The sequence below is a fragment of the Vanessa tameamea genome, chromosome 5 (genome assembly GCF_037043105.1).
Source record: "Vanessa tameamea isolate UH-Manoa-2023 chromosome 5, ilVanTame1 primary haplotype, whole genome shotgun sequence".
NCBI classification, from domain to species: domain Eukaryota; kingdom Metazoa; phylum Arthropoda; class Insecta; order Lepidoptera; family Nymphalidae; genus Vanessa; species Vanessa tameamea.
This window is the reverse complement of record NC_087313.1, coordinates 5,839,604-5,961,499: the sequence shown is the minus strand read 5'-3', so window position 1 is coordinate 5,961,499 and position 121,896 is coordinate 5,839,604. Positions and strand designations below refer to the sequence as shown.

At 32.9% G+C, this 121,896-nt stretch overlaps 13 protein-coding genes across 18 annotated transcripts; 7 read left to right on the top strand and 6 right to left on the bottom strand.

The window, feature by feature from the left end:
- Positions 1-447: 447 nt before the first annotated feature.
- Positions 448-2,256, top strand: LOC113392666 (4'-phosphopantetheine phosphatase). 2 transcript variants are annotated; one of them, XM_026629204.2, is made up of 5 exons: positions 448-921; positions 1,013-1,218; positions 1,300-1,430; positions 1,512-1,796; positions 1,876-2,256. In XM_026629204.2, exons 1-5 carry the CDS (start codon positions 683-685, stop codon positions 1,891-1,893), a joined length of 879 nt encoding a protein of 292 aa, XP_026484989.2. In that variant the 5' UTR covers positions 448-682; the 3' UTR covers positions 1,894-2,256. The 2 variants fall into 2 exon arrangements, with proteins under 2 accessions (XP_026484989.2, XP_026484988.2); XM_026629203.2 differs by having other exon boundaries at positions 1,512-1,800.
- Positions 2,257-2,315: 59 nt separating this feature from the next.
- On the bottom strand, positions 2,316-5,164 carry LOC113392679 (transport and Golgi organization protein 11). Its single transcript, XM_026629220.2, has 4 exons — positions 4,807-5,164; positions 4,396-4,525; positions 3,443-3,710; positions 2,316-2,907 (listed from the first exon to the last, which is right to left on the bottom strand). Exons 1-4 carry the CDS (start codon positions 4,876-4,878, stop codon positions 2,700-2,702), a joined length of 678 nt encoding a protein of 225 aa, XP_026485005.2. The 5' UTR covers positions 4,879-5,164; the 3' UTR covers positions 2,316-2,699.
- A 307-nt stretch (positions 5,165-5,471) lies between these two features.
- On the top strand, positions 5,472-17,878 carry LOC113392620 (UDP-glucose:glycoprotein glucosyltransferase). The gene is made up of 28 exons (XM_026629127.2): positions 5,472-5,949; positions 6,075-6,328; positions 6,485-6,664; positions 6,754-6,944; positions 7,627-7,831; positions 8,026-8,239; positions 8,569-8,789; positions 9,057-9,278; positions 9,368-9,547; positions 9,746-9,942; positions 10,085-10,200; positions 10,282-10,430; positions 10,799-10,984; positions 11,215-11,393; positions 11,509-11,594; positions 11,764-11,921; positions 12,060-12,199; positions 13,066-13,275; positions 13,499-13,723; positions 13,851-14,024; positions 14,414-14,591; positions 15,379-15,561; positions 15,706-15,809; positions 15,911-16,077; positions 16,200-16,321; positions 16,726-16,866; positions 17,320-17,368; positions 17,647-17,878. The coding sequence occupies exons 1-28, from the start codon at positions 5,700-5,702 to the stop codon at positions 17,673-17,675; spliced, it is 4,710 nt and encodes a 1,569-aa protein (XP_026484912.2). The 5' UTR covers positions 5,472-5,699; the 3' UTR covers positions 17,676-17,878.
- Positions 17,879-20,891: 3,013 nt separating this feature from the next.
- Positions 20,892-45,560, bottom strand: LOC113392689 (protein Wnt-11-like). Its single transcript, XM_026629233.2, has 7 exons — positions 45,259-45,560; positions 31,417-31,652; positions 24,269-24,479; positions 23,424-23,693; positions 23,045-23,210; positions 22,670-22,944; positions 20,892-22,467 (listed from the first exon to the last, which is right to left on the bottom strand). Exons 1-7 carry the CDS (start codon positions 45,330-45,332, stop codon positions 22,290-22,292), a joined length of 1,410 nt encoding a protein of 469 aa, XP_026485018.2. The 5' UTR covers positions 45,333-45,560; the 3' UTR covers positions 20,892-22,289.
- On the bottom strand, positions 32,105-33,491 carry LOC113392669 (uncharacterized). The gene is made up of 2 exons (XM_026629209.2): positions 33,385-33,491; positions 32,105-33,175 (listed from the first exon to the last, which is right to left on the bottom strand). The coding sequence occupies exon 2, from the start codon at positions 33,111-33,113 to the stop codon at positions 32,106-32,108; it is 1,008 nt and encodes a 335-aa protein (XP_026484994.2). The 5' UTR covers positions 33,114-33,175; positions 33,385-33,491; the 3' UTR covers position 32,105.
- A 1,466-nt stretch (positions 45,561-47,026) lies between the features above and the next one.
- On the bottom strand, positions 47,027-52,432 carry LOC113392642 (transcription initiation factor TFIID subunit 6). 2 transcript variants are annotated; one of them, XM_026629168.2, is made up of 12 exons: positions 51,984-52,432; positions 51,614-51,902; positions 51,045-51,196; positions 50,673-50,852; positions 50,176-50,345; positions 49,655-49,808; positions 49,324-49,496; positions 48,831-49,000; positions 48,593-48,711; positions 48,379-48,456; positions 47,729-47,848; positions 47,027-47,590 (listed from the first exon to the last, which is right to left on the bottom strand). In XM_026629168.2, the coding sequence occupies exons 1-12, from the start codon at positions 52,314-52,316 to the stop codon at positions 47,489-47,491; spliced, it is 2,040 nt and encodes a 679-aa protein (XP_026484953.2). In that variant the 5' UTR covers positions 52,317-52,432; the 3' UTR covers positions 47,027-47,488. The 2 variants fall into 2 exon arrangements, with proteins under 2 accessions (XP_026484953.2, XP_026484954.2); XM_026629169.2 differs by having other exon boundaries at positions 48,385-48,456.
- A 2,097-nt stretch (positions 52,433-54,529) lies between these two features.
- LOC113392615 (E3 SUMO-protein ligase RanBP2) lies at positions 54,530-67,000 on the top strand. Its single transcript, XM_064220910.1, has 13 exons — positions 54,530-54,758; positions 54,839-55,064; positions 55,338-60,856; positions 61,120-61,262; positions 61,407-62,683; positions 62,714-62,890; positions 62,969-63,177; positions 63,565-63,705; positions 63,804-63,998; positions 64,348-64,710; positions 65,268-65,459; positions 65,631-65,753; positions 65,928-67,000. Exons 1-13 carry the CDS (start codon positions 54,690-54,692, stop codon positions 65,970-65,972), a joined length of 8,679 nt encoding a protein of 2,892 aa, XP_064076980.1. The 5' UTR covers positions 54,530-54,689; the 3' UTR covers positions 65,973-67,000.
- A 2,513-nt stretch (positions 67,001-69,513) lies between these two features.
- On the top strand, positions 69,514-79,495 carry LOC113392604 (uncharacterized protein). The gene is made up of 14 exons (XM_064220794.1): positions 69,514-69,636; positions 70,325-70,462; positions 70,607-70,675; positions 71,048-71,201; positions 74,405-74,912; positions 75,054-75,184; positions 75,313-75,443; positions 75,989-76,164; positions 76,595-76,758; positions 76,900-77,004; positions 77,558-77,732; positions 77,912-77,940; positions 78,155-78,347; positions 79,175-79,495. Exons 1-14 carry the CDS (start codon positions 69,520-69,522, stop codon positions 79,425-79,427), a joined length of 2,343 nt encoding a protein of 780 aa, XP_064076864.1. The 5' UTR covers positions 69,514-69,519; the 3' UTR covers positions 79,428-79,495.
- On the bottom strand, positions 72,007-73,605 carry LOC113392678 (uncharacterized). The gene is made up of 2 exons (XM_026629219.2): positions 73,340-73,605; positions 72,007-72,663 (listed from the first exon to the last, which is right to left on the bottom strand). Exons 1-2 carry the CDS (start codon positions 73,476-73,478, stop codon positions 72,107-72,109), a joined length of 696 nt encoding a protein of 231 aa, XP_026485004.1. The 5' UTR covers positions 73,479-73,605; the 3' UTR covers positions 72,007-72,106.
- A 5,152-nt stretch (positions 79,496-84,647) lies between the features above and the next one.
- On the top strand, positions 84,648-88,628 carry Selr (Selenoprotein R). Of its 2 annotated transcripts, none has more exons than XM_026629224.2 (4): positions 84,648-84,923; positions 85,055-85,159; positions 85,240-85,401; positions 87,366-88,628. In XM_026629224.2, the coding sequence occupies exons 1-4, from the start codon at positions 84,836-84,838 to the stop codon at positions 87,509-87,511; spliced, it is 501 nt and encodes a 166-aa protein (XP_026485009.1). In that variant the 5' UTR covers positions 84,648-84,835; the 3' UTR covers positions 87,512-88,628. The 2 variants fall into 2 exon arrangements, with proteins under 2 accessions (XP_026485009.1, XP_026485008.1); XM_026629223.2 differs by having other exon boundaries at positions 87,330-88,628.
- Positions 88,629-89,532: 904 nt separating this feature from the next.
- Positions 89,533-99,531, bottom strand: Pak (p21-activated kinase). The gene is made up of 13 exons (XM_026629172.2): positions 99,333-99,531; positions 98,980-99,111; positions 98,539-98,699; positions 96,740-96,911; positions 95,907-96,022; positions 95,559-95,660; positions 94,052-94,206; positions 93,300-93,428; positions 93,005-93,182; positions 92,505-92,706; positions 92,300-92,415; positions 91,934-92,152; positions 89,533-91,844 (listed from the first exon to the last, which is right to left on the bottom strand). Exons 2-13 carry the CDS (start codon positions 99,089-99,091, stop codon positions 91,761-91,763), a joined length of 1,746 nt encoding a protein of 581 aa, XP_026484957.1. The 5' UTR covers positions 99,092-99,111; positions 99,333-99,531; the 3' UTR covers positions 89,533-91,760.
- Positions 99,532-100,014: 483 nt separating this feature from the next.
- On the top strand, positions 100,015-110,325 carry LOC113392621 (GRIP and coiled-coil domain-containing protein 2). The gene is made up of 15 exons (XM_026629128.2): positions 100,015-100,180; positions 100,264-100,378; positions 100,451-100,894; positions 101,297-102,988; positions 103,454-103,550; positions 103,623-103,912; positions 104,057-104,247; positions 104,331-104,747; positions 104,823-104,950; positions 105,026-105,191; positions 105,404-105,640; positions 106,047-106,243; positions 106,552-106,705; positions 106,925-107,033; positions 110,061-110,325. Exons 1-15 carry the CDS (start codon positions 100,160-100,162, stop codon positions 110,120-110,122), a joined length of 4,320 nt encoding a protein of 1,439 aa, XP_026484913.2. The 5' UTR covers positions 100,015-100,159; the 3' UTR covers positions 110,123-110,325.
- A 1,592-nt stretch (positions 110,326-111,917) lies between these two features.
- Positions 111,918-120,394, top strand: LOC113392651 (elongation factor 1-alpha 2). Of its 3 annotated transcripts, none has more exons than XM_026629181.2 (11): positions 111,918-112,072; positions 114,273-114,481; positions 114,556-114,705; positions 114,784-115,003; positions 115,293-115,438; positions 115,669-115,801; positions 115,887-116,002; positions 116,271-116,360; positions 118,647-118,767; positions 119,166-119,332; positions 119,957-120,394. In XM_026629181.2, the coding sequence occupies exons 2-11, from the start codon at positions 114,308-114,310 to the stop codon at positions 120,026-120,028; spliced, it is 1,389 nt and encodes a 462-aa protein (XP_026484966.1). In that variant the 5' UTR covers positions 111,918-112,072; positions 114,273-114,307; the 3' UTR covers positions 120,029-120,394. The 3 variants fall into 3 exon arrangements, with proteins under 3 accessions (XP_026484966.1, XP_026484969.1, XP_026484968.1); XM_026629184.2 differs by having other exon boundaries at positions 112,062-112,131; XM_026629183.2 differs by lacking the exon at positions 111,918-112,072 and adding an exon at positions 113,072-113,302.
- The last annotated feature ends 1,502 nt before the right edge of the window (positions 120,395-121,896 follow it).

Below are 121,896 nucleotides of genomic sequence, written 5' to 3'. Positions count from 1 at the left end.
ACCATCCCCTTGGACATAATGGCTTATGTATAATTATGTGAGATAAACTAGAAGAACACCGGCTGAGCCGCACTGGAGCAGTTACCATATTTAGTAATGGGGAGCAATAAAGGAGATACATTTTTATTTACTCAAATCATAGATTCGTCTTGTTTAGCAGTTATTAGAAATTAATTATTCCTCTTTATTATTATTTTCTTTTAACTATTATTTTTAAATCAGTAAATGTGAACAGAGTGTTAAGTATCGCAGCATTATTAGGTAATTATTATGTGTCCGAAACATATTGTAGAGACGATAGAACGGAGAACCACACTACCACAGAGAGCACAAAATATGTCAAAATTATAAAGGTGTAGAGTACAGAGTATTGAGTAACTAAAGTTAACAAAGAAAATTTATGGTAATAGATCATAGATAGTAAACCTATTAGTTGGTTCTAGATAGTTATATTTATTTTTATTGTATACTCTTTGGTTTTGTCGATTTTAATATTATGTTTGTTATTGTGTGTAATATATAATTGTCATTGTCTCGAAACAGACATAATTTGAAAGATAAGATAAAAACGTCTATCATTATTATTAGCATATTGATAAAACATTACAATGGGATAGTACAATAGTAAATAAAATAATTGTAGTGTTCTTAAATAGTAACGTTATTAGTGTAATAATTCATAATGGAACATTTTGGCTTATCTCATATTCTATATGAGCCAGATAAATATAGTCCAGATACTTTGGACCTATTAGCCGACGAAGAAGCGAGGGAATATTGGCTTAACACCTGTGAAAAGCTTGTGGAAAAATACGTTAATTTTGCTCTATCAAATACAGAAGATCCCACAGTTGAAATAAGAGCTTTAAAATTTAAGACTTGTTATGTAGAGGCATTAAAAGAGCTTAGAATTAATCCACTGTAAGTAAATTGGCTTGGATAAAAATATGTAAAAGCTTTGCTATATTTTCAATCGTATTTTCTTTATATTAATTGCTTATTTATATTTTAGTGCACATGGGCAATTGACTATCCGATTGCTTCTTGACGTCAACGAAACATGCCTTCGTTCTCAGGGTTTTTTTGACTTATGGAAACAACAAAAGCTGTATGAAAATGAAGCTGCTTTATCAAGCCTTGCAGGAAGATTAACAGAAATTGATGGTTTGGCTGATGACCGGCAAAGGTGGACTGAGTTGTGTAGAGGTGTTCTTGCTGGTATGTATGAGTAAGATATAATAATAGTTAAAAACATCTTATAAAATATTGATGGCTAAAGAAAGTACCATTTGTTCACAGGTAATATGTTTGATTGGGGTGCACAAGCTGTAACATCAATTTTAAATTGTGGACTTTATGAAGCTTTGCAAAAAATACAAAAAAGGCCATGGTTATATGATGGCTTAGAGAAATGGATAGATAAATTAGAGGTAATTGTGACTTTACCATTAATTTCAGTACTTTTTCAATGAGAAGAGTTTCCATATTTTTTTTAATGTCTTATGTTACAGAAAACTGTTCACCACTGTGCTGCTATTTTTGTAGATAACAGTGGTGTGGACATTGTGCTTGGTATTTTGCCATTTGTAAGAGGTTTACTGTTGAGGGGTACATCAGTTATTTTGTGTGCTAATGAATGGCCAGCTTTAAATGATGTTACTAATGTTGAACTGGAGGAGGTACTTCAACGTGCATCATTAATTTGCCCTATCCTTGGTGCTGCAATGGCTACGGGAGATTTAGTAGTTAGATCTAGTGGACAAAGAGGCCCTTGTCTTGATCTTAGAACTATCAGTGTAGGTGAGATGAATGATTGAAACTGAATTTGAGTATTTTTCAAATAATAGAGTGTGATTAAAACAATTTCTTTTTTAGGACTTTGCTCTGAAATGAAGATGCGAGGAGTAGATTTAATTATTTTAGAAGGTATGGGAAGAGCCCTACATACAAACTTAAATGCTCGTCTTGCTGTGGACTCCCTTAAGTTAGCTGTAGTAAAAAATGCATGGCTAGCACAGCGTCTAGGTGGTCCACTATTTTCAGTTATTTTTATCTATGAAGACAAGCCTTCAGAAACAAATTAAATTTATAATTATGAATCTAATACAGTATTCTCTCATAAAAAACAGTCACTGTTCTATTATTAACTTTCAATAGATATTAATTACTCTTTGTAAATTAAACATTCACATTTTAGAATGTTTCATGTTAATGTCCTATGGCATTTTTTGGAATATATTGAGTGTTACCCTGAAATGTTTTTCATTGTAATGTTATTTGTTATAACTATGTTACAATTTGAGTGAAAGGTAAAATGCAGTAAGTATCATTTTTATTTAAATTAAAAAAAAAACACCTATTGAATCTAAGATCTCAACTTTAAAGAAGAGTAAAAAGTATTTTTAACAATTCATTAAAGTATATGCTAAGGGAATCATAGTATATAAACAACATGACTGTTACACTGTACAAGAAATTAGGTAAACAGATGGTCATAAAATCATAAGTTATAAAAGAATGTTCCTATAATCTAAAATGATTGAAAATTTAATAATAATTAACACCTCCAACTTGTACACACTATAATAAGTAAAGGCAACACTATAATGCACCACTTACTGTGGTCACAAATGGGTAAATTTCATGAAGTCAACCATAAATCAAAACTTCATCCTAATGTGACAAACGTTTTTTCTCTATTAAGACCTATTTAACCAAGCAATTACTTTGAACAATAAGTACGCAATACTTATTGCATAAGCAATTTTTTCTTTCTGTTGTCGCTGCAATTGTTCAGCTTCAATAGACATTACACGTCGATTTAATTTGACGATTTGCCTTCGTAAATGTACTAGCTCTTCTGAAGTGGAAAGCCCTTCACCATTGCCCATTGGTGGTGTTGGATCTCTAAAACATTGAATATATTATGATTATAAATTATATAATTCTGTTATTATATTGATAAAAGTGATCTCTAGGTATGTTATGTTAAATCATAAAAATATTAACAAATAAGAAATCATTTATAATTTTGCTATGGCCATTAATATATCCCACATTTTGAAATAACACTTCAAATTTCAAAAACTTTGAGATGTTCTTGAACAAATTAATCAATAGTTTATATATAAATAATTTTAACAAACTTAAAATGTTAATATTAAAACAAAATGGCAATTGTCATTTGGGTAAGATTTAATATACTAGTAAAATAGGTATGTGAAAATGATATCAAGTCTTTAGATATATATTTTTGAATTTTTTTACTTCTGAAAAAATGAGTATTTATTGGTCGTTTACTGGTATATTTGCAAATACTTCTAACAGTGCCAATGACTATGGGCAATGGCAACCACTTACCACCAGGTGGCCCATTTATCAGTCCACTTCCTAAATATATTTTTACTTTAAGGAGATATAATTGTTTTCATTATTCATATACCTTAGCACGAGACGCGATTCAGTCATTGTTGATTCATTGAAATGGTCAGGGAGCGGTGTTAATGCTTGTACTCTACCGCCTACAGCATGAATAGTTCGAACATTTTTTGGTGGTGAGCTTGGCATATCATTGGGATAATCATCAGCTGATGGAAAGTAGTGTTGATCAAGAGTAATAACACGAGGCGGTGTGCTCACACGGACCATGCCAGGATCGTTTGGCAAAACTGCATTGTCCAATTGAATCTCTCGAGGTGTAGCTTTTGTTCCTGTATAAAATAAAAAAAGGTAATCACAAAAGTTTGGTTTCATTTATTGAAAAAGAAAACAAGTAGTATTTTATAAATTAAATTTAAAGAGGTAAGTATCAAAATATACAGTATTAATAATTTAATAATGTTTAAGTATTTGAACTATTTCATGATTTTTTTCCTTATTGGACTAACCCATAGAAGGAAATAATAAATTGGAAAACAAAAGGGAAGAGATAATATCCTACTGTTGTTTTAAGTTATAAATTGTTAAAAAAATATAAAAAAATTCTCAAAAATATTTTTATGTAATGATACATTGAATACAAAGTACAAAGTCACTATGAATATTACTATCTTTGAGTTGTCTAAATGGAATTAAGATTTAAGGATCTTCTTTTAAAATAGTTTTGTAAGAATTAATAATTTTAATTGGTGTAAGATCAAATTTAGAATTTAATCATAGATGTGTATGGTTTTGGCAAATCTCAAGATAGCAGTTCCATTCCAATATGTGGTTACATGGGACTGATCCAAACTAATGATGAGGCTAAATTTGTCTAATTGAGAATTGTTACATTTTTGAACCTAAAAATAAGTTCTATATTATAATATGATCATTAAAAAATATTTACATATTACATAAATAAATTGCTTAAAAAAACACAAACTAAACAAAAACATCTTCAATGACTTATGTTACCTATATGTTGATCTTGGCCAACAACAAGTATTCTCTCAGGTACTTTCATATCAAATTTTTCATTGGCATAATCCCATCCAGTGACCATTCCATTTGGAGTACTATCTTCATCACCAATATCACCCGTTGCCTTAAATATAGTAAGTGGAAAGCAGTTTAGAAAAACTTAAACAGGTTAAACTTGAAGAACATATTTATAAATTGAACTAAAAATATATATCTAAACAATAACTTATCTACCATTAATAAACTTCATTTTTAAACTAATTATTTAACTAAAAAAAATAGGTGTTCAACATTTGTTGTACTTTGTACTCATTTATTTTGATTGTCTTATTTTGTCTTCATATTCAATTTTTTTATACCAGCTTGACAGCTTTTTAGCTCACATTAAAAATATATTGTATTTACCTTTATCCTTTGTGGAACTGTCATGTTATGGCTTATGAGCCGAGTATAAGATTCGTCAGAGGGATATTGCATTGTACCCACAAAACTATAGCAATACCAAAGTTGACAGTCAATTAACGAACCTTAAGATGAGAAAAGTTGTTTCATTAATCGTAATAAGATTAATTGACGATTTCTAAAAAAATGTTTCAGTGTACGACTGATATGCACTTGAAAAAATTAAGTATGAATTATTTTACTTGTCAAATTTTTTCACATACCAGTATGTACAAAATAATAGATATTGAGAATAGAATTTAATATAGTCGGGATTATTAAATAATAAATATTAATATAGATCTTCACCAAGAAACTGACAGACAATACCTTTTACATTTATACCTGACGTAACTGGTAATGACAGTTGTCATAACTGATAAACTGACAACTTCCAAAGATTAGGGATCTCTTTTTGGGAAATCATTGCATATTGTCATTGGTCGGTTTCAATAGAATAATATTATATAAAAATACAAAAAAATATTATAACAATAATTAGATAATGTGACTAATGAAGAAAAGCACGTCATTGTCTCAATTTTTAATTTCTAATTAAATTAAATACATATAAGAGAGACTAATGGTATTAATAAAATATATACGAATCGGATTCACAAAATTTGAACGCTCTTCTAATAAATATTATATGCCGTGTTCATCTGTCATTGGTGATTGGTGTTAAATTGTATCAATAAGTAGATGCTTAGATATAATTTTTCGTATTAAATAAAAAATCTAAATATTGTAATAAACTACACCAAAAATGTTAAAATTATATTAAAATAGTCTTCTTTTCTTAATTAAATTTTTCTTTTTTAGTTTATTAATGAGTGTGTGATTATTTTAATAACAAAATGAAAGCTACCGGTGGAATAGTCTTTTTAATTATATTAGCCCACGTTTTATTCACATTTGCTACTAACTCTGACTCCTTGAAGCGCGAAGAGAGGAAATCTAAAGGAGTAACCACGTTCGTAAGCGCTAAATGGGAAGTAACTCCAATTGTTTTGGAATTAGCAGAATACCTTTCAGGCGAGAGCACAGACTTATTTTGGTCGTATTTCGATGGAATAAATTCCTTAAAAACAAACTTGAATACTCTAGGTAAAAACTTTTTCTTATTTTAATATAAGTAATTAAACATTACTTAATAATGTAAAGTTATGATAAAAATGAATCAAAAAGCAGGCAGAAAGTTATACCACATACATGATTTGGTTTGGTTGCAGAAACAGATAAACAAGTCTATGATGCTTGTATTGGGGTAGCTAGCTCACTACTAGCTCCAGCCCAACTTCGTATGGCTAAATTTGCTCTCTCAATGCATTTAACATCACCAACTGTTCGTATGTTTGATCAAATTGCTACACACAATGGAGCTAAGGATGTTTCGTGTGACACATTTGTATCAATTGCATCTAGAAAAATTTGTGACAATGATGCATTAAGGGATATACTTAAGTCATCTGCTAAGTACGACCCTGTAAGTAAATGAACCATAAATATTAATTTGCCCAGGTAACAATAATAATTCCAGTCTGAAATATGTGACAAATATTTTATTTGTCTTTAATTTTGTACAAAATATGATATTGGTATGTGAATATTTTTTACATTAATTATTTTATCATAATTCTAGGAGGATCATAAACTAGAAACATATCTGTTAGATCATTCATATCCAAGCAGTGATAACAAGAGTCTTACAGCAATTCTATATGGAGAACTGGGAATGGCAGATTTTGCTGCTAAACACAAAATCCTCTCAGGATATGCAGATTTAGGCTTAATCAACTACATAGTTAGATGGAATGTTAAGGTTTGTTTTATAATATTAAATTCCAGAAATAGAAGTTCCTCAGTTTATTAAAAATTATAAAAATATTTGTGTGAATTTTTTTATTCTAGCCTAGGGGAAAACCTAAAGTACGTCTGTCAGGTTATGGAGTTGAATTACAATTAAAAAGTACCGAGTACAAAAGTCAAGATGACACCACACCAAAGGAGTCAGAGAGTGGTGAATCTTCAGTACCTTCAGCAGAAGAAGATGAAAATGACCCACAAAACCAAATTGATGGATTTAATTTTGGAAGGCTCAAGTAAGTATTGTTAAAGAATGCTGAAGTGCATATGTTTCATTTATATTTGCCTACATTTTATTTAAATATAAGTAGAAATAGAGATATTTTTCTTACTATTATTTATACCACTGCGCATAACCTAATGAGTGTCTTTGTTACTTGAATAGATGAATAATTGATTTAATAAGTAAATATAGTGTTAGATGAAATGTGGGAATCAAATGTTTTTTCCAGTTATATTCAATAGAAGTATAAAATTTTAATATGCTGTACACAAAAAATACCTTTTCCAATTGCTTTATATTTGTGAAATGACTGCATAAATAAAATTGAAATAATTAATAGGACATTAGTTAGTGCCAAATCTTTTGTGATTTTGTGTTATACTGCAAAGTTTTAATAAAATTTGGCTATGTTCAAGAGCTCTATCCTATTTGGTTGTAACATCCTTAAACTCATCTTAAATACACCTAAATAAATTCTATCTACAGGCCAAAATAAATCTTATAATCTAGGATATTACTTAGTTGTCTACCATTTTTAGAAAAAATGATCTTAACATTTATAATTTCTTTTTTAAGATTATTTATTTCTTCTATTTCTTTTTAACATTTCAATCAAAAATGTATATCTTTGCTACAAACTTATTGTCATTTACATACGCCTGTAATTCTAATGTACAATATTTTTGTTGCAATAGAAACCTATTTCCTGCCTTACGTACGCCATTGGAACGTTTTCGACGTCACTTGTCTGAAACAAGTGAAGAACTGGCTCCACTTAAGGTTTGGCAGATGCAGGCACTCAGTATGCAAGCAGCTGCTGCTGTTATAGATGCCCATGATGCTGGTGGTGATGAAGCTCTGAAAGTTTTAACATCAATTGCACAAAACTTTCCAATGCAAGTTAGTATTTGGATATATAAGAATTTAGTCAATATGTTTTATTTATATAAGGAAGTAATCTACATAACCTACTTATTATATAATTGAATTTTACAGAAATGTTTAAAAAAAAAAGGAAATATCAGACTTGGTAGATTTATAAAACATAGAATTTATTTATGATCAATGACCCTAGCAAACATTTGTTTATTTAGACAAAGTCTCTCATTCACGTAAACGTACCACGGTCATTCCGCGACGAGGTGCTATACAATCAAGATATTTGGGCGTCATCGCTGGGTCTGCGAGCCGCGGAGCCTCTATTACTGGTGTCAGGCGCCCAGTACGATGCAGAGGAGGTTGACGTACTAGCGCTGTTGAACGCTCTAAGAGACGACATTGGCCCTATGAACACCTTGCATGCTTTAGGTAATCTAATATTATATTCTAAATACTAATTGTAGTAATTTAATTTAAAGCGAAATTATTATTTTTACCAGATTGAAGAATTTCCTAGTGTAAATGTTTGAAAATCATGTTGTATATAACATTTATCTGTCTCGTTTACCTATATATATAAACGGGTGAAGTTTCCTAAAATCCGTCCTTAGTGGATGTCTACACCCTATAAGGAACCCACCTGCCAAATTTCAAGTTTGTAGGTGTTATAGTTTCTGAGAGTTCATAATTAATTAGTGAGTGGAATTTCGCTTATATATATAGATTTTGATTGTTCTTTTTCTCTAATTTTTGGACAGGATTATCAAAGAATTTCATCAACAAGCTGATGGCGCTCGATGTGGGCGAGACTTACACGTGGGAGGAGTATGGCCTAGACATCCGCGACACGGCCATCACGTGGCTTAACGATTTGGAATCAGACGAACGGTACCGACGGTGGCCTTCATCTTTCATGGAGTTGTTGCGGCCCACATACCCTGGAATGCTGAGAAACTTCAGAAGGAATATTTATAACTATGTAAGTTTAAGTATTCATTATAATATAAATATATCATCAGGGGAAGGAAGAAAAGATGCTTTAGCATCAAAATGGTACTTTTCCCTTCTATCGATGGTACACCGCTGCTGCTGCTGATGGTACATTGCTGATCTTCGTGAATAACTAACAAGAAGTGGATATGGATGGCAAAACCAATAAATGATTTCGATGAACGAACTGAATGAAAAATGGAAGACTTATTATCGGAAATAGCATAGATGTATAACATATAATTATCATTACCAGGTAATAGTAGTGGACCCGACATGCCCGTCGTCGGCGCCGCCGCTGAAGCTGGGCGAGACGCTGCTGAAGCACGCGACGCCGGTGCGCGTGGGGCTGGTGCTGGCGCCGCCCGCGCGCGCCGCCGCCCGCCGCGCCGCGCTGGCGCTCGCCGTGCGCGCCGCCTTCAACTACGTCGCGCAGGAGAAGAACTCCAACAAGGAAGCCTTTTATTTCCTCACGCAGGTGACTGACAATCATGAGACGACCCAAATTCGGCTAGTTCCGATTAGATTTTATCGTGTCTGACGATTTCTCTTTTTGTTTTTTTGCAGCTTTTACAGACGGCCCCGGAAGACGGTGTCGATATTGACCACATCAAAGAACATTTGAAGAAATATGCCAGTTTTAGTGCCAACCTTGACGACATTATATCTGAAGATTCTGAATACAACTTTGGTAATCAATTGGCCGAAGAATTCGTTTCGAAATTAGGAACCGATAAATATCCTCAGGTAAGAAAACTCATAAACAATGTGGTGTTCACTTTTTTAAATATATATTTTTTAATGTTTAAACCACTACTACCGCTAGTCAGTCTGTCGTACCTTACCAGTGGAGAGGCCTATGTACGAGAGCAATCCGAGGACAGGCCTCTCTTATGACGCGCCATCCACTCGGATCCCGCCTTCTTCATTTTTATTTATCTGCAGGTATTGATAAACGGCGTACCACTGTGGGACGACAGTGCGACGCCGGTGACGTCGTCTGTGGAGCTGCTGGAGGAGGCGCTGGTGACGGCGCTGTCCCGCCACACTGGACGCCTGCAGCGATCAGTTTTTCGCGGTGAACTCGCCGATACAGACGACGCAGTCGATTATCTTATGAAACAACCCCATATTATGCCGAGGTATTATAATCTGATGGTATTTTTGAAATATAAATTAGAGATCATAATCTATGTATGACTGACTATTTAATGCTTTGAAAAATTGAAAACAGGTTGAACTTCGAATAGTAATATTCGTTACAAAAAATATATGTATTTTTAGATTGAATCGCCGAGTTTTGTCGTCTGACCCATCTCAATATTTGGATTTATCAGGAGTTCCATCTTCGACTGAATTATTTACAGAAGATAAAATCCATCGTCTACTACATTTGACGGGTAGGTTTTTTATCATCTCCATATATTAGTCCGAATCTGTTTATTGTTTCTGCTATTTTATGAAACATACATATTTTTTAGGTCGTGACGCTCTGGCAACAGCTCTCCCGATACTAAAGTACTTTTCAAAACCGGGAAAACAGGAAAAGATAACTCAGACCATCTGGGTTATCGGTGATCTCAATGAGAAGGATACTAGAGAATTACTGAGAAATGCACTAACTTTTATGGTACTTAAATATCTTTTGACTTTTATCTTATTTTTATAATAGGCTTATTGCCACAAGTTGTCCATCCAAGTGTATCTGAAGAAGCAGTTTTGTACTTAAATACCGCGCACATATTTAAGTATTATATTTCCTACCTATTGAACTTAAACTGAAAGTAATTGTACTCACTTGTACTTCATAAGTAACTCAAATGATTTCGTTTGTCAATAAAATAGAACCCTTATTTTTGCCGTAAATAGATATGTCATGTACCTAATCTCTTTGAACTGTGTCCTGTTAACAAGAATGAAACAATTGTTGTATTGTTTGTTATGTAAAAATAATGAATTCTATAATATATCATTAAACCGAAACAATTTGTATGATAGAGGGAGACAGGAGGAGCGCGTGTGGCGTTCATACCGAATGTAGACGGCACGTCGAGTGAGGACCAGTCGCTGAACAAGGTGGTGCTGGCAGCGGTGACCGCATTGGACTCCGCAGCGGCCACCAAGTACGTCGTGCGCCTGCTGGAAGACGAGGGTTGCCAGGAGAGACAAGACTGTGAAATATTGGTATGGAATTAAAATATTCTTATTAGAGAAGAGTTTTAATGTTCATTTTCTAGGTCAACGCCACAGTGTTCGCCTCGACTTCAATAAATTGCCAAAATCATAACTAACCGACTATAAAGATGATATCTGTTACGGTAAAGGTTTTTTTAACGAGAATCAAGGCTTATATATTTTCTAGTGCTAAGTCGTCATCGGACTGGTCACTGATACTAACTAGTAGGCGTCCGCAGCCCGAGCTGGTGCCGCTGCTGCACAAGTACGAGTGGGTGCTGAAGGGCTCGCGCGTGCTGAGCGCGCGCGGCGCGCGGCTGCGGGCGGGCGCGCGCGCGCTCGTGCACAACGCGCGCCTCGTGGGGCCGCTCGCCCGCGGGGAGCGCTTCTCCCTCGACGACTTCGTGCTACTCGAGAGGTAAGCCACGGGTTCCGTAACTTTAATAAAAAGTTTTCTGATATGTGTTAAAAAAACGTAGTAGGGTCTACTATTTCCTTATTCGATTCTAAAAAAGGTAGTATTTTCGTTGTAGGTACAGCAACCAAGTGTATGGCGATAAGTTGTCAGAAGTACTTAATAAAAAAAATACCGTGAGCAAAAACGACGTAGACGAAGATGGTGAGTGAAATTGAATGATATTTCTTATTTTGTAAAGTGATTAATTCCGTTCAGAATGTACAGCATGAAATCCCAACGTATCAAAGTGTATTCCATAATCCAAGCGGATACATGTCGCATGCACCGTCGGGTAGAGCATGGATGCCATTAACCCGGCCGGCCCGCACAGATGACGCGGTGGAGCTGTCGACGGAGAAGTACCTGCAGGTGGTGGCGGTGCTGTCGGCGCGCAGCCCGCGCGCGCGCACGGCGCTGCCGGCCGGCCTGCGCGCCGAACACTCCGTCGTGGACCTGGCGCCGCTCTACGACGACGAGGCGGCCGTCGAGGTTACACTAATCAAATACAGAATTCGCCAAGATTTTATTCCAAATTCTGATCGAAGATATTTGTAGCGATCTGAATTTGCTGTAATGAAGCCAAAACTATTTTCTGATTTATCAATTGTCATTCGTCATGTAACACAGATCGTGGCGGTGGTGGACCCAGCGTCGACGGCGGCTCAGCGCTTGGCGCCGCTGCTGTTGGTGTTGCGACGCGTCGTCAATTGTAGGCTGCGATTGTTCCTCAACCCGCAGGACAAAAACTCCGATATGCCACTTAAGAGGTTCGTAAAAACTTTTTAGAGTTAGCGTTCTAATTTATTTTTGATAACATTAGTATTTATTTTTAAAAACTTCAAATTTTCATTTACCCTTGAAAATGGGATTTTATGGATTTTTAAAGGACTTATTATATATATTATTATTATTGCATTTATAAACACATAATTTTTTAATAATAATAAAAAAAATATGTGTAATGCATAACGTAATAACGTTATGCATTTTTCTGTTGTTTATTTCATCAAAAACAACTGTTAAGAGCTTTTGTCATCTTTATATTGGTAATAAAGTTCAACTAGCCGCGACATGTATAATAAAAATAAATAATTAAGCTAAGTTTATATTTTTTAATAATTAAATTAAGATTTAAATTTTATAAACATCTGTACAAACTGACGACATTTAAGGTCTGAGATATGTTTATTTAGATATAAGCAAATCATAATTTCTCGATGATTTGAGCAAATTCTATTCTGAGTGTCCGGACAGAAAGTTGATTGAATAGAAAAAAAGATAACACTTAAGACGTTATGTAAGTATCTGCGTTAGTGTATGGCTATTTTCTACCTTTTCGTCTAGCACTATAGTATCACTTTCTCACGGCTTATAAACACAGCGCCAGTTTTGAAGAGCGTGTGATTCACGTTTAAAATGTTTAAGATTTAAAACTTAAACAAATATTTAGATTTAAAACATATAATCAATATTTGACCAAAATGATTAAACGAAAACTGCATAACTCGACTCGACTATTGTTGCCTCGACGCCTAGCACGAGTTTCACACATACATAGGAATAGTATATTTATGTAATAATAGTCGTCGTTAATCGTAGCCATTGGCTGAAATTCTCTGCTGTATGTCGACAGCTTCTACCGCTACGTGCTGGAGCCGGAGCTGCAGTTCAGCAGCTCGGGCGCGCTGGGCGCGGGCGCGGCGGCGCGCTTCTCCCGCCTGCCGCACGCGCCGCTGCTGTCGCTGGAGCTGCGCACGCCGCCCAACTGGCTCGTCGAGTGCGTCAAGTCCGTCTACGACCTCGACAACATCCGCCTGGCCGACGTTGACTCGGTGGTGCACAGGTTACTGACTGATTTCATTGTTAATCAGATGAAGAGGCCGATATGATTATTCATTTTATTTGCTTTTGTCGTCATATTTTGTATCTGGGACAAATTCGGTAATTGACTCAGAGAGACCTGCGTAGTGTTTTGATTTTGTAACTCCTCTGTTACAGGTGCTAAAATGACTTAAAATTAAATTACCTTCTTGTGAATGACGATGCCAATATTTATTCATTTTTAGCGAGTTCGAACTGGAATATCTACTACTGGAAGGTCACGCGTGGGACACTAACCTAGGAACGCCTCCCCGTGGCCTGCAGCTCGTGCTGGGCACGCGGGACAAACCCGAGACTAAGGATACAATTGTGATGGCTAATCTTGGATACTTCCAGTTGAAGGCTAATCCTGGAGCCTGGACATTGCGACTAAGACCGGGCCGTTCGGATGAAATTTACGAAATTGTGGGGTAATGTATCATCTTCATTTTGTTTTTAATTTAATTTAATCAATTATACAAAAATATGTTGTCATTGATTATTTATTTCATTTTACTGAATATAACGGTTGATTAATATTTATTTGAAATTCCAAAGGCATGAAAATACAGACACACCAGCCGGCAGTGATGACATCCAAGTCTTGATGAGCTCCCTTCGAAGCCACGTTATAAAATTGCGTGTCAGCAAGAAACCGGATAAACAAAATCTTGACCTACTTGTCGAAAATGATGAAAAGAATACCGGTGGAATTTGGAACTCTATTGCAAGGTAAATAAAGTTGCATTCGTAGATACTTACTGAATATACTACTACTACGTAAATTAAATTCTTCTACATTGAGTAGCAGAATTTGTATTAATAATATGATAAAATAAAGAAGATTTAAATTTTTAATCTAATTTTTTAAGGTTATGTACCTATATAATACGACTTACATTCTCTGCTTGTGGAGATATGTGTGTAAATGAAAAGACTGTCCAAACATAATTTTGTTGACTGTTGTTTTGGTTAATAGAGTTATAGTTATAGAATAGAGTTAATAGAGTGGAAAGTCATGTAAATAAAGAAGTGTAAACATGTAGGTTAAATAAAAATAATAAAAAATTTGGCCTTACTACTTTTACTAGTAATTTTCATGATATATTTTATATCAACAGTTCATTCGGCGGCGGCGAAGACCAAGAAACTCAAGATGAGACGATTAACGTGTTCTCGGTAGCGTCGGGTCATCTCTACGAGAGGTTCCTGCGTATTATGATGTTGTCCGTTTTGAAGCACACAAAGTCACCGGTCAAATTTTGGTTCTTGAAGAATTATCTTAGCCCGTCTTTAAAGGTAACAATTACAGATCGAGACTTACCTAATATGATGAATGAATTTAAACATCAAGTGCGTATAAAGTTACTACAATAAGTGGTATACACCACCATAGTCATGAGTGATGTTAATTTTAAGTAAAGTTTTGATCTATTAGACTTCGTAAAAATAGTATTAGTTACATACATTAATAAATTTAAAGTTTATTTTAAAATATTTGAAGCGACAAGGCATATAATTCCGACTAGATTATATAGAAGATAAATAAGCGTGCAACTATTTTTGATTTTCATGCGGGATACATAAAATGCATTATATGGAGAAAGTCGTAGAAACTAACTGTAGATCGATTTCTGGCCGACGTTGAAGTCCAAACCGATTTATCACAAAATTAAAAAATAGGTGTTTTTTAGTTTTCTGTGTGTATATAAGCTTAACGAGTTGATTAAAATCACATTTCAACTTGTCAAAATAATAACACGTCGAAATAATGTTAATTAAAATAAAATTTACTTAAAAGTAATTTGTTAAATTAATATGCAAGTTATACTTTTTGTAAAGCTCTGTGACATTAGACTAGCAAAAAAAGTCTTTAAACCTCTTTAGATACTTAAAAATAAAATCTATAAATAGTTTAAAACAAAGTCGCTATCTGCTTCTATCTGCATCTGAAATTGGTCGAAGCCGAAGCTTCGTTCGAGCACTATATAGAGTATTTTAATTAATGAAAAAGAAAAGCTACTGAGATTTTTGTCGGTTATTTGTATGATATCAGTTATAACAGAGAGTTCATAAACCTGTTCAGGACATTCTACCGTACATGGCGCAAGAGTACGGGTTCCAGTACGAGTTGGTACAGTACCAGTGGCCCCGATGGCTGCAGCGACAGCGCGACCGGCAGCGAACTATCTGGGGGTACAAGATTCTGTTCCTAGACGTGCTCTTCCCGCTGCACGTCAAGAAGATCATATTCGTCGACGCTGACCAGGTGACGACATGACTTATTTATTGGAGTAATATTGCTTATATGAGTTATGCGTTTTTTGTCAATATTTACTTTTTTTTGAGTATAGGAATGAATATTGATGATATAAAGAAAAGCTATATATATATATAATAATCATTTTCACAGATTGTTCGAGCTGACCTGAAGGAACTAGTTGATTTGGATCTCGCTGGTGCTCCTTATGGTTACACACCCTTCTGTGATAGTAGAAAAGAAATGGAAGGATTCAGGTTGGTTTTGTTGAAGACTACTCAATTAAAATAAAAAAGACTTAATAAATTTGGGAAAAGTATTTAATTGATTTATTTTTGTGATTGAATATTGTACATAGGTTCTGGAAGCAAGGTTACTGGCGCAATCACCTCCAGGGTCGCAGCTACCACATCAGCGCGTTGTACGTGGTGGACCTCAAGCGCTTCAGACGGATCGCTGCCGGCGACCGCCTTCGCGGCCAGTACCAGGCCCTCAGCCAGGACCCCAATAGTTTATCTAACTTGGGTATGTTTTTTTTTTTAATTAATATTATTTGTTAAAAATTCTAAGACTTACAATTGTCTTAGATTATTTTACTTCGCTTATAATATATTCGTATTCTCAGATGAATGTAATATTTGTTATAGATCAAGACTTACCTAACAACATGATTCACCAAGTGGCTATAAAATCACTACCACAGGAATGGCTTTGGTGCGAAACTTGGTGTGATGATAATTCAAAGCAATACGCTAAGACAATTGATTTGGTAAGATATTGTTTTTTAAAAATGTTACTTAATATATAATCAATAATAATGAATCTAATCTTTCAATGACACGGCATTAAACATTTCTATGTTCTCAGCGTTAAGCTATCAATTCAACACAGCCAAATGGGGATTCCAAAATTACGTTGTTATCGATATAAACTGTTTACATACTGCCCCTTTTCATAGTGTAGTGCTTACCATCCAAAATCAATAAAGGTGTTATCAGGAAAGTACTGATAATATAACAAAAACATAAATATAATAACAACGATAGAGCATACTATTCTTGCCTTGTTTTTGCAAAAAAACCTTAAAAGACGTACCGTGGAAATCATTTTATATAAAGTGGAGCGATCGTGAGTTTTCACGAGTGTATAATCTAATCAATACTATGCCACCAGTGCAACAACCCAATGACCAAAGAGGCGAAGCTGTCGGCTGCCATGCGGATCGTGCCCGAGTGGCGCCACTACGACGACGAGGTGCGGGCGCTGCAGGCGCGCGTGCGGCGCGGCCTGTACCAGCACGCCGACGGGGAACAGGTTCGGGAGCAGCGGCACTATAAATTACTTATATTAACCTGCCTATTGGAAAGTCGCAGATGCGGTTCTGACCTCTTGCTCTGATGTCATGTACATGGTAAAACAAATACTGGGTAACTATGTAGTTGGAATAATAATGAGGATTATCCATTGGTGTATGTTCTGTAAAGATTCATACATAATACATTCAGTAGATTTGACTATCCTCGATGAAGCAAGCTGGAATGTTGCATTTAAGTTACTAAAACTCATAAAATTTAAAGTAAGGGGGCATGATAGAACGCATTGATAGATACAATCCTCGTTTCGAGTATATACTGAATTTTTTCAAAATGAAGACTCAACTTGGGATTACAATGAAAGATGTCAGGATCTGCCTTATAAGCTGGCCATTTTATTTATAGACTATTGAAATTGTGTACATATATATTTATAAAATCTTTATTTTTATAGGAAATCGATGCACATCATGAAGAAATTACCAAAACAGGAACTACCTCAGGTAATAAAAAAATCTCCATTCATCTAACTTAACTAGCTGAACCTGCAGTTTTATAAAACTTTATCGTCACCCTCCCCCTCTATATCCCCCTCGAGGAGTGATTTAAAAACGTAGCCTATGCCCCCGAGGCGCAAATCATGAACAGACCAAATTTCATCTAAATCGGTTCAGTGATTTAAGCGTGAAGAAGTAACAGAGTTACCATCGCATTTATAATATTAGTACATATATATAGATTTTGTGTTATTGTGAATGACAATTCTCCATTTTTGTTACAGATGATGAACACAAACATACGGAGTTATGATGGAATGGTGTTAATCAATATTGTAACTTAATGTTTTGTTATTCCAGTTTTGGTTGTGTATTGTGAACGTTTGTGCGAACTTAAGTGCTCATGAAAGTAAACTTATCGTGTCTCTATAATAATATAGTTAAATTTATTTGCACTGTACTTTGTAAATATTAGCTAAAACAAATTCCATTATTATAAAATTTTTGTTTGCAATTAATTTCCAAAAAAATCCCACTGTTAAGGATCAAAAGTTTTATTTTTACTTTTATTTAATATTCATTTTTGTATGCAATTTGTTTGTAAGTGAAAATGATGTAATTATTAAAGGTAAAGCTAGGTGATGATATTATCGAAGTGTACAGTTGGGTGAATTTTCGATTAATGTAAAGATTTCATTTCTCATCATTTGTTTCAGCCATATTATTGCTTTATTACTTTTTGTCGACGTGTCATTTATGACTGAAGACGTTTAGTACATGAATTATATAGAAAATATACAAAACACACGCTTGATTTTTATAATTCAATATTGTTATAAAAAATCTCCCTTCTGAAATAATCTATTAAATTAATTAATAGATTATTTTACCTCTTATGGATATCATGCTCCGCAGATTGGAGGTTATTTTTATTAAAGTCATATCTCATACTGTTCACAATTATACCGTTTGCAATAGATTTGTCTGTAAACAACAACTGCAATAGCAAATAAAATAATGTATAAATTTATTAAGTATTTTTTATTTAACCTTTTTTTATTTTAATCGGTGGTTAAAGCGAATATATGTAAAATTGGTCCATTTGAATTTGTTATTATAGCTTTTTTCCTTAGCTATCTAATCAGAAGATGTTTTTTCGACTTAATTGTTATTATTTTTTTACGTAATTTCCGTCGCTCAAAGATCAGTGTAGGATGAGTCGATTCGTTTGTGAATCTGATTGTTATTAAAAATCTATAATGTATTCTTACCGACCAGAAGTGAAAATTACTGAAACTAAAACGGCATATTTTCTATATCTCAGAAATGTATGTCCAAAGCAGCCAAAATTCGATTCAATAAGTAAACCCAAGCCTCTGCGAAAGGCGATCGAGTGCTCTTTTTTATGTACTTGGCTACGAAGTGTTGATGCATTTGGCGTTAGAAATACATATATATATATAACGGTGAGCCGGCATTATTGTTTGGTCGGGGTCGCCATCTTCGTCATACATATTCAATATATAAATATTCAAAAACATCATTTTTATTTCATTTCTAATTAAAGTGTTTATATTCATATAAAATAAATTAATTGTGTACTGCAATATTATTTTAATTTCAAACTCAAGTTGATTATGAACGCGAACCGTAAATACCGTAACCGTAGAAACGTAAAACAGAGATTTCATAATATGTACTTTGTTGGAAAGATTTATTAATACCTTAATGTATTAGGATGGCAATTAAGGTAATACTACCTGTATCAATGTGCCTCCAATGGATAACCTTTGGAGGCACATTAGGTCTAATTATAGTGCCACTTCTACACACACTTTGTTCAGACTAGAACACAGCAATACAAAATGTTGATGTGTTTTGGTAATATCTGCTGTGAGAACCTTCCTGGACAGATTTGCAAGCCAAAGTACAAACAATGTACTATTGTCTCTTTAGTCTAGTGGTTAACCTATTAGGCCTCAGATCGCGATGTACTGCGTTCAAACCACGGGTCGTATGAATGAAGATATTCGGTTTTTCGGTAACAACTCGGAGTCTGGAAGTTGGCAGTGTTTGCACTCCCGTAGCTCAGAAAGCAGGTAAAACTGTAGGTCCTTCGTCTGAACTACCGGTCGGAATTTCATCGATTTAACTTAAATTCCATCGGACTATAAGATTACTCGTATATTTCCGCTCAACCTTATGCACTATTATACACATGTCTTGCGCAGTTGGCTTGTCTCCCTTGAGAATTGCCACCGTCACTAAAATCGGTCAGTAGGACGTTACGTGTGTAAATGTTTGTTGTTGGCTTAAATAAAACACTCGAACAATTTTAAGTACAGATTTATTTACAATGTTAAACGACGATATCATTAAAATTTTGTTATAACATCCTACCGTAGTTACATGAAGCACAAAATATTTCTACGAGTTGTAAACATTTACTCATTACTACTAAGCCTACTTTGTTTACATACATTTAGTAGCTCTTGATTGTAATCATTTAAAATCCTTATATACATTTTAAGTGACAAATTAAATAATATATTACGTAAAGCAATATCTATATCACCTACACACACTTATTGTCATAATAATGAAAAAGGATCACTAAATGAGTATTTTCATGGTTATCAGATATAAAGAAAAATTATAGAACTCATTTAAATATGATTCTTATTGTTATTGTTTATTTCTTAATTAAACATGTGTCGTATATTCTTATATCAATAGAATTTGGACAAAACACTAAAATCATTCTATTAATTCATCTTCATGTCGATTTTGATTTAGAATATTTAAAGCAATAAAAATATGATTCGTTTTGAACGCGAAAACAATTCACGAATCAAACGTACAAAGTTCGTTTAAATCGAATTATATAGCTTCATTAAAACTTTGTACAAATTATATTGATATGATTTATACAAATGTGTTCTATATTTAAAATCTTGAAATGAAATTAACATATTATATATGAACTTAGCTGAAAAAAAATCGGGCTTATTCGAGGTCACAATCTTGTTCAAACCGACAGCTATGCCATGGCTGGTTTGCTGTTTTTTTTTTTCATTATTTAACTTAAAAATAGTTTTTTATTATATAATGATTGTGATTTGTATATGTAAGATAATTCGCCCCGATAAAATTGTAACAAAAAACATAAACTTAAATGCATGTGTTATTAAGAAATTATAGGACTTAGAAAAAGGATTACTTATTCATCAGCTAAGTATATTATTATTTTATATATTATGTACTAGTAATACGAGGTTTTGAAGAATTAAATAAAACCGATCTGTAGCGGTATCTAAGTTTTTTTGACTAGTCAAATTGTACGTGTAAAAGTAGCTTCTTTGGTATGTAATAAATAAAATTGAAAATAATCAGACTTATAAATATGATTATAAACTATTTATGAAATAAATTGTCATCGAAACACAAAGCTAGTTCTAAGTTTTCAGTGAATTTAAAATAAAAAAAACCTTTGATAATACAACTACAACGATAAGACTCTATTTTTTTATTATTTACCTTACTTAAAATACATAAATATATAGACAACAGGTTTTTACGGTAATCATCTACTGGTACATTGGATTATACTACTCTTAACTAAGCGAAAGTATGTCAGACTATGAAATATAGATTGCGAATTAGTTACAACTAGGATGTTTATTAATAACATCTGCGTTTTAGGATTATACAATATACACGTCTATTGAGCATTTACCAATATTTAACCAGATTGGTTGGCGTTTATGGTTACTGATTTAAAACAAATCAGTAGTTACTTCGTTTACCGCGTTCAACCACACAAACTTTGTAATAGAAAAATATGATAAAGGGTACCTGGGCAATCCCTTACAATAAAATATATATATTAATGGTGAACGTTTTCGTAACTTGGAAAACCGTTTGTTGCATCAAGTCGATTTTACATTTAAATAAAGGCTTGAATATTCGAATCAATAAATGGTTATTATAATTTTGTTTCCGTTTGTAAAGTAATAGTGCATTCTGTAAATGTCTGACTGTTGGGCTAAGGCTCCAAAACCTTGTTTTCAAGAGAGAGGAGCTCTGTTTGAGAATAAGGTTTTGGAGCATATTACACCATGCTACTGCAATGTCAATGAATACGTATGTGGCAGATTTTCATTCAATATCCTCCTGCAGTTATCCTCACGATGATGATTCTTCACCGCCGAGTACTAGATGAATTATAAAAACGAATGAAGCACATGAGAATTCAGCGGTACTACTTGCATTTCGTCGATACATAATATAAATAATAAATACTACTGGATGGAAGAAACTTCGTAAAAGTAGGTTTTAGTTGATTTAATATAAATCTACAACTCTCAGGAAGTCTAATGATCGAAATATCATTAATAATGCATTTGTTTAAGTATTTTGTGTAAAAAAATAACTACACAATTATGTAGCATTAAAGCACCCTCAACGAGGGTGTGACACTGACTTCTAATGTTCACGTGGATTTTCTGCTTTTATGAGAGACCTTTTTCTAAACGATAATCATAGAATTATCTACAATGTCGAAGCTCCATTTGATGTGTCAGTCGGAGACCTACGATTATTATATATTTCATTGACGTCGTTGTATCGTGAGAAATTCAGATATGATCGTCGTTGATCGTTGGATATCAGTCTAAAAGTACCTAATTAAGACAAACATTAATGTCAAGCGTTACTGGTAGCACATATTCAGAAATAATGGAAGTACAACGAATTAATTACCAAGTCGGTCCAGATGGTCCAGCTTCAACGGATCAATCGCGCGTACACGAAGATTAAATTCTCATACACGGTATAAGGCATGAACAATATAGAGAGTGTGGCAGTGCCGGACCACAGGGAGTGAGGAAGGAGGAGAGCGTACATGAAATTCCACGATTGCGCGAGTTCAGTTGCAATAGTGCTCCTCGGTGGTGACGCGACACAGCTGGCAGTCGACGCGACAGCACCAGTGGTAGCGACAGCGGCAGCGCTCCAGGCGCGCCGAGCGCAGCGCGCGCCGCCCGCGCCCGCAGCACAGCCGCCCGCACCCCCCCGCGCCCGAGCCCGCGCTCGCGTTGCACTTGCTGCGAAAAGAAATCATCGACAATAGCTTTCGGTGTTGAAAATGAAAATGAGCCATAACTACCATAGCAGAGTCAGCATGTATTCATAACGATAAGTTGCTACGTTGCAATATTTGAGTTACAGTTCCGTATCGGCCGGCGATTTTGATATTCTCGTAGAATCGTTTTTCGTCCTCAAAGGTAGGACAATTGAGTATCTTACCGTCCGTGGGTGCCGAGCGAGCCGGCGGCGGCGTCGGGCTCGCAGTAGTCGGGGCTGGGCGTGACGTAGCGCAGACGGGCGCGCGCGCGGCGCAGCGGGCGGTGCGGGCGGCGCGGCGCGGGGTGCGCGGGCAGCGCGGTCGCGCGCGCCGCTTCGCGAGCTAGGGCGCCGCCGGCTCGGGCGAGCGCACCCAGCGCGCGCCAGCACGTGCGCACGGAGCACGAGCCCGACACGCCGTGACAGGTGCACTTTGTACGCATGCCCTGCGACACTGCCTGGGGAGGACAAAAATGATAATTTTTAAATATTTACATAAATATCAGGATGATTTTTAATTCTGAGACACATTGTAACTGATGAATTTTCTGAAAATACCTTTCTTCCGAAGCGGTTGTTGATAAGATTTGCGGCGGCGATGAGCGGTCGGAGGTGCTGGAGACGCGTATGCAGATCTACTTGCGGGTCGAAGCGGGGGTCGTCTGCCGCCATGCGGTATTCAATATTCCGATGTTGATATTCTTTATCTTCGTCGTAATCGTATCTGAGAGTATGCCGATGTCACAAAATAAATTATCGCTCTGCTATAAACATAAATTTAAATGTACCTACCTACACTAAATTTAAGCTCGTGGTTTTCCTATCGTAACTTTCCACTTATTTAATGCTTCTGTTCTTAACACAATGTAACTATATAATTAGTATGAATTTAATACATTATATTATTCATGCAGTAAATAATTATTATAAGTTATACCTAGATCTGAATCTTTTTCTAGTAGGTCGACCTCGTCGGGGAGAGCGAGGCAAACGTTTACGTCCTCGTCGCCCCTTCCTTCTCGGAGCTGTGCTAGTATTCGCAGGAGCAGGCTGGTCGTCGACGAGGATTACAACAGGAGGAACCGTCGTCGGTTCTGAAGTAGTAGATACTCTTTCCGTAGTCGTTGTTTCGAATTCCATAATTTCATCTTCTAATCTTCCGTCTCGAACATCTATTTCATGTGCGTCCAGAAACTGTTTGGCAAATCTGATAAAAATGAGAGTTATAAATAGAATATTAATATATTTTTTTGTTTAACGAAATTGTGTTAATATTTGCCATCCGCGTTATCCAGGTTTTGAGCTTTAATTGCAAAACGACTTATATAAAGTACATTCATTTCTGACTCTATTTCTAGTCATTGTCACAAAGTCAACGCACTCGTATAATTAGATATATATTATGAGGACTATAAATAAATGCATTTCATGGAGTTATCTCTAAGAAGTTATAGTTAAAAAAAAGCTTCTTGACTAGCGAATTCATTTTTATTTTTACTAACCACACGATTTATGTTATAACATGCATTTAGTTTAAAATCAATTCCATAGGTGGAAGTAAAATTTAACGATACGTTAGTGTAACATACCTTTGGGGCAGTTTCAAATAATAGCAATAAATTTTACTTTTTCTTTTTATGTTTGTTTAACTTGATAACTAAGACTTTGAATCGTTCGTGTATCTGTATACTCATGTTTAGATGACGAAATATTATATAATATAATATAAGTGTGTAATTCATTTTTATATAAATACAAAAGCGTGTCTTAAAAGATTTTTACCTCTCAGACCATTGAAAGTTATCTCCACAGCCTCCCCATTTGAACCGCGCGTGCGGTTCGGGAGGCACGGCCTGGCGTGGAGGTCGAGGCGGTGCACGGGGCGGCGCCGCGCACGAGCACGCCGCTAACGCACCAGCTGCGCACGCCCGCGCCACTGACCACGCAAGTGCGGCCGCTGACATCGCGTACACGTAAGCTTGCTCGCGAGTACCTTAGATTACCCATACATATAAAATGTGCTAAATGAATTATTAATTAGTATCGCTATTAAGTTGTTGGTCTAATTTAACTACAAATTCATTATGAAAGTATTTCTTTTTGCAGATATCTCTTCTGTTGTATAGTATTATGCTCAAACAGCAATACTTAGTGTTGTGTTTGAGTTTGACGAAAGAATCAGTATACAGACACAAAGGATATAAGATTTTAGCTCCCAAGATTGGTAGCATATTGGCAATGTAAGGAATGTTTAATATTTCTTACAGAGCTAATGTCTATGGGTTGTGGTGACTAGTTACTATCAGGTAACTCAAAAAAAAGTTTCGTAAAATTCTCAAATTTCTCAAATATATATAATATGTAGAGACAGGTTCTTGAATAATCGGCGGACCGGCAGAACTCGAGCAACCACCCATCGTGAAGACCGATTTATTGATTCAACTTCCCTACGAAATTGTTTCCTCACTTCAGTAAACATCAAAACAGAGATGAAAGAAGTGCGTGAAGTGAGAGCACGAACAATAAGAAGGAGGCTAAAGGAATAGACAATCACATCTTATAGATAAGAAAATGGTTCAAATTTATGTGTAGCTTACAGACAAGCTCGCTTAAGATTTGCGCGTGAACATCTTAATTGAATTAAAGAGCAATGGGCCGACATATTGTTCACCGATGGAATTTTGATGATTGGGTGTCCGGAACTTGTGTTCATCGATGTGGTTCGTCAAAACGGTAGAAGAGGTGAGGTTTGACAGTACTACGCTATATAACAGAGTTTTAGAAGCTCACGTGGTTCCTTACATGGAATTAACATTATAAAATGTTTCTGTAATGCAAGACATTACCCGACATCACGCAGCGGCACATGTTCGACAATGCTGCGAAGAGGTTGGGATATATACTTACCATGAATTGGCCAGCACGCGGCTCGGATTTTAAGCCCATTGAGAATGTTTGGGACAGCTTAAAAAAAGCTGTATATGCGAGAAATCCTGTACAACACAAATTAGAAATTCTTCACATTTAACCAATAATATCTTCAGATAGTATTTCATTTATACTCTATTCCAATCATAACAGGAAAAAAGCCAAATAAACAACATTCGATTACAAATTGATGCGATATCATTGGTTGAGCTCTTGATTAATCTATGATATTCACAATGGATTTGCGGAAAAATGGCGTTTTAAACGTCGGCGAAATTGTTATCAGAATTTTTGAAGTAAAATTGAAATAAGTAGTTAAGTGTAAATGTGGAGTATTATAAGTAAAAATATATTAATCATAAACTCTTAGTAGTGCCTAATATATCTGAGTTATTAGCAAATCGCATGAAATACGTAAATCTAAAGTTTGTTTACTTTTTTCCTACTTCCATTGGAATAGGCTATAGATCATTTATCTGCTCACATTCTCGTGGTGGAAAGACTCAAAAGAAATAGTTTCCAATTCACTCGATAGCAACTCTTAGATTTTTTTCGCCAAGCTTACTAATAAATATACAATATTGAATCAATTTTATTGATCATTTAATATTATAATACATTTAACAATGCAACTAATTCAACTAACTAACATGCAACTAATTCTAAGCCCCGATTTAAACTACCAGTTTATTTTTGTATTAATAATATGTTCGTTTATGCAAAGCGTTTACTTTTTAAGAATAAAGTACTCTATTCGTACTTGTGTTACCACCGTTGAGTTCTTGATTCAAATGAGGCTAACTTAAATATTTATTCAATATATATTAATTATTACTGCAAAGTCCTCTGGCATAGACCCTACCCATACATAGCCTTTTGGCGTATACTATGATTATATGTATATACCAAAAAAATAAAACTAATCAAAGGCAATGAGATTAAGACAATTTGATTTATTCCTAACAGTGATTTTAACTATTTTTATAAACAATCTATCAATAGTATAGTCAATACTTAAATCTCAACTGCAATATTAAATGAAAATACGCATTCATTGATCTGGTTATTTGAATGAGACACGGAATCAGAAATATGACTTGTGACAGAAGTACTAGACAGTCAACATTCCCCGTGATCAATAGAGCAATCAAAGAATGTAAGTAGGAAATTACTCGCTAAGCTTGTCCATGCTTCTTGCAATCTAATAATCATCGTTAATTTAAATCTGGGTCACTATAAATGTATGTAATAAACGTCGAGTTTATCTTGTGATTACTCAAGGTAAGGCGAATTTTATACGTCACTTATATGTAAAAGTAATATAATTAGGAGTTACAATATACTCTGGCCAACCAATTATTTACTTTTTGACACTTGGAACTAGTGATTGGTAACGTAACTATCAACTTGATATTTGCACTAATTTAAATGTAGTATCGATTCCATGTATAGCGATTATATATTTTTACCGTTGAATAAAAATTTCGTTGATTTAATTAAAACTTATTTGTTTTGTTAGCTGTTTCTATGCAATATTTTTATTATTATTAAATTAAAAAAATGTTTTTTTTCGCAAATAATATCGTAAAAGTAACGATCAATTTGTTTGTCGTATCAATTATGTAATATAGTATAAACATACTAAGTATTAAAATACTATTGCAATAAAACGTGTAATAAAAAATATAAATATTTATTTGATTGTTAAATTTTCAATGTTCAAAACCTACAATTTAAAATCATTGTCAAACATTTTGAAATATCTTAAAATTTAAAGGTATCTTTGGATTGATTTTTTTAAATTATATTATTAATTCAATATTTGAGTAGATGTAAATTATTTTCCTATATTATACCTATGTTTACAACGATTATTTTCGATTTATTTATTTGCAAATACATATTTATGAGGCATGATTGAATGAGTTATCATGTTTAAAAAAAAAACGGATAGATTTACGGTACTAAAATGTATGTAAAATAAGTAAATAAGACAATTTTTTATCACGTATTATAAAGTTAACTTTTATGCAATTGGGAACAATTACTTTCTAATACAACTGTCAAAAAGTTATTAACAGGCTTTATACGCCTTCGTAGCTCGTCTGTGAAGATACCACCCACTCATTAGATATTTTACAGGTAAGGATGAGTGAGTCAGTGTAACAACAGGCAACAGGGACATGAAATCTTAGCTCCTAAGGATGGTCCTAATTTTTTTACCAATTGCTCAATAAGCAATTGATAAAAAAATTGGCTTAGAGGTGGTGGTGATCACTTAACAACAGCTGGCATTCGTCTGTCCGCCTACCTATATTATAAAAAAATAAATAAAATGTAACATTATAATTGTATAGTATAAAATTTAGTTTCTTTAGCTTTTAAATTTTTTTTATGATAATACGTAAATAATTAAATTGACAACTAATAATGCATTTAAGGGTGTGATTTTGTGAGTAATGTTAATTAGAAGCAATTTTGTAATATAATCTTGATAGCGCCCGCACATTCATAGTAGACAATGGCGGCGGACGTGCTTATCGGTACAGATCGCTAGATAGCGCGTCAGTGCACATCACTGTTATCGCTGAATCCCCTGGACCTCTCCCGCCCAGTACGTTTGATTCATGCGTGTAATTAAATCTTTTGTCCGTTCCACTGTACCGTAACCCTAAGCCGATATCGTAGTAAGCCTCATCGATCCTTTTTCATTTACCGAACCTAAGATAACTTACAACAAATCCCGATATGGGTAGAGATTTCCCAAATGATGTATCTCTTTCATTTGTAGTTAATACTAGACTAAGATAGTATTTTTTGTATCAGAGTCCAATAAGAATATTGAAAGAATAATGTATTGCTTGGCTAATAAATAATAAAAACATATTTAAATACAGTAGATATATCGTATTTAGAACAATATATAAATTAATTAATTTTGAATAATTATAACAATAAATATATACAGAAATCGATTCAAATGAAGATATTACCCTCTATGCCGACGATACCAGTCTATTTTGGTAAATCTATCGACGTTTTATTACCTTAAGAAACTCAATGAATGGTTTCAATATAATTGAATAATAAGCAATGCTAAGACTAACTTATAAAACAATTTCAAAAACATTTCAAGTCTCATACACCCCGAGAACTAATTACGGTAAAAAGTATCACATTTTGAAAGGAGAACAATTATAAACAAATTATCAATAGGAATAAAAGTTTAAAACAATTACGACATTCAAATGATTGCTCGAATATTATATTTAAAAAATATTTGTAATTAGTCTCGTCACTTAGAAGACCGATTGACTCCTTGTACTTTGCTATGTATTGTTTCGTTACTTGCTTTTCGCCTTTAATTTTATCTTTAAAGATTACTAACATGTTAGGCATTAACTTATACGTACTCGCATTTAATGTATGTTATATTTATTGTAAATTTTCGTAAGAATTACTATGCTTAATAAGAAACAAATATTTTCCAACCAGAATATAATTACTGTGGCATATTACAAACATGTTACGCATTTATAATTGAAATATGTCTAATTGATTATTTCCGCCTTTTTCTGTTTTGTTAAGTATAAACTAGGCCGATGTAAAAGTTACATTTATAAAAAGCTGAGCGTGCGTAGCACGATCCATGACATCAGAGTTGAGCATTTTGTGCAGATACAACCTACAGCAATTACCTGAAAGTTTGAATTTAAGTCCAGACGTCCACAGAGCATATTGCACGTAAACAAAAGAGTCATCTTGTTGATATTAACTTTCAATATTATTAAGTAGGTACAGTGAAATGTACGACTTTTTATGAAGCTCTCAAAATTGCTACTTGTACAACATTTTCCTGAGATATACCAGTACTCATAAAATAAAAAGACATTATTGTAGCGGGACATTAAGATGGCTAGCGGCAGTCTGGTTGTACAATGCCATATATTTAATGATATCTAGGGCACTTTAAAATTCTTTCGCCAACAATTTATAAAATTTAGCAAAAATAAATATTTTTATTTAATTTCTTTAAAGTTTATGGAGTTAGTCGCTTGAATAAAAACATGCTAAAAGATTAAACATCCTCGTGGAAATATATTTAGTGGAATAGCTCGTTTTGTATATTTAAATACACTTAATGCCATTTCTAACATACTTCTTACTCTTAATATCAAATCACGTAATTCAAAAGTTCGTAAGAATCGTTTTTTACGATTTTGTTTCGATGATTTGATTGCGAATTTATTAAGTAGCTTTCGTGCTGTCTGGTGCATTGCATTATAACTTCCAAATTGCACAATTTACTTATTTTAAGTTAAACGTTATAATTCATTAATAAGTCGCTGAAATTTATGTGCAGATTTACCACATATTATTATCATATTTCATAATGTATCCGACATATTATATATGGAAATGACAAAATTTTTTTCAATTTTAAACTTTAGAATTTAATGTTAAGAAATTCGGTAATTATTGTAGTTTAAGTTCAGAAATTGTTTGTTTTGAAAAGTTTTAATTAAATTAAAAGACAAGAACTCGAAATATTTGAAACAGTTTTGTTTGTGAGCGACAACGTTATCTGTCAATTAATTTTCCAAAGTGGCTAGACGTCCTCAGTCGCTAGTGGCGACCAACTAATGTTACGTTATACGTATTCTGTACGTAGTATACACGAGTATGTAGGCGAACGTGAGGCGAACATCCGGTGCAATCGCTGCCAACGACACGAAGTCGTAGAACATACTGAAAGTAGAAAAACATCGTCCATTGTTTCCCATTCCTAAGTTTCATTTTGTTAGTTTGAAAAAAGAGAAATTTGCTTGTGTCTAAAAACAATTCGTTATAGGTAAGTATTGTATTTATATACTCGTAGTTTAAAAACAATGAAACGCCGAAATAAAGCATTATTGTTGATATAAAGATAAATATGTCATTCAACCATCTCAAAGTAGGTTATTGTTTGTGTGTATATCATTTTGCTGTTGCCACGCAATGTATACTGTAATTTAAAAAAAGATCAATAGAAGGACACGGAAGCGATATTATTTATGGCGAATATTCGTCAAAGTACGTAAGTTGCTTAGCTAGCTTAGCTAAGCCAAATTTGTCCTTAATATAGTATAAATAAGAGTTTGGAAAACTTGAAATGCTTTTCGCGTGCTGTTCGCAAAAGCGTAGACAAGTAACTTTATTGGCGAGTGTACGCAGCAGTGATGTCACGATGTATTTTATTGTAGTACGGAGACAGTGAGCAGGTTTCGTGCCAGGATAATATCAGGTAATGATCACGTGATATTTTCAACAATGATGTTTATAAGCTGACACGATTTAGTAGTTAGTTTGTTTTGTTACATTGTATGTAACATTTTGAATAAGAAAAGTTCACAAATCGATATTAACATAATTATTATACCTTTACATGAAAAATAAAAATGTAAAGCAAAATTATAGAACAATATATAGAATTAACCCGAACCGAGAGTAGGTGAATATCTACTAAATATATGCAAAACAATGGGATTGCTCAAAAATTAATTGTCCGAAAAGTGATAAATAAATGTGAACGTTTCGTATAAATACAGAGCTCTGTGTGCGGAACGAGGCAACGGCTGAAAAGAAAGGGCGCTGTCGTTACGCTGGCCGCTCCCGCACAATACCACGCCGCTGATTTAAAAGACTCGGCAAACTCGCCTTCTCTTATCTCTCATTATTGTCGGAAGTTCTTTTAGTACTCCTAGACAGAACGGAATCCGTTCGTACACTGGACTTTTAAAGAAACTTAAATGAAATGGAATTGATAAAGATTTAATGAAAGGACATTGAACCAACTCGTTTGAATATGAGATTGTTGATACCTATTAACTTACATTGGGAGAGTAGCATTGAAATGAATAACAGAATTTAAGTATAAATATTTTTCCTCCTGCATAATTAACTATGGTTTTAAGTTGTAAAAAGGTTATTAAGTTGAAGCAATAAATCAATGTTGAACTAACCTGTAAGTAAATCAGGCGTATATCTTGGAGCGAGTTCAATGGATGAACAATTCCATCGCTCACCGGCGTGTGCGGCGAGGCAAGCAGCACGGGCGAGCCGAGCCGCGGCCGCTACGTGCGGCATGGCTGCTGGCTGACGCCGACACACGCGGGTTTGACCACTCCAAAGTACTCCGTTACGCCGCGCTTCCAAACAATCGTTTTCCGTCCAGTTGCCTTCGCTTTCATGAAGCGCCCTAGAATTAATTTTAAAATGTCTCAATGTCCTTTTTTGAAATAGGCACTTGAATAAGAAAAAAATACAAATTGACTTGATTTAATTTGACTTTTTTTGTATTTAACAGGGTTAGAGTTTTTGTATTGGTTTGAAAAAATTAAATAGTGTCACTGTAATCATTAGGTTTGTTTTAATAAAAATACAATTTATGGTAAAGATAATAATAAATCTTTTTAAATTGATATTGCAAAGTTAATGTGTAATGTAATTAGAAATAAGTATGCACAATGTATAAAACTAAACTAAATTAAATTAATTATTTATTATTTAATTTATCTCTAAAGTTTACAATAAATAAAAGGTAAAATAATTTAAAATAAGCTGTATATGGTAAATTTTAATTTCCTATAAGCCATTAAGCGGACAACTACGAGTATTCCACAGGTAATTTATAAAGTATAAACGTAAAATTTTATTTGCTTCGCTTATTTTCATCTTCTTTTTTTGAGCTTTGCTGATCTTCCGGGCGGCGAGCGGACTCTGGCTGGGATCCGCGTTGAAAAGCCTCACACATTTCGTACAAGTAATTAGGCAGAAAGTCATTTGCTTCACCTTCTCTACGACGGAGCAAGCTGTATGCCTCCCGTAATGTAGGTTTTGGTGTCAGACGTAATTCTAGTTCAACAGCAGAAGGAAAATGCGCTGCTAAAGAATATATTATTTCCAAATCAGAGGGAGGGGGACTCAAATGTTTGTAATTTGATACTTTATACAAGAAATATTCTGACATGCTCATACGTGATTTTTTCTCGTCATATTTTCCCAATTTCATATCGTAAAGAATAGATTTCTGTCTCTCCGAACCCCAAAACTCTTGTTCAAAGGCGTCAAAAAAATCATCCACATCTTTAAATTCACTTTTAAAACAGCGCGCCCACATTAGCGGAAGTCCGTCAAGACACGATATTAGAAAAGGAAGCTGCTTTTCTGTCGTTATATTTAGTTCAGAAATATAATACTTTACGTTTTCCAAAAAATCCATGGGGTGAGTATGCCCACTGTCATCAAAGTGAGGTCTTTTGTTCAAAGACGCTATGATCCAGTCATTTATATTTTCCATTGAGACTTGTGCTGTGCACTTATGATCATTTTCATTTTTTTCATCGTCGATTTCGACAATTTTTGGACGAGTTGATGATATCTTATGATCTGATTTACCTAAATTTGGAAGAGACATGTGACTTCGTAATCTAGAAGAAGGCATGTCTTGACATATATTCTCTTGACTTTGTGAAAACCTTACTCCGAATCCCAATGTGGTCGGCTTGTATATAGAGCTTCCGTATAGCGCTGAATCTACACTTTTTTTACGTTCCTTGTCTATTTTTTCTTTACAAACTGATGTCGATATTTTGTCTACCATCTCTGACAAACTTGAAACGGAAGTTCTTATCTGCCGTAAATCAACGAATAAACTCATAATATAAGTTTGTAGACATGAATAATAGTGTTCTACCGGCACATATCAATCGTTTATCCTTTCTGCAACAAAAATACCACTTATTAATTCTAAAAATAATTAAACATTAACTATTTAAGTTCAATAAAAAACGACTTCAGTACTCAATAGTATAGTACTCTTCAGTACTAATTCAATTTTTACATTCTAAGTACATACTTAGAATAAATATAAAAATAGTATTAGTATAAACTTAAAAAAGGCTCCAAAAGCTGTTTTTGAAGTTACATACATTTAGTAGTAACTGTAGGCCGAAGGAATAAAGTGAAGCAACAACTTCGCTATTGCGTGCGTAGCGAGCTCGTAGAGTTCTGAGTCAAGAGAGCTTACGTGCGGCTGCGGCAGACGGGCAAATGGTACTACCTACCTTCGCCCTCCGTTTTGTGAGGAATGCCATGGTTGTACTCGTGACTTTTTATAAACGATTGTTTTACAATAACTGGGTTATCGTCGACTGTATATTAAGTTTCGTTGACGACGAGCCTGCCAAGGACGCACACTACCGATGACTTTGTACAACGAGGGCTACACGCATTAAGTGTATTATTGATCTACTTCAACTAACTTGTTTTGCATGAATGAAAAACAAAATTAATTCAATTGTAATTTTTAAAAGGGATTAAAATAGCACAGTATATTATCGAAGTACTTCTTCCATCGACTTTATAATTTATTATTAAACATAAAATTATAATATATGTTTTACAAAATGAGCATTTATACCTGCTTTAATATTATCGATATTGATTTTTTTTTGTTTAATGTTTTTTTTAAGAAATTTAATGTGATACATACATATGATAAGAAAAACAAAACTGATTTCACTGGGGATCATAAAAAAAACATAGTTAATACTATAAAATTCATAAAAAAGAGAATACTAACTATTTGAAAAAAGTAGATTTATTTTTAGTTATCGCAATTCACTTAAAAGTTCAGCTATTATTAATTACCCTATTTCGCTTAGGAAACTGATATCCGGTTCGGAATGCCTAGGGGGATTTAGGGGAGAGCGCACGCGACGTCATGGGTGACGCGTGGTGGTGCGCGTCGGGTTACCTCATCGACTCTACATTTAGCTACGACGTGAACATCGTGCACTGCAGCCGATGCATGTAAATCGACGTAAAAGCTATTAACTTTAGACATGAAATCAAATCGCAAAATTACCATAGCATCCGTAGCCGAGTCTCTATTATAGTTAATTCATGTAGAATGCGATTGTTCGTCGCTGGACCCAGCATCGTACATTATCGCATTCGTCACGCCGCGCACGTGCAAGCACAATCTAATAAAATAATTCCCGTATCGAATTTTATGCGTCTATCTCGATCTAGTAGACAAAAAGCATCACAACGGCCAAAAGGGTCCGCTTTGTCATAACTGGTTGCGGAACACAAAAGAATATTGTGTTCTTTTTGACCAAGCTGCTTTGTATTACAATGTAGATATTTAAAAAATAGGTTACAGTTTTTTTTTTACAATCTGCAACTAAAAGCTTCGTGAATACAAATTGATAAAAGATAGCTTTATTAAAGAAGACGAGGGCTTGCAATTTTTGGTCGGTAAATATACACAGATTTTTGCATCAAACTCTCGGCTAATAAAAACGCTGATTTAGCAGCTGTGCCGAAAATAGCTATCTAAAACCCTCTGATAGAAAAAACAGAATACAGGCACACAAACAGCTGACGCTGCTGCAACGGTGCGTTGCTGATTCAACTTTAATGATGATTAAATGCTGTATGATAGTCGCGGCGTTCGTATGCCGCGACTTTGGAAAGTCTGCCCAATAAAGGCAATGAAATATACATTTGCCGCAATAAACGATTTTTGATAGTCTACTACTATTTACACTATTATCTAGAGAAATTATAAAATAGTAACTTAATAAGCAAGTTACAACAAATAATCAATTAATAATTAAAATTTAGTTAATGTCAAAAAAAAAACAGTTTTAATTTTATTGTAATAAAATTATTTATATCTTAAATTGACATCAAATTGATTCTAATTATCAAATTATTCGGAATAAAAATATTTGAAATTTCATAATTTACTGATTATGCTTTTTGTTCTCAGGGATCGGGCGAATCAGGCGTTGCCAAGCAAACCAAGCATCCCAACGACGAGCCACATGCTGTAATGCTGTGCTGGTGATACTCCAATGCCGTTATAGTGACGTTATGTGTTTAGAGTGTTTATAAGTTTATATAGTTAAATGTTATATTCTAATAATGATAGGTCAATCATTAATTCCCAGCCGGATCACTTAACATGTCCCCAATGTACTAATGGAAGGCTTTTCAGAAGCCAAAAAGGCTTAAAAATTCATACAACCCGCTGCCATAGCCTTCCATTAGGAAAATCAAGTGATAATTTTTCTAATTTACTACTACTAATGCAAACAGTGACTCAGATTCAATTTATTTTGAAAATCTTTTAACAAAATGTCATCAAAATATTCCATTAATAAAAATAATCCCTAGGGGAGCGAGAATATCTTTATCCATTGTAGTTCAAAAATGTATTTCTAATAGTAATTTGGCATGGCAAAATCTTTTTACATTTTCTTTTAAATTTTTTCATATCGATAAAACCAAAAATGGCTCCTTATCGACCAAATTAAAACAAAATAGTTTATTAGATACCCAATTTTCAATTCCAAAATACTTACCACGACCACAAAATTTTGATTTCAAAAAAATGTTGAGAATAAAGCAATGGGTGGAGATTTTAAGAACGCAGCTCGCATTCTTTTTTCTAGCGATACCCTCGCACCGTTTAATGATTTAACGTTAGAATCCTTGCAAGAAAAGCATCCTTTGCCAAATACAACAACTGTGCTTCCAGATCCGCCTACTCAGAACTTTTTTTTACAGATTAAGTATGAGGATACTCTCTAACGGGTCTACTGGTGGCATTGATGGTATCACTTTGATGGTTCACCTTCGAAATTATTTTTTGGCGAAAATATAATTCATTCTAATGTAGGCGTTCAGCAAGGAGATCCATTGGTTCCTGCTCTTTTTAGCTTAGGTATTATGGATACTGCATTTCAAATTTAAAATCTAAATTAAATATTTGGTACCTAGATGATGGAACTATAGGAGGTAAAGTAGATGATGTTATTGAAGATTTAGTTCAAATTAAAGAACAATTTGATAAAGTCGGTCTTAAATGGAATTTTTCAAATTGTGAAATTTTTTTTACGGATTTTAATTTTAGTCCCAAATTTATTAGTTCGGCAACGGATATATTTAATAAAATTGCACCTAATATAAAAATTCTTCATAAAGATACACTTTGCCTCCTTGGTGCACCACTATTAGATGAAGGCATAGAGCTTATTCTTAATGATAAAATTAAAATATTTTCGGACAATGTTGACAGATTGGGCATTTTAAATTCTCATATAGCTTATACCATCTTAAAACATTGCCTTTTTGTTCCAAAATTAATGTACATTCTACGCGCGAGCCCAATCCGGAAATATCCTAGTCTTACCAATCAAATCAATGCCATCCTTAAAAAAACTTTAGAAACAATTCTAAATTTATCTCTTGATGAGTATTCTTGGCCTCAAGCTACACTTCCCATTCCATTTGGTGGCATCGGCGTAAGGAAAATTTCAAGTGTTGCCCTTTCGGCCTTTCTTTTTTCTGTACATAGCATTTCAGGCCTTTGTTCACAAATTTTAAAATCAAAATCAGACAAAATCACAAATGTTACTGAGGCGATAGAGACCTGGAAGGTAATGCCCTAATGATGATATCCCTAAGGAAGTTACAAAACAAAAACTTTGGGATTCGCCATTGGTCTACGTTACACTACACAGTTTGACACAAAATTTAACAAGTGCCCAAAACCGTGCCAGGCTTCTAGCGTTATTAACTAAAGAGTCAAGTCACTGGTTGAATTCATTACCCTCTAAAAATCTTGGGACACTTTTAGATAATGAATGTTTCCGCATATCAATTGGTCTCCGACTGGGAACACCGCTGTGCTCTGAGCACAGATGCCCGTGTGGAAAGGAGGTGGACTCTTTCGGTTTACACGGTCTCTCTTGCCCAAGGAGTTCAGGCAGGCTTTTCCACCACGGTTCTCTTAATGATACAATAAAAAGAGCTCTTGCCACCATCGACGTTCCTGCTCTTACAGAGCCTCGTGGAATCAGTCGTGATGATGGACGCTACATGCGTTGACACGTTGGCCCCGTCTCATATCCGAGAAACAATGTTAAGAGCCGGTGCCGCTGCGGAAAAAGCTGAAGCAAAAAAAAGATCTAAATATTCGTGTCTTATGTCAAATTACTTTTTTGTCCCATTTGCTGTCGAAAATCTTGGCCCTTGGAGTAATGGTGCAAAAAGCTTCATAAAAATTATAACACCTCGCCTTATTGCCTCCACTGGTGACAAGCTGGTTCGTTTTTAGCCCAGAGGATCGGAATTGCGATCCAACGGGGAAGTGCTGCCAGCATTTTGCCACCATTCCACGCGGTCATGATTTATACAGTACTATTTTTAATTCATATTTGTATATATATTTAAGCACTTAATGTTATTTATTTTTTATCAGTATTTGTTAAAATAAATTTATAAACTGTAAAAAAAAAAAAATTTACAACATTATATATTTCATACTTACACCGTGTTTAAGCATCTCCATATTCATAATTAAGCGAAGTCTCAAGCACAAAAGTGCGTCTATTAATATTAGTTTATCTGATAGATTTTTAAGAAAGTTTGTCACAGACTTTTTTAATGTGTTTTAACATAAAATGTTATGACTTTTTTTAGTCCCAAAATATTATAAATACAATAATTATAAATAGTAAGATATTTTTTATAGTGCGAAGTAGTCCAGGTGACCCAGTAGATTGAACACGGCGTATGTCTTTCTTAATCGAAGAACACGAGTTTAAAACTTGGCAAGCATTGAGTTTACATGTGATTTATTTGTGTTTATAATTAACCTCAGGGTAAAACTACATGAGTGGGATCAATAAGCCGCATGTGTTCCCACCAACCGATTCACTGGAAAAGCGTGGTGGCTCCATACAATATCCTCAATAGGAGAGGAGGCCTTTATCTAGCGGTGAATTTCTGATCTAATACTTTAGTAGGACAAACTCTTAATGGAAACATGTTTATTTATAAGGTTTATTAAGGTTAATTAATAAAGGGTTATTTATAAAATTTTAATTATAATTTACAAAGGATAGCCACATTTTTTTTATGTTTATGTTTTATAACTTTTATTTTTTTTTTTCATTTTCATGTACTTATTGACACGTGTATTTTAAAACATTTATTTACAAGTAAGTAAATACTTATTTAATATGTAAACAATTTATAAACTAAGAGATCTGAATACAATCTGAAACTGATGATTCATTTCCGAACCCCTATGTTCTGTTTACGGCCATTCTTAGTAAGTTGACTAAGCAATTATTTATATTACCAAAAGAAATCTTAATTTGTTACAATCAGCGACAAGGGTCCACGGTCTGGCTCCCGCCATGTCACAGCAAGCTTCCATGCTTCATTAAACACAGGAACAATGATGCCTTAATTAGCAACCATTGGATACACACACTTACAGTACTTTATGATATAATGACGGTTATTAATCGAGATCAACTACAATTTCAAATACTTGGATGAGAATTTACATCACCAGCAGCTAACCGAGCTAAAATCCGTAGCAAATTTAATTATGCATATGTTTCACGTGTACTGACTACCCTTACATTTGTAAATTACGTTATTAATAGTCCAGGATAATTAAATTTATATGGCTCTCCAGTTCTAGGTACGTAAGAGTAGTTCTACGTACGAACTGGAAATAAAAAGTTAAATTATTCGTAGCACGTGTAGGTACCCATTACCAATTTCAATGTGGGAAATGCCCATTGAGAAGTAACCTGAAATAATTGAAATAAATGTATGGATTACTCAACAAATTGTTCAATACAACTGCGATTTGTCTAAGTCGTCGCGTTGAAGTTTACAATTGGTGTATTTTATTGTTACTAATGTGACACGTAGCTTAAATAATACGTAGGATTTTAGAAAACAGGAACAAATCGTATTCATTTATTTTATAAATGTTTAATATAATAGGAGAAATAAATATGAAGGTAAAAAGCAAACCATTTAATAATATTTGTATGTTTTACAAGAGTAAGCTACCTCCGGTGAAGGTTTGCAAAAGGGCACACAAAGGGTCGAGGGAGAGTCAACGTGCCTTATCTTTAAATTGAATTTTATTAGAGCTGTCAGCGTTTTCTAAAATGTTTTTGTCTAATTTAAAAATACTGGTTACGTAATAAAAGGTGTATCTAAATCATGTTTATTCTAATAATTATAATTTTAAAATCTAACTGTAGTAACGAGGTTTACTGATTTTCAATATAAAAGAATTAAATATAAGGTAATCTAAAGAACATTGAAGTCACGCTTGTCACGTCCATAGTTTAATTTTACAATGAACGTAGCGCAGTTATATAATGATATAATATACTCAAAACTCCGCAACGCGCTGTATCTTCTGATAGAAGTTTGATGTATATTAGTTTATCAGTTTTTTCAGTAAGGTCCTACAAAAAAAACTTCTCATAATTTTATAATTATATACAGCATACTCTACATTATTGTTCATAACTAAAAATGTGTTATTTTATTTACACAATTTACTTTGTGTAATCTATCCACAAAAAAAGCTTAGAAGGAAATATATAAAAATATTCATAGACATGTTATAAATTAATTCAACTGAAAATTGTATATTTTTACATTTCATTTATGAAACAAAAAAAGGTGTCATTATAATGTCGAAGTATAAAAACGATTGGTTTTCATGCAATTTGGTCAGACTTAAATAATAAACTTGACTTTCGAGATTCTTACATTAGTGCAGTTTTTCATAATAAATACTTTTTCAAGTATAATAATTTGATATAACATACAATATGGATATATGGACTAAACCAGTATTATGTCGTGCATAAATAATATTATTGATTAATTAATTTATGATAAAAATTAATAATATTAAATGTACATTAAAGACATATGCAGTTCTATAAATATACATGTAAATGTTCAATTATACGTTACTGTAAAAATTATATGTACTTCAAAAATATCAGGTTATTTCTTCGTTTGTATCTATATTGTACTTTCTGTTTGGTCCCATATAAATTTGTTTTTTTTTTGTTAATATTGTATGTATATTACTTATTTATATATTAATAAATATACTTGTTTAAATAAAATATAAAAAAACAGTACCAACAAGCTTCACAGGAATATTACTTTATCATGCAATAAATATATTTCAAATATCAGTTCACACTTACATTTGCCTATCATTTCATTGTCAATTAACTAAATGAACGCTACATCAAAGTGGCCGTCGATACGGCCGAACGAAACATCGTTGAGTAAGATAAAAGCCGAGCAATACGCCTTGCCGCGAGGATGTCGGTAATTTATGAATTTGTCAGGACAAAGTGAACATCGTCGTCGGCGGCGAAAATAAAGAGTACCGCAGTGTGGATAAATTTGTGTCAGATCAAATGAAGCGAGCCCGGGACGATTTGTTGCACTTTCTCTCCGTTATATCTTTTCTCATTAACAAAATAAAACAAAGTCGAATTTTAAACAAAAAACAAGACATGAAATGAAGTGATTATTCGTTCGGATCAGCTCACGTGTCGTTATGCATAATAAAACCTTTTTATAGAAGGCGATTGCACTTCGATCGATTTAGGTACACATAAACATCACAACTTAGGTCGTGGTATAGGTACCTAATTGTAAGTCACCCGGCACTTCGCAAAATTAACCCCTGGGAAGCCCTCGACGTTCACTAACTAAGCTTGTATATGGAGCTTATTCACCTTTTCGGCACTTATTTGCATGGTATAATTTATTAATACATAAATAATAAATCAAAGATAATATAAAGTTTGTTTTTGAAAAGTAAAATCTGCAAAACTACAAATTGAGCGTTCTAATATATTTTACGCATTCTTGACATATTCCTTTGTTATAGAAAAATACAAAAGCCAAAGGATATTACTTTGGGTCCAGAGCAATAAAATAAATCGCTGAAGCAGATCGTATTTCACCTTCATCCGCAGGCATATCGTGGGTCGGTAAGAAACGAAAGTATGGGAAAATTCAATAAAAATCAGGGTCGTAAAAACTAAGACGGTAGTCATATAAAAATACCTAAGAAAGCATTAAGAACCGTCCCCAAATAATAGGTCCCGCCAGATGCACGGGACGGCCGCTCAGAACAGTCACAGGCAGCTCGAGCGAGAGAAATTATTTTTTTTCGGTCTGCCACACACGGCCCTTGCTAACTAAGCGTAAACTAAGATCGCTATTCGTAAGGATACTCATCGAGATTCTTCATAAATCATAAATCGTTTTATTCAATAAGGCATTCTATCTAATTTGATGAAATGCAAGCAAACTTTATTTTACTAACATTAAAAAGTATGTATTAGTTCGTTTTTTAAATTATATCCGTAAAATCCTTTATTTAATGTTTTATATTCCTTGTAAAGAGAACACAGCATAACTTCGCTTTTTTATTTAGTTATTGTATTTTAATTATATTATACACGGTCCGAAATTAATTTAATTTTAAAGTAAGATAACTTCACTGTGTTGTTTCAGGGATTCAATTAACTTAATGTGCTCATTGTTGAAGTGGGTTCGTTGGTAGAGATCGCTTGCATAGGTACCTATAGACAGTACCTAGTGGTAGAAGCTTTTAAATTAAATTAATGCAGATTACACGTAAACGTATTCAAATGGGCATATTTCTACTAAGCTATTGTCTATATACAATTAATTTCTACATATATTTTGTATTAATTAAAGAAAAATGAATAGTACTATATATATTTATATGTGAACGTTTTTTTACCATTTCGCGTTATTTATATACATAAACCTAATCACGATCAGGGGCATTCCAATTACGGGTTGGAGTCAGCATGATCAAGAACACTTCTTTAAACCAATGTGTTATCGACTTTCTGACTTTTTAGGGGTTTTGTTAGAGATCATCTGAGCTTCGGCATGTCTTTGTTTCTGTGGCCGTATTTTGTGCCCTTGCCTCGACTATTTGAGCGCAAATTCCCTCCTAACGCGGAATTCAATTTTTTATAGTTTTTATGGCGATAGGCTTGGCATATAACTGGTAATGCTTGTGGTGTATTGAGTCATCCATCGCTCAATAGTACCTTGCGATTCTTTTTTGCATAGTACTAATTTTGAGTCATAAATAAGTATAAGCTTTAATGAAATCTTAAATGTCTAAAATAGAGCTATTTTAAGCGTTTTAAATATATTGGCAGACTCAAATAGCAGATACTAAAGTGAATGTCAGTTGTAGGAACAAAAATACTGTTAATTTGTCGGAACTCTATCAGTTTATGAAGGTAATCAATACTTCCCTATCTCGAGAAAAAATTAAATCAACTCACTTAAAATATTTGTTAGGAATAAGTCAAACAAGTAAATAGTTGTAAATTGTCTATGCATTATCATATATGACAGTACGCCAAGGTATTGTTAAGTAGCCGAATACTCATATAGTAACTTGTACAGCTAATTAATAAATAAACAAAAAGTTACATAACAATATATTAAATCTTAATTTACAACATGTATAAAATATATATGAAAAGTATTATTGACCTAAAAATAAATTAAGAACTACAAAAAGAAAAGTGGAACAAATCGTCGTAAATCTTTTGCAGCTTTTCCGTACTTCTTCGTGACGGAATGTATTGAATTTAATTTTGTTTTAATTTCTTTGTTAAAATATATTTTGAGAGTTTAAATTAACTGAACTAATAACTTATTTAGAGAGTATCGTATAAAACTCAAAAAGTCTATTTAAATTATTTTTTTTCTGTATATCGTTAGCTGGGACCATTTTAGAGTACCTATAGATAATATTGTTTTTAGAATTTAATATATTAAATCTTTATGTACGTCTTCGTACCTATTAAATAAGAAAATTTTGCAATTAGGTACTGAAGATCGCTGCAAGAGACACATCACAATTTTCACAAGAACCTTTTGTCTGTAATGGTAGAATAATTAGATGTGATTTCCAGAAATCGCAAACGACAATGCTCGCATTTCCAGCGATATTTCCGGGTGTAATTTCGGGGGCGCATAATTGCGGGTTGCAACGGAACAACGTCGCTCATTAGTGCAATGTTCAATTAGGGAGCTGTGGACGCAGGGGCGTCGGGTTACCTCGTTTCCTATGCGTACACCGACGATCGTTTAGTTTCTGATTGAGTGACTAACAGTGAACCTTATACGAGTAGGTATTGTATTATAAGCACCTCAGGCGTTTATTAAAGTACTTGATTTAATATTGTATATCAGTTTTAAAATATATCCCTTAAATGACGACCTCGGTCGTCGAGTAGTGTGTACACCGGTTTTCATGGGTACACCACCTCGAGGTCTCGGGTTCGATTCCGGCCTTGTCGATGTAGAAAAAGTTCATTAGTTTTCTATTTTGTCTTGGGTCTGGGTGTTTGTGGTACCGTCGTTACTTCTGATTTTCCATAACACAAGTGCTTTAGCTACTTACATTAGGATCAGATTAATGTATGTGATGTTGTCCAATATTTATTTATTTATTTTTATTTAATTAGAGCTTATTGGTGTACAAGTGGTACCAATTCATTTATCATCAATTGTACTTGTAATGTTTTCGATGAGGGACGATGCAGTACGTCAATGTATATCTTCCTATACCGTACATGCTTAAAAATGTCAAAATGTGAGTTTTGCTTTATAAAAGAGCACAAATTTAGGTCACTTTGTATTTGGGTAAAGTCAAACATTTCTAGGGCAGTGAAAAGAGGCAAAGATTTTAGGGTATTTTTTCGCAATGTTTGGGTGAAACTTCATCACTTTTTCAAATGAATTGTGTATCGACACATTTCCCAGTTAACTTAGGTACTTTTGTTTTGCTAAGTACTTCAAATCAGTAGAATATCAAATCATATCCTATGAGTACATAATTTTTAAACCAATTATGGCTTAAAAAACAACAGATGTTACGTAGTTTTTGTTTCTACAAAAATGCAACTACAGTAGACTATGATTGATATACCTAGATTATGATTGATTTTTATAAATCCAATGCTTCATTTTTTTTTCGTAAATAATTTTAAAGTAAAATTTAATGTGTATTTTCATTGTTTGCAAAAGCAAATCGAAATTTATTTAATATATTCTTTTCAGTATCCATCTAAATATATATATGTTACCGTAAATATTATCTCGCGAGTTTGTAAACCGTCGATAGAGTAAACGGTGATACGACTTACAATAAAATGTATAAAAGTTCGATAGTTTATAATCTTTCGGTTCGATTAAGTTTTTATAAATAATCTTCGATAGATCATAATCTGTCGAGTTATGATATGATCGACGGTTTATAATCTCATGAGATAGATTGTAATCTAACGATATTTACACTTTTACGGTAACATATGCAAAATTCGGCTAAGGCAAAACATCTTCTCCTTCTCTGTCTTGCAACCAATTTTTGATTTTTGATTTTTATTTAGTACCTACTTACTGACGATTTTCACTGATATCGATAAAAAAATGGTAATAAAGAATAGAAATAAAAATTGTTCAAAACATGTAAATTCATATAATGATGTTTTCCTCTCAATGGTGTGTTATTGATTTTGGTCGTGTTCATTTATAAAATTTTTATATGTATCGTAGAACACTACAAACTTCCACTAAGTTTTTTACCAGACGTTCAAACACGTTTCTTATTTAATATACATATTACAATTTTAATTGTGACCTATAGTTTCTATCTTTTACTAAAGTAACTTTATTTACGACTACGAGGTGATTGTAAAGTTATTTGTTATAACTCTTTTTTTTACAACAAAATACATTAATAAGATTTTGCTTCATACAAACCATTAATTTTTATTGAAGCCTCAAAAAAATAATTCACTTATAAATAATCAACATTTTAAAGAATCAGAAACTTTGACAAAAATATTACAAAACGAAATGATACTTACAGCCATCGAATCGCCTTTGTCGATTTCGGTAAAAACACAAAAAATAGAATAAAAATCACAATAAATAGGCGCATCACAACTATAAAACTGGCTTTACAGTTTAAATAAAGGATCCATCTATATTAAGAACAAAATAAAAACAAAAAAAGTAAATAGACAGCGCGAAATATTTGGCGGGAAAATTGGTCTGCGAGAGCCGAGCGATAACGCAGCGTGTGCGTGGCTGAGTACGGCAGAGTTGTGACGCTGCGCTGTAAACTCCGCGAGAGGAGGATCACGGGCGCGGAGCACGCGTGCGAACACCGCCGTCACGCCGATCGCGGCCAGTGGTCAGGCTGACTCCCGCCCGCCGCATTGGCCGGCACCAACCCCACATAGAGTCGGTGGCGACGCAGACGTGCATAACAAATACATATCATTTTCATCTTTACCCATTTCATTATGGGTGCGTAAATATTTTTACTTACTTGACTAAGAATACATAGCATTGCGATTCCAAGCTTCGATCCGTACCAGTGTATGTACTTATGATGACGATGTTTATTTATTCATATAAGTCTTTTGTAGCATACATATCGATAGTAAATCGATAATATTTCATTAAAAAACAATAACGTATATATTTATCTGTTCTATGTGGACTATTTTAATTCAGTAGATTTCTATGGAGTAATTTAAGTAAGAAGAGCTCATTCGTAAAGTACAAAGGAAAAAAATTCTACTCAATGCAGTTAGGAAGGTCTGCAATAGTTCTATAATTATTAGCCTCATTGGTGTAAAGGCAAGCTTATAAGATCAATAGTTTTGCATCTGGAGTTAGGAAGTAAAAAGTTTTTACAATCCTGTACCTCGAACGTAATGTCTTGTACTTAAATTCTTGCCTTTCGTGTTGGATTAACAGATTACGAGAGTGAGGTAATAGTGAGTGCGGCAGCTGCAGGTGGCTAGACTCCCATAAGATTGGCCACTGTCACTTTGACATGCTCACATCAACTTGTATTTAACTAAGACAAGAGTAAAATGTGCGCTTAATAAACTAACACTACGCAGTTTGAGATATACAAAAAAGAAATTCATTTTAAAACTTCTAAAGATCATTAAATGTTACTTTGACTCCGAAACATAAAGGTGAGAAGGAGTGGTCCAGTTTAGTGGTTAGTTAACTAAGAATATAATTAAGTTACAAAATTGTTGAGACTTTACTAAACAATTTTTTTTTATTATTATTATGGAAATATTTTAACCTTCATTAAAACGAAGGAAGAAATTGATATAAATCGAAAATATTAAATTATTGTTGTCTCTCAGGGTCGTGCAACTAGACGGCATTAAAGGGACGAGCGACCGCGCAGCGTCAAGGCGTAGGTCGGAGCGGGCGGGCGGGCGTTCACGCTCCCCACGCGGCTCAGCCCACTTATCAATTCAGTCGAGTGGGCATTCGTTCATTGTGAAGCATTGTGCCTATTATGTACGGATTCGATGCTTATTTACCCGTTCACATGTTGAGAATGTGAACAGTAATATGAACCATTGATACATTTAAATCGCTATGCAAACATTTTTCACATTGCTCCGATTCAAGCGCTACGTATTATATTCAGCAAGTTACGTGTTAAATATACCTGAACTTACAATGACTGTTCCGCTTGTTTTTGTTCCGTGTTTTTATAAAGAAACTGTGATTTTGATCTTTATTTGTGTTTACACAATGACTACTGGAAGACCAATACATTAACATTAAAATGGATAGAAAATGAAAAACATAATGTAGTTGAACACTGATGTTTAATTTAATTAAACTAAGTTATTCACTTACATAGCGTCTACCGCGTTCGGAACTACATGACCATAAAATTATCGAAATTCTCGGGAAAAATAATCTAAAATACAAAACTTATTCATGTATCGTTAATTATATAAACACACATATTATATTAATTAAAAATGTATTTTCTTATTCATACAAACTGTTTAACTACACTTAATCGATATAATAACATTTCGCATAAGTATAACGTATCAAAGAAGTACGATAACATATCATAAACCGAATTACGAAAGAGACTAACAAATAACTAGCGTCACCAAATAAACGAGTCTATAAGCACTATGGCTGTGGGTTTTCTTCGGAATGTTGCGAGTCGTCGGGCGGGCGGCACAGCAGCAGCAGGCGCGGTCAGGGGCTCGCCTTGCGGAACTGCTTGATGACGAAGCTGATGGTGCGGGGCTGTCAGGCGAGGTGGGACAGGTCGTCGAGCTCTGGCGGCGGCTGCGGCTGCGGGCCCGACCCGCTGCGCGCGAACACGGACTTCGCGAGCACCGACACCGGTGCCTGGGGAATTATATCAGTCAATAGGTAAAGCAGAACTATTGATATATATATAAGTTCGTCATTGTTACAACTCGACCAGAGACCATTCATCTGCCATCTGTCGGTCACGCTTTTATCATAAAGTATCCGTAAACTAACCTGGCTGACGCCGGTGACGGAGGACGAGGCCTGCAGTCCCTGGTGCGAGGGATGCACGCCCACCACCACCATCTTCTGCGGTTGCTGCGCGCCCGCTGGACCACTAGTCACCACCATCGACTACGACCAAACACCACTTTACTACTACTGTTACTAAACTACTACACGACGTCTACTAATTTAATTTGCAATTTACCTTTATTTTTAAATTCAAATAATTTCATATTTTCTTGCATATTTTCACTTATTTTAAAAGTCGCTTAAACATAACGAAGATATTATTTACCGTCATTTCGAGTGAATTACAAATTAACTTTCGGAGATTTTCATGAAATCGAAACGATAACCCGCAATTATTCAAGAAATGAACATCTTGAGTCACACAAGTCTTAAAATTGATTCTCACGGCCTACAATAAAGTCTATGTTTTTTTAATACTATTGAAATTCATAATGTTTAAGCCGCTCAAATTTTGTTATCGATCGGCCACAGTAAGAACGGCATATGTAGTAGTTATAGTATATAAAAGGTCCCTTCTATTTAAGTATGTGATGTATGAAGCGAAGTTTGAAGATATTACTTAATAACACACATTTTAAAACCCTCACCATTCTATATTCAAGCATAAAACCGACATAATGTCACGATACCTGTACATTTTGACTGCGAACAATGGTGGGTTGAGAAGTATGCACGACGATATGACCTGCTCCACTCGCAGGCTGAGTCTGGGGAGAAAAATCAACGAATAACGAAAACTCGGATGTAATTTTTTATCACTATACGAATGAAATATTTTATATTATAACTGAACAGGTACTGAACGTTCGACAAGGCAATAGAATAACTTATATATAATGTTACCTGCTGAGGTTTCTGTTGCGAAGCCACTATAACGAACTTCTGCGGAGGCGGCGTCGAGGGCGCCGGCGACTGCGGCGTGGGCGACGCGGTTATGACCACGTTACGGGACGCCACCGATTCTATACATATAATCAAACAATAGGAATTCATTGACTAGAATATATATATACAATAATTAAAATAAATTAAAAAATGTTAACTCAAAGTATTCGATAAAGACGCGAGGCGAGCCACGTACCGACGGCCTTGGCGTGCGCGGCGGGCGCGGCGGCGGGCGCGGGCGCGGGCAGCAGCGGCGGCGTGCACGCCACCACCGCCACCGCGCCGCCGCCGCTGCCGCCCGTCGGCGACGTGCGCTGCTTGCTCACCATCTGCTGCAGGCTCGGGCCCAGGTACCCGTACTCGCGTCTGCGAACACGGAACGTCGGTCGTACCTCGTTCGAATCGTTTCGGACCACGATTCTGAGCGATCCGATTTCGATCTAGGACATAGCCACGACAACATTTCGTTGTTTGTGTATTGCAAATATTTGAACTTAAAGTAATAATCACAAATAAATAAATACTTATGGAAAATATGTAGAGCCATGTGGGTCTGATATAATAAAATAGAAATTTCATAAAATTTGGTGTCGCGGAATCGATGCCCCAGCAAAAAATAGCTAAGCTGGCTATAGTTTGCGCACTGAACCTATTCAAAGTAAATGAGATATCGACGAATGAAACATTACTTGTAGTCGTCGGGCAGGTCGGGCGGCTGCCGCAGCTGGCGCACGACGGGCGCCAGCACTTTGAGCAGCTGGTGCTTGAGGTTGCCGGCCGCCAGGCGGTCCGCGCCGCCGATGCCGCTGAGCGCGCCCTCCACGCGCTCGCCCAGCCAACGCACGCGCGGCAGGATAAACACCTAGCGCATACACGCTGACTATGACACTCGGTATATAACAAACAGCCTATTACGTTCGAATAAGCTACATATAATAAAACTAATCATCGAGAAAAATTGAAAGCTCCACATAATTAATTAATTTAAGGATACTTAATCGAGTACAGAAAATATTTTACCTTCACAACTTCGGGTCCGAGCTCCGCTAGACCCTGTACGGCACCATACAGAGACGCGAGAGGTGTTTTCTCAGACTCCTTCATAGAAGCGACCATAGAGGGTCCACTTTCATTGTTTGTCTGAGACGGACACTGCAAAGCTTTTGCAAATAACCTGTGCAATAGAAGACGTCATACATGCACAACAGAGTCTTTTAAAAAGTATTTCATGTCAATATATGTGACTAATTATTATCATTGTTTGAAAAATGAATAGCCAGTTATATCTTACTTAGTTACTTACTAGTTATAACTTTCACATAATAACCTACTTAAATTGTACTTTATTCATTTTAGAGTTAAAATTAACACATTAAAATATAATTATTGTCTTTAATACCTATAAAGTAATCAAAGATGTAATTAAAAGTGTAACGAAATTCTTATTTCATTGTTTAAAAAAAACAGTATATTGCTTTAAGATTCCCTAAATATATGCTATATTTATATATAGACTCAAGATCAAGATATCAAGTTTGTACCTTGTGACTCGTGTTTGTAAATTATTAGTCGATGTATTAAATGTCTTGCATATTTGGGCCATGAGACGAGCTGCAAAGTCTCGCAGTGCCCAATGGTTGTCAACCTCTGGTCGTACACACAATTGCCTTGACACTATACATGTTGATACAGACGGGATCATCTCATGGAGCTAAAATATTGGATAAATATCTTCAATTATTTATTATAATCAATTACAAAATAATTATTAGAATATGTATGAATATATTTGTTTTGTCCGAAAAAATATAAAACGATTTTTAGCAGATTATAAAGGCCATTTCGAATAGAACACAATGAAGTATTCTAGGAATGAGCTTCGTGTTAATAACATCAACTTTTCTTTTCTAAGAAATTACATAAAATAATAACTTACTTCAATTCAGTGTTCAGGAATTACCCCTAATTATATTTCTAATAATAATAATAAACACTATTGAATTAAAAATATTAATTTGATCTTATATAATAAACTTACATATTTTTCAAGATATAAAGACTGATTATCAAGAATAGCTTTCACCATCCTCATTAAATAGATAAGAAGTGCTAAATTGTTTTGGACTACATTAACTTTCACACCCTCAGATATGAATGTGCACATCCTGGGTAACATCTCATGAAGTCCCGGATCACATGCCAGCGACTGAAGAGCTTCCTGTTATAACAAATATAAAAGTATCAGAACAATAAAGTTACACTATAGGTTAGCATTTTAGAAAATTATAAAAACATGTTAAAAAAAATATGAAAATATTTGCTTGTGAAAGTAAGACATTGTACATAAAATACATTATATTTAAAAATTTTGTATTGTGATTGAGAGAGATCAAAAGAGATTAAAACCTACCGCTCGGCGTCCTTCATCACTTCCGACACAAGCTTCAGTGATCTCTTTATAGTACAACTGTTGCTCGACACTTAGCTCATGAGTAGCCAATTGTTTGACATGAACAGACTCAGAAGCTTTTAATCGAGCTGCTTTACCGCACACTGGTTTACCTGTAAACACATATTAGAATATATTTATACTATTTTTTTTTTATTACAAGAATCTATTTAAATTATTATGATATTGAAATGTTTTGTTTTATATATATTCAATCTATTTATATATATATATATATGTATACTAGTTTCCACCAATATGTTGTATCTTGGTGGATCGTTTTATTATTTGATCAGGTTTTGTGGTAGTTGACATTATTTTTTTTCAAGGCAACAACAAAATCAAAATTTAAAATTCATTCTTTTGTGTCATGTAACTTATGTTATTGTGATATCTGATATTATTCGTATCACATATGTCTGACACTTTTAAGAAAATTTATACTGTATGTTTTTCCTCTAGGAATATATAAAAAATTACTAACATTTAAGTTGAACTATTAAGAGTAAATGAAGACTTAAATTTCATACCTACTGCATCCTTAGTAGCAGGTTTACTTAATTTAGTAATAGGATCCACTGATTCAAGTTTTTGGGACTCTTTTGATAATGGAGGAGGATTTTCTGGTACCGTAGGCTGAACTCCATCTACACTCAACCAATGAGCTCTTAGAGAAACATCAAGGGGAATTTTTGGTGGAGGTGCAGACAGTATCTCTGATAAATCAATTTCTTTCTCCTCAATAAAATGCAACTCTCGACCACCACCCGATGCAAATCTAAATGGCAAGGAGTCAGGTTGAATAAACCCATATTGAGCCTAAAACAAAATTAACTTGAAAATTATCTGTGATGATAAATAAGTTCAGGTTAAATTTAAAAATACACAAAATATTCAGACCTCTATATTTTTAACTTTTAAAGCATGGTCAATATCAGTAATCGAAAGCTTTTGCCGCTTAGAATGATGCATAAATTTCATAGCATCTTGGACGATGACTTTAAGACGATATGTTACGTCGTCGGCTAGTTCCTTTGCAGCATCATCTCCAAGACTACCAATACCTACACTTTCAGCAATAACTTTCATAGAATCTACAGTAAAAGAAGAACTGTAGGCTAAATCTGCGTCACTCATTTTTTTAATTTTTTGTAACACTCCGTACGATATAAATGAATTGAAAAGATCAACATCAACTGCTGGAGATTGCGATAATCCAAAACATTTTAACATATAATTATCGAGTATTATACAATTTAAGATAATTTTATTCTTTAAATAAGACCGTCACATTAAACGCATTCGCTAATTGTTATGGAGGCATTGAAACGTCAAGTTAGTTTGGGCAATGCAAACACAAATAAATTATAACAAAATATATCATCTAGGAATTAATTTCTAATTTTTCATTTAAAAAAGATTATAATTGTCTATTTTTATTTTCTGTTGGGCATAAAACTGTGATTATTGAATTTTTATTTTTGTGTCGCCACAAGATTATTTGACAACTGTCAAAAGTGCATTTTAAGTTAACCTTATATTATATTCATTTTCTAGCCATAAATAATGAATAGTCTATGGGTAGAAATAATATGTAGTCTGTAGTAGTATTTGTGCAGCACAGACACACTGTCACAGTCTGCACAAATAGCATAGATTCTAGTAATACAGATTCAATGAAATTCGAGGTAACGCTGGGCCTAATTATCATATAATTATAACTAATTATTTCGCCGAATTATGCTATAACTTCTATACATTGACTAATGACTAGTTAACATATAAGCCAATGCTTCTATAAAAAATAATAATCTTTAAAAGCGGAACAATTAAATGGTTCTGTTTGGTTCACAATTTTGTGTTATATTTATAAAATTTTGTATTTTGTAACAAGTCTATTCCATAAAGAGCCAAGATCTTTGGTATTCAAAAAATCACGAATGAGAAAAATAGCCAAATTGGTCTGTATATCTTCGTCCAATTCACTGGCCTCAAAAAGATGAATGCAATGTTTACAAAGAAAATATTGTGTTTGCTATTCACACAATTTTTTTGATGCATATTAACAATATTATAATAAAGTAGTAATGTACATCAAAGATACATATAAAGATATATGTTGAAATTACTATTTAGAACATTATAAGAATGTAGGTGATAAACGGTAATGTTGAAGAATAAATTGAATGTCTACGAATATATTGTATGCATATAATGGAAATATATATATTAAAAATAAAAATGAAATAAAATTTACGCCTAATATATATACAGGGTTATTGGTAATTCGACGTATTCTCGTTAGGAGGTGATAGGGGTAACTATTTGCAATAATTTTAGCCCCCATATGCATAATGCAAAAGTGAATCATTTTTGAGATATCACGTTTTTTAGATTTTTTCGAATACGAATTTCTGCCTGCGTTTTTTGTGGTCATTTTATTTCGGTTGTTTTGAAATAAGTTTCTAGTTGTTATACATTTTTGGAAAGCTAATAAAACGGTTATGTTTTTAAAATAATCTGCAGGGCAAGTTTTATAACGATTTTTTTTGTTTTTATGGCTTTATTGTTTTAATATTGACAAATAACCAATGTTTATTCGTTTTTATAAATCAGAAGAAAAAAATAGTTTTGAAGTTGCATTTTTGACTTATTTTGAAAAAATCGAAAAAACGTGATAACTAAAAAATGGTTAAATTTTGCATTATGCATATAGGGGTTAAAATTAATACAAATAATCACCCCTATCACCTCCTAACGGGAATACGACGAATTACCAATAACCCTGTATATATTAAATGTAAATTTTCTTCCATATATATATATATATTATTCTATATGTGTAAGATATTTACCATTTATGAAATTTTATTTTCTAATAATTATTGATAGTCTTTTCTAGGATTACCAGAAATATTTTGTAAATTTTATTTTTAAGCACATTGCATCTCAGATTTATCAAATACCAATTTAATTAAAACATTGGATTTTTAACGTTTTTATTTTTAAATTGTAATCATAGATTAATGTTTCATAGACATTATCATTACAAAGTAGGACCAACATAATAAACGCAATTTAAAAACTTGCCAGAACATAATATTCTCCCTAATTTAATTAAAAAATAGTGCCAACAACGTAGTATTTAAATCAAATAGCTTTAGCAAAATTATTAAGAATACATAAGTTATAATTATATTTGTTTAGTTTTCTGTCTTACATATATATTTTTTAAATGCAGTGTCGAAAGATGTTTGTCATTTTTAATTACTATATTATAATTAAAATTATTATTTTATCAACATTAAACGAAAAAAAAAAATTAAAGCTGTAATAATGCTTTTAGGAACTTTAATATTAATATGGTATTAATACAGTATTTATTTTATTGATATAGGGATATATGGTATAATTTGGTTGGGATTAGGTTTTTATTCTGACAACTCTATACTTAAGTCAAAAAATTTTACTACTCGCGTTTGAGGTTTGAGCAAAAATAATGACGAGGTCCATTACCGTTCACCGAAATTGTATTCTACGGCGTTGAGTTTCGTCTGTTACAGATTTATTTAGTGCATTAGGCGGTGATCAGAATTATTCGTGAAAATGTATAGAAACAAGAAGGACGTCGATAAACACGTGGAAAGTTTGATGTTCAAATTGTCACCTAAAGACGTATGTAAAAATTATTTACTTATTTCAATTTGTGCTTCATTTAAATCATGTTTAAATAATGCATTTTACTTATTTTACAGTTTACAACTAGAGCATATTCCGTAGCGCGGTTGTATTATGAAGTTGGAGATTATGGAAGTTGCCAGAAATATGTCGAACAGTATCTTACACAAAAATCGAACAATGCAGCCGCTCACAAACTTCTTGGACAGGCATTCCAAAAGTTAGGAGAGAAGGAAAATGCTCTTGAACAATACAAGACTTCTTTTGATATAGATCCTACCCAAACAAGTACGATATTGGATGGTATGTATACTCTTAAAATTTAATCATAGTTTGCATATTAATAAATAGTAAGGTAAATTGTGTGTTATTATTATTTAGAACGTTTGCAAAATCAAATGCTCACATTTGTTAGTGGTTTTGTCTTGTAATTTAAATTGAAATAATAAAGTTCTTACTTAAACATTTTGTTATGGAAACAAACTAGGCCTTAACTTGTGAACATTTAATGAATCATCATCTTATAATTAATTTGCAAGATTATTTGTTATTTAATATGGTTTACATTTCTTGCAGTTTGCGAATTGTTGGCTGATGAAGACGTAGTCATTGATATAGGACGTGCAAAATTTTGGTGCGAAAAGGCTGAGTCCACCTTTCCCAAGCATCCAGTGACATTCCGTTTACGAGAAAAGCTTCTTGCTGTTGCTGACCCAGATCCAGAAGCTGTAGTCAAGTTATTAAAGAGTGAACTAGAAGTTAGACCAAAAGATGCCGTGCTTCATGCGCGCTTATTAAAGCATTATGTCCACCATAATAAATATAAGGAAGCATTTGATCACAGCTGCAGTATTGAGTTAGACAAGAAATTATTTTCCAATAACTTTGCCTGGTATGAAACTCTTTCTGAAATTTTGAAATACAATCCATTGAAAACAAATGACTGGTTATATCAGTTGCTCTTATTAACAGTTAAAGAAAGAATTTGTAATTTGAGCTTAACAGAAATACCAAGTGCCTCAACAAAAAGTTTGATGGAATGTAATGAACACCTTTATACTTATGACCAAGCCATAGAAACCGTTGTCAAATCTGGGCCCTCACCTGGATTTGGTGAATTTCATACAAGTCTTTTAAAACATCATCAGGGACAATTAGTTTTTCATGTAGCAACTTATTTGCTTAAAAAAGCTAAGAAAGAGCAAATAAATTGGAGAGATGCTAAAAAGTTTTCAGCTCCATTAATGCTGTTAGCATGGCAGACAATCCCTATCGATTCAAAAGTTAATTGGTTAACACATGCACCTGAAAGACAGCAGAATGCTGTTCACCGCTGGTACCTAGAAGGTTCATACAGATGCTCACAGTCTGGCCATTATCTGCAATCTATTGCTCAGGACAAAAGTCAAATTCTTTTAGATCAGATATCGCAACTTTGTTCTGGTTCAAATTGGAAAGATAAACTTTATGAAAAAATATTTGCTCTTCCTGAACAACTAGCAAAAATTAAATCATCTTATTTAACTTCAAATGTGTTAAACATCCCAGCACTAAGGTTACCAAGAAAAGTAGAAATTCAAGCCTATGATGATGATGCACAACGAGAATATCCTAATTCACTTCATCATTTTGTATGGCTTTTACTTAATTACAAAAACTATGCTGATTTTAAATGCACTCTTTTTGATATGCTAACTTCAACAATGACTAGTTCAGGCCCTGAATCATTAAATAAAATGGATGTTCTAGCTTTTCTATTTAGTTCAGCATTAACAGCTCAAAAAAAAAGAAATAAAATGAATTATATGGCTATAGACAAACCAACACTTCCAGCAAATATTACTGACTTATTATGTACCCTTCCTCAAATGAAATGGTGGGACTGTGCATATAAGTTAAGTCAAAATGAATTAGGTGTGGAGTTTACAGATATACGTTCTACTTTAAGCGGTGGCATTGAAGTTGTCCGTTGTGTCGATAATCCTGGTTTAGACCCTGAATTATTGGTGATTTTGGGTCGTATATTCAGTGAGTTGGCTAAAAGTACATCCAATATAGAAGAAACAATTAATTTGAAACAGAGATCTTATCTTTATTATTCATTAGCTATACCCCTCCTTGAGAAGTTAAAAAACAAATTGATTGTAAAATTACCAGAAAAAAGAATGTTTGATTATACACATGAAGATCTTGATACAAAGGAAATCAATAACCTTTTAGAAGAGAGTAAAATGTATGTAGCTCTTCATCACTTAAACGAAGCTGAATATGAGAAAGTCATCAGCTTGCTATCTAATTTGAAATCTCCTAAAGCCTATTATCATCTAAGTGATACATACAAAAAAATTGCACTTGAAGAAAAAAAGATGGCTAAAAGTATTGATACTGAAAAAAAGTATATAGTGTTACTGAGTAAAGCTAAAACTTTTGCATTTAAAGCACTGGATAAAGTAAAGGAAGGGGAAATTTATAACAATAGAACATTGTATTCTGACATACAAGAACTTATTGAAGAAATAGAATCACATCTTAATAGGATTGACCCTGATATGTCTGTTGCTATAAATGATGATATGTCAGATGAAAATATTTCTATAAGTGAAATTGGATCCACACGTTTTAAAACAAATACATTTCGAAATACGAGCTCTACTCCTAAGCAAATTACAAAACATTATTTTAATGTAAATTCCACTGCATATCGTACTGCACAAGAGTCTCAGATCTTTGAAAACACTCAAACCGATCAAGTTTTCTTGGAAAGAATAGAAAAACAAATAAAGAACTTACAGAAGCGAGACACATCGATTAATGATTTCATGGAACAAACAAGAGACTGGTTTGACGAAAATAGAAAATTAGGAAGTCAAATTATAAGTACTATAAACTCAAACATTGAAAATACAACTGAGCAATTTAAGCTTCTAAAAGTATCAGTAGACCAAGTTAAAGAACAAATTGACGAGTGTAGAAAAGAATGCAAAGATGTTGTTGAATTGAAAAAACAAATTGCAGATTTAAAGAAGGAAGTAAATAAATTAAAAAAGACTTCATCAGAGCAAGCAATAGACGAAAGTGATTTATATAATTTGGATGAGGATTACAGATCTAACGAAAACACGTCTAACTTTGGTGCACACCTTCCATTTACAACACCTCAAGTAATACCACCATACGCACAACGTCTAATTCAACCTTTTTCTGTACCACCCAATCCTTACCAATTATATGGACAGAACTTGTATAATCTATACAATCAGTATTCTCAATTTACTCAATCATCAGTACCCGGTGCACCGCCGATTTTCGATCCTGCTCGAGCTCAAATGAATTATCCAGGGGTGTATCCAACACCAGACCAAATGTATGTTGATGCACCACATCTTGTTCCCACAACTTTACCATCTGGTCCCACAGCTGCCCCTGTTCCTGCAGTACACAACATGCACAATGCCCCTACAGTACCACCAGTTTCAATGTCTGCTCCACCCGTCGCCCCTAAATATAAAATTGTACTTGACACTAAAGAATCTTCCAAATCATTACCAGTGAATGTTGTAATTACATCTTCTGATCCTGTGCCTACAAGTACTGTTACTCCTGCGCCAGTTTTAAGTGTTACAATACCTCAAAAACATATAAAGAATAGTCCTCATAATTATCAAATTCAGATGCCCGCATCAAACGATGCGAAAGTGGTTGCACCTCCAGTTTTCCATTTTCCTACATCTGGTGCTAAAACAACTGTGACAACATCATTAAATGCATCGAATTGGAGCACGAAATCAATATTTGCGACATCTCAATCAGGAACTACGTTACCTATTTTTAGTTCTACTGACACATTTAAAGATCTTAATAATTCCAAAAATGTTGTTGATGGTGTTTTTTCGGGATTGTCTCCAAATACAAGTCTTAATAAGTCTAGAACCCTTTCCGAGAAGAGTAATACATCTATTGAGAATTATGACCCATGTCCAGACTTTAAACCTATAATACCTTTACCAGCTGAAGTAAAGGTGACTACTGGCGAAGAAAATGAAACAGCTATTTTCAGTTCCAGAGCGAAATTATTTCGTTTTACTGATAAGCAGTGGAAAGAGAGAGGTATTGGTGAAATGAAATTGTTAAAACATAACGTAACGGGAAAAGTAAGAGTTCTTATGAGACGTGAACAAGTTCATAAAATTTGTGCAAATCACATTATATTACCAGAAATGGAAATAAAACCAATGAAAAATGAAGCTAAAGCCTATTTCTGGGTGGCTAATGACTTTGCAGAAGAAACAGTAATACTAGAAAAATTCTGTATAAGATTTAAAACTGCTGACATAGCTAAAGATTTCTTCGAAGCGTTTGAATGTGCGAGAAAAGACAGCGCTAACCAAAGTTCCAATTCCATTGATTCTAAAGAAAATATAAGCCAAAATGAAAAAAGTGTCATTATTAAAACAAGTACTGCTCCCACCAGAGACGATTCAATGAATGTGCAAACTAAAAAAACAGTTGTAGGAGGTTTCACTTTTAACAGCAAACCTTCTTTCAAATCTATAGAAAATATTATAACCGAAACAAAAACTGCAGATAGTACTACAGCAAAAGTTAACGTTTTTAGTGGTTTAACATTCAAAACAGCAACTTCAACACCATTCCAAAATATATTGAATATTCCAAAAAATTTAAGTGACAATTCCATGCAAACTACAAACAAAAATATTACCAATGTCACTCAATTAAATACTTCTGATTCGGTTGAGGATTTCGAGCCAACTACTGAATTTAAACCGGTTATACCTTTACCTGCTTTAGTTGATCAAAAAACTGGTGAAGAAAATGAAAAAGTGTTGTTTGAACACAGAGCTAAGCTATTACGATTTGACGCTACTGGCAAAGAATGGAAAGAAAGAGGACTAGGTAATATTAAATTATTAATGAATAATGATAACAATCAAAAACTAAGGTTATTAATGAGGAGAGAACAAATAATGAAAGTTTGCTGTAATCATGCTGTCACAAAAGAAATGTCATTTCAAAAAATGCCTAACATGGATAAAGCAGTTACATGGTGTGCAAAAGATTTTTCAGAGGGTGAGTTGGTTGCAGAAACATTTTGTCTACGTTTTAAAACAGTACAAGCTTGCAATGATTTCATAGATGCTGTTAAAGCTGCCCAACTAAAAATCGGAGATGATGCGAAAGCCGAAAAAGAAGAACAGAATGTTTCTAAGCAAACTAGTGGTGGGTTCGGTGATAAATTTAAACCGCAAGCAGGTTCTTGGACCTGTGAAGCATGTTATACCAATAATTTACAAACATTTACCAAATGTCCTTGTTGTGAAACGCCAAATCCGCAGGTTCCGACAGTTATTGTCAATAATACTATTAGCAGTACTTCAGACTGGGGCGCTAAATTTAAACCTAAGCCAGGTTCTTGGGAATGTAAAGAATGTTTAATTCGAAATGAAGCTAATCTCGAATATTGTAATGCTTGTAATAGTCCCAAAGATCCAAACGTTAAAAAAGACGTTAAATCTGTTTCTGAGAATTTGCCCAAGTTTAATTTTGGTATACCTTCTGTTAACAGTAGCAATACTCAAGAGAATTTAAATCCATCAGAGCCAAAGTTTACATTTGGCATACCACAAAACTACGGTGTAACTAAGACAGTTACTTCTTCAGAAATTAATACAAATGCTTCACAAAAATTTAGCTTTGGAATAGATCAAAATAATGCAGTTACTTCTGGGGTTTTACCCACTTCTGTATTTAGCACGCAGAATGTTGCTAAACCTGAAAATGAAAGTTCAGTTAAACCTATTAACTTTAGTGTGAAAAGTACAGAAGAAGACAATATTGTAACAACACCTATAAAGCCAGCCTTGCTCCCAACACCAAAAGTAACTGTTGCTTCTTTTGGGAATAAGGATAGTGGAACATTTCAATTTTCTTTTAAACCTAAAACTCAAGCTAAGGGAAAAAGCCCAAGTAAATCACCAAAAGATAAACATGGAGACGACAGTGATGATAATGATTATGCTTCGGAGGATGAAGGGCATCATATACATTTTAGTCCAGTCATTCCTATGCCTGATAAGGTAATTATTAAAAAAATCTATTTTTAGACTTCTTAATTATTTATTTCTTTTGGGTGATTTATTTATTTTGTTTAATTTCTAATTTAAAAAAAAAAGCTAAATCCATCATTCTGTATTTTATTGTGTCTCTTAACTAAAGAACTGTTATGATCCTAACACTTTCTTATAGATTTATTGCAAAGAGAAGCTCTAACAGTCTTGAATATAAAAAATCTGTTACAATTATTTTGACTTGTTTACCTTTTTTTGTAAATACTTTTTAGATTGAGATTGTCACTGGAGAAGAAAACGAAGAAGAACTTTATGGACACAGAGCCAAATTATTTATATTTACGACAGGAGAATGGAAGGAACGTGGGATTGGTATTGTTAAAATATTGAAACATAAGGAAACTGGAAAGTTGAGGTAAATAATTACAAGTCATATATTAACTACACTTATTTAAATGCATGAAATATTTGCTTAATATTATATTGTCAATGAAATCATAGTATTAAAATATAATAATGTAAATAAACAATATTTATAATTCCAATTATTTATTTCTAGAGTGGTTATGCGAAGAGAACAAGTACATAAAATATGTTTAAATTATGCAGTGGGCCTTGATAATATGTACAAACCTAAAGATGAAAAAACTTGGTGTTTCGTTGCCAATGATTTTAGCGAAGGTGAAATAATGCTTCAGAAATTCTGTCTTAGGTTCCAAAATAAAGATTTAGCCTTGCAGTTTAAAGATGTAATAGATAAAGAATTAAAAGAAAAATTTGGTACAATTGAAGGTGAAAACAAAAATGATAGTAAAAAAGACACTGATGTTGATGATGTTGTATTCATTAATGAAATACAAGCTACAAAAGAAGAAAAACAAAAAGCAAAAGAATTAATGTTGCCTGAAAATTTCTATACTTATAAAAATAAAGAACCATGTCAAGGTTGTCGGGGATGCGACGAAGATGATATCAAACCTGAGTCAGAAAAAAATACATTTAAATATCATAGCAAGGCATTGCCTAAGCAAGGTTTAACCATTACACCACTCAAAACATCTGCTTTCAATTTCTCAAGTCCAAGCAATTCTATCTATGGTACGCCAAATAATTTAGATAAAACCGTTGATACTACAATTTTCCGCACTCCATTAAGCACCAACGGATCTAATACTACATGTTCATCACCAACTACAAGTATCTCGAATGTTGTTGGAAATGATACCATAGATAAAGAAAATACCTTAACAGAAAAGTCACTTAATCCTATTAAACCAGTTGCTTTTGTCAGTGGAAATCAGGCACAAAGTATGTCGTCAGTCTTGGCTGCTCCAAAGCTTATATCAGTAATCCCACCAGCAGATAAAGGGACGGCAACACCAAAGTCTGTGTTTGGATTCCCTGAAACGAAATCTATTTTTGGTGAAAATAAACTTGGTGTATCTTCAACACAATCAATATTTGGATTTAATGCTCCAAATAATAAAGAGGAAATGCAGTCAGCAGATAATAAATCAATATTTGCAGTAGATTTAAAAACAGGGCCTCCTGTATCTCAAGGAAATAAATTTGGATTTGCGCCTTCCAAACCAAATCAAACCTCATCTGGAATATTTGGTTCTACTGGAACATTTACATTCGGTAATGTAACCCAACCTAGTCAGGACACTGCAAAGTCTATCTTTGGTAAAGCAGCCGCAGAAAATCCTTCTATATTTAGTGACAAAACTGATATATCATCTAATAAAAATGTGGAGTTAAAATCAAACATTGATACTACTGGAAAATTTACTTTTGGTAAAAATGTAATTCTTCAAAATCAGAACAGCAGTAAACCTACTGTTACTTCATTATCAATGGATAAACCCGTATTGCCTATTGAAAATGTACAGAGTGTCATCAAGGACTCTAGTATAGAAAAGAAAGATGTAAAATCCATTTTTGAGGCTCAAGATACAAGAAAAGAAAAAACTCCATTTAAAGTTGATAATTCATTAACATTTGCAGCTTTATCATCAAGTGAGCCTGGATTCGGTATTCAAAGTTAGTATCAGTTTAACAAATAAATAAAACTATTTAAATATAATTTGATAATTAAAACAAAATGTAATTTTCTTACAGAAAAGACTGATTTTCAATGGGAAGGTGCAGGCCAACAACTCTTTGTAAACAAGTCTAGTGAAGGTGATGATAAAGAGACATTAGGTGGTAATGGCGATGCTAATAACTCCGGCGCTGGGGCTGGCACTGAAGAGGAATATGACCCCCACTATGAACCGATTGTACCTCTTCCTGATAAAATTGTTGTTACAACAGGGGAAGAAGATGAGGTAAGACGGATTTTTTTTAATATTTTATAGATTAATAATGTTTTAATATAGATAACAAAAATTGAAAGTTTCGAAAATATTTATGTTTTAGATGCTAGTGTGACTAACCATAATGATTACATTTATAAAATTTATCAATTGCCACATTTCCCAATTACCATACTTAAACAATTTAACAAATACACTTTTAATCGTTGCAATAATTAATCATCTTATAAATCCCTAACTGTACATTGTCTTAAATATATATGTATATATATCTATATATTTTACTTCTACAAATTTACTCATGAATACTCAACAAATATTCACACTTAACCCACAGAAAAACTTCACCTTAGAAATTTTATCTTTATATAATAATAACATAAATATTTGTACTTTCAGAACAAATTGTTTGGTGAACGTTGCATATTGTACCGCTATGATGAGAAATCTCGTGAATGGAAAGAACGCGGTGTTGGTGAAATGAAAGTCTTATACCACCCAGAGAAAAATAGTTACCGGTTGTTACTTCGGAGAGAACAGGTGAAGTCTTGTTCTCTACTATTTTACAATTTAGTTAATCAGAAGGGAACAGTTTTCAAAGAGAACATTTTATCAATTATATGTTATGTATTATCCAGGTTCATAAAGCAGTGTTGAATATGCTGATATTTAAAGATTTAGAACTATTACCAATGAAAAACTCTGATCGAGCTTGGACGTGGTGTGGTCGTAACTACGCAGAGAGTGCGGGCGAACAGGAAACACTAGCCGTCAGATTCAAATCAGTAATCCTGGCGACTAATTTCCAAGAAAAGGTCATGGAATGTGTCAGGGTATGTTATAACATTTTTTAATGCTCTAATTATATGAGTAAATGAAGCACTGTATGTGTGTATATTTTGCACCAAAACATTATGCAACTGTAAATTTAGGTTTAGGTTTTCCATATGTGTATTAATATGTATTATTACATATTTACTAGTTTTTTTTACTAGTATTTTGTAGTTGTTACTGAAAAATATCTTTCTGAAACAAATGGAAAAATAATCAAGATTATTGTAAATTTATAGGTACTATTTCACCTTAATTTTGTAAAACAGATAGCCCATCATTGTTTTCCTGTTTTAGTATCCTGGTAAGCTTGTTTTACGAATTTTTACAATTCATGACCATTTTCGATAGAAACTACAAGTAGCTGCTGCGGAGGCTATTAGAAAAGAAAATGAGGCCAAAAAGAAACCATTCGAAGGTATAGCCCCATTACGTTTACCGAAACATTTAGAGAGCGATGCGCGGTCGGACATCTTCCTTAAAACTTCACAAGCACAATCCGAGAGTAAACCAGAAACGGAAAATTCTCAAGATACTAACAGTAAAATTAGTGATGTAAATAAATTTGAAGGCAGTGAAATACCAAAGTCATCTGAAGTCGAAGTATCAAAACAAGTTCATTTTGAGAAACAGCAAGAAGAACAAGAGAAGTACGACGAAGATTATGAACATGGCTATGACCACAATGAAGACTCTGATGGTTATTACAATGAGGTAAGGTTTTATACATACTTCAATAACTTTTAGTTGTAGTCGTAAGGGTCGCTTATGGGAGCGCTCACAGAGTTTGATTGTCTCATGTCATTATGAATGGGAGAATACCTGTGTCTGTGCACACACTGGAGCACTTTAGTATATGCTTCAAAGTATTAAATTTATTTTATAGTAATATTTCACCGTAAAGGTATCTATGTCTGCGCCGCCTACCCTTAAATTACACATAAAATAATCAGCCTGTAAATTTCCCACTGCTGGGCTAAGGCCTCCTCTCCCGTTGAGGAGAAGGTATGGAGTATATTCCACCACGCTGCTCCAATGCGGGTTGGTGGAATACACATGTGGCAGAATTTCGTTGAAATTAGACACATGCAGGTTTCCTCACGATGTTTTCCTTCACCGCCGAGCACGAGATGAATTATAAACAAATTAAGCACATGTAAATTCAGTGGTGCCTGCCTGGGTTTGAACCCGAAATCATCGGTTAAGATGCACGCGTTCTAACCACTGGGCCATCTCGGCTCATATACACAAACATAACAACAATTCCATAGGAGGAGGAATCATCCCTTTACTACCCGTGCAAGGCTGTTGTGAAGCAGGACGACATGCAGACGACATGCGAAGTCACGTGCGTGCAAGTGTCCTTCGATCAGGAACTCTGTTCACCCAAGATCCTCGTCACTGACTCCAATACCGGCGAAATACTGGCCGACATGCTTATACACACTGACACTGAATTCCAGGTATAAACATAACTACTGGTATTTTTTTAAATGTATATATTTTTTTGAAATTAATATTTTTCTTAACAAATAAAAACAACTACAAAGAATAATTATAAGTTATAAATGTATGTAAAGCCAATATTTTCTTGATTTAAAAATAAAATGTTAATGTAAAAAAACTTTTAACAGCTTTCCGAGGACAGCTGCACCTGGACAGGATTAGATTATACAAACAATGCATCAGCTGAAAAGACACTCACTATTACATTTGCCGACAGCAATACTGCTCTGGAGTTCTATGATAGTTGTGAGGTAAACAAAATTTATTTCACTCCTAGGAACAGACTAGAAATGAATCCATTTAGATATGTTCCTCGAACATAAAGTCACATAATGTCTGTAAAAAGGTTCTCATTTTATATAAATGTAATAAATGTAAGTTGTAATTAATACAGTATATTGAAGAATACATTTATTTATTTACAGACAAGCAAAGCGGCCACATATGCATCAACAGATTCTGAATCGTAAATATAATGTAGAAAAATAAAATTTAGTTGGCTTGTGTTTGACTTAGTTCATAAGTGTGTAGTATTGTTTTTATCTATACTAAAGTCTCATAGACTTTAATATTAATTAGAATAGAATTTTCTTTACCTTTATTGTCATTGAGATCTCTAAAAGATAAAATTCTGAAAGATATAAATCTTAAACTATTTTGTGTGGAAAAAAGGTGGTTTGGTCTGAATTCATTTAAAGAAAAACATATTACTTAATTGCTCTATTATATATACAAATACATAATTGTCACTGATACTCAAAAATATTTAGTTGTCCAGTTGGTTTTCTAACTACAATCATTTTTCTACATTAAAAAAAAATAATATTTTGATTATTTGTATTGAAAGTGGAGGCTGCTGACTTTTTTGTATTGAAAATTATTCCCATTATAAATACTTGTAATATATTTTTAAATGGTACAAACAATGTTTTCATAGGTGTTGTTTATATATGCAGCAACGAAAACAAAAATTATTTTCTTAAAAATTTATAATATTTAACACTAACTTCTAATTTTTAAACAGGTGCAGCCTCTACTTTTAATAAAAACGTTTTGTAGACTGTATCTTTAGCTAAAGAGAATATTGCTTAAAGAGACCTGATCAATATATATTTTTCCTTTAAAAGGAACATTTAGGAGTGCTTATGTAATTATTAAATAGTTTTTTTTATTATTAAATTGATCAGGTCTTTTTATAATTGCATTAAAACATCAAATTTTAATAATGGTACAGAATTTGCAATTGGCAGCATAATCGATTACGTATATTCGATTATTAGAATTAGCGATATTAAAATGACGCTCTAATTTGGTGAATTCAGTATCATTAAAGATTGAAATGAGAATCGGATTCAATAATTAAATAATTTGGAGCCGAAATAAGGTTTAACTATTAACGAAACATAATGAAATGATTGATTGTAATCAAATTCCTTTTCTCATTTGAATATGACATCGTGATCTATATTATTACTTGAAATAAATCCTTAAATAAAAACGATACAATTTTATTTATCCGTCACCTCAAGTTTATATTATGAATATAATTTTAAAATATCTATCTTGTAGACTTAGCCTTACTGCTCCCAAATAACAAATATTTGTATTCTCAAATATATCATTACATTGTATAAAACAGTCTTACCGCTGTCTGTCCTTATGTATGCGTAGATCTTTAAAATTACACAACGGATTTTGATGCGGCTTTTTTTAATAGATAGATTCATTCAAGAGGAAGGTTTATATGTATAATACATGCACAATATAGTAGAGAAACACTGATTATTTTAGAGGTTTCTGAAGTGATGTCGAAAATAAACAAATTTTTTGAGCTTACATCGCAACGCTGGCTGAACCCTACGAGATACATCAAAATAATGTACTACAGTATTGTACACCTTAAAAAGGTCTTCAAAAAAGTTCGCGATGGTTCATGTCTGTCTCTTAGGGATAACCCACAATAACCATTTTTATCCTTTACTTTTTATGAGAAATAATGGCTTATTTTCGAAGCGATTTTAAGCAATACAGTATTAATCCTTATCCAATTAAGTACCTTAAATACATTGTGAATTTAATATAGATCAATATGGACCTTACAGCATATAATTTAAATGAATATATTCGATGATAGTACAGATTTAAAACGTAGGAACATAGCGGTTTTTATTGTCTAATGACTCAAAAAGTGAACGTTGTAAGACATTCTAGAATACTATACTACTATGTAGTATATTTAGTATCAGCATTGCACTCGTGCGAAGCCGGGGCAGGTCGCTTGTTATATACTAAAGTTAGTAATTGGGTGAAATAATTTTGGCCAAACCTTTAACACATAAGTTATTTATGTTTCGCGAACTATACTCAATTTGAATATTGAAACTCATTCCTGAAATTCAAATAAAGAGAAGATACAAACTCTTTTTAAAGATGATTTAAGACAAAAAATACGTATGTCACTGCATATTGACATTCGGAGTGGTTTTGTTCTCTTTGATATTTTAATTGATAAACTTAAGTAAGAAAGGAAATAATTAAAATATGAATTATGATTCTAAAATAAGAGGTAATCTTTTATAATTTTTGGGAATACATCCGACATTAGATAAATACCAAATCATAATATAAATCCCTTTTTTTTCTAGAAATAACTTATACAGTGATTTTCTATTTCGTTACCATGACTAATTCATTAATGGATTCAGATATAAATAGCGATGAAAATTCGCAGTTGGAAGTTCGCGCTGTTATTGTCAAGTGTCAAATCGTATGTATTTATATATTATTCTAGCGGCAAAATACGATGGCCGTTTTGACACATTAAAAAAGTGATGTGAAATGTAAATTTATTATCGATATAATATATTCAAATCTTTGTTTTTTTGCAAGTCATTTAATTCAAGTTTTTGTTGCAAGTAGTATCTGATTAAAAAGGTTTAATAAAAAAATATAAAATAAGTTTAAGTAATATATTCGAACGAAATCAATTTAAATCAAAAATTGGAATTAGAATGAATAACTTTATAAACACATTACATACAAGAAATAAATTGATACAAAAAAAGAAACCAAAAACACACACACGTACACGTTTACGCAAAAAAATAAATAAAAAAGTTATCTTCGCGGTACCCTAATATTTGTAGTTTAGAAATCACATTCGATAAATTTTATGACTAACTGCACGTCACTATTGACAATAAAGAACAACAATTTGCTCCTTTGATGTAATTATTTATTAAATACGAAATTTCATGAGCGGGCAAACATCAAAACGGCCATCATAGCGTGCCGCTACTATAGTGACAACAAATGCGTAACCGCTTAGTTGCCCATAAGAATTTCATACAAATAATTATATGATTTATGATATATAGGTACTTGGTGGTAGAATATTGTCCGTCTAGGTAAATATCATCCACATATTAGATATTCTGCCACCAAACAGCAATTTGTAGTGTAAACAGGCACACGGGACATTACAATTTAGTTCCAAAGGCCAATGGCGCATTAGCGATGTAAGTAATGGTTACTATTTTTTATAGCGCCCTGGTCAATGGGTGGTAGTGAGCACATACCATCAGGTGGTCCATTTGCTAATCCACCTACATATATCATAAAAAAAATAATGACTACATATATTGTTTATAAGCATTGTAGCGATAAAAGTTTGGGTTGTAATCATAACAGGGCGTATGTTCGATGTTTGATTAAGTTTTATAATATAATAGCTTAAAAGAGATATCGTTTAACGTATCTACGTGACAACGGCGTAATATAAGTTGCAGATACTAACAATATCTTGTCCAGTGCAGTATTATTGTATATATACAACACTTATTTAATTATATTACACAATAATATATAACGTAGTTCTTAAAATAATATATGTATCTTTACCCGAATAGAAAAAAAAGTAACATTTTAATTCAAATAACCATAGACCCCAAACTATATTTGAAGAAATTATTATTAAGATAAATTATTAAAAAATTTACACGATAGGAACATCCAAAGATGTCATTGGAAGAAGAAATGACAAGATTTCAGCGTGAAGAACTTTTCAAACATAACGCATTACGAAATTGTAAACAGAAACTGGCTGTCACAGTTAAGACAACGAGCGTCCCCAATGTTAGAAAATATACCACAATTTATTAAACGAACAATTTGTATATACATACATAAATTGAATTGCAGTTGATTATATTTAAGTAAATGAAATAAGTACTTTGAATATATATTAAATAGGTATAGCATATCTACATAATTAAAAATATAACTTTTCACAGTACATCTACATTCAAGTAAAAAACTCATATTTTTTTTATGGAGGTAGGTATATATATTTTTTCCGATGTATATATGGTAGAACTGCCTAGTTGATCTGATGACTAGGTTATACCCCGCAGTCCTGGCTTTTAACTCCAGATAGTACCAATAAAAAGTGGTTTTTGTTAAAATATCTCAGTATCATTCCGTAATCTTGAATCTGGCAGTGCTTACATTCCAGTATCATCGATAATAGTGTATACTTATCACTATTGATGTCTTAGGCTTGCTTAGTTACTATTTACATTATATGCTGACAATTACTACAGAGTCCCTCGATATAGACCTCTGACCGATGGTAAAAAGTTGTAAAATTGTCTATGTCTAAATCTCTTTGATATGTTGACCAAGAACTCAAAAGTGACAATAATACAATCCTCTTTAGATCGAGCTTAAAAGGAGAGGAGGCCTTCAATGCAAATACCATGTGTAATATATATATGTATATCGAGGTACAATAACATCTACATAAATATTATTTTCGTTGCAGCAAGTTTTTGGCGACGAATATATACCGATTGAACATGTATTAGGTTCTAATAAGAAAAAAAATCGGCTTCTCAATCCTTATGTTTTACGTTTGCGAAGAAAATTACCTTTTCAAAGTTACAAGCTACATAGAATTGAAGTATGTTACTTTTGTACTATTACAAATTGTCGTATAAAATTTTACCGTATTAAGAAGTATTGATTTTATAATTTAATTGAGTAAATAAAAATTTAGCATATTGTACGATAAAGAAATAAGTACTTAATGTCGTTTTTTTTGCAGACGGTGACTGGAATCATATGGGGGGCCTTTGACACAAAACGATCGACTTTCAATGAAAGTTTTAAAAAAGTTGGTTATTAAATAAAAAATATTCATATGCATATTTACAAGCTGTGCAGTGTGAATGTGTAATTTATCAGATTAGTTGATCTTTATGCGGAGTCAGATGCTGAGGATAGTACCTCGAAGTATTTATTCTTTAACATTCCTGAGTAATACGTCTAAATATATAAAACAGTAACACTGATATTGTTACAAACTGTCTGGTAGTTCCTGATAATTCTAATAGCGGGCTCCACCATGAATTCATTCAAATTTTTATTATAAACAAGTTTATAAATGATGCAAACGTCTTGTCAGCTTAATTGACGATTCGCTGTGGACACACTTTTAATCAACATTTTTCAGGCGTAAAAAATATTATTAAAGGTTTTTTTTTAGCATAATGTACCAAGAAGGAAAGGTAATGTTCAGGACTGGTCCACTAAGATTGATACTATTTCTGCATTTGACTACGGCAATGGCATAGATATAATAAATCCTAAACTACTCGAATTTTCATCAAAAACGAAGCCCATCAATCTGGATGATTACGGTATTCCACATAACTAATTATATTTAGACGGTATCAGTTGGGTCATAGTCAGGCCGTCGTAACCAGTCATTGTACTCAGCTCATCCTGTTAAACCTACCGGTTTAAGTCATATTTTTTTTATGATTAGATATTAATTTCTTGCTAGGAATGTAACAATTAGTGAAATGACCTAAATTTCACAGTTTTTATTTTGTAGGTATATTTGACAGTACGCCAGAAGGCTATTTTAGAGTATACCACTACTCTGTCAGACTCTGTAATAATAATTAATATATAGTGTAATTAAATAAAACAATAAATTAAGCTCTGGATCAATTATATCGCAACAATTCGAAGTCAAATTTTGACAATTTGTCTTTTGTTCTCTTGTGATTCAAAAAAGACAATAGAAATAGGTACTTTGCTCGATATTCATTCGCTTATCCGATTATTGTAATTTTTTTTTATTATTACTATAAAAATATTTTGGCACTAATAAAAGAAACTACAAAATTAAGTGCTAAAAATATACTTATTCAGGTATGTATCAAATGTAACAAAACAAATGATTAATCTAATATAGGAACATTATCATTAAAACAAAATACTTAAAATAAAATAAAAAATATAGTTTTCCTACTCTGTACTATGGTAAGTAATAATACATTACAGAGTTTTCAATTTCATTACTAATTTAACTATAATTATAATTTATACAGCAAATTTATACAAATACAGCAAATTCTTTATATTGGTCCCAAAATAGTTAACGACAATATCATTTTAGTATAATATACAAAAAGGAATTTATTGTTTCTACATTAACTACTTACGTCTTTTATTTTCACAGCCTACAGTAGCCAGTAAAATAACTTACAAGCGACGCAAACTGCGAACAAAAGTTTAAACCCAGTATTTTTTTTATTTATGAGTATTCATTGTCATAACTGTCGTCAGTGAAAATCTCAGTTTTTATTTCCTTCTCGATCGGTAGGTTTTCGTGATGTTCCCTTTCGCCTTGCGCTTGTCTTTGACCTGATAACTTTTCCTCTGCGTCAATGATTACCGCAAATATTTTCTTTTTAACTTGGGTTTGCATCCAATGCGGCATCGTCTTTGTACTTTGGAGTATGCAATTGAAAAAGGACTCGAGAGCATCCGTCTCTTGACGATAATCGACTTTACACTCTAAGCAGCGGCGTTTCGATATATGACCGGCTACGAGAGGACTTTCACCATTTTCTGTAGTCGATACATCGTGGTCGGAACTCTTTGAGCTACTAGTAGACCCCGAAGGTGGATCGATTTCAATATTTTCTGTGATACGGTACTTCATATGCGGTTCGAGGAACTGCATGGCCTTGGCGTACTTCCATGTGGTTATTTGAGCCGGTAATAATTTGTTTTTTCCCAATTTTGCCCTCTTAAGCGCGTCTCGATGATTATCTCGCAATTTTTTCCATTCTATTTTAGCCACTTGAACTGAAACGTAAATAAAAGTTGTATAAATATATTCACATTGTAGAAGAAGCTTGTACTACGTGACTACTTTAGGCAAATTTTACATGGTCTCACACGTCTTTCGATATATATTGCGATAAGTCGGAAATGCAAATATCATAAATTACTGCCTAATCCTAATTGGTATAACAATATATTTCGTTAACACATACTGAACATACACATACATCGTGAACATTTTATGTAACTAAATTTATTGAGTTCAAAGATTTTATAAAAACTTGGGAATTTATTGTTAAATAATATCTATCGTCATACATTTACATCGTTTCTTAAAATCGATAAGCTATATTTTACATACATTTCAACGCTTACTTTATCGGTACCTATCTCATGAGTAGGTGGGTTACTAATAAATTTATATTTATATAATTGTAGGTATTAAATGTACCTATCTTTAGGTTATACTTTTTAAAATTGATTGAGAGAGATGTAACGAAACCGCTTAAATGTTACAAATATTGTAACTTGAATTACTAAGTGGCGGAATAATTAAGAAAGCCTAAGTGAAGGATAAGCTGAGAGCAGTTGAAGCATTAAATTAATTATAGTACTTTAATATAATGATTGTAACTTTTATAATAATTATATTATTTTAAAATAATGATTGTAACTTTTATAATTGAGAATAACTTACTATTTGATATAGAGCTGTTGTTATAATGATCAACAACGCATTGCCAGGCATCGTCCTTTACGTGCATCTCACGGTAGTCGGGATGCAAGGGGTTCCATAAACAAGGTTGTAAGCGAACCCCTTCAATAAACGTTTCCATAATTCAACTAGTCGTTTATCGAATTTGAGACGTGTTAACGTAGTTAGGCAGTCGCGTTCAGTCGTTCACTGGTCAGGGTGACCGGCCTCGCGCCGCCTCGCGCTGGCTCGCGCGGGTTCGTTCTCTCCCCGCGCATTGCCGTCGTTCCGAAAACCAGTTCTTTGTGGAACGTGATTGGAAAGTATGTATGAGTACAAAACATACAATAAATAATTTGACTTCACTGCAATGCTACCGATTTCATTGAACAATGTTCCAATTGAAACGATTTTATTTGTTAAATATAGTTGCTCACTTTAAATCGATAAACGTAATATAGACTTCTAGGTAAGTTCCGAGAGTACTACAAGATGAAAATAATATTATTCTTACAACATTCTACAACTACTGTAGGTAATTAATATTCTTTAGCGTGGTAATACTATACTATACTATACTAAAGAATACTAATAAAAGGTCGACGCCTTTAATACGTAATCTCTGCCTTTAGGCAACTTTCAAGCACTTTCAATGCAGTTAGTAGTTCTAATGTTTCTAGTGTAGCCTACACTAGATATAGATTCATATTGCCAGAAAATCTGGTCACTATAAGTTCAAATCTCTCTCGGGTCATGTCAGATTAACGGCCAATCGGACCGGGAATTCGATTCAATTCGAGAGAGTATATAGTCACCTTTGTAGTTTAATTTATTAGTAGAGATTTCATATCAACATCCAGACCAGTAAATCGTTGAATTTTAAATAAATTTTAAATAATCTATAAACTTTTAAAACTGACTACCTATCATAATTATATATTATAGATAAGTTATAGCAAACGAATATTCTCTAAAACGAAGAAAAGCAGTCGTGGTTAACGTAAGCATAAATACTTTGGTGATGAGTGATGACTATTTTTCTAAATAATGTAAAACATTTCATTCAAGATGAACGGAACCATATCGAAGGAGGTGGAAAAGACTATTATGAAGCTCGTTTACACAATTACAATGAAAATTTCTCGGAATTGAAAAGTAGACATGTTCTTTCAAACAGATCTTTAGAGCGAATAAACCATAAAAGATTTAATAAAAAATTAAACAAGAAAGAAATAACAGAAAGAAATTATGCCTTTGATAAAAATAACAAAAACGACATGGTTGTATTAGACGTTAGACGTCAGTCTACTAATCCAAGCTATAATATTAATTTCGATTGGTCAAACAACTCGGACAACAACAAGGACATCGAAACCGAAAAATATTTCAAAACACAAATATTAGATAACAGTATTTTAGGACAAGGTAATATTACAAACGAAGAGTACGAGTTAGCCCTTTATAAAATTAGTGATCCCGATTTGTGGTGTTCTGCTCAAGTGCAACTTTATGAAAAAATAACATCTCCCGAAGGAAAAATATTGTGGAATGACCTAACGAAGCACAGCATAGCAAGGTATAAATATATAAAAAACAATTGGTATATAATTAAAATTTATCTAATATTATGACGGTAACAAACAAACAGTAATAAGTAAGAAATTAATATTTCTCAAAACATATTTTAATTTATTTGATACTATTCATTTTTCTTTAGCGTAAGTACAACATATCCTAATTGGTCCAATCAAGATGTTAACATACAATATAAATCAATTGAGGTGATGACTAGAGATGATTTTTATCTTGCTTCCGAAAGTTTATGTTTGATCGTACCTATGAAATCAGGTTATAACAATTTAATATTTTCCCAATGTCAAAATCTTTTTATTTAGTTACAATAATTTTAATTCATATAAAATATTTTATTACATTGTTAAAATATTTTCTCATTTAAAAAAAAAAATTGTATTCAGGTAAGCTTGGTGATTTTATAATTGTGCCATCGGACGATATCATAGCACTAAATGGTCAAAAAGATGTCAATAAGCGAAATGATAATACTTTTGGCGTTGGTGAGACTCCAGCTATAGAAGGCAGTGGACAGGTTAAGATAATGTTATGCGAATTTAATTAAAATCCTTTCCTCTTTTATAACGAATTACGTAAATATTTAAAAGAAGATCATTTTTATCAAAATTTATCAGTAACTTGTATCTCCTCTGTAAAACGATTTTCGATCTTTTCCAAAATGGAAATAAGAGTTCAAAAATAATCGGATTTAAGTGGTCGGATTCGATTACTGGTTGATCACTAGTACCTAATCGTTTCGGTTTAAACTGGACAGTAGATTACTTTGAAACCGTTACGCTTCATGATTTAAGAATAGTTTTTTAATATTTATTTAAAGACTATAAAAATCAAATTGAATTGATGTAAGAAAGAGAGAGTCCAGCCGTGATAACTGAATTGAAATGTACCTACACCTCTCAAAGATAATAAATAAAACTAATAATTACGATTATATCCACAATAATTTTATCATTTCAATCGCTAAAAATTTAATGCACTATTATATTAGATTAAAGTGGAAATAAGTGTTTGCTAAGTTTTGTTAGTGGACTACAAAATATAATATTTTTATACGTAAAGGTCCGCCGTAGAGTAGCAGTTAGAACATCAAGGGCGCTGATAGGCGGAAATTTTAAAAAATTCAAAATTATTACTCGAGGATCTGATCGTTTTCTCAAATTTCCTCACACGAAACCTCATCAAACGCAAATTGACGTAGAAGTAAGGGCTGATGATAATGAGCTCGTTTTGGTTGGGTAAGATTTACACACATTTTTTTTTCAATTAACTCTATATATAATGACACATTTTTTATATTATTTTTTCTAATTTATGTACTTTAAAGAATACAAGGACGTTTGACAACAATTGTGTCTGATTCAACTCGAAGTACACGGTCAATATTATCAATCCAAGCTGCTAACACGGGACTAGCGGGAGCTCGGCTGCGGTTACTATTGAAAAATTGTTTATTATCTAAAAGTAGTTTTAACATAATGCATGCTGTTTCTTAAGTATATTATGCAATACGACCTAGCTTTGAATTCTAAACAACTTAAGAGCATTTCAGATAGGGAATTTCAAATTAGTCAATTTCATTTTGTGTTATAATTGGTCTAAAGCTAAACTCTGTAGCAAAGTGGACTGACCAGAGTCGAAATGTACAAAGTTATATTTGTCACACAGAGTTGAAATTCGTGAATGCACACCCAAGTTAATATACGCAAGCACTCAAATAAGAGATGGTGAAAGCACATTAGAAGGGCCGGTGCTTTTTCCTCCAAGGCACACCCAGAGTTTCCGCCTTGATCTTCCTTTAACAATTCCTGTCGACAACGCTCATTGCACCGGTATGAAGACTAATGTTACGTTATATTTATTAAATGTAAAAATAAAATTAGTTACATATGCATCCTGGCCTAAAACCTAATTGTTGATGTACATTATATTTATGTATAAATGTATTTACATTATTTTATTGTAATTTTTAGTGGCTTTGGTAAATGAAAATGAAGAAGCAGTGGCAGTTCGGGATGTTAAAATCAAAAGAGACGACCGTTGCTTTTGTGTTTGGCATTGTGACTGCGTCTGCTTGAGTTAGTGCCCTTACTAAAGTATATAGTACCATTGACGAAATTGGTGGATAATACTTATTTAATATGTACTCATTACGTAATGGCCTATATATTATAATATTTTTTATTGGAAATTTCATTTGTTTTTTCTTGAGTTAAAAAATAAAAGTTGAATGAGTGTGTTACTATGGTAATGGTTGTCTACCAGAAGATAAGACGAATCATCCTAGAACAGATCTTGTCACTCTCATAAAACCCTAGATAGAAAGTTGAAAAGGTGAAGAGGACTATTTGCAGTAACGTATTTTTGGATAAATCGTAATTGATTGATTGATCGAAAAATGCACTACCTGCCTATGTTATCTTTAATAAGAAAATATCATCAAGTAAGAACAATCTTATCACTATTTATTTTTAAATACACCTGATACCTGATTGTTTTCCTGACACTACATATATTATTCGCTACCGTGTAATGCAGTGACGGGGTACCAACCTAAGAGTATTTGGAACGTATAATAATTTAGATAAATTACGGGTTTTTATTTAAAAGTATTCTTTACTATTTATTAAGGTGAAGATTCCAATCTTTTGTGCCGGCCCTTATCGGAAGCCCAACTACTTGCGGCAGGGCTTTCGACGCAGATGAAATCGCGCCATATTCGTTCAGTCTGCTATAAGGACGTGATGACACTAAATCTATTTGTGATGTTTGTAGGCGTGCTTCTAGCATTGTTACTTCTAGGTTAGTTAATTATCTCATGGCTTAAATGAAATGTTCACTGTGGATTTATTATTATTATCTTATATAGAATCAATTATGTCAGTAACTTGTTTCAAATCGTAAAATTTAATTACATTTTTGTGTAACTTCTAGTTCCTTTGTTAACTTTTTAACCTAAAATGTATTAGAAATAATATCGTATAGTGCATGCATATTCTTATTACTCCCATTTCGTATGATAATAAGTACCTAGGTAGATAAATAGTATAGTTTTAAATCACGATAGACTTTTAAGCAAATAAAACAAATATTCAAAAATAAAGTAAGTTAAACGTTTTAGTTTTATTGTGCCATACTACATATTATTTATTACATTTGTATAGCTTTGTTATTATAAAGTTAATTAATGCTTAAAAGTTTATGTATTTAAAAATAAAACAAATGCAGGTATGATAAAAGCCAGCCTTGGTATAATATTTAGCTGCGTGGGTTCGTTTGGCCTTGACTTGTTGATACAAACGCCAAGAAAGCTCGACCAGTACTACGAGGATTATCTTAAATGTCGAACTGTGGTATATGATGACGAGGGCTGGCCCATTCATCCTGATACGAAACAGCGAAGTGTTCGACTTATTAGCAAGTAAAACCTATTATATCTTATGAACTTGATATAAATTGTTTAATAGGAATATATGCAATTTTTTAAGCAACATGTTTTATACCTACTGTAATTAGTCTAGATATATATAATATTATGGTGATAGGGTAAAAAGTAGAGAAATAACTCAACAGCATTTTATCTTTTAGGTGGTAGAATTTGTGCAAGTCACTCGGAGTAGCTACCATCCATTTATCATAATATATTCGATCACTCAATAACAAAACTTATTAGTATTGTGCTCCGGTTTAAATGCTGATTGAGCTCAAGTAACTACAGGCACAAGAGACATAACATCTTAGTTTCTGAGTCGGTGAGGCATTTGTAATATGAGGATTGATTAATATTTCTTACCGTACGTTCTTACAATCTTATGGTGGCGGTGGTCTGGACTTACAGGTGGTTCACTTACCATCAGCTGGCTAATTTGACAATCTGCCGACCAAATTGAAGTAAAAAGAAATGTATATGTCATTATTTATTAAACTCAAAGCTAAAATAATTTATTTAATTCTTCAAAAAAAGGGCATTTCAGATTGTCCGCGAAATTTGTCCATTTATGTTTGCCGGCTGCCGCGCCAAATATACCTACATATTAATAAACTGAAATAATACACTTTAATTGAATGTTTGTGTAACTTTCCTAACACGTTTTAGAAATAATATCGTATAGTATTTGACTTCGCGAATTATTGATACTATCATTTCGTATAATAATAAATAAGTACCTGTTATATAACTTTTTTTATATAGTGAATAAGAGCACGAAATGGTTAAAATTTGATTACAAATATTTTTGATTGCTGCAGACCGATGGAGTTCATCTTAAATTTAATATTTTTTATCACATTACCGTGCCTTTTGATTTGTGATGCACTTAAGAAAGTTGTATCGTTCTATAATACTACCGAAAAGAAATTTGACGAGAAATACATACAAAGAGACACCAAGAAATGTTTTAGTTCCCGTGACGTGCAGGTAAGACAGTTTAAAAGTAAATACTTCCTTTTATCGAACAGCAAGGAATTGCACTCCTACATATTTGCAATTTATATATGGTAAAGGGAAAAGTAAAATTTGTCGATTTTAGTTTAAATCCCAGTGCAATTCCTGGCTATTTTTAGAGTCTCGTGCCGAATAGTCGTCACCGTCATGAAGATCTTCACAGATGGATGACACCACAGGCCGAGGAACTCTCCACGAACATTTGGCAAGAAGGTCTTAACCCACAGGGCAAAGATGCATGTGACTGTGTAAGACTTTTAATCATTATTTAAGCTATCTAATAAACATGACAAAATTACTAAAACTCGTAAGGAGTTGATTATTTCTTTATTGTGAGTACCTGCGACTGAAAGCTAACGTTTTTATTGCATTTGCATGTGTATAATTATATTAAAAACATAAACAATAACAAGCGTCATTGCAGAACTGAGTAAAGTAAAGACAACTCTTCGTTTTTTACATTTTTATTTGGCGTATTATTTTGTTATTTATACTTTTGTTAATACAGCTTCAACCGCTTCTTCGTAAGGAAAAATACTGCGAAAAAAATACAGACCAAACCTCATGCTTGGATTCTGAACACGGTGAAACTGAGTATATTTTGATGCAAATGCAAAAGAGTAGGGAGTCTTTAGAAGTAAGAAATTTTATAATCTAATTATTTATGAATTAAAAATCAATGAGTAAGAATCGGAGGCTTAATATCTCCTTAGTATGGTGATATGAGATATTAATTGCTCTCTATGCTGCAATACAGACAGAGCTCTTAGTCCTGTCTTAGCATCAAACACATGACCGAAGAGTTGAACTGAAATATCTCTATCATATAAATTTCGGTCATGCTTCATCAATAGGTAGGGAAAGTCCAGGAGACTTGTACCGCCTTTTATTTAGAATAAAATTAACGATTACAATAGCTCACAATACATATTTATATTTTGAACTTTTTGTTACAGTAATAACAAATTACCTTCTCGTTTATATAGGGATTTAAATAAAAATTGGGATATGAGTCAAGTTTCCTCTTCATCAGGGACACCTTAACCAGGGTCTGGGATGAGTTATAATACCCAACAGAATATTTAATGGTCGAATTACAATTTTATAAATAATAATCGCAGTAAAATAACTTTAGTCGGTTATTTTCCTTTTAAATCGAATAACTATCGAATTTGCGATTATTAAGGATGTCCTTTTTGTAAATATGGAATTTTCTGTCTATAGCATATTTTTTCTTATAAAATTAAACAAAAGTTATGGATTCAAAAAATTAAGAATCGTTCGAAGCCAGTGCAGGGCAAGAAGTAATTTATAATTCTGCAAAATGACATATGTCACATTACTAATGTTCACTAAGTGTCTCGAGCAAGGTTTGTATGACTCAAGCGGGGAAGAAAATCAGAAACCCCGTTTAGGGTGAATAATTAAACACGCGTTACCGAGTATCCTGTTTTAGGGTGTATAAACGAAATCAACTCTTCTATTCGAATGGCATTGTTTTTTTGCAAATAGAATAAAAAAATTACATTAATGTATATAATTATGAATCTACATTTTATTAACTCACCCGTCAAGAGAGACATGAACCACTCGACATATCTCTCTACCGCTCTCTGGTGTAAATGACACAGTATTTTGATATTAAATTGCACAAATAAAAAATCAAACTACAAGAACCCAATAACAATATAATATTAGTGCATAATTAGTATCTCTAAAAACACGGTCCTAATATCTAAACCATTAACATTTTAAAATATAAGCTAAGTCTCTTAGATTGACTATCACAAACAGTTTTTGTAACCTACCGGCTAGACCAAACTATCATGGCGCATAATGTGAGCATACTTACCTATATGATAATATACCACATAAGGTAGTATTGATATTTCACTAGTGATCAAATTTCATTAATTTTTGAAAAATGGTTCAACTGAACAAACCACCTGATCAAGCTTCCCGGACTTTCCCTATCTACACCTAGTGTAAGTACATTTTACTTGGTGTTAGGACTTTATGCAAGCCCGTCCGTGGGAAACCACCCACTCATCAGACATTCTACCGCGAAAAAATAAGTATTGTTGTGTTTATTGTTCCGGGTGGGTGAACCAGACTAACTAAATGCACAAGGGATATAAGATCCTAGCTCCCAAGGACGGTCGCATTTGCGATGCAGGGAATGGTTAATGTTACAGCGCCAATGTCTATGGGAGCGGAGTTCACTTAATGTTAGGTTAGCCCAAGTATACAGCCTAAATAAAAATACATTACGTTATGTGCTTTTGCAAGTTATTGTACATTAAAAATACATTGCTTCGAAACCACACAATCGGTGTAACACATCATTAATTGTAAAAACATGTAAAACGTTGGATATACTGAAACTTTTTTCCATATTTCGTGGTACAGAAAAGTCAGAGACAGCTGGAGCCAAGTTCAAATATTACCGCTTTCAGAAATGAGTAATGTTGAAGAACAGACAACGCAAATATTATATTTATAGTTATTATTGATAGTATGTGTTTTTATAAAAAAAATAAATAAATATATTAAAATAATTGAATTAAAATCATGAGTTATTATTGAAGGCACTTAAATAAACAACATTGCCCGCGGCTAAGCCCGCAGACTTTTGTTTTGTTGTATCTATCTTATAGTCTATTCCAATCGAAGAAGGAATAAAGATAAACAAACCTTAGATTTACGTATTCCATGCGATTTGCTGCATGCATGAGGTATTCTCTATTAACATTAACATTAAAATCTTAATTAATATATCTTTATTTATAATAGAAAACTTCAACTTAACTACTTATATCCACTTTAATTTTACTTCCATAGTTCCGATGACATTTTCGTCGACGTTTAAAATGGCATTTTTTACAAACCCAAAATTAATATCATATTCATTTCAATTTCTTTCGATGTCAAATGACGTTTATTTGGTTTTTGTCCTCTTGTAGTTGGATAAACTATATAAATTTACTTATTAATTATACGATAATGACTAAGCCAATTTGGATGATTTGATCCTCCATTGTACCGTAAACTTCCACAACATTGTCTAAAATATAAAGTGAAACGAAAGACAGTAACAACAACTACATGTTATATATATATTTTTTATTCAATCGTTTAAATTTTTTTCACTCCGTTATATTTTACCGCCTTATTGCTATAGCGACTCCGTCTTTTCTTTTTCTGTTATCGGTTGCCATGGGCGACAGTCCCTTTTGCATAATTGTTAATGAGTAACGTTCGGAAAATACTGGGTCGGTTATTCTGGCTTGGCTTGGCTTGGCTCGGCTTGGCTCGGCACGGCTCGGCTCGGCTCGGCTCGGCTCGGCTCGGTTTAGAATATAGCGTTACAATCAGCCATCCTGTAACAATTGCTCCCGCAATGGGGCATACAATGTTGATTAGCTTTCTAGTAAATCAATCAAATCTTCTATCTCTAGTTGGTAATCAGAGCTGCTTGCACTGTCAGATACAGGAGCTACACTACGATAGGGTCGCAGTGAATCTGCAGACACTAGCCCAGTAAAGTTTTTGTAACCCCTTAAACCCTTTATGCTCCTGATCCTGTATCTGTCATTGCCCACTGTTTTAATTACTATATAAGGGCCCGAATATAAGTCATCTAGTTTAATCATATCACAATTTTGGCAGAAGTCATCTAATGACATCTCACCGAGAGTAAGAATCGGAGGCTTAATATCTCCATAGTATGGTGACATGTGGTATTAATTGCCCTCTATGCTGCAATACAGACAGAGATCTTAGTCCTGTATCTGCATCAAACACATGACCGAAGAGTTGAACTAAAGAACCTCTATCATATCAATTTCGTTCATGCTTCATCAATAGGTAGGGGAAGTCCAGGAGACTAAAACCACCTTTATCAAGTATCAAGATATTTTTAGTAAGGTGGTTACTGTTATCTGATTAACTATTTTTAGTGGCCATATCGTTTTTTTAAGATATTTCCAGTGCCGGATTTAAGCTTAAGAGGACTACAAGAGCTAAGTGCCCTTGAGTGTTCGCCTGTTTCGCCCGTACACACTTACAAAATCGACAAAAACGGCAAGCCCGTGAACTAATGGTTAAGCGAGGTAACGAGGTTACGCCTAAATATTCTAATAGATGGCGCCAAACCGAGCGAAGTAAGATCAAACATAAATCTCATAAAAAATAGATAGGACAACAGAATTGTTTTTATTTCTTTCGATGTTAGTTAACAAATGATTATTTATATTATTATACCTACCACAATTAGTTCGCACACACATTGGTCTGGAGAGCCATGGAAGATAAAGAGGCTTTAAAAAAGCGTTAAGCGTTAGCCACAGGCGCAGTGACGAAGAACTTAAAGCGGTACTGGGACAAACTAAAAAAAAAGCATCACTTCACTCATCCACAATAATCAGCAAAGTTGTCGGAGATACAGTATTTGTCACTCATTTATAACAAGCAAGCAGTAGGTACATAATAGAATTCATATAATAAATTACCAACGCACCACAATCGCATACACCCTTTTACTTTATAGAATTATACAAAAAAAAATACATAGATACTAGATAGACAGGCGAAGCTAATAAATGGTTGTTAAAAAAGACCCATCTTGTAAAGTAAATAGCTTAAACCTATTTGGTGCTAACAAGCGGTTGTAGATTTCGTATCACCTGAGCATTTTTTACGAGTTTTCATTGCACCTATTGCAGTTTTTCATTTTCATTGGAATAGTGTTTAAAACATTATGATATGAAAATACATAAATATATTGTTTTATTCAATATGTAAGTTTAAACTCAATAACTCAACTTAAATAACAGGTACTCAGTAAACAGGCACTTAGCGAATGTTTTTATTAGATGTTAGTTAAGTTAAAATATAAGGGATACAAGAAAATAACATTTTTTTACATAGTGACAGACAAAATAAGAGACAGATCGAGTTTTTGAGTTACTTTTTAAAAATATTATTTACCAAAGCGGGGTTACCAGGACGTTTCAAAAGTATAGGAATACTTATATGTAATCATAACGATACAATTACATACAATATATATTCAATATTTTGATGGTATAATTTGCTTTCTTTCACTGCCATTGCGTTAAATAATATACCAAAAAAAGTTTAACAAATTAATTAATGAGTTTTACAAATTGCTTAATTATTTAATGTTTTGCTAAATACTTTTTTTAAATGACTTTCTATTAATTAGTTATCTGTCGTGTTGCAATAGGAATGTCAATGTCATTTGAAATATTTGTCAACAATTTGAGATTAGTGACTCAAAAGATATGACATAAAGTATGTCAGAATGAAAAATATGTTCTTCGAGATATAATATGAGACTTTACAAAAACATTTATAGAAACGACATCGTGTTATCTTATCTTTAAGTTGTTATTGGGATATTAATTGCATAACAACACGTTATAAGTTTTGGTATGTGAGTAATGCGTGTAATACTGAGACCGTTAGCTATATTTAGGCAGGCGGCGCAGACGAGTAGCGCTGTTCACTTGAAGAATACGTTTACAACAGGTAAACATTCTTGTTGAAAATAGTGTGACCGAACTTTAGAATTAGATGCATTTGTGACATCTCACTTGTAAAATATTTTTGGAATATTGCCAACGTTTCGTAACCTTTTAACTTAATCAACATAATTATAGCATTAGTCTGGAGAGCCATGGAAGATAAAGAGGCTTTAAAAAAGCGTTTAACACCACTGCAATACCATGTTACTCAAGAAGCTGGAACAGAGAGGCCCTTTACAGGTGAATAATTCTTTGATTTAGTATGAGTCTTTTATAATTATATTTAACTACAATAATTAATTGCTGTTTATTATTTTTAGGTTGCTTTAATAAATTTTATGAGGAAGGCCTATATGTGTGTGTAGTCTGTAAACAAGACCTATTTACCTCTAAAACCAAATTTGATTCTGGTTGTGGATGGCCTGCGTTCAATGATGTCCTAGCAAAAGAGAAAGTTACCCTTCATCAGGATACTAGTGCAGGTATAGTGTAAAATTGCCTTAGAATTTTTGGAAAATATTTTACTATAATATAACATAACAACCATTACAACTAATAAAAAAGCTATTAAACTGCCTAATATGAATGAAAATTAACAATCCTTACTATTGTACATTGCTGTTTTATAATTTTTATTATTATATATTAAATAAAATCACAATTTATTTATAATCACAAATATATTTAAAATTTATATTAAAAGTAATATTGTGGAATATAATGAAGTGTCTACTGGTTTGGTCTAGTAACTTCTGTTATGCTAAATCAAGCAGAACATGTTCAATGTCAATGTACAATAGTAATAATAAGTACTTATTCACAGAATCATCTAATTCTAAAATGCAAGGTGTTATTATTTATGTGTCTAAGGTTTAGCTTATTTACTAAAAAGTTTATATTAATAATTATCTTTTTATTATATTGCTAATAATTAGCCTGTAAATAATATGTATATTAACTAAAAAATGCATTTTTAATTATTACAAAAATTGTGTAAGGCAAAGTGTCACAAAAAAAAGGAACAATTATAACATTTTTCTGGTTTGGGTAGTAGTGTTGGATGTTTTCACATTTTATAACAATGTGACAAAATTATACAATGATCTAAAAGAGCTGCACAATTATTATTATAATATCCTTAACCTGCCCTTGCTGTGCGACATATATGGCTGCACAATGCTAGTACCATGTTTAGAATTATAACCACATGTTGCATAATTAACCTTCAACTTGGTCATAACATATGAATCAAACCACTATTTCTTGATTTATTAATTTTTGATAAGTCAATTACACTTTGACTAAATAGGTATATATTTATATTTTTCACTAACCATGCAACTAATATTTTTTTTATATTTGTTAATTTATTATATAATATACATATGTATTATATTAGATATAAACAAAATACATGTTATTGTTGTGGGGAGGTGATTGATCTTGTCTGTAATTGCTTTTGGCTTGGCTTTATATTTCACATTGTACTTTCATTAATCCTTAGTATTGCAACTTTCTATCATATTTCTTGTTTATATATTTTATGTAGTATATACTGTTTTATTAATGAAAACTATTTTTAGTACTGATGATAACACAAAACAATGATGTTTTTTTTTGATAAAGTAAAGTTTAAGATTAATAAAATAAGTGAAGACAATAACAGATGATATTACTTCTTTACTGTAACTTCTTAAAATCATTCTTCAATTTACCACAAAATATTATTAAATAAATTGTATGCCAATATTATATTCCAATATTTTAATTTTTAAATTTCACACAATGGAATCTGAAAAGGTTTGGGGTATTTTATTTTGTTGCTAATATATTTCAATATTTTTTTCTGTCTTTCCATTCCTTTGACCACCTTATGATTCCATCCTATCCTCCACATTACATGTACCTGTGTTAATTAATGATTGGTTGTGTGTAATAATATGTATACATTTACATTAATCAATGTTTAATTGTTTTTTTAATTATGTTATTGTCATCTTTTTTACGACCACTGTTCTGTATTCTTCTTCATGCATCACCTTTCAAAATGATATTTTTCTTTTTACATTTCTGTCATTGTAAACATTAACTGACTTTCATAATTTGGGTTGGTGTATTCATTCTTTGAACATGATCTCCTTCGTTACTTCATAACAAACCTGGAATGTGCATGATATTAATATTCAATTACCCTCCATTCCTTGACATGCCCCATTTGTCCCATCCTGCCTTTACATTACGGATGGCTGCTGATCGGACGACAACGGCTGCTGCTGCTGTGACAACCATACCATCTCACGACACGAACACTGGAATTTACATCGGATAATTCATGGCGCCACTCTTATTTAATGTGATGTGTAAATAATAATGGCTTTTTGGTGAATGGACTCGGGATTTAAAATTAAAGTTGGGGCGAATATATTACTGGTTTTAACACGACCAGGTATGGTGCGAACTGAGGTGCGGTGCTCCAAGTGTTCGGCTCATCTGGGCCACGTATTCAATGATGGGCCGGCACCCACCAAGAAACGGTTTTGTATTAATTCAGCAGCACTGGACTTCATACCAGCTGAGGACAGAAAGGATTAGCGCATGATGTTTAATTTTATACCAAACAAAATTTTATAAAAAAAAAACCTATATTCACGGTTCGTTTTACAATTAATACAGCCATGAAATTACTTTTAGAAATAAAATTATTTTAAATGATGCTTGTCAATATTCACTACATGTTATTATTTGTATAGATAATTTAATTTGATAATTTTAGTACAGTTTTTATCATTAGAATTGGTCAAATTGTTTTGAAATAAGATTATAGAATGTCACTTAATAAAAGTAGTCAGTAGGTATTATTTATGATTTGTTAAGTTTCTATTTTCATCATAATATATTTTTAATTAATGTGAATAGAGTATCGATACACAATATTAAAGCATAAAATAATACGCACAATAGGAATGCTTAGGATTAAAATTAAAGTATAAAATAAAGTATAATATATTAAGAAATCCTCTTTCAATAAGGAAATTGACATTAATCCACTCTTGCATAAGAGAGAAGACAGTTTCGTTTTTTGCAGATTTTTTTCTAGAAACATGCTGGTTTCCTAAATATGTATTTTTCATCGTTAATATTTTGAATAGACAGATTAAATACTTAAGGATCTTAAATCAGGAAGTTGATAAAACCTACATTTCGTAAATGGTTGTTACGCCAAACAATTGAGGTTTTTCTAATATTTAATTTGATCTCGTTAATGTTATGAATGTGAAAGTTAACCTGTCTGTTTGTTGCACTTTCACGGCCAAATCACTGAACCGAATTTAATTAAATTTTAAGCGAGCTTTAAACTCCTAAAGGACATAGGCTACATGCTTTTTAACACCTCTCGATCGACCCCTTTAACGCGAGTGAATCGATAAAGTCGATTTAGTCTAATAAGAATTACGCAGCATGTTTATTTATTTGTGTATCGATGCTCTATGTCTGAGATGTCACCGACATACCTATTTTGTGAAATTATACTTATTTTTGTGTACTACGATGAAGTTACCATACAGAGTCATTTTTTCTTTGTTGATATTTTATTTGTTTGCATTACTTTTATATATATTTCCTGTATTACATGGATAGTACAAATTAATAAAGAATGTGTGTATTTTTTGTGTCGCGGCTATTACTAAAATATATATTTTTGACATGATAGAGATTTCATCATTTATTTCCATGAATAATATATTATTCCATATATTTATATCTCATTAAATAACATAATAGCTGCCAGCATAAATTTTAGCACTCATAAGCCACACCAAATATTGACATAGATATTTTTTGATGTAAAGCACGTGAAACATTTGATATTCATCTTCGCCAAAGACCAAGAAATAAATAATCAGTATAATTTACCCTATACATAAACCTTTGATTAATCCCTTAGCATCTACTCAGCCCTATCGGTACTACCTATTAAGTAAAATAATACAACTCCCACTGCTGAGATAAGGCTTGTCCTTTTGAGAAGATTGGTGGCTTATTCCAAAACGATGCCCTGTGTGTTGGTGGATACAAATATGGCAGAATTTCAGGCAGGTTCTACGTTTTCCTTCACCTATTTCATTCAGTTTTCACCGTTTTCATTCAGTATCTAGACTCCTATATCTCTTAACACTGTTATACGTTGTATTTTTATGTATGTTATATTTTATTACTGTAAGGTAATCCAGTATTATATAGACCATACACACAACCTAGTGTACAGTAAATCATTCAATATAAGCCATGAACCCATGGGCAATTACTACCTTGATGAACTAGATAACACATAATGAACAGCTTGAACCTATATTTTCTGTTATGACGATTCAAATATCTTTATTCCAACATAGAAGTATTATACAAAATCTTCAAACCACCGCTTTGGAAATAATCAGCGGTATTTTACATTGCCCTTTATTATCTAAATATTACCTCTGGTGGAGTGAATTTAATTAATTCAAATAATTCAAGTGTTTTAAACGACAGGGCCATATGGGCATAAATACTAAAAAAAATTTAGTACTGAAGCTAAATAGACAGGATAAAAAATCGCGTTTGTAATAAAACTATTTTATATGAAGTTGAGTCTTTTATTTATAGTATGGTTGTAATTTATACGCACAAGTTGCTCATACATGGCACTGGTGTTTACAACTGTCAAAAATCATGAAAAAACCACATAATAATTTCATATAATATTACATTTATTAATACATTTTCAACTTAAATTACGTACATAATTACAGTTACTATCTCAACTTATGTAGTGCATACTCAAATTCATTTTCATGATCACATAGTTAATACAATAATAATGTTTCAGTTATACACATACTGAATTATTTTCGTTCAAGCTCTCATGAAGTTCCGGCTATAAAATTGTATAACTAACTTATTGCACACTATTAATGTATTGGTTGGTGCAGGTAAATACATGTGCAATTTTCATTATAGGCCGTTTCGGTTCTCAAATATTTTTTTTATAGGCCATGCTTTATATGTTGTGAATTATTATACAGCCACAACAAGGCTTAATTTAATAGCTGTATTGAACGTGTTCAATGCGAAGTTTTTGATATTTGTAAGTAAAGAAATGGGAAAAAAAATCAATACAATATATTTTATGCACCAACCTGGAACCAACGCAGGAGTCTACATAATGTAATTGGTCATTGATATTGTCAAGAGTATACTACTCATGTCTAAATTTATCTTAAACAATTTACAGTTGACGAAGCTTGACAAGCTCGTTATGAACGAAACACTATTTGACGTGTCACCATTCATTCTCATTCGTCCTCCATTCGCTCCCATTTTTAAAGTAATGAAGTAGCAAATAATTATATATAAAAGAGAAATTTAACAGCATCTTGCGGCACAACCTATATATAAAAGCAGAGAGTCATTTAATGATAATTAAAAATATTATATCGTCTTTTCATAGTTTAGAAAGATTAAATTGTTTCTTTGATTACTAACTAACGTCTACTATTGTCTTATTCATTAATTAAGGTGAATATCTTGTTTAAATCTATATTGTTATTATGAACCATTTGTTTTTCATTAATCTTTATATTACAAACATTTGTGCCACAATAGATAAACCAATTTTTTTATTTTGAATATAATCAGTATAATAAACTATATAAACTTAATACTAGGTAAATGCTTCACTTCCATGACTAACAATGATACTTTCCACAAAATAAGGTAAAGGTTACCTTTTAAATGACTTAAGACCTTTAATAACATTGAATTGTCAATTTCCATGAATAATTTTTATGTAAAAAATATTTAAAATATTGCAATTATTGAATCAATCATAAATCGTAAAAATTATAATCTCTAAAAATTAAAGCGAATTACAATAAATAAATATTCAGTATTAGAGATTGAAATGTAATATATAGATAAAACTAGCTAGCTAGTACCAACCGTCAAAAGCATTACAAGTCATTCCGCTATCGAATAAAATTCAGTCAAAATAATACGAAATAAGTATTAAATAGAAATATCACTCATTCCAAAATCTTAATAAAATGCGTGCTATTTTAGCAAACAATATAATATGAAATCAGAATTTTGTTTCTAAAACCAACAGTATAAGAAAATACACATTGTCTTAGTTCTAATACAATTTCTCTTAAGCACTCTCATTCTATCGCAGTTATCGACGGGCGCACTGCAGGTGTCGCAGAGCACTAACTCTGTTCACGTGTTCCGCTCGATCGCGTCAATCACTACCATCACAGTAAAATCGGCTTTCCATAACGGTATTACCTCTACGATATTCTACGATTATTAGTTTACGTCTAAGAGTTAACTGCCAGTCTTCATTCGCAGATTTTATCGTAACTTTTTAACAATTTGTGTCTATATGCTATATCTACATAATACTATCCGAACTTTTCGTTACACGGTCGAGAGGAACACGGCAATACGCGATAACATCTCTACTTACAATAAATAACGTTTCTACACGATACCTACGAATCACTACGGCTACTGGACTGCTGTCTCGAACAATCTTCAGTTTGTAAAAATATGATCACTCTTCGTACTCGAATTGCAGCCATTTTATTAACATATTTAAATATCGCTCTACGCGTAGACATAAAATTTTGTCGATGAACGTCAACATAGTCACTAGTAACCATAGATTACACCGATTCGATGATGACGATAGAACAATGATGCGGTAGAGTAGCGGTAGGCACTGTGTGCGCCGGGGGCGCGGGGGCGCGGGGCGCGAGGGGCGCTAGGGAGGCGCGAGCGCGGCGGGCGCCGCGGGCCTGCGCTAATGGCCCTTCGCCGCTTCTTTCGCCGCCATGATCAGCGGCGTAAGCGACGCCAGCGGCCGAGCCATTTTCAAGAAAGGGTGCTGTTATAAAAAAATTAATAAGTAACTATATACATAAAAAATATGATGTGTGGTGGATATTACGTATTAATTAACGATATTAAACATACCTTTAGCAAGTCGAGAGCCGTGGCTCGCCTTTCTACATCAACTTCGAGGCATTGATCGAGGAAGTCTTGGAAGACTGTACTGAGCTTCTCCTTATCTTTAATGTCAGGTTTGCCATTTGTTGCGATTAAGTAAAGAGCGCGTAACGGGTTCTCGTTAAGATACGGAGGCTCACCTTCGATCATTTCGATTGCCATTATTCCCAGTGACCACACATCTACCTTTAATAAATAAATATAATAAAATTAGATTGATGTGTGTTTTTAAAGACATGTTATACATACTAACTGATTCTAAGATACATTACCACAAAATAAAATATGTAAAAAAAGTATATCAGACATATGTATATATAACAGATTAAGAACCTTTGGGCCATATTGTTTTCTTGTTACAACTTCAGGCGCCATCCAATATGGCGTGCCGACCATCGTTGTTCTCTTATTTTGCTCAGGAGATATTTGTGCACAAAAGCCGAAGTCAGCTAAAAATTATAAATTATTATTAGTTCATGAAACAATTCAAATAAAATAATACTTTTTATCTCAGTATATTAGATAAAACATAACTCACTTAATTTAACCTGTCCATCAAGACCTAGCAATATGTTATCCGATTTGATATCTCGATGTATGACGTGGTTCGTATGCAAAAAGTGCAGAGCCTGCAACACCTCGCGACATACCGCCGCGATCTGGCCCTCGTCCATACACGTCTCCGTGACCACGTCAGTAAGAGATCCACCAGCTAGATACTCCATCACTACCCACAGCTCCTATGAAATTATGAGAATTTTATTTTATGCAGATATATTGAAGAATCTCATACTCATTTTATAACATCCTAAATTTATTTTAGATCCGGTTTGATAAAAAGAAACAGGCAATGATTTATCTTAAAAAACAGAATAATTTATACATTATATGTGGACAAAACAATTTTTTAGTTCCTAATTATCATTTGGCCACTATTCAAATATTTTTATTGCCTATTATTGATAGATTAAAAACTTTAATTGATTCAGTCATTTGGAATCTAATTAAGTTATTTTAAATATGTTTTTAAATATTTACCTCGTTAACCAAATAACTGTCGAGATAGTTGACAACATTATTGTGTTTGTTCTCCCGCATTACAAGTATTTCGTTTATTATAAGCTCCTTCTTAGGCTGTTGGCTAAGGTTCATTTGTTTAATTGCGACTTCCATACCCGTCGATGTTTCAATCGCCGTGTAAACTGTACCTGACGCACTGTAAAAAAACCATGGGTTAAATACTTATCTGAAGATTTTTATAACATGTTAGAACAAATCGAGTTTCCAAGCATATAAGACTTTAAAAAAATAATTAAGATATTTAATTTATTACCCTTGTCCAATTTTTTCCATTTTAGTGTATTTTCTATTAGGATCACCAACACTGACAATTGTCCTTAATTTTTCTAAAATTTCTTCATCTGTCATTTTCTTTTTTCTTTGCTGTTGTCCTGTGGCCCTTCTATGATCATGAAATAAAGATCAGGTATTAAACATTTGATAAACAAATAATAATAAAAAAAAAATATAATTATGATGCACTTTATGGTATCTTCCGTAAGGTGGATTTATTCGGCGTTAAACATTAAAGTAATTGGTGTGGGTCTGTTTAAACACATTATCAGTTTCAAGTATTTGACAACTCACAATGTAGTCTACAGGAAATCGCCCCTTTTTTTAAAGATCAAGCTAAAATTTCACTAGTAGCATCGCTTTGACGAGACGCCCAACTATTCTCTCTTCGAAAATTTTCAAAAGTGGTAAGATAAGTTTAAGATCAATAACATGTATAGACATGTTATTATATAAATTATTTTACCAACAGGTAATCTAAAAAGAACACGTCTAATTTCAATGGAATTCTGCCTCAAATGCAGCTCCGAATCCTTCCTCTCAAAAAAAAGGGAGAGGAGGCCTAAGCCCAGCAGTGGCTCATTTACAGTTTGTCACTTTACTTTACACTGATTTAATAATCATGATATTACATTTATAACAAGGCATAAGAGCTCAAGAGTCTAAGCTGTCATTTACAGTCATCAATTAAAATAATATATTTATGTTCATGTGTAAAAGGCGTATATATACCCAGTGTCGGTAGCTGGAGTTCCGTTGGCCGGCGGCGGCGCAGGTTGTGCGTGCGCAGGCAGTGCGGGGAGCGGCACATGCGCAGGTGGCGTTTGTGCACCCGCTGGGTTCTTGTTACGGTCCAGCGCTGAGCCGGTTTCTCCTCGGCTACAGATCTGATACAAAAATGAGATAACTTTGTGATTTTTCATACCTAATCTTGTCTTTTCATAACACCTTTTTTATGTTTTCATAGAATATTTTCGGCTGCCACGTTGGTCTAGTGGCTATATATGAGGCCACAAATTTCGAAGTTTTGGGTTCAAACCCCAAGTAAGGCAGATAAAAAGTTATTGGGTTTTTTAGACTAAACATTACTGCCTGAGATTTGGAAATGTGTGCACTCCCGTGTTTCAGAAAGCACGTAAAGTCGTTGGTCCTGCTCCTGAACTCTTTTCGGTCGTGTTGGATTTGCCGTCCCGTCAGATTATAAGAGTGAATAGAATAGAGTGCATCTGTGTTTGCGCACACAGTTGTGCACCATAATAGTCCTGCGTAATCGGCTGATTACGCATTTGTCACATTGATTGACAAAAGATTGGCCGCCGTGATAGAAATCGGTCAGGGTGACATTAATGTCTCCCGCCGAAAGTGGTCGCCGTGATTTGTTCTACATTTCTTTTTTTTTCTACATAAATCATTACTGGTGTATTATAATAAAGTAAGTGAAAATATAGTTTTATAATGTATTCTTTTGGAACTTGTTTCGTAATAAGATCTCGAAGATATTGTAGTTAAGTTTAAAATCAATGTTTTATTAAAATAGTTTTATGAACAGACGCGCCCCGGCTTCGCACGGGGACAATACTGATACTATAGTATGGAATATACTACAGAATATCTTACAACGTTTACAGCTTTTTTGTCATGAGACAAAAACCGACAACACACCGACAAACCGCTATATCCCTGCATTTTAAATCTGTAATATCTTCGAAATTATTCATTTAAATTACATGCTGTAAAGGGCCGTATTGATCTATATTAAATGCACAATATATTTAAGGTACTTAATTGTATAAGGATAAATGCTGTATTGCTTAAAATTGCTTCTAAAATAAGCCATTATTTCTCGTAAAAAGTAAAGGATAAAAAATGGTTATTGTGGGCTAAGAGATACACATATACCATCGAGGACTTCTTTGTAGACCTTTTTAAGATGTACAATACTGTAGCCCATTATTTTGATCTACCTTGTAGGGTTCAGCCAGCAATTGCAATGTAAACTCAAAAAAATCTGTTTATTTACGACATCACATTAGAAATCTCTAAAATAATCAGTATTTACTATATTGTGCATGTATTATACATATAAACCTTCCTCTTGAATCAATCTATCTATTAAAAAACCGCATCAAAATCCGTTGTGTAATTTTAAAGATCAAAGCATACATAGGGACAGCCAGCATCAAGTGACTTTATTTTATACAATGTAATGATGCTAATAGCTTTTAATAAAAATACTTACGGATTGCGTCGTGAGAGCTGGATGCGGCACGTGAGGCGGCGAGGCGGGGGCGGGCGCGGGCCGCGGGGGCGGCGCTTCCTCTTCCTCGATTGGCTTGGTATACTGAAAATAATTTATTATGTAACACTAGAATATATTTAAATAACTAAACTAAATTTTAAGTTACCTATTACAAGTCTTTTATTATTCAATTTTAACTCGAAAGTGAAAAGATAGCCTTTTCACTTTCGAGTTTTTTTATTAATTTGTATACTCTAAGGCTTAGAGTTAAGCTAAAAATTCTGAAGTAATGGCTTAGAGTCTAAGCCATTACTTCATTACTTTATTTTGAATAATAATAATACATACAATGCTCTTAGTGCGGTCGGGTCGCGAAGGAGGTGGTGGCGGCGGTTCTGGATGTTCCGTATCTGTTGGCGTTGAAGAAGATGGACTACTAGATGACACTCTAGACACAGAGGAACCTGAAATAAAAAAATATTAATGTTAAGTTGATGGTTTAGAGATATATCATATCAATAATAAGTTTCGAAGTAGTTTACTTATTTTTGTCGTTATCTTTTTTTTAACCACTATTTAACGTCACCATAAAGTAAAATCTTTATTTTATAATAAAATAATATATTATAATAAATTAGTTAAAGGAAAGTGGAAAATGCAAAAACCAACATTTAATAATTGTCAATTATTATTATGGAGATGGAGATTATATTATCTATGAAAGATTGAAATCATCAGAAAAGACATTACATGATTTATTATGTTTATCTATATTATGAATATCTAGACTAGCTTATTTTTTGTACAATAATCTAAAATTTATTAACTTTTAAAAATAAAAATAAACTTCAAGACGTTATCTATGGATAATTATATTTAAGTTTGATGATTGATATAACCTTTAAGATATTTCAATAATGTGACTTTGATTTAATTGTTAAAGGAAAAAATCAGAAGTAGGTAATATTTCAATTATTTGCCAATCATTCAATATCCTCACATCATCATCTAATGACGAATTGCATGATTGTCTACACACAACCTTTTTGAAAAAAATAAGCTTTTGAATAATATTTTGATTTATATGTATTAATTAAAAAGATGTAAATAAGCCAATTGTTACATCTTAGTTTTGTAATAAAATGCTACATTCTAACACATAATATCATAGTTGTTAATACCTGAATGTGTTGTATGCATTTGTGCCGAGGTCATATATTTAGATGGCGGCGGTTGCGTTGCGGAGGCATCGTACCATTTAAGTACGTCGAGAACTGCTTGCGGGTTACTCTTCTGCTCTTGCTTGCTGATGTTTGAGGCCATCAGTAACCTCGCCCAAGCCTCAGGCATACCCTTTTATTTGCAAAAAAATATATAAAAAGTTAAAAATGAACCTTTTAATGACATTACTTATACACAAAAGTTATTTTTTAATTATATTAAGTAAAAACTAATCATGCTGTTGATTAAGTGCTTTTTGAACAAATGTGAAATGTAAAAATTAAGGAACAATTGAAATAATTTAAACAAATTAATGTTTAAATTTTGCACAAAAAAGTGAATGTGTAAACAAAATTATTTTATAATAATAACCATCTATATTAAATTTATAAAGAAATATGATTGCATGCTTAAAATTTTTCTAGAAGTTAAGATAGTGTCCACTCTTTTCAAGGAAAAAATTAAATAAATAAGCATATTTGAATATTATCCATATAACAAAATAATTTGTTTGCATATAATGTATTCTTGTAAATTACACACAAAAAAAATGTATGTAAAATTTTATTAAAATCATAAACATTTGCACTTTTATATTAAATATTAGGAAGCAAGATAAAATATTCTAGCAACCAACCAGCAATTACTATGTGACCACTGAGAAATCTTATCACAATAAATAAACTATCACTGGGTACCCGTTTGTTCATATATGTTGGAATATCAAATTTTCCTATAATTATTATAATAAATGTAATAATTATTAACCCATATAAATATAATATTAGCAAGGCAATACTATCAGCAATAACAGTTTATAAAATATTTAATATGACTTAATATTAACAAAATAATGTTTTAATATATAAATATAGGTAAAAAATAGCATAAAATGCACATAGATAGAACCTAAGCTATTACTTACTGTTATAGGCAGCTTGAAACAAAAGCGGCAATACAGGGAAATCGATTACTTGATTGTTGGATCCATAGTTAATACGAAAACAAAATATCCATACATTAAAAAACAGGTGACTAATTATAAGATCATTTTAAATTAATACTCTATTCCTCATTTTGTCTGAACCAAAAGAGCTATTTTTTATATTACATTTTCTAATACTCATTCACAATTGCAAGACATGCATCTACCTATGACTGTGTAGAACATATTTAGATTATCTAAAAAAAATTAACTTTAATATTTTTTTAATTATGCTCTAGTTCAAATTATTTGCTGTGTCTAAAGATAAAACTTTTAACTGGTCTAATCAATATTTCTACTGTGCTAATAACTTATCTTATTTGTTCAAATTATATCTATTTCTGACTAATATAACAAAAGTAAAGTAATAAAATTAAATACTTTATATTTATGCTTATATATAAGATAAGAAGCAAAGCTCATATGCCATGTGGTAAAGCAAGTAAGCTTTTTGTAAAAGCAATGGTTTTAATAAATCCATAAAAAAATCTTTAGTTGCATGGAGTAAGTGCCTTGGTTGTATAATTGATTTAAATGAGTGTTTTGTGACATAATTGGGCTGGTGCACAAAATACAGAAGCATTATTGATGTTTACCCTTTCTTTAAACTACTATACTATACTGTTTTTAATAAATAACAATCCTTTATTTTATTTCATGTAACAACAATATATATAAAGTAATGTTAAATTCAAAGTCCATAGTTTCCACAATCCTTTTACCTTGAAAAATATACTGAAATCTTAAGTTATGGAGAAGTAATATGCGACTTACTGTGAATTCTCCTGTGACTGCATCAAAACCAACATGGACAGTATGTTCAAAATTAGTTGGGTAACTAATATTTGGTTTGTTATCATTGTGTGCTGTACTTTTAGAACCTTTTATCTTAGCTTTTAATGTTTTCTTTTTTCTATCACCACTGTCATCAGGTTCTGAAAAAAAAAAAGTAAATATTCTTATATTAGAAGTGTTTAACCAATCCATCAATTATTTTTTTCATATAATAATATTTATCAAACTGAAATAGGCTTGATTCACTGATAAAAAAAAACTAGATATTCCAGGACTGCACTGACTCATGTAAGTTACTGAGAATCAGAGATGTTTAAATACATTGCATGTGTCCATTGTTTCACTCGAATAATAAATTTAAATAAAAGGGATACTGAGTCACTATTTTGACTTGGCAGTGTGTTAATGATTTTTGATTACCTTTTGGCAAAGGCCTCATATCAACAGAAGCTACAGAATCACCCCTGTCCGTTGCTCGATTGCTGGTTAAGCGCACTGGTGGCGCAGGTGGTTTATCTTCATCGCTCGACATTGTGTGTGCTTATTCTCGTCCTAAAATATAATATAAATCACATAGCTTCATAGCGAATAACACTAGCACCGTACAAATCGCTTAATGCTCCTGTTTGAAGCAAATACTTATACATATTAAGATATCAAACAGCTGAAATAAAAAGCGAGTAACATAACAATATCCCTAGTATTACTCATGGACGCGCCCCGCAAGGTTTGCAACTACGACAAAACTGGACTCCTTGACGACATTTCCTTACCTTTAAAATATTGAGTAACAATAAAATACGCTACACGTCGTATTAAAAGCTTTAATTTACATTTCAACTTATTTTATCACTCAAAGTAGTTCACTTTTGCTGATATTTGAAATAACTTTCACAGTTCACACACAAAACGACAGCAGTGATGACTAGAGCCGCCATTTATAATGTAGTACATATGTACTCTGTGGCTGGCTGGCTGCCATTACAATTTACATTACAGGTTGTCTATTTTCAGTTCTATTCATGAAAACTCCATATAGTTTATTAGTTGATAAATAAGTCACTATTTATCAATCATGTGGTCATTTATTTTTTTGTAATTATCATAGAGGAAACATTATATACATATATAGTTTATGTATAAGTACTTGCTCATTAAATAGATAATACCACATATTTTAGACCCTACCAATATAAATACCTATTTTAGATATAACATTATAAATAAAATAACTTTAATTTTAGTATATTAATAAAAATGTATTTAATAATATTGTTTTGAAAACCATTGATAGGGTTTGCAACATTTATGATAGCATTAGCAGCAATATTCTGGGAAATGGGAATATTTATGTAAATATAAATTAATTTATTCTTATTAAGATTTCAATTAAATTCAATAGTCTGTGAAAATATTACTCATTGACAGATTTAATCATTTGATTTTGACATGATTACGCATTTTACAGAATTTGCAATTTAATCATCAAAATAATGTCTATATACTGTTAAAAATAATATTATATATCCTTTAAGTTCAAAGAGAAGTTAACTGTTTTACGTTAAGTGTTCAAAATGCAATAAATATTTTTTTATTTATTATGGATAATTCTGAAGTGAAGGTAAGTGAAGGAATATATTGATATTGTAATAAAATGAATACGTCAAATTCCCAATATATAATATTTATTATTTTCGCTCACAGAACCAAAGTAGTGGTGCCAAGAAAAGTCCATTTGATGATCTCAGCAGAGACGAACTAATAGCAAAATGTAAGGGCCTACTTGTCATAGCGCAAAAAGCAAAACATGCTAAAGCAGGTAAATAAATGTGAATGTTGTGCTATAAAAGCAACCTTTAATATAGAGCTTAAACAATATTTTTGTTTCTAGAATTACAAAATGAAATTGTTCAATATAAAACTCAGCTTGAAAATAGTGAAAAAGAGAGAAAAACTAAAGAAGATAATCTACAAACATTACAAGAACTTGTTGATTCCTTGACGGAACAAAAATTGACATTTATTACTGATATTGATGCAGCACAGAGTAAATTAAGAGGTCTGACCACCAAATGTGATCAATATGAGGAGGAATTAAACAAACAGAAAGATGATTTGATTTTTAAAGAACAAAACCTTGCTGTTGCTTCACAAAAACTATCAGATCTCGATAGTGAGGTAATTTCACTTAAAAGGCAAAATAAAAGACTCTTGGATGAAAATGAACAACTTATTACCCAGCTCACAGAATTAGAAGCAAGAACTGAAGAATTCAATCAAATTGGCCTTCAGCAAAGGGATCAACTACAAATTTTAGAGGATAAAGTTCAACAAGGTAAATTAATTTAAGATATATTGCTAATGCATTTTCCAAAAATATATTTAGCCATATATTACTGGTTAGAGAATCTGCTAAAAAGTGTAGTACTAGAATTATGCTTTAGTTTAGTAAAATGACTGATCTATAATAACTAATAGTTTCAGAAGTTTGAAACTTGAGGGAAAATATTTTAATTAGAATGAATAATTTATATTCTCATATAAAGATGAATTCCAAAATATAAATTGATCACTTATAGTTTATAATATATAAACATGTATACAAATTTAGAATATTATTTATATCTCAGGATATAATATATATCTTTAGGCAAGTATTTCAAAATGATATATAAAAATATCATGCAAATATTATTTATTTATTTTTTTGTGACTAGAGTCAATTAAAATGTTTCAGATGATACTTATCAAACAAAAATTGAAGAACTGAATCACAAAATTCAACAATTGGAAAAAAAATTAAAAGAACCTACTCATGTAACAAATGAGAAAGAGATTCAAGACCTAGAAACCAAAATAGGTGAATTAACAAATTTATATGAAGCTGAAAAAACTAAAAAAGAAAAAGCAAACATTAAATTAAGGAGTTATAAAGATAAAATTCTTAAATGTGCTAATTGTATCAATCAATTAAAGAATTCCAGATTTATTTTAACAAAAACTGTAAAAGAATATTCAGAAAATATACCCAAGTGGCAAAATGAAATCATTAAAGCCTCTAAAGTGCTTGAAAATCAAATGACTGAATTGAATAATGAAAATGTTATTTTGAAAGATAAACTTCAACATAAAGAAAGAGAATTAGAGGATGTATCTGCATCTCACAGTATTCTGACTGACCAAACAAATCAATTAAAAGTTGAAATAAATACATTACAAATGAAGTTATTAGATATTGAACAACAATTATCACAATCAAATAATTCTAATGTTGAATTGAAAGTTATGATTGATGACTTAAAGTCTAAAGATGTGGGTGAAAAATTAAATCAACAAATGAATGAAAATAACTTACTTAAAGAAGAACTGAACAACTTACATTTACAAATAAACTCTGTTACTAATGAATCAAAACAACTCGAACTTAATATTGAAAAATTAACGAAAGAAAATTCAAAATTAAATGAACTATTAGAAATGAATAAAATTTTTGAAGAAGCTCAGCAAAAAACTGCTCTACAATTGAAAGCTTTAGAATCCGAAAAAGACATTTTAGTTAAAGAAAAACAAAATGCAAAAGATACTGTTATAGATTTGGGACACCAAAAAAAAATTTTAAAGGATCAAATCACTAAAATGAAAAACGAAATTCAGGATTTAAAAAGACTTACAGAAAGTCAGACAACTGAAATTAAAAAAATTAATGACACATATAAACTAGAAAAAGATCCTATCGTAAATCAGCTCAAAAATGAAACAATTGCTTCAAAGGATAAGTATGACAATTTAAAGAAAGAATATGATAATTTACTTGATTTAAATGGGCTACTGCAAGAAGAAGTTGAAACATTAAAACTCTCTCTGGAACAACCAAAAGATGATGCAGAAAATTTATCAGACTTAAATGTATCATTACAAGCAGATATTGTTAAGTTAGAGACAAAACTTTCTGCATACAAACAAGAAAATGCTTCACTTTTGCTCGAAGTTAAAGAAACACGTAGTAAAGTAAAAGAGTTTGATAATCTTGTAGCAGAATATGAAGATGCAAAGTCTAAATTAGTTGGTTATAAAACAGAAAATGCAGAATTGCTCCATGAAATGAAAGAAATAAATCAAGTTCTCAAAGAGAGAGGAGAAGCTATATCAAAACTTCAAAAAGCTGTATCAGAAATGGAGAGGCTCATAGAAACTTTAGAGAAAGATAAAGATATTATTAAGGAAGAAAGAGACAGTTTACTGAAAAAAAATGAAAAATTGGAGGGTGATTTGAAAAATGCAAAAGAAAATAGTTCCAAGAATAATGAGGCTACAGAGACAATAATAAGTGAAATGAAAGATAATGCATTAAAATCTGTAGCGGAAAAAGATGCTATTATTTTAGCATTAAAAGAAGATTTAGAGAAATTAAAGCAACAAGCTTCCAGTTGTAAGTTACTCATTATCTTTATATTTTCACCAGTTACAAATTTTAAAGAAATTAAAATTATCATCATTAATATACAATTGTCATTAAACCTATTAATTTATATAATCTTTGTATAGTAATCACATCACATTTGGTGTTCATCAAATATTCTACTGCCAAACTCAGTATTGTTGTGTTCCGGTTTGAAGGATAAGAGAGCCAGTGTAATTACAGGCACAAGGGACATAACATCTTACTTCCCAAGATTGCTGTTGCATTGGCGATATAAGTAATAGTTAATATTTCGTAAAGCACCAATATCTATGTGTGGTGGTGACCATGCCATTGCCTCCAAAAAATACACCAAAAATGATATTCAGGATTCTTATATTTCATGTTCGTGTCAAATTCATGTCATCATAATTTATCATGTTAAAATTTGTTAAATATTCCATAAAGCTTACTATTAATGTCACTTTATACTAGCTGTCGAACTACCAAATGAAGATATGTCTACATCAACTATTTCAAGAGCAGAAGATCATACGCGTATGAGAGAATTAGATGACTCATTCGAAGATAAGTAAGTTATAGTTTATTTGTTTTTTAATTTTATTTAAAAAATAAATGGCATAAATTGTCATATTCATTATAGGTACACGAAGTTGAGAATGTTTGCTTTAAAACTTAAAAAGAAACTGAATGAAACAACATCACAACTACAATCATCTGAACAGGAGAAAACGAAATTGAAAAAGTTGATATCTGATAATAATTTAGATAGTGAACAATGTCAGAAGGACGAAGATATAGTTGATGGTCCTAAAATTAGCGAAGATGAGTCGCAAAAATCTAATAATATTGACTTGGAAGCTAAAGTGAAGAATTTAACTGCAGATTTAGAGGCATCTGGCAAAATAATTGTGAAATTGAAGGAATTAGAAGGTATACTATTAAATCGTTGTTTTTTATCAATCGTTTGAAATCTTTGTTTATTTACTTTAAAATTATAATGATGAAAATCTTAAACACTTTAGTTTAGTTACATCTAAAATATAATTAACATAATTTTTTTTTTGTATGGTTAAGCTGAATTATTGATGAAGAGTCAACAATTATCTTCTGAAACTGAGGCTCACAAAATTACAAAAGGTCAGCTAGAAAAAGCTATAAAGGATGTGAAGAAGAAGAATGTCCTAAGTCTCGAGATGGAAGACTATGAAAGATCGATGAAAGAACTTACTACTAAAATGGAGGAAAATAAGAAAAAAATAATACAAGTAACGAAAGATATTTAAGTAATCGTCACATCGTTCATATCGTTTTTTTTTTAGAAATAATAAACATATATTCATAATTTCAGATGGAATCGACGATTGATATGCAGGAAGGAACAATAACAGCAATGAAAACTCAGATAAAATTATTAGAAGAACAGATAAAATCAGAAGAAACGCAAAGTAGGCTTCTGAAAGAAGAGTTACAGCAAGCAATTGAAGACAGTAAAGAAAAAGATAATGTAGTGAACCAAAAGAAAGATATCATAACAAAACTAATGCAAGATCTAGAGGATGAAAAAAGAAAAAATGAGGAAGCAGACTTAGAAATGACATCCTTATTAAGCGAAAAAGAAAAAATAATTATGAACTTTGGCGACGAAAAGGCAGAGATGAATAATAAAGTGAAAAAATTAGAATTAAAATGTGCAGAATTTAATGAAAAGTTAAGGATAACAAACATAGAACTAGCAGATTTGAAAACGGAATATACTAGTTATAAGGTATGACTTGTATTTATGACTTTGAGTTGTTAGTTATTATCTATTCTTATCAATCGAAACTTTATGCTACATCAGGTGAGGGCTCAAGCAGTTTTACGGCAAAATCAAACAGTCGACAAAAGTCAAGAGGAGCAGTTAAAAGAAGATGCCGCTGCTCTGAAAATTCAAGTCGAAACGCTAACTCAGAGGCTCACGTCAATGGAGTAAGTTTTCACTAAATGCCTTAGAAAGTTTTATTGCGCACGTTCTTTGTTATTGAATATTCTTTACGTTCACAGGGAACAACTGTCGGAAGTGACGACGGAGGCGGAGAGCGGCCGCAAGCGGCTGGCGGACGCGAGTGCGGAGACGGCGCGCGCGCAGCAGCGCACGGCGCGCCTGCAGGCCGACCTCGCGCGCCTCTCGCACCAACTAGATGCGGAGAGGTCGCAGCACAAGATTCAGGTAATTAGTAGCTAATTTTATATATTTGCAAGGTAGATCCGATTACTCCCGTAATTTTATAAAAACAGATAAATGTTTTCTAATGGTAATCATTTCATTGACTTCTTAATACCTGTAACAAAAACTTTGAGTACTGTTTACCTGAAGGTGAAAGCAGTATTTAAATATTCAAGCTTTAACACATAAGTCATTTTCTTAACTGTTTTGTTTAGATTTCTACATTAACACAATGTTACAAGTCACAAATTAGTGAGCTTGAAGCAAAATTGCAAAGGGAGACCGATACTTTAAAGAAACAGCTTACGCATTTACAAGATGTCATGAAGGCCGGGAAAGCTGATGAAGAAAATAATCGTGCTAAATACTTAATCCCCGTGATCCCCAAAGAGGAGGGAAGTGACAGTGAACTTGACATCAACGTATCTCTCATACCTAGAGAGGAAGGAGAGGTAAATATTCAAATTAACTGTAACAATTATTGCTTAAACAATGATATATATATTGAAATAAAATAAGACAGTCAATAGTTGAACTAGAAGTAAGGTTGAGGAAAGTAATTTAAATTTTACATAAGTCATGAGAAGGTAGAATCTATCCCAATTTGACACTTAAAGTTTTCTTTTTTATTAAGAGACTAAGGAAAATTTTGTAAGCATATTTATATGATAAAATGGTTTTTTTTTTGTCAATTTAATATAATTAGTAATTTAATATAAAAAACAATAATACCTACAAGGTTGCATTAACTCCAAGTAACATTTAACGCGGGTGATCAGTACGAGCAAAGCAATTTGTATAAAATAAATTGTATGATAAATGTAAGGTTTTATCCAATTTTATTTTTCTTAATTTTAGGGCTCTGAAGCTGCGCCATCTCCTCCGTTGTCGAAGTCATTCCTTACAAGTGGAAACAGAAGGTCACCCGTGCCTTTAGAGAGACTTCTAGAAGAAGGCGTGCCTGACAATGACTCCCTCGATACCTCATCTCTCTCTCTCACTTCTGAACAAGAAATAACAGAGCTAAGGAGGAAGGTTCAAGCGCAACAGCAAAGGTATGGCGAATATTTTAGTAATGTATTTCCGGATGTGGTGATTTTCTGATTTACGCAGTTTTACACTCCTGTGGCTCAGAAACCACGTAAAGACGTCGGTCCTGTGCCTGAACTTGCCTGCCGAGGCGTTATGACAGAGCGGCAATGGAGAGCACCCGTGTTTGCACGGATATTTATGCACTACAATAGTACCTGCGCAGTTGACTAGTCTGTCGAGAATGTATTCGGCCATTATTTTGAACGTGTCACTAGAAGCGTTCAGTGTTATGGCTGCGTATAAATATAATCGAAATGCGTTTCGCCACCAGAGTGAAGCACGTGACGGTGCTGCTGTCGGAGTCGGAGCGCGAGTGCGCGCGCCTGGGCCAGCTCAGCGAGCTGCTGAAGGGCGAGCTGCGCCGCGTGCGCGCGTCCGCCGGCAACGCGCACAACACCGAGTACGTGAAGAACGTGACGCTCAAGGTGCGGCTCCTTATGAACATTTTTGTATTTCAAAATTAAAAAACCGAAATTGATTAAAGTTTGATTTTTATATTTCTATAGAATGAAAATCTTTGACAATCTATTGTTGTATGGTATCATGGTTTTTGAGTGAGAGTATTTTGATTGATTTTGTCCGAAACTGCCGTTTCCGTTTCATTTCAGGTTACTAATCGTTTTAAATACTTTGCTTTTTAATAGTTTCTGACGCTGCCACCGGGAGATGAACGCAGTCGATTAGTTCCAGTTCTGCAAAAGATTCTAACTCTGTCTTCAGACGAGACGCATAAAGTACAAGCAATCGCTAAAGGTGAAGCTATTTTACACTTTTTTTAAATATAATTATTTATAATATCTTATTGTTCTTTTCGTAAGTAATTTATGTTCTTGGGGTGACTTATACTTTACTTTCCTTACTTTTTAATCTATTCAAGTTCATCGTATAATTTTAGCACTCGCAAATTTGACTTATGTCTTCCTCGTTTTATCACATCTGCAGAAAATACTTAATTTCACCATATTGTGTTATAATAAACATTGCAAATAAAATAAGTCTAGAAACTGACTGCTCTTTAGGGCTGAATTTGGTACCTCTGATGTGGCCTATATAGGTTATATCTATGTAAGATTGCCGACCTCCTATACCCTGTAAAGCAATAAAAAATATAGGGCGATTACTCCTAAATCTAAAAACCTCAACAATTTTCGGAGAAAATTATTACTTATTGTGTCCGGTTATTATACCATCGGACATTAGCATATTTGTGGGTGAAATTATGTAGGTACTAATCACATTTTTAAAGTCTAGTTTAAGATTTGATCAGGGGAAAGCGGATGCATTTTGGGGGCCCCAAGACTGGAGGCCCGGGGTGAGCCCCCTTCCGCCCCCCCTGTTAGTCCCCCACTGCAAAACAAAAGCGTTCTATTTTATATTCTATAGAATACAGACAATATATCATCAACTTTATACGTTATATCTAAAACATACAGACGTACAGGTTGACGACATACGAAATGTTTTGACGCCGTCTTGTCGTATATGCAGTTTGCTTACGCTAAGACTTATATTTAAAACATTTTTGTATTCTTTTGTAAATACTTCTTCGTAATATTGGCTAACCGGTACTATAGAACTTCCTATGACTACCTAATCAATAAGAATGAAGTACCTATTTACCCCCCTACAAGAAATAGAGATTCGTATCTAGTAGAATATTGTATTATATTTTTAATAGCTTAACCAGGAATGTTTAAGCTATTAAAAATATAGTTGTTAATGGAAATTAATTCTTAAATAATTAATTCACTGTGAATGGAATAATAACAGACACAGACCGTCAAGTTTCACAGCATAGCTAGGTAATGCTCACATTACATTCACATTAGCAGCCTGTAAATTTCCCACTGCTGGGCAAAGGCGTCCTCCCCTTTTGAGAATAAAGTTTAAAGCATATTCCACCACGCTGCTCCAATGCGAGTTGGTGGAATACACATGTGGCAGAATTTCGTTGAAATTAGACACATGCAGGTTTCCTCACGATGTTTTCCTTCACCGCCGAACACTAGATGAATTATAAACACAAATTAAGCACATGAAAATTCAGTTGTGCCTGCCTGGGTTTGAACCCGAAATCATCAGTTAAGATGCATGCGTTCTATCCACTGGGCCATCTCGGCTCTTTAATGCTCGCCTCTTACCAAATCTTAAAATTATTTTTTAAGCAATTGTTTCCGCATTTTTTTTTAAATCCATACTAATATTATAAATGCGAAAGTAACTGTCTGTCTGTCTCGCTTTCACGCCAAAACTACTCGACCGATTTATATGAAATTTGGTACACAAATAGTCTAGAGCCTACTTTTTATTTGGAAAAAAGTACTGTAAAGGGTTGAAAATGGGGATGAAAGGTTGTAAGTTGTTGTAAGTATTGTCATTTTTAGAACTAGAAGCATAAAACTTATATTTTAGGGTGTACACTTATAAACTAACTAAATAAAATTTTGGAAATTCTACCCCTAAAGGGGTGAAATAGGGGTTGCACGTTTGTATGGAAGTCCGTAATTTTTAAGTTACAAACATGAAACTTTATATTTGGGATACTGATTAAAAAGGAGTAGATACTTATTTAAGTGTTTCTGCATATTCCATCCCTACGGGGGTGAAATAGGGGTTGAAAGTTTGTATAGAAGTCCGTCATTTTTAAAGATAGTAACATTTATTTTTGGAATACTGATTAAAAATGAGTAGATACGTATTTGAGTGTTTCTAGATATTCTCTCCTGGTACTGGTTCAGATACCCCTAAGGGGTTTAATAGGGGTGGACATTTCTTATTTTAATTATTATTTATATAATTCAATATAAGGTTAGTCTGGAAGTCCGTCATTTTGGAAGTTCATGTTAATTAATTTTGGGCTACCGATTAAAAATGAGTAGATACGCATTTAAGGGTTTCTGGATATTCTACCCTAAAGCCTGAAATACACACCAATGTGGTATACAAAGAGGTCTTACATAAACGTAATATTTTAAGTTAATTTGTAAATATATTCATATTCAACGCGAGCAAAGCCGCGGGTAACAGCTAGTTAATTATAATTATTTTCGTTAATTAATTTATTTAAGCGTTAACGACTCGAAAATTTTGATTTCTAAACTAGAGCATTTAGAATACCGCGATACTTAATTTAAAAACAAGTTAACATATAGGCGGTTACAATAGCAGGAGAAGTAAAGAAAAATAAACAACTTTTCTTTCTAATTGACATGACATATTGGATGTGAAAATTGGTCGAGGTTTTAAACAATTTATGGTATCCATTATGAATTCTTGATAAAATAGCGGTTTGAATATCGGTGACTTTTGTTTGAAATCATTCTTCTTGGTAACAAAGATCGACAGAGATCAAATATCATTTAAAAGTTGAAATTTCTATATGGAAAAGTCTGTTATTGTAGCTTTATTTAAATTAGGATATTAGGACTTTGTTAAAGTATGATAATTTTTCATGCTTTATATGTACATCACGCTACAATCATAAATACCGTTATATTATTATCTATCTCGCGAGATTGCAAACAGTTTTAGCCAGATTAATTTTATTTTATTCGGAGAATAAAAAAATGGCTCTTTCGTATTAAAAAAGGGTTCTTTTTTATTAAAATTAGTATAATTATTAAAGTCTCGACCTGAATTTGTGCGTTTTTAAGGTTTCAGATGGTACCCGACTTTAGTTAATTTATTGTTATAAATTTTCAGAGTAGTTCACAGCGGTTACAAATTAACACATTACAATAAGTATATATATACATATATAAAATAATTTCTTTGTTTCAGGTCATGATCCGAATCCGGGTAAAGGATGGGGCAGCTACCTGCCATGGCCAGGAGGAAAATAAAATATTTTTCTGTAAATTCAAGTTTTAAGAAATGTCTGTGATTAAAACTATATAATGATAACATTTTGATATCAGTCCTTTGTGACATTTCAATGAAACGTTGTTAATAAACCAACAGTTCAGCATGTATTCATATTGATCCATTTAAAAAATACTTAATAAGTTAGTAAAAAGGGGTCTTCATTTACTTAAAACTTTTATACCCTCATCTATTGTTAAAATATTAATATAAATTATAATATGCAAATTTAATTATTTTTCAACAAGTAATAGGTTAAACTTTTTATAGATAAATGCGATTTTGATTTTTTTTTAAGCATGAAATTCAATACATTGAATTTAAAATTGTATATACGTGTATTGATGTTAATTCACTACAGTATTAAATTTAAAACATTTATAACATTCCATCGCATTTGTTTATAAATAATTTTATTTTATTGTTTTGTTAGTTAAAATATTTTTTATTAAGATTTTCAAATATTAAGCATGCATATAAAACATTTTCGAAATAAGCTTTTATTTATTGTCATCTACACCAAAAGTATAAGCAAAATATCAGATCAATTTATATTTGACACTAATATACTAACAGGTTAATAAAATCTTGTAAAAATATGTTGAACTCATAACTGTAGTTATACAATAAATGCTCTTTGTAAGCATAGAAGGAAAATGACATCCTACATCGCGTCACAGTTTTAATGTTTTATGACCGAAAAACAAAAAAATTAAAACGCCAGCCAATAGTCGGTCTTGAACAATATGAAAACAATAAAGGTATGGCAATTGTTAGGAGATTATTGTATGAGAAATCATAACTTTTATTGTACTTACTATTAATAATGAAATATGTTTGGACGTAGTCATTATAATTGTAGTCTACATAACGCCGACCAAATGCGGTGCACGTTCTATAAATATTATGACGGTTTTTCAATTATTTTTACGATAAATATAATTGATTATTTCAATCAATCAAAAAATACACAGCGATTCAAATTTGATTCATTTTTTTAAAGATTATAATTATATATTTAGAATAATAAAATATGATAATAATTTTATTCAGAGTAAAATGTATTGGAATTCCAATAGCAAAAATATTTTTTTAATTATTTTTAAACTTTTTAATATCTTATAAGTATTTGTTATATAATTGGTCTACGATTATAATAATTGTTTTTTTTTTTCATTTAATTTATTAATAAATTCAGTCAAGAATTGATCGTAATATATAGGTATGTGGTACGATTTTCATTTAGCAATAAGTATGTTTTATGAATTTGATTATTATACAAATAATAAATACTTTCAAAACATATAGTTTATTTTTTATTTGACCTAAAATATATCAATGAACTTAAAATTTATTTCATATTACAGAAATTATAGAACTAGTATAAGTGCATTTAGTAAGAACTTTAAGAATAATTATTAGTGGGTAGATATTTATCATACATTATTATATTTTTTGTATTAAAAAGTTTATTTTAATATATTTGAAGGACGAACAAAAAAATAGATATTTGAATTTCATATATTCACGAAATTTTAAAGTCCCAAAACACTCGATATCAATTAAGTAATACATTTTAAAATTATTGTTGAGCTAATTTTGATTAAATTTTATTACACTCGTAATTTATATCGAAATTGCCCTGGCCACAACAATTTATAGTCTGCGACTAGAGAAGAAAATATGAACATCCGTTTTTCTATAAGCGCTTATTTGCAGAAATAGGTTTTTAACATCTTACTTAATTTTAGTTAGTAACAAATAAAATCTCGAATAATATTTTAAAAGTAGATTTATAAGAAAAATAAACCGTATTCTTAAGTAAGAAAAATAAGGAACACATTTGATTTTATTGATTGCAATTCCCGGGTGAACTGCCATAGCGCATGCTTGAAAATCGCTAGGAAAATTCGTCACTGCAGCTGCGAAAGGTGAGTCTCTTCAAGTTTTTCTTTGTTATTAATTGTTCTCGCGGTAGGAATTAATACTGGTGAGTTAAATGGAGTTATGAATAATCAATGTATCGGTGTGGTTTAATTTGAAAATATATATTTCTCGCAAATTTTATATCCATAACTTTACCGGTAGCCCATATTAATTACGCAATTTGATGTTTTACCTACTCAATTTATTTGTACTTAAATGACTGAGTGAAAACTGTTTAAGTTGTGATTCATGATTTACATCTATTTTATAAACATACCATATCCCAATAATATAAAACAACGAAATCAATATATTTTTTGCGCATCTTTTTTTAAAACGCCTATTTGGCCTTTGCGCTTTGCGTTATTATAAATATTTCATAATAGGATTATATATTTTCTAAATTTAAACTTATGACAGTGCGCTCGTTTATTTTGTTTCACCATTGTCATTGTTTTTATTGAATATCGCAATAGATATGATAGAAAAAAAATAAGTCAAGTAAAAATTTGACAGACAAAATATTCGCTGATTCGATTTCCGCACAAGATGGAGGCCGTAATTTTGCCGGCAAGACCATGTGCGAACTGATGATGTCTCCTGAACACATGCCACGTATTCCAATAGGCGACATACAACTTCTAATTTTGCAAGTCGGAGCATGTCATTTGCAAATACATCTGTTTAAATGCATATAGTTTAGTCGGCTAAAATTAGAGTGTATGCACTCCCGTGATAATAATCTATTTGATTTCTTAGTCCGATGCGCAGTATCTCTATCGTTTAAAAAGTTTAATAATCATAATTATTAGCGCTTACGTAAAAAAATAGTTTTAAGGTATTTTCATTGAATATTTTAAATCTTAAGCGAGTAAGGCTAAAATTTATATGGTTCGACGTTGAATTTCTTGAATGTCCATAAATGATATACCTACATTGGTGGTTCAAAATCGATCGGTAGTTATTACTGAAGATATTTGTAGGTATATTGTGAGAGTCAGTCGCGAAGTGTTCTATATTTGGGTGAAAGGCTGGCTGTATCGATGTCCCGGACGTCCTGCGCACGCCCGGAGCAGCTCGTCCCGGAGATTTGCTGCCAGTTGAATCGAAGCCTCCCACTTAGTGCATTCCAAACTTGGGCAGTGCATTCGTTGTTTCATTTCAACACTGTGATTATTTTATAAGTGATTACATGCAATTAACCGACCTTGTAAAGGACTGGATTTATGAGGAAGGTAATTTAAAAAAAAGAGAATATTCCGAGAAATGAATTTGTCTTTGTTAGGTATATCATAATTATCAGACCTCGGCACTGATTAATGACGTTGATAGATAAATTTAAATTTACAATTTAATCGAAAGTTGTTTTCTGTATTACTATGCAGGAAAATATAAATATATTAAAATATGCTCAAAACTTTCAAGGTATTTTTTATTTTATTGAAAGAAAATAGGCGTAAAGGTCGTATTGATTTTTAATTTCCTGTTCCGCTTCCGTGGCTATTAAAATATTTATTCTTAACAAATTCATCGAGCTTATTCGAACAATTGGGAAATATGCCTAAGTAGTATTTTATTCTGCAATATTTACCCTTTGACTTACGTTTATTATAAAACCATAGTCTTACTTACGTTCTTTTGTAAGTTATTCCAACAAACCAACATCAACTATGTAAGAATACCTATCGTATTAAATATACTTACAGTTTTTAAATTGTACTTATATTTGTTAATTGCATTAAAATGTAAAAATGATGTATCCCATAAGTTACATAAACACCTACGCACTAGACGCACAAGTAGACATACGCAATGTCGTCGAACAGCCGAAGTGTTGTATAATATTTACTTTAGAAGCAGGAACATACAACCTGCTGTATCGTGCGTAAGTTGTGATAATGCCGCATTAGACCAATGCGCAAAGATGACTTTCAAAAATTTTATATAACAAAAACTCCTATAGACAATGTAACTAAAGCCTACAATATAAGTCAGATTATGGATGAAATTAAATGAAAAAGTATTTTGCGTTTATTATTGCCGAAAATCTATAAACATTATCAATGACTGGTACCTTATTAGTCACCCCACTATATCATTTGATAACTTAATTATTCTTAATTTTTTATACATATACAACCCTATTCAAAAGTTTTAAAATGCTGCTTAACAGTATTCTTAATGCGTATTTTGTTTATTTATCAGATCTTAATTGTTGAAATCGCGCAATCAAAACCAAAATGGGTAAAGAAAAGACGCACATTAACATCGTCGTAATCGGCCACGTCGATTCTGGAAAGTCGACCACCACCGGACACTTGATCTACAAGTGCGGTGGTATCGACAAGCGGACCATCGAGAAGTTCGAGAAGGAGGCACAGGAAATGGGCAAAGGTTCATTCAAGTATGCTTGGGTAAGATTTTTTTTAAGAATAATGCAGGATCTCTTTTTAATCGCGAACTATTTACGATCGTTACATACCTGCAGGTTTTGGACAAGTTGAAAGCAGAACGCGAGCGAGGTATTACTATCGACATCGCCCTGTGGAAGTTCGAGACCGCTAAGTATTATGTCACCATCATTGACGCACCCGGTCACAGAGATTTCATCAAGAACATGATTACTGGAACTTCCCAAGTACGTGGTGCTACGACGTAAACACTATAGAAATATACAAATGTTGTTTTTATGTATATTTATTTTGTTTCGACCCAGGCTGATTGCGCCGTTCTGATCGTGGCGGCCGGTACTGGAGAGTTTGAAGCTGGTATCAGCAAGAATGGACAGACGCGTGAGCATGCTCTGCTTGCTTTCACGCTCGGCGTGAAGCAGCTGATCGTAGGGGTCAACAAGATGGATTCCACCGAACCTCCGTACCACGAGGCACGCTATGAAGAAATCAAGAAGGAAGTTTCTTCTTATATCAAGAAGATTGGTAAGTTTTCTTATACTATTTAGTATTTTGTAATTATTGTAATTTAACTGATTTATTAATAAACCTACTTGGGTGATACTTTTTAAAACTATAGTTTTATATCATGTCATGGACAAATTAATACGAATTGTGTAAATTTAATATATTTATTTATTGCCTACATAGTTATTTTGATCATTTATTATCTTATAAACATTGGGCTAAGGATTGATTTCAAATATTTGATAAATAATGAATAAGTGACATAATAAGAACCTGTTCTGGGAGTGAATAAGTATTCGGTTAAAAGGCTACAACCCGGCGACGGTGGCTTTCGTGCCCATCTCGGGCTGGCACGGCGACAACATGCTGGAGCCGTCCGACAAGATGCCCTGGTTCAAGGGGTGGACCATCGACCGCAAGGACGGCAAGGTCGAGGGCAAATGCCTCATCGAGGTCAGGCATGAGACAGATATACATCATTAAATCGATATTTTTTTATTAGTTTTTGTAAATATTTTATTTTTGGACCGGCACAAAAGTTGGCCTAATGATGCTTTGTAGATTTTAAGCAGCTTAAGTAATATATTAACAATAAAATAAATATATCACTGAATTTGTATAGTGATTATTAAATGGCTTACGCTTTCTTATGGGTGTTAAACCAATCGAATGATATGGTTCAGGCTCTGGACGCGATCCAGCCTCCCTCTCGACCCACCGAGAAGCCTCTCCGGCTGCCTCTACAGGACGTATACAAGATTGGCGGCATCGGAACCGTGCCCGTCGGCCGAGTCGAGACAGGCATACTAAAGCCAGGTGAGTGGCGAGTATTTGAGAGATGAGATATATCTACATAGGTCTATTGAATGCCATAAAAATAATTGAAAATTGTATTGATTAGGCATGGTGGTCGTATTCGCGCCGGCCGCCATCACCACCGAGGTGAAGTCCGTGGAGATGCACCACGAGGCCCTCCAGGAGGCCATGCCCGGAGACAACGTGGGCTTCAATGTCAAGGTAATGCGTCACGACTATTGTATATACACGGTGTTCACATTGGCACAGTCGTATGGATGTATGTAATATTTTTTGAAAGGGAACTAATAATTATATTAATGGACTTATTTCATTGACAATAAATAGAACACGAATAGCTTAATAGCACAATTATAATTTAGTAGAACTGACTATCTTGGTGGTTACGTGAATTCATTCGTTATAAATCACCATCGTTTAATATTTCAACATATAATATATATGAAATAAATAAATATGTCCACGACAGAACGTATCGGTGAAGGAGTTGCGCCGCGGCTACGTGGCCGGAGACTCCAAGAACTGCCCGCCTAAGGGAGCCTCCGACTTCACTGCACAGGTTAGTGTTATTATAAAATAATCACTTAAATTTTAAAAATGTTAAAGTAAAATGAATAGTCTTTAATAGTTAATAAATGTATTATATTGACTTTAAAGGTCCAAGTATTTGGAGCTGTACCCAACATTCTTCTCGGAATAAAATAATCTCAAAATATGAGATGAATTGTACAGAAAATACATAAATATTTGATTAACTCAGTAGCGCTTGCTCGAAACTCAGTCCATCTTCGACATTTTAACCACTACCCGTATTAGCTAACTGTTGTAGTAAAAACTAATCGCACGACATTAAACATTATTGTGATTAACTTATTAATATTTTTTGTTCAATAAAAATCGTGTAATGACGCGTTACAACACGACTAGCGATAATTAATTACAGTAGACAGGTTTCAAGTTTGTATGAAATTCATAATCACAGTGCAAACTCGTTTCGATATAAACATATTAGATACCAACGTCTTGGTCAATGATTGGTCTTACGTAACGAATTAACTTGCCGCCGAAACACCTGTTATACGTAAAGATAAATAATACGAAACGTAAACAAATAAAAAACAATATTCTTTAGGCACACTTGTGCCATGTTGGACTTTATTTTTTTATTAAGCATAAGGGCTGCGCGTTTGGGCCACCTAATGGTAAGCGTTCCCAACCGCCTTAGAAATGACGCTTTTAGAAATATTAACCGTTCCTTATACGTCACGAATGTGCCACCAGCCTTGGGATATCCCATGTACTTGCGTGTAGTTACGCTGGCTCACACATCCTTCAAACCGAACACAACAATACTGAATATTGTTGTTTGGTGGTAGAATGTCTGACGAGTGGGTAGCACCGACCCAGACGGGCTTGCACAGAGACTTGCTACCACCAAGTAAAATTGAATTAGTACTCATAGCAATAGTATTTTGCGCATTAACGTGATTGGGAATAATAAACGTATTACGTTTAAACTAAGTACGTAAAAAATTATAATTTCAGCATTCGGCGGCCTTGTTACAGTTTTATCACAGTATGTTATAGATTGTATAAGAGTTACAATTGCATCGCAATCATTATAAATACCAGTTTCTTGCGGCATTTGTATGTGTGAAATTAACTCTGTTTCTGCTAAAACTATCGTAATGTTATTATTATTCTTAAACTTTTTAAGTTGAGAAGCACACTTACCCTCATTTACCTTTATATAAGTATATTTGTCAATCGGCGAATAATAATGAAATTTATATTTTTTGTTACGTAATCTGTAATTAACTCTAAATATAATGTTTGGAATTTAATAATTGTGTGGTTCTTTATCTAACGCAACTTTAAGAATGAATGAGGGTGAAATATTAATTTAATTATTTAAAAACGTGTTTAGACCAACGTAAGGTTTTAAATGGTAAATGACCGAGTCTTTATCCTTATTTAACGTAGGGTACGTAAACCTTATATGGGCTCTAAAATCCCTTCATTTATCCTATTTTTATAGGCTTGCCCTTTAGGGCGTAACTCGAGCTAGGGCTTCTTAATGGTAATATTTTTCCAAACTGCAATTTTTTGGTTGCCTAAATTTTTGTTTGACAAGTTATCCATAGCCCTTATTAACCACAAGAAGACTAAAGCCATATGAGACCAAAACAACATATTTATTAAGGATTTCTGAAAAATTGCGTTTTGGACATTGACGGCGCTGTTATCGGAATATTGGAAGTAAAATTAAAGTGGATATAATTAGTTAAGATAAAGTAGTGAACAATAGCTTCCATACAATTCTCTCTGTGATTGGAGAGAGAATAGCATAGGTCATGTCCAAGTTCTACTGACCCTGCTCGTACGCAGTGAAGTCAGCTCGTATAGTCAAGACAACTCAATACACGTTGCATTGCACGTATTCTTTACAGTTCACTTTGGCCCACTGTGATACTCGAGAACCGGCTATTCAGTTTATTACTCGTAAATTTATGCAACAATGTTGATTAATTTTATCACAAAAAAAATCTCTTGTGTTGGCACTAAACCAGGTGTGTGTCAGAGCTTGAGCTTACTCAATAGGTACATTATATTTCAACTGAGTAAATATTATCTACATATACTAAATTGAAATTTTATAGGCTATAAATAAGCACTGGCGAGATACAAAATGCTGTATATCCGTAACCGCCGTTTATAAAAACAAAATACCGTCATAATTAAAAATCAAAGATTAAAAATCCTACAGCTTTTCATAATGAATTCTTAAGCGTAGTTTACATATTGAGTTGTCGGAGAATCGAGTACATGATAAGGGCGTATGCAGGTGATAGTGCTGAACCACCCGGGGCAGATCAGCAACGGGTACACGCCCGTGCTGGACTGCCACACGGCGCACATCGCGTGCAAGTTCGCCGAGATCAAGGAGAAGTGCGACCGTCGTACCGGTACTCGTATTCGATGAGTTTACATTCATATAATAACATTTCAGTATACAAATGTTTGTTTCTCGTTAATTCGCCAAACGAAGATCGAGTTTTTTCCAGTTTTTTACTAAAGTGATAATTTTTCGACGAAAATCCAATATCATTATGCAAGTTAAGTAGAAACTTAGGGTGAAAATCTTTCCTTTGATACCTACTGCGATTGAGATAGCTTTCGACATTGCATCTTCAATCTTCGGTTTGGCGAATGATAACGAAAGCGATTTGATGCATTAAATTGAGATAACATTCTTGATATTAATAAACGAAATCGACATTCAACGTTGTCCGAAATTAGCCTAGGGTATGTGTATAATAAACAATAGGTTCGGCCCATAATGATCACGTGAGCTCACTTTTAGGCAAGACTACTGAAGTGGAACCGAAGTCGATCAAGTCCGGAGATGCGGCCATCGTGACGTTGGTCCCGACCAAAGCGCTCTGCGTCGAGTCGTTCCAGGAGTTCCCTCCGCTCGGCCGCTTCGCCGTGCGCGACATGCGCCAGACCGTCGCCGTCGGTGTCATCAAGGTAACGTGCGCGCGCACACACACACACACACACACACACACACACACACACACACACACACACACACAAGCACAACCAAGGAATGTCTAAATAATGCTAATGCGTATAACCTTTAGATGAACAGTGAACACTTTCCATCGAGTTGCTTATCAACCTACGTAGTACAAAATACTATTAATTAAGTTATTATACGCAGCTATAGAGTGCCTAACTCATACTGACCTAACGTTGTCCTCTGAACCTTTTAGTTGTCGCGTTCAATGCCTTATCTGTTATGAGATTTTTAGTTGGGCGAAGAAGATTTAGGAATTTGCGCACACGCATTTAAATAATCGAATTCGATCGCGAGGACGTCATAATAGGATCAGTGTAGTCTTCATATAATGTCTTCCAGCGGTCATTTTGTAACACTAGCACGCATTTAATATTTGATATTATTACTAGACTGCATTTGTCTTGACGTTATTACTTACTCAATGACCTTTGTGAATGATTAGCTCTAATGCTCTTATCTAACCTTAGACTAGCATGGAATATGGACTTGTAACGCTAATAAGTACTAGACATATTACCAATAAGAACTTTCGTATGTCTATCCAATAAAATATATTTATTTTGTTTCAGAGTGTAACCTTCAAGGAGGTTACTACAGGCAAAATCACCAAGGCCGCCGAGAAGGCCCAGAAGAAAAAATAACTATGGGGCACTTCAACGAACAAATCGCAGCTGGTAGCCAACTCCCGCAGCGCTGCGAGCCCCTCACCCTCAACCTCTTCCCCTACCAGACTTATCCCCAAGCCCGGCTTCCTCTCGATTCCCGAGGCACCCCTTCTTCCAACCCACTCTCCTCGAGATGTAAGTGTATTTTGGGATGCGGAGAGCTCGTTTGATTCTGAAGTGGAAGACGAGTTTCCCCCACCCTGTCCCCTCAGTAGTGTCCCCTCAGTGTACTCCCCCCATCGGAGCTTCTTCAGTGGTGACATCGACATCCCCGACTCGTGCATTTATCAGAACAAGATACTCAAGTTTATTCGTTTTAGTTACTATTACATGTTAAGTTTATGTATTTGTGCTTATTTTAGGCGTAAGTTACTCACCAAGTCTGAGTTTCCGTACTCTCGTTACGTTTTATTTTTCCATCGCAAGGAATTCAGGAGGAAAGGCGCGATAAATGAAATTGAATCTTTAGACCTTATTGATCGCGTGTCGTTGATATTTGAGATTCTGTCCTATCAGTGTCTCATCACGAAAGTACTTAAGTGTATATTCTCTACTCTGTGTTTAGTTTTCCTGGGTTGTTTGGTTCGTATGCTCTTCGACTACGTTACCTGTCCCGCTCACGAAAAAAGCGAATTTGACGATTTATTACAGCATGACGACGTAATTTTAAATACCTAGTTTTGTCATAAAGTTATGAACTTATTTAAGATTAATCTTTTCCATACTTCAGTAGGTAAAAATAAAAAGTTATTTTCTTAAGATTGAACATGTGTATGTAAGTAGAAGATAAACATCAGAGTGTAGAAATGAGGGTAGGCAGTTCTAAACGGACTACCCATAGTTGATTTTAGACGTATGTTATAAAGCGTTAAGAACGTTTTGATAGAAATTGAGGAATTTGTAAAGTGAAATGTAATTTCTGTTCCTAGTTTAAACTATCTATACCCTTATTTTATAAAATTAATTTGCCTGTTGACGGTAAATACGCAAAGGTTTAAACATTCAATTTGGATTTCCATAACTGTTTAGATTTACATAGGTACGGAGAGAACTCAATCTTATTAAGCTAAATGTATCTTTGTAATTTTTTCAATAATTTTGTAAAGACCTTGATCCTGATAAACCAATAAAGAAGCTACTGGTATCGATAATTTTATTTCAAACGTCAAGTAAATTAACCTAGCATGACTTGCACAACAGATCACATCCACTCGCAATTACAAACTATCGTTAGTTTTCTTGGCTTGGAGTCAAACGCCACATTAAATTGTCTCATTGACAAACAAAATTAGCGTTCATCAGAATGACTTTGTGCCTTTTGGCCTTTTCAATGGCCGGTCATCTTGACGTTAGAATGACCGGACATTATTTATTTTTTTGTTTTAATCTGGGTATCAAATATTTAAAGTTACTAAGTACTTAGTACTAAATAAGTACTAAATGCTGGTATAATTTTAAAGCTAATCTGCCACTTTGTACATTCATTCTGATGCGCGCATAAAAGTAAGTACCTGTTTTAAGTAATATATTTTTTAGAACCCACAACACTTGGCGAAAGCAGTGCAGTGCAATTATCAGTACCAATCAATTATTTGAATTATTTTTTGTACCAAATGTATATGTAATTCCCTGAAAAAGGGAAATCAAACACAAAAATACTTCTGTACGGAAAAGTGAAAAATTTGAATTGTATTTACCTAATATAATTTTATGACTGATTGACATACAACGCACAGCATAAACTGGTGGTTCTAACGGGATTAAATTTTTCACAGGATTTTTAAAATTCCTCTCTTAAGGGGTTAAATGAGAAATAGAAATTCTTTAGACGACCTTCGTGGTCG

Coding starts and splice junctions, on each gene's coding strand:
- LOC113392604 (XM_064220794.1), top strand. CDS start 69,520: ATGTCATTGGAAGAAGAAATGACAAGATTTCAGCGTGAAGAACTTTTC. Junction 75,444..75,988: donor CTATAGAAGGCAGTGGACAG/GTTAAGATAATG, acceptor TTATACGTAAAG/GTCCGCCGTAGAGTAGCAGT. Junction 76,759..76,899: donor CGACAACGCTCATTGCACCG/GTATGAAGACTA, acceptor TGTAATTTTTAG/TGGCTTTGGTAAATGAAAAT.
- LOC113392666 (XM_026629203.2), top strand. CDS start 683: ATGGAACATTTTGGCTTATCTCATATTCTATATGAGCCAGATAAATAT. Junction 922..1,012: donor GAGCTTAGAATTAATCCACT/GTAAGTAAATTG, acceptor TTTATATTTTAG/TGCACATGGGCAATTGACTA. Junction 1,801..1,875: donor TCTTAGAACTATCAGTGTAG/GTGAGATGAATG, acceptor TTTCTTTTTTAG/GACTTTGCTCTGAAATGAAG.
- LOC113392615 (XM_064220910.1), top strand. CDS start 54,690: ATGTATAGAAACAAGAAGGACGTCGATAAACACGTGGAAAGTTTGATG. Junction 63,178..63,564: donor CAACAGGGGAAGAAGATGAG/GTAAGACGGATT, acceptor TTGTACTTTCAG/AACAAATTGTTTGGTGAACG. Junction 63,706..63,803: donor TGTTACTTCGGAGAGAACAG/GTGAAGTCTTGT, acceptor TGTATTATCCAG/GTTCATAAAGCAGTGTTGAA.
- LOC113392621 (XM_026629128.2), top strand. CDS start 100,160: ATGGATAATTCTGAAGTGAAG. Junction 106,706..106,924: donor TGAAGAACGTGACGCTCAAG/GTGCGGCTCCTT, acceptor GCTTTTTAATAG/TTTCTGACGCTGCCACCGGG. Junction 107,034..110,060: donor AGTACAAGCAATCGCTAAAG/GTGAAGCTATTT, acceptor TCTTTGTTTCAG/GTCATGATCCGAATCCGGGT.
- LOC113392669 (XM_026629209.2), bottom strand. CDS start 33,113: ATGAGTTTATTCGTTGATTTACGGCAGATAAGAACTTCCGTTTCAAGT.
- LOC113392620 (XM_026629127.2), top strand. CDS start 5,700: ATGAAAGCTACCGGTGGAATAGTCTTTTTAATTATATTAGCCCACGTT. Junction 10,201..10,281: donor TCGTCTACTACATTTGACGG/GTAGGTTTTTTA, acceptor CATATTTTTTAG/GTCGTGACGCTCTGGCAACA. Junction 14,592..15,378: donor ATCTTAGCCCGTCTTTAAAG/GTAACAATTACA, acceptor AAACCTGTTCAG/GACATTCTACCGTACATGGC.
- LOC113392679 (XM_026629220.2), bottom strand. CDS start 4,878: ATGCAATATCCCTCTGACGAATCTTATACTCGGCTCATAAGCCATAAC. Junction 4,526..4,806: donor CAGTTCCACAAAGGATAAAG/GTAAATACAATA, acceptor ACTATATTTAAG/GCAACGGGTGATATTGGTGA. Junction 3,711..4,395: donor TGGCCAAGATCAACATATAG/GTAACATAAGTC, acceptor TATTTTATACAG/GAACAAAAGCTACACCTCGA.
- Selr (XM_026629223.2), top strand. CDS start 84,836: ATGCGTGTAATACTGAGACCGTTAGCTATATTTAGGCAGGCGGCGCAG. Junction 84,924..85,054: donor GAAGAATACGTTTACAACAG/GTAAACATTCTT, acceptor ACATAATTATAG/CATTAGTCTGGAGAGCCATG. Junction 85,402..87,329: donor TCATCAGGATACTAGTGCAG/GTATAGTGTAAA, acceptor TTAAAATTAAAG/TTGGGGCGAATATATTACTG.
- LOC113392651 (XM_026629181.2), top strand. CDS start 114,308: ATGGGTAAAGAAAAGACGCACATTAACATCGTCGTAATCGGCCACGTC. Junction 114,482..114,555: donor GTTCATTCAAGTATGCTTGG/GTAAGATTTTTT, acceptor ACATACCTGCAG/GTTTTGGACAAGTTGAAAGC. Junction 119,333..119,956: donor TCGCCGTCGGTGTCATCAAG/GTAACGTGCGCG, acceptor ATTTTGTTTCAG/AGTGTAACCTTCAAGGAGGT.
- LOC113392678 (XM_026629219.2), bottom strand. CDS start 73,478: ATGGAAACGTTTATTGAAGGGGTTCGCTTACAACCTTGTTTATGGAAC. Junction 72,664..73,339: donor CAACAGCTCTATATCAAATA/GTAAGTTATTCT, acceptor TTTACGTTTCAG/TTCAAGTGGCTAAAATAGAA.
- Pak (XM_026629172.2), bottom strand. CDS start 99,091: ATGTCGAGCGATGAAGATAAACCACCTGCGCCACCAGTGCGCTTAACC. Junction 95,661..95,906: donor CCGACCGCACTAAGAGCATT/GTATGTATTATT, acceptor AATTATTTTCAG/TATACCAAGCCAATCGAGGA. Junction 91,845..91,933: donor CGGCTCTCGACTTGCTAAAG/GTATGTTTAATA, acceptor TTTTTATAACAG/CACCCTTTCTTGAAAATGGC.
- LOC113392642 (XM_026629168.2), bottom strand. CDS start 52,316: ATGTTAAAATGTTTTGGATTATCGCAATCTCCAGCAGTTGATGTTGAT. Junction 50,853..51,044: donor GTGATGAAGGACGCCGAGCG/GTAGGTTTTAAT, acceptor TTGTTATAACAG/GAAGCTCTTCAGTCGCTGGC. Junction 48,712..48,830: donor CGCGCACGCCAAGGCCGTCG/GTACGTGGCTCG, acceptor TTATATGTATAG/AATCGGTGGCGTCCCGTAAC.
- LOC113392689 (XM_026629233.2), bottom strand. CDS start 45,332: ATGCGCCTATTTATTGTGATTTTTATTCTATTTTTTGTGTTTTTACCG. Junction 23,694..24,268: donor AACTTTCAATGGTCTGAGAG/GTAAAAATCTTT, acceptor CATTTTTATCAG/ATTTGCCAAACAGTTTCTGG. Junction 22,468..22,669: donor TCGCTCGGCACCCACGGACG/GTAAGATACTCA, acceptor TTCTTTTCGCAG/CAAGTGCAACGCGAGCGCGG.